Source organism: Podarcis liolepis, assembly GCF_965112155.1.
Source record: "Podarcis liolepis genome assembly, chromosome: Z".
Classification (NCBI taxonomy): domain Eukaryota; kingdom Metazoa; phylum Chordata; class Lepidosauria; order Squamata; family Lacertidae; genus Podarcis; species Podarcis liolepis.
In genome coordinates this window covers 682567-825901 of record NC_139570.1, presented here as the reverse complement: position 1 = coordinate 825901, position 143335 = coordinate 682567, and the positions used below count along the sequence as shown (strand labels likewise).

At 46.0% G+C, this 143335-nt stretch overlaps 3 protein-coding genes and 3 long non-coding RNA genes across 13 annotated transcripts; 4 read left to right on the top strand and 2 right to left on the bottom strand.

Annotated features, from left to right (window-relative positions):
* Nucleotides 1–4698: 4698 nt before the first annotated feature.
* Nucleotides 4699–28388, top strand: HPRT1 (hypoxanthine phosphoribosyltransferase 1). 2 transcript variants are annotated; one of them, XM_083486618.1, is made up of 9 exons: nucleotides 4699–5083; nucleotides 11999–12105; nucleotides 13837–14020; nucleotides 16379–16444; nucleotides 19706–19723; nucleotides 20279–20361; nucleotides 22304–22350; nucleotides 23379–23455; nucleotides 27400–28388. In XM_083486618.1, exons 1-9 carry the CDS (start codon nucleotides 5036–5038, stop codon nucleotides 27445–27447), a joined length of 678 nt encoding a protein of 225 aa, XP_083342744.1. In that variant the 5' UTR covers nucleotides 4699–5035; the 3' UTR covers nucleotides 27448–28388. The 2 variants fall into 2 exon arrangements, with proteins under 2 accessions (XP_083342744.1, XP_083342745.1); XM_083486619.1 differs by lacking the exons at nucleotides 19706–19723; nucleotides 20279–20361; nucleotides 22304–22350; nucleotides 23379–23455; nucleotides 27400–28388 and adding an exon at nucleotides 18494–19669 and having other exon boundaries at nucleotides 4780–5083.
* Nucleotides 28389–69926: 41538 nt separating this feature from the next.
* LOC310698872 (non-structural maintenance of chromosomes element 4 homolog A-like) lies at nucleotides 69927–80408 on the top strand. Its single transcript, XM_083486661.1, has 3 exons — nucleotides 69927–69963; nucleotides 71229–71298; nucleotides 79725–80408. Exons 2-3 carry the CDS (start codon nucleotides 71285–71287, stop codon nucleotides 80248–80250), a joined length of 540 nt encoding a protein of 179 aa, XP_083342787.1. The 5' UTR covers nucleotides 69927–69963; nucleotides 71229–71284; the 3' UTR covers nucleotides 80251–80408.
* Nucleotides 80409–81544: 1136 nt separating this feature from the next.
* LOC310698929 lies at nucleotides 81545–81948 on the bottom strand. The gene is made up of 2 exons (XR_014521832.1): nucleotides 81813–81948; nucleotides 81545–81719 (listed from the first exon to the last, which is right to left on the bottom strand). It is a non-coding gene; the product is annotated as an uncharacterized lncRNA (long non-coding RNA).
* Nucleotides 81949–82096: 148 nt separating this feature from the next.
* Nucleotides 82097–86512, top strand: LOC310698900. Its single transcript, XR_014521802.1, has 3 exons — nucleotides 82097–82326; nucleotides 84879–85037; nucleotides 86368–86512. It is a non-coding gene; the product is annotated as an uncharacterized lncRNA (long non-coding RNA).
* Nucleotides 86513–88010: 1498 nt separating this feature from the next.
* SLC9A6 (solute carrier family 9 member A6) lies at nucleotides 88011–136270 on the bottom strand (the record flags this gene model as incomplete). The annotated part of the gene is given in 17 exon segments (XM_083486320.1): nucleotides 88011–93054; nucleotides 94297–94402; nucleotides 96664–96743; nucleotides 97925–97955; nucleotides 99499–99652; nucleotides 110176–110287; nucleotides 112463–112576; nucleotides 114277–114365; nucleotides 115315–115420; nucleotides 115968–116109; nucleotides 116942–117047; nucleotides 121037–121149; nucleotides 122990–123066; nucleotides 126285–126362; nucleotides 127034–127233; nucleotides 135207–135723; nucleotides 135725–136270. Coding segments are annotated over 17 exon segments (2844 nt in total). The 3' UTR covers nucleotides 88011–92781.
* On the top strand, nucleotides 135228–138814 carry LOC310698875. Of its 7 annotated transcripts, none has more exons than XR_014521756.1 (4): nucleotides 135228–135271; nucleotides 137140–137222; nucleotides 137350–137677; nucleotides 138563–138814. It is a non-coding gene; the product is annotated as an uncharacterized lncRNA (long non-coding RNA). The 7 variants fall into 7 exon arrangements; XR_014521757.1 differs by having other exon boundaries at nucleotides 135231–135271; nucleotides 137066–137222; XR_014521759.1 differs by lacking the exon at nucleotides 135228–135271 and adding an exon at nucleotides 136142–136283.
* The last annotated feature ends 4521 nt before the right edge of the window (nucleotides 138815–143335 follow it).

Sequence of the window (143335 nt, the reverse complement as noted above, 5' to 3'; positions counted from 1 at the left end):
CTGATTGAACCCCACCTTGATTGAATACTGGTGGGTTCTGGGATTTTTCTCATTGCTTGTTGAGCAGCAAGAGCAGTATCCCTCAATAAGATCTGCAGCAGTGTGGCTTGTACTGAAGCCTGAGCGAAAGGATCACGCCCCATCATGGCATCTATGACGTCTGCGAGGGTAATATTTGGATTATTTCCTCTGATTTGTTGTAACAAGGCTGGAGCATAAGAACGGCAGGCAGTTTCCCATTCGTGGGCAAACAGAACACCTGCTGATGGGGGTAACACTGTACGTGCCAAAAGCTTGATGTCATCTGGAACCAACAGCTGGGCTAATGTGGTTTCCAAAAGAGCCTGTGTAAATGGGGCTTGAAGTCCATTTGTCCTTACTGTCAATTGAAGCTCTTTCAAGATTTTAAAGTCAAAAGGTTGGTGCTGGGCTGGAGTTCCTGCTGGAGCACCAGCAGGGGGCACAACGACAGGGAATGCCATAGTATCCTGAATTAAGGAACAGGCAAGGACTGCACATTCAAAAGGGGTAGCTGGTCCTGCCTCTGAAAGATTTGGACTATTGCCAGCCAGACCATGGCATTTTTGCAGGATTGGGTCCTCTGGTGAGGAACTGTAATCTGGAGGTTTGGGTTCTAGAGCCGCTGGCAGGGCAAGTATTGGAACAGATTCTAACACAGCAGACTCTAACACAGCAGGCTGGATTAAGGAAGCTGAAGGTTGTGTTGGCAATGCAGCCAGGGAGATATTTTTTGGTGATAAAGAGCCCATGGCGTAACGAACCTTGCACCATGCATTTAAAATCCGAGTATCTATGCTGGGTTGCCCATGAAAATGTGCCCCAATCTTGTCCCAATGTTTCAATTCCCAAGTCCCATTTGCCGGAAACCAGGGAGAATGTTCATCAATACACAGAATAAGCTGTATCAAATCACCATCCGGAACTTCCAATTTGTTGGAGGAGAGGAGAAATTTTAGTCTTTTTAAAATTTCTGTTGGGGAGTAGTCAAAGAGCTGCCCATTTTTCAAAAATCAATATAATAATAATAATAATAAGGGATCGGACTCACCAGGGATCCTAAGATGCTTCAGCGCTGTGCAACCCTTGCCGGGCGTGGTGAGCCGATGATATCCACTGCTTGGATAGAAAAACCTCTCACGGTTTCTTTTAAAATCCTCTTAGTCTGCCTCAGACTGTTTGCTTTAATTTTGCCTCTTTTCTTTAAGTAGCCTCTTCTTTTAAGTTAGCCTCACACAGGGCACCACTTGTCGGAGCCAGCCGTTACAAAATGGTGCTTTTTAGCATAAAATAAAGACACAGTGAGACAGTTGTATTTTCATGGATGGAGGAGCAGCTCCTTCATGCTTCTTCTCTCCCTCCAGTCCTTTATTACCCTTTGTTCTCCCCAGCCGCATGGCCGTTTGCCAGTGTCTCACGTTACCTCACCCGGTCATGGCTCTAACCCACCCACAAACGATATAGGGTTACACTGCCCAGAGGGGGGGGGAAACATAACTCCTTATAAGGTCAATGCATTCCAATACATTGTAAAGCTCAGAGTGCTGGCCAGCCGAGGTCAGGGGGCACCCTGCAATATTACAAGCCTTTACCGTGGCAATGACTCCCACATCTTTTAAATTGCTGTGTGGCAGAATGATGATAATGTTAACCACCCACCCCAACAAAGCTATCAGTCAACCAGAAAGTGGGAAGTAGAACTGAGATTCAATTATTTTGCTGATGCAATGAAATACTGGCAACCAAATTTCATGTGTAACCACTAAGGTGAAGTGGGAGGGTCTGTAACACATGATTTATTTGCAGATGATCCCCATGTTTCAGCATTTCCCACTAGTAGGATGAATAAACTGCAAGAAATGGCAGAACCACTAGGGTCCCCACCTGAGTTTCTAGGGAGTCACTACCAGTTATATCAGGCAATTTTATCTCACCTTTCCTCCAAGTAGCTCAGGGTGGCATACATAGTTCTCCCCTTAAAATTTTAACCTGTGGGGCACATCATGACAAGGGAAAGTGGCAAGTACCTGATGGACCACTGTGGATAACAGGATGCTGCTCTGAATAGGCACATGGTGTGATCTAGGAGGGCTGAGTGGGAGTTTCGTTCAGCACGCTATCCTCTGCTGCAGAAAAGCAATATTAGCCTAGATGGGGCTTGGGGAGCTTCTTGACCTCTGACCATGCTGTCTGGGGCTTTGAAAAGGTCCCCCTCCTACAAGCTCCGTATAAACCATCTTTGCCATCTTCTGCAAAAGTCGTACCCCCGTAGGTACGAGGGTCCTAGGCCGTGAAGGGCTTTAGAGGTCAAAAGCAGCACCTTAAATCTGACCCTGTACTCCACCGGGAGCCAGTGCAGCTGGAAAAGCACTGGGTGAATATGCTCCCATGGCAGAGACCCCGTGAGGAGCCTCGCTGCAGCATTCTGCACCCGCTGGAGTTTCTGGGACAGCTTCAAGGGCAGCCCTGCCTAGAGCGAATCACAGTAGTCAAGCCTGGAGATGACCGTCGCATGGATCACTGTGGCCAGGTCGGAGCGGGAAAGGTAAGGGACCAACTGCTTGATGCGGCAAAGGTGGAAAAATGTCGCCTTGGCTGTTGCTGTAACCTGCGTCTCCATGGAAAGAGAGGCGTCAAGGATTACACCCAAACTCTTAACGGAAGGCAATGGCACTAATTGGGCCCCCGCAAGAGAAGGGAGTTGGTCCCTCATCCCCATGCCATCCCGACCCAGCCAGAGGACCTCTGTCTTTGAAGGATTTAGTTTCAATCGGCTCCCACGAAACCATCCAGCCACAGCTTCCAAGCATCTGGTCAGTGTATTCGGGGCCAAGTCGGTGTGGCCATCCATCAGCAGATAGAGCTGAGTGTCATCAGCATATTGGTGACAACCCAGCCCAAAGCTCCGGATAATCTGGGCAAGGGGGTGCATAAAGATGTTAAAAAGCATTGGGGAGAGGATTGCGCCCTGCGGCACTCCACACACCAAGGAGTGGCGCGACGACAACTCCCTCCATAGTGCCACGCTCTGTACCCGACCAGAGATAAAAGAGCACTGGCACCTGCTGCCATACGGGCACCTCTTTTTTATTTTTTGACCAAAAAATAAAGCACTGCATATTGAGGCTCCAATGCTAAATATGTTTTCTAAAGAATAAAGAAGCCTAGTATTGGACTGGAGCAGAATCACAGAACCATAGAGCTGGAAGGGATCATCCAGTCTGACCTGCTGCAGTGCAGCAATCCTGGCCACAGCTGTCCCTGAGTGAGCTTGAACCACCAACCTCCTGGTTAACAGTAAGACACACTGACAGCTAAAATACATATAATGGTGCTTCCAGAAATTGTAAAAAAGTGGCTGAGATGTCACAAAGCAGTTGTTGGCAACATGTACCTTTGTTCTTTTTAGTTTATCAGCTTTCCCCCAATTCTAGATTCATGTAGGTAGCCCTGTTGGTCTGTCACAGGCAAAATAAATTAAAAAATTGTCCAATAGCACTTTAGAGACAGTTGATTTGTTCTGGATATAAGCTTTAGTGTGCATGAACACTTTTTCAGATACACTGAAACATGCACACAAAAGCTTATACCCAGAACTAAGGTGCTACTGGACAATTTTTAAATTATTTTATAGCTTTCCACCAAGAAAGCGTAAATTGGGGTGGAATTGAAGGAGAGCGGGTACAGGGTGGCATTCTGATGGCAACCACACTGTGCGGATGTTGCAGAAACAGAAGAAGAAAATAAACCAACCCCTTGCCTGCGTGAGGCATATCTGGAGCAGACCTGCCCCTTGCGCCCTTTCAGGCTTACTCATGAGCAAACTGGGAGGGTTTCTTATCAAAGCAAATAGGCGGAGAAGGGAAAGGACCGCCAGGGCTCTTGTGGGGAGGAAGAGGGAGCTGCGGGTTGGGTGACCCCAGGAGCCTTCCGTGGAGGGGGGCGATGAAGAAACGCTGTCCTGGCGGGGGGGGGGGGGGTGCTGCGAAAAATAGGGGGTCTTAACAAAAAAACACTACCCCCAGCCCAGCCCTGTTGATCTCGGCGAGGGTTACTTTGGAGTAGCCACATATAAAATGGTCAACTGAACTCAAAGCAAGCAGGCTGTCAATAAGGGGCAGAGTGCTGGGCAGTGGTGTAGCGTGGGGGGTGCAGGGGGGGGCCAGCCGCACCGGGCGCAACATCTGGGGGTTAGGGTTAGGGGGCGCAAATCCACGGTTTAGGGGGCACAAATTACTTGCCTTGCCCCGGGTGCTGACAACCCACGCTACGCCACTGGTGCTGGGTCCTTCCCATTGTTATTAAGGGAGGGACAAGTCTCATTTTAAGTATATATATAAAATAAATGAATAAATCGAAAATAAGTACTCGTAAAAAGGAGGGTGCTGAGATATACAGATGCAGATAGATAGACAGATAATCTCAGCACCGTTAAGTGCATGTGTGTGTGTGTCAGCACCCTCCTTTGCGAGTACTTACTTTCGATTTATTTGATTGTTCGTTTAGTATTATTTGTTTGGGGTGGGGACCGCCCTCGTTTTTACACGGGGGTGATGAGTTTTCCTTGCCCTCCTCTATGGATACACACACACACACACATATACATATGTGTACTTCATCTATGGGCGCTGTGTGTGTGGCGGGGAAGGGGGGCGTTGTTTCCCCTCACCTTATGTGGAGACCTAGGGGGGTGCCATCCCACAGGGCTTGTTTCTCGTGAGGCCTTGAGGCGGCGACGCCCCCGCACCCCCCTCCCTTGGTGGCGGCGGCGGCAGCGGCAGCGGCGGCCATGTTGCGCGCGGCGGGCGTCGCGGGAGGCGTCCTCCTCCCGAGCAGCGCTGGGCTGGGCTGAGGCGGTTGCTGCCGGCCCGCCCGACCGCCGCTCCTTCTTCCCTCTCTTCTCTCCGGGACGTCTCTCCGCACCGCCGCGCCGGCAGCCGCCCAGCAGCCCTTCCGCGACCGAGGAGGGACCGAGGAGAGCCTCGCCGGCCGGCCGGCCGCTCCCTCCCACGCCGCCATGGCCGGGCACAGCGGTCACCCTCGCGCCAGCGCCGCCTGCATCGTGGTGAGGGGCCGAGAGGGGAGGGGGCTGGGAGGGGGGGCTGCGGACATAGCCCACATGAGGCGGGGGGGGGGCGACCCTCAAACCCCCGCCCTGCAAGGCATGGGGGCATCGGGGCTTTCTCAACCCCCCCCCCCGCCAAGTGGGTACCTGGGGACCCATAATGTGGGAAGGTGCTGGAAGGCCAAGGGCAGGGGGCCTGGAGCCTGCGGTGGGGGCCCTGAGGGTGTCTGGAGATGTGGGGTCCGCTTAAAAGGAGGTAGTGGGGAGAGGCCCTTGTGGACCTCCACCTCCCTCGCAGTTATCCCCTCCACACGCCACCCCCAAAATGATTGTGATGGTTTGCAGATATTATTTCATAAAATTCATACACCAATTGATGGCCCCCCAAAAGAGAAAAACACATTTAAAAGCCTCAGATCGGTTTACAAAATGTGATAAAACTGCAAAATCGGGGGAAGGGGATGATTGCAATGCATTATAATGTACAAGAAGTTTAAAACACTCAAACAGATAAAGAGGCACACCACCAGCATTTCTAAGAATCTGGCTATATAGGTAATTCCAGGTTTTGTTAAGGGGCAGTTGGTTGACATATGAAGAGTGTGCTGCCTCTGGGGGGGAAGCCTTGGAGGGTTTCAGCTGTGGCTGCAGAGCCCAAAAGGGGAGAGGCATGTTTTGTTGCAGGCAGGGCAGGCGAAGGAGCGTTCAGTTGGTTGTGCAGCTGAATTTGGGGAGGCTGATTTGGACCAGGGTCAGCCCTCCTCCCCACATCCCTACTTTTTGAAGGGGTGCTGGGGGAGGGCAGGGTTAGCGCCTCCTCAGGAAACCCTGGAGAGGACAATGATAACCTGGAAAAGAAGGAAAAAAGATTTTGTTACATTCAGAGAGTTGGGGGGATTAATATGCACCCCCAGCTAATAGGGTTCAAAGAGGAAGGAAGGAGAAGGTGAATGGCTTTAAACTGGAGGTTAATCTGGGGAGGGTTGAAGAGTTTAAAGTGGAGGGGGGATATTCATTTGGTGTCTCGAGGAAAAAGAGGTTTTTAAAGGGGGGAAACAATGTTTTTCAGGAGTGTTACTGATAAAGGATAGAAGGCTTAACTTGTACAATACAAGCACTCATAACCCTGACCATAATCTGTATTTCTAATATACTAGGGATGATTTTTTGAGGTATAAGACAACAATAAAGAATCAGGTTTCTGGGCATATTCAGAATGCCTTCATCTCAAGTTATGCCTTTTGCATCAAACCATTACAATAATTTATCTGTTTGTATATGGATATTGCCAGAGTTAATATCTACAAAAGTATGCAACTATTTTTTGTGTTCTTAAAAAAATATATTAGGCCTACTGAGGTCAATCGGCTTATTTCTAGGTAAGTGGTTTAATGTTGCAGCCTTAGACACATTTGGGCTGCAATCCTAAACCCACTTGCCTGGGAGTAAGCCCCACTGAATTCAGTAGGACTTACTTCTGCATTTACATGGTTAGGATTGTGCTGTGTAACCTATTAAACTCAGTGGTGCTAACTTCCTAGTAAATGTGCATAGGCCTGTGCTCACCAAGCACATGTGAAGATGAGTAATTTCCTGTTCAAGGAGTCTAGTTCTGAAATATGTTTCTTGTGTGTCCTTGACTTCATTAGCTTGAGCTAGCCATATTTGGGTTTGATGCAAATAAAAAGGACTCCAACTGATTTCTGTAACTGAACATGTCAGCACTATTTAGAGTTGGAAAAGACAACACCATAAGTTTGAACATTTTTCATTAAATTAACCCAATGCCTTACTTACTATGAAAGTGGATTTTGAATTTCAGTTTTCCTCATCTCAGGATAGTTATTCTTTCTTTCTGCAATACATAAGTATACAGTATACAACTGTATACAATACTTATACCTATATATTATTATATTATATTATATTATATTATATTATATTATATTATATTATATTATATTATATTATATTATATTATATTATATTATATTATATTATATTATATTATATTATATTATATTATATTATATTATAATAACTTGAGGGGTAGAATTGAGGTGGGGTGTCAAAAGCCAGATTTAGTAGGGAGAGAGAGAGGCATCACCACAAGTCAGGGAACCTCAGTTTCCTCTGGTGAAATACTTTGAAATGTCAGCAACATGGCATCTTTTATGTTATCATTTGAACCCAGGCTTTCTAAACTGATGTTCATAGAGGAACCGCTACCACTGCCTGACTCCTACTTCTTGAATTGAAGGGGTACAAAAGTCTGGATTGATCAGTTGCTGCTTAACACTGGTCAAGTTCTGTGCAAGGAGCTTGGCTCCCTGATATACTGCAGAGCTTAGGGCATAGACAAGCTTGGAGGTGGCTTGAACGCAAATGAATGAAAACTCCAGTGGAATGCAATTGAACACTGGCGAGCGATCATCATCAAGCTTACTTAGTGGCAGTGAATGATAGCAAAGTATGCCTCCTCGCTGTGCTGTCCAGTACAGAGCTTTTCTGGGTAGTACCGGACCTTTTACAGTTGGGAGCAAAGGAGGTGGGAGAACAGACAGTAGCTCACTGTGATTTGGTTGCAAAGCATTGGATAAAACTGCTTACACCTGCCAGGATCTTGACGCCACTGTTAACAGCAGATGAATCTCGAGGGCTGTCCAGAGCACAGTCTAGTCCTGTTGTGTTGGATGAGTTTCCGTTAGTAAGCTCAAAGACATGGACAAGGTGCTAGGATCAGTCAGGGCACTCACTTGCGCTCTGGACCCTTGCTCCTCCTGCCTGATAGAAACTAGCAGGGGAAGGACAGCTGGCTGGGCCAGGGAAGTGGTTAATACCGTCTTGCGAGAGGAGGAGGTGGTCCCTGCCCGCTTCAAGGAGGCAGTGGTGAAACCACTCAGCCAAGAAACCCTCCCTGGATTCAGAACATTACTTCTGTTGTCTATGCTCTGGTAACCTCTAGGTTTGATTGCTGTAATGCATTATATGTGAGGCTTCCTCTGAAGACGGTTTGGAAACTTGGTGCAGAATTCAGTGGCCAGGTTGCTCACCAGGGCAAGCCAGTTTGAGCATATTACACCAATCCTGGCCTGACTGCACCAGTTGCCAATTATTTTCCAGGCTCAGTTAAAACTGCTGCGTTCTGACTCAGAACTGCAATACCTCAAGGACCACCTCTCCCCATATGAGCCTACCCGGACCCTGTGACCATAATCGGAGGCCCTTCTTTGTGTGCCTCCTTCATGAGAGGTCCAGAAAGCCACAACATGAGAATGCCTTTTCTGTGGTGGCTCCTTGTTTGTGGCATTTAAGGGAGGCTCACCTGGCACCTTCATTATATATCTTTAGGTGCCAGGCAAAAACATTCCTCTTCTCCCAGGGCCTTGGCTAGTTTAGCAATCTACAGCCTTTTGAATTGTTGTTTTTGTTCTTTACTATGTTATGTATTTGGCCCTTCACCTGTGATCCTCTGCTGAAGTGCAGTATAGAAATTTTAATAAATAAATAAATTCTCTCATAGTAGGCACTGCAAGTAGGGGAACCCAATCTGGGGTCTTCCAGACACCAGTAATGCCCACTGATAGAACCTCTATCTCTGGCAGGTGAACTGAAATGCTCAGTTCAGTGGAAAGATGAGAAAATGTTATTTGAGGAACCTAATAATAAATGCAGAGCCAACAGGGTTCTGCACAAGCCTTCTGATAAATCTAAACATTTGCTGTTTATGAATTGCTGCAGCATATTTATTTTAGCCCTTCAGGTGTTTTTGACTAGAGGGTACCAGTTGGGGAAGGCTGTTCTGTTCCAAGTGCTACAATCTCCGTGGAATATTAAGACACATTTTCAGCATCTATTTATCATAAACCGGGTTCAGTTTCTTTCTGCCATGTGGGTGTTAACCAATTGGTTTATGAAGAGGCAAAGGCGCATGGTGTTCCTCTCAAGGCCATTGCATAAAAGCACGTCTGGCTTGCTGCTGCAATCAAATTAGTTGTTTCTACCTGCAGAATGTTTCTCATGAGACTATAATTCACAGCGAGGGATTCTTTAGTTGTATTGCTGCTCAGTAGCATACAGGACAGCCAAGTGTGGTTGGTAGCAGAAGCAATTAAAAAACCACACACACATAATCAGTATGTTGATCTTAGCTTTGATAAGGGGAACATGCACCTCTCCATGCCTTTAAAAGTCGCCAAATGTATCTCTAGGACTAATAAGGTCTAGTCACTTACTGCTGTTTGAAACTGAGGTTTTCAGTATTCTCTAACAGATTTTAAACATTCCGAACAGTGTTTTGTTTTTGATATCTTGGGGTTATATTATTTTAGGAGCTGCATGTAGTGGAGTATCCTGGCTTTTTCTCAAACTTTTAGGATTTTTAAATCAAATTCCACCTCCAAAAAAAAGTCTGCTGTTGCTGTTTTCAAAAAAGCCTCAGAAATGTGGAAACTGAAAGGGTCAGCATAATGTTGTTTAGTCGTTTAGTCGTGTCCGACTCTTCGTGACCCCATGGACCAGAGCATGCCAGACACTCCTGTCTTCCACTGCCTCCCACAGTTTGGTCAGACTCATGTTTGTAGCTTCGAGAACACTGTCCCACCATCTCGTCCTCTGTCGTCCCCTTCTCCTTGTGCCCTCCATCTTTCCCAACATCAGGGTCTTTTTCAGGGAATCTTCTCTTCTCATGAGGTGGCCAAAGTATTGGAGCCTCAGTTTCACGATCTGTCCTTCCAGTAAGCACTCAGGGCTGATTTCCTTAAGAATGGATACGTTTGATCTTCTTGCAGTCCATGGGACTCTCAAGAGTCTCCTCCAGCACCATAATTCAAAAGCATCAATTCTTCGGCGATCAGCCTTCTTTATGGTCCAGCTCTCACTTCTGTACATCACTACTGGGAAAACATAGCTTTAACTATACGGACCTTTGTAGGCAAGGTGATGTCTCTGCTTTTTAAGAAGCTGTCTAGGTTTGCCATCGCCTTTCTCCCAAGGAGCAGGCTTCTTTTAATTTTGTGACTGGTGTCACCATCTGCAGTGATCATGGAGCCCAAGAAAGTAAAATCTCTCACTGCCTCCATTTCTTCCCCTTCTGTTTGCCAGGAGGTGATGGGACCACTGGCCATGATCTTCGTTTTTTTGATGTTGAGCTTTTGATGCACTGATGTTGAGCTTTTGATGCACTCTCTTCTTTCACCCTCATTAAAAGGTTCTTTAATTCCTCCTCACTTTCTGCCATCAAGGTTGTGTCATCTGCATATCGGAGGTTGTTGCTATTTCTTCTGGCAATCTTAATTCCGATTTGGGATTCATCCAGCCCACCTTTCGCATGATGAATTCTGCATATAAGTTAAATAAGCAGGGAGACAATATACAGCCTTGCCGTACTCCTTTCCCAATTTTGAACCAATCAGTTGTTCCATATCCTGTTCTAACTGTAGCTTCTTGTCCCACATAGAGATTTCTCAGGAGACAGATGAGGTGATCAGGCACTCCCATTTCTTTAAGAACTTGCCATAGTTTGCTGTGGTTGACACAGTCAAAGGCTTTTGCATAGTCAATGAAGCAGAAGTAGATGTCTTTTTGGAACTCTCTAGCTTTCTCCATAATCCAGCGCATGTTTGCAATTTGGTCTCTGGTTCCTCTGCCTCTTCGAAATCCAGCTTGTAGAATTTTAAGCATAACCTTGCTAGCCTGTGAAATGAGTGCAATTGTGCGGTAGTTGGAACATTCTTTGGCACTGCCCTTCTTTGGGATTGGGATGTAGACTGATCTTCTCCAATCCTCTGGCCACTGCTGAGTTTTCCAAACTTGCTGGCATATTGAGTGTAGCACCTTAACAGCATCATCTTTTTTAAATAGTTCAGCTGGAATACCATCACTTCCACTGGCCTTGTTATTAGCAGTGCTTTCTAAGGCCCATTTGACTTCACTCTCCAGGATGTCTGGCTCAAGGTTAGCAACCACACTACCTGGGGCGTACAGGACATCCATTTCTTTCTGGTATAGTTCCTTTGTGTATTCTTGCCACCTCAGCATAATACCTAATCACAAATACTGTATTGTCCTCCTCAGGGTCTACTTCTTCCCCACAGCTTCTCCCAAACTACTTCCTCCCCTGCCACTTGATTCCCCTCAACCCTTCCCCACTTTCTCTCCCTGGTCCCTGGTCAGCTGTGAGTTCTGTACAGTGCCCAGCATTCTCTTGGTGCTAAATTATGCCTGTAGCAGAATCATGATTCCCAGTTCAAAGATGGGAGGAGATTGTAGTTATCTGCAGTTTTCAACTGGTACATTCCTCCCAGAGTCAATGAGTCTCTGAGTAGGATGTGAAGGCTGTGGTGGCCGGTAAACCCATGAGTAGCAGCAAATATACATCATTCAGCTTGCCTTCCTGGAGGAGCCCTCTCTGCTGGAGGGTGGGGAGGAGGAAACTGTACTTGCATGCTCTGCTGTGGAGCTTTGCTGTCATGTATTTTGAGGATTCAAGTCAGAAATGGTGCGCCATTGTCCTCGATCCCACTGACTCTTCTGTAGCTCTGAAAGTTCTCATTGCCTTGCCTAGTCCTTAGATGATATTTTCTCAATATTATTTTTATTTAACTTTTCCCATTTTTCCATTATAAATGATAACCCACCCCCAACTGCACAAACTATCTTTGAATCAAAATATTTTTCCTTCATCTCAAAGCTAATTAACAGAATAAAATCCATTCCCCGATATCTTTTTCACTGGAAATACCATAGTTGAAGCCCCCTGGAGCCTCACGCAGGCAAAACATACACTCTGCCAATAGATTATAGCTTTGGATTTTTTAGTAATCCCAGATTATGAGGCTTTTTAATATATTTTTGTTCTCTGGGAGGATATGTAACACATTGTACCTGACCTCACCTTTTCTGTTTTCCTTTTAGATTGGAGATGATGAACAAGGATATGACCTAGACTTGTTCTGCATACCAAAACATTATGCAGAAGATTTGGAAAAAGTATATATTCCTCATGGGCTTATTATGGACAGGTTTGTTTTACTCTCAGCAATATTCAAAAATGATTATTTGCATGCAAGCCTCTGCATGTTTGTTCTAAGGAGGTTTTACTTTATGGTGGCTCTTGCAGCTTGCTTGGAAGCAGTGTCTGGTTTACTGGAGTATAGATAAATTTCCTCTGTACACAGTAAAAGCAGTTGCTGTGGAAGGGAACATCTCCTATGCCAGCAACACAATGCTCTGAGGAGCACACAGCTCCTCCTGGGTTGGACTTCCTAGTTCAGTGGAACCCAAATTGTGGTCTGCGGATGACTGCTCCATTCAGCCTGTCCACAGCATTTATGTAGATTGTGGCTGAAGACAGGAGATGGCACATCCATCACATTAAATATTGATATTAATTCGTAATAGTATTTTTATTGTGTCTTTTAATTCTTATATTGGGTTTTAATTTATAATACAAAAAGTACAATATATAAGAAGTAAAAATGCAATTGCAAATCAAATGGCTTCTAGTGGAGTACATTACCATTGCTACAGCAAACAAAAATCCTTAAGTGGTCCATTAGCAATTTTGAGGTGGTCTAAGGGGGTGGTGAAGTTTGGGAACCATTGCTCTAATTTTCTGCACCTCTAGCAAATTGTTACCAGTTCCTGACCCATAAAAAGACAGGCAATTTGTCCATAATTCATATGTTAATGAGAAAAGGGATATAAGGACATACTGTAAATTAAGTGTGTGCATGTGTATATATTAGGTAACATGTTTCCTCACTGACACACTGGTGTATAAATCTTGAAAGCACGGAACTTTAAAAATTTGAACAGCTTTCTGTTTCCTTGTTTCGGAATTTCCGGAGTGTATTGTTGGTGCCTTACTAATCCAAGCTGCAATATGCTTTAAAAAGTGAATTAATTTACCTTCTGAAGACCTGTATGCTTCATATCTTTTGAAAGTTGTCCAGTAACTAGGCAGAGACTGAGATTTACTTTGGCACATGCTGCCCTGTAAAATCAAGGGAGTTTGGCAGTACTGCTATTAGATTAACCTTGACAAGTGAGAAAAAGCAGAAATGTCACTGACCAGTAAATAGCCCTATTTTGTCAGATGGGAGATAAATACAATATCAGGGAAAGATGCTCTGTTGGCTTTATCTTTACATGAATGCTTACCATGCTTACCATGCTTGTTTGTCCAAGCCAGTGGGGGTGAATAATAACATGATATAATGAGAATAATTTTCAGTCTCAAGTCCTTGAAGGAGGGCCTCTCCTGTTACTTGTCAGTCTGGGTGTTGACATCTTATTGGGACACCCTTCTTGAAATCCCACTGGTGATTTCTACTCAGTGGGCAGTTGTGTGGGGAAGAGTCTAAATAGTCTTAAGGCCCCATCTGCATATATTTTTTCTCCTCTCTCGAGAACTATGGCTGACTTCTTTCTTACTGAGTTTTCCATGTGGTGTGAAGACACATCTTTTTGGGCAGGCCTTAGAGTAGCAGTTTGATTTTAACTCATGTTCTGACTGTTGGTCTTTTGGAATAGTTTTATATTTTTATGTTGTAATTTATTATTCTTATGATATAGATTTGTATATGCCCTGGAATCTCCTCGGAGGAAGGCTGGTTTAGAAATGGTACAAATAAGTGTGTGTGTGTGTGTGTGTGAGAGAGAGAGAGAGAGAGAGAGAGAGAGAGAGAGAGAGAGCGCGCTAGCTGGCACTGGGCTCGGTGTGGCAAATTAGTTTGTTTCTCTTTCCACAGAACAGAAAGACTGGCACGGGAAATCATGCAGAGTATGGGAGGGCATCACATTGTGGCTCTCTGTGTACTTAAAGGGGGCTACAAGTTCTTTGCTGACTTGCTGGATTATATCAAAGCCCTGAATCGAAACAGTGACAAGTCTATCCCTATGACCGTTGACTTCATCAGGCTGAAGAGCTATTGCGTAAGTGTGTCTGCAGTCGCTCACACAGATGGCTATCCAACCACTGTTTAAAAGCACCAATGAAGGAGAGTCTTGACACCTTCCAAGGCTGCCTGTTCTACTGTCACAATGTTCTTCCTAATGTTGTGTCAGGGTCCCCTTTCTTGTAATCTGAACCTTCTAGTTCTGGTTCTGCCTTCTGGAAACAAGCCTGCTGCATCTTCCATGTCCTATTCAAATGGCGCTGGAGGTTTTAAAGCAGAGGTTGGATAGCCATCTGACAGGGATTCTTTAGTTGTGATTCCTCCATTGTGGGGGGGGGGGCTACATGACTCTTGGAGGTCCCTTCTGTGGGGATGTTTGATAGGATATATTATTTTATTATATCCTTCCTAACTTGCATTAGCAAGTTCCATAACTTAGCAGAGTTGTTAAACAATCTCCCTTTTAAATTACACAGCAGTTAGCTAGTTGCAGGCTTGTCTGAGCCTCACTATTTAGGATTCCTGGTTTCCCTTTTTATATCCCTCCTAAAAGAATAGACACAACCATATGATTAAAGTTAACATAAAAGTAGTTTACTTACAATCATCCAGTTCACAATAAGATCCCTGAAGGCAGACTTAATTTACAGAACAGCCTATAACAATGTGAGCTATTCCCATAAGGGAAATAGTCTCAAGTGGCTGCGATTCAGCAGTCACTTCTCCTAACTCTTAGGAACACATATAATGGAGAACAAAAAAGGCAGAACATGGAGGCCATGTGCTCATCTGTCCAAGAACAGACCACACCCACACTAAGTCACATGCAAAGGAAGTCTGTCCCAGCTCAGGAGGAACTGGCAAGTTTTCTCCTGAGTGATACATTGCATGTGCATTGTGGGAATGTTGTATTTGACTACAATACATTTTTACATCCTACACCTTCCAACTCTACAGTTCTGTGATTCTATGAGGAATACCATTGATGTTAACATTTAGCTGAGGCTTAGGTCCAAGAAGGATAACAACTTGCTTTTGGAAATTATGTGCTTGGTTTTTTTTTTATTATAAAGGTTTTTCTTTTACTTTAAGAAGGTAGGTGATTGTTCAGTGTAACATTTATCATTGAGGAAACAGAAAATACTTGGGAGTTTAAAGTCATATAAGAAAAACTTAAACTAAGAATTTGAAAAGCACATATGGAGTATATTATTTCTGTGATCAGGGCACTATACTTCTGTGATCCCATCCCCCTTAACTAAGGACCTGATTAAAGTACACAAAAAGGAGGGGAGATATGTAGAAACAACCTAATTGGAAACATAAATTTATAATTTGCTTGAGTTGTCTGTGAAATTAGAAATTAAATTGTTTACAGAGTTTTGAGGGTTGGGATTAGGCAAGTTTACAAAGTAGGGTATTGGCATCACATGAGTGATAGTATATTTCTTTTTAGACATCAATTTTTAAAGGCAATTCTTGTTTGCTGTCAAAAGCACAGATACAAGCATGACAGCTTCCTTCTTCTTAAAACTACAAATGGAAACATTAAGTGCCTTCTTTTCTAGATGTTTTGTACCTTTACACTTTGGTATGTCCTCATATTTAAAAATAATGTAGATCTACTTTCAACTATCTGTTCTGTCAATCACCTTTTTAGTCCCTGGTACATCCTTGACTGTCTCTTCCAGACAGACAGCTTTGTGTTCCACTGTGGGTGGGAGTGATGTTTTATGTTCATTTTTAAGAGGCTTAGTCAAGGTGGGGGAGAAGCACTCCTGTCTTTGTAAGTCGCTTTGAGTTCACATTTCTGGAAAAAACCTGATGGGAGGAGGAGGAGGAAGAAGAAGAAGAAGAAGAAGAAGAAGAAGAAGAAGAAGAAGAAGAAGAAGAAGAAGAAGAAGAAGAAGAAGATAGCCTTATTCTGTGCAGGATTGGGAAAATTTTCCTCTTCCTCTGTTGTATGGTGAATGTTGCCAGCCAGGATTTACAGTGGTTCCCCGCAAGACGAATGCCTCGCAAGACGAAAAACTCGCTAGACAAAAGGGTTTTTCGGTTTTGCGTTGCTTCGCTAGACGAATTTCCCTATGGGCTTGCTTCGCAAGACAAAAACGTCTTGCGCTTTTTTCTTAAAGCCACTTGAAGAGGCGCAGTTGCGACGGACCGTGCTTCGCAAGACGAAAAACATCGCAAGACGAAAAGACTCGCAGAACGAATTATTTTCGTCTTGCGAGGCACCACTGTACAAACTTTTTAAAAGCTTCATTTTTCAAGTAGGGCTTTTGGTTTGTTTGTTTGTTTGTTTGTTTGTTTGTTTGTTTTTGTGTTTAGTGAAGATTCACTTTATTATTATTCTCCTCCAAACCCTTTCTTTTTCTTTTCTCTCTAAAATCAGAATGACCAGTCCACTGGTGATATAAAGGTAATTGGTGGGGATGACCTCTCAACCTTGACTGGCAAGGTATGTAATAAATGGCGATAGATAGATAGATAGATAGATAGATAGATAGATAGGGAAATTTCTGTGAAGCACTTTTGTATGCTACTAATTTTCCATCACCAATTAGTTACACTTAAAGACAGAGCACAATTGAATCCATTCTGTGAGATGCAAATAAAGGTGAGAGTACACATGTACCAGGTTGCAAGGTCCTCTTCTCTCGCTGGCTGCATTTTGCAACAGCACATTTGCTGTGTATGTTTTTGTTGCCCCTTCCTTAGGGGCTTAAAAAAAATCATAGAGAAAAAACACATCACTTCCTATTAGCTGTTATAGCGAAGTAGAACTTCATTATACAGAAGCAGCAGAGCTCTCTATACCAGATGCTGGGGACAAAATCTGGGGAAGGTTATTATCTTCATGCGCAACTTGTAAGTCCCCAGAGGCACCTGAGTGTCACTGCTGGAATGAGGACTAGGCAAGACTATTGTTTTGATCAAGTAGCCACTGATGGATGTGGCTTATGTTGTCTTTTGTAAATGGTAGCACTTGCTACTAAGAAACATTATAATAGAACATGGCCATATCAACTGCATGCAACACCTTAGGAGCGATTTCCCTCATTTTTGTTCCAGTGTTCCATGCTGCAAAGTCTGTTTGTGGAAGGCAATCTAAATTTGAAAAAAGTAAACTGCAAATACTCTTCGGGAGTCTTGTTACTTTAGAAGTATAAAAGGAGACAACTGTGACCAAAGAAACATAATGCTACAGTAATCAAGTCAAGGAAACAATTTTAAAAACCAAAGTATAAGACTTGAAATCTGAATCAGTGAAGTGCAACCTGTGAACAGAATATGCCTGGCACAGATGTAGGCATATTATGTTTATTTGTGGCATTTTGTTGGTTCAGGTTTCAAGTTTTTTATTTCCCCTGACACTTTTGTTTCTAGGATTAGCTCTTGCAGTCTGACACATCTTCAAAGGAACACAGGAAGCTGCAGGTCAGACTGCAGGCATGCCTCCTGTCATCGCGCCTCACTTTGTTGCACTCCACAGATACTGCTCTTTACGAGGACCAGGGTGCAGCTGCAGGCAGCCCACTCACTTCCAGTGGAAGAAAGCCCCCCCCCCTTCTGGCCACAGCAGTGGAGCTGGCCAGGGCTGGGGCTGGGTTTTTCTCCTCCTGCCCTTGGTTGCAGGGGCCCCTTGCCTAGACTACAGCATAGTGTAAACATAGCTTTTATATCCAAATGGAAACAACAACAACAAAAAGCGTGACTTGCTTTATTGCAATACTAGCTTTATTGTGGTGGTATGGAACTGAGCCTGCAATACAGTGGTACCTCAGGTTAAGTACTTAATTCGTTCCGGAGGTCCGTTCTTAACCGGAAACTGTTCTTAACCTGAAGCACCATTTTAGCTAATGGGGCCTCCAGCTGCTGCCGCACCGCCAGAGCACGATTTCTGTTCTCATCCTGAAGCAAAGTTCTTAACCCGAGGTACTATTTCTGGGTTAGCGGAGTCTGTAACCTGAAGCGTATGTAACCTGAAGCGTATGTAACCCGAGGTACCACTGTATCTCCAATGTGGTATGTGTATTTGTCCCCCTAACCCAGCAATGTTTGCTCCAGTTAGCAATGGTTCTGCAGGATATCTGGCAGCAAAGAGTCTCTTCCAGTCACCTGATCACCTACCAACCAGACCCTGGAGGGGCTTGGAGGGTGTTGAACTTTAGGCCTTTTGCATGCAATGCAGCTGCCCTACCACTGAGCCCTTCCCCTTATCTTTACAGTATTGAGAAGATAAGACTTCTTAAAATATAATTCTGGGCTGGGGAGCTTGTGCCCCTCCAAATGCTGCTGGATTACAACTCCTTGTGATCATCCTTGACGGTTGGTCGTGCTGGCAGTGGCTGATGTGGGTTGGAGTCCAACAGTCTCTGGAGGGCCACAGGTTCCCCACTCCTGCACTCGAACATCTTCTGAAGTGCATCTTGTCTTCTTTGTAGTGCTGCTTCTGTCTAATAGCAGCATTCATCTCATCCTCTATTTTGTGCCTACTGCTGTATAGAGCAAGAAATGTCCCTCAAAGGCTGTTGCAATATTCTGTTACATCTCCCTTCTCCTGGTTCTGCCGTACAAACAGAGCTGCTTGTCAAGACATTCAACTTTCATTTGTCATGTAAGGTGTGAAACGTTTCACTTCTAACAGTAAATATTAATGACAGTAGCAAGTAATGCTATAAGGATCATACAAAATTTTTGAAACCCTTAACCCTTCCCCTGCTATCAGTTATTCTCTAAGCTTTCACAGAAGGCTTCCGATTGTGCCTCCCAGTAGATATAGAGATGTAGGATTGCACAGGACGTCTTGAGGTTCTGTCTGCAAGTGACCATACCAATGATGCCTCTAGGGCCTTGGCTGCTCCCTTACTTGCACTCTGCAACCTCTAGGCTTTGTTTATGTGGGGGTTGGGGGGGGGTTCACCCCCTACTCAACTTCTTCATGGATAGATAGCACATTCACATTTAGGTACGTGATTCAGTTCTAAATCACTCTCTACTTTAAATATGAAGACAACTCATGAAAATATGAATGAGTACTCCCTGTTCTGAATTCTAATGTGGCACTAGTTATAAACTGCCTTATACATAGTCAGGCCATTGATCCATCAAGCTCAGGATGGTCTTCCCTGACTGGCCATTTCTCGGCAGGGTTTCAGATGGGACATTTCCAGCCCCTCCTGGATAGCCAGGCATTGAAATTGGGACCTTCTGCTACTGATCCAGGGCCGTCCTAATTTTTACAAAGCTGTTCTGATGATGAATGTTCAATATTTTTGTTGTTGTTAGCTTGCCCTTGAGAAGGTGCCTAAACTAGCTAAGCAATATCAGTGCATTAGAAAGAATAGGATGTGGCACATGTTGTATTTCCTCTGGTACTAATGCTTCCCTGCCCCCTCAGTTGGTTCTGAAACTTGTTGCATTGAAATTGGTACTTTATTTCTGAACTATGATAAACTTTCAATTTTGAGTTTGTGCTAATGAGCAGTAGAAACCTGAGTCGTTTAACCACAGGGCATAATTTTGTAGCCATTTTCTGCTGGTTTGCTTCATAGTTGAAGTATCCACCTATATTTGTGTGCTAGTTAATCAGGGAAATGAAAAATGAAAAACAGGCATCCTGAAAAGGTTTGGATAATTATAAATTGGAAACCAAGTGTTGACTTAATTAAACTCATGAGCAATTACTCATGAGTTTCTATTTTTCTCTTTCTCCTAGAATGTCTTGATTGTAGAAGTAAGTACAACAGTTTACATTTTCCTTTTTTAATAGGTATGATTTGGGGTAATTCTGTGAAACCAGTACAAATAATGTAGCACCATTTTACTCCAGAACAACAACTATCCCTAAGCTAAAGTATGGATTAAAGCTCTCTCAAAAGAAAAAGCAATTTCTCTTGTACAAGCAGCTGCCATCAGGGGGGCACTTAATTCGCATGCAGGTTTTTTTACTACTAAGATGGATAGCCAAGAACGCATTGTTGAACTGATTCTGCTTAATTGCATTGTGACTTAATTCAGCTAGAGCTTGTTAATATTTTACACAAAAATGCTCTTGTTCTTGTGGAGACCATGTAAAGAGCTGATCAAGTATTGGTGTGCACTTCAAATTCTGGGACCATATCCATTTCCCTTCACCCCCCCCCCCCATAATTACTGACAGATACAAATGAGCAACAAATGACCCTGAATTTTATTCCTCCTCGTATGTATGATTTAGTTAATTATGTACCTGTAAGAGGTACTTGGCTGCAGCTTCACTTCACAAGGCTCTTTTTGTTTTAAATGTCAGGATATAATTGACACTGGTAAGACAATGAAGACTCTTCTGTCTCTGCTTAAGCAGTACAACCCAAAGATGGTGAAAGTAGCCAGGTATGTTTAATTCCTGCATGTGCTACAATTTGCTTTCTCAGAACTTTTGCAGAATGATGAAAAAAGGTGGTACAGTTACACATCTTTTTGTATCCTTTTGTGGTCAGTTACGTTTAGGAGTTAATAAGTGCAAGGTTGGGGGTGTTAATTTTTCTCCATTGCTTGTGCTGGATATTGATCATTGCCTTTGTGATGAAGGTGCCCATAGTTAAAAGCAGTGGGCTCTCAATCCCCCTCTATGCTTCAGCTGCCCAAGACTAAATAACAAAGAGAACTAGTCTAAGGGAAATTGCTCTATTAAAATTTTTTAACAGTTTAGTCAAAATGAGTGTCATCTTGGATCACTTCTCTCTTAAACACCCACATATTATACTTACTCTTAGTAGACCTTCTGCATTCTTAGTACAATGACTCTTGCATCTCACCCAGTAGCTAGCTTAAATACTAATTTTTAACTTTAATTATCAGAATAAACCTGCCTTCCTAAACAAACTTCTTTATTTATTCTGTATATTTTGAGGAAAGTCTCCCACTGTCCGCAGTATATTTTGAGCATAGGTAAAGTCCTTTTTCTGCTGCACAAGTTTCATGGCAGTGCAGGGGCCTAGGCAGGGGGGAGATGCTTCAGGCACAGAACGGTGATGTGCTGAATTTCCCCTTCTGGCACCACTGAAGGAGGAAGAGAATACTTTTCAATGCCTGCTCCTCCTCATACACAATTGGTAAAGAGCAGCCTTTGTTGTTGTTGTTTAGTCGTGTCTGACTCTTCGTGACCCCCTGGACCAGAGCACACCAGGCCCTCCTGTCTTCCACTGCCTCCCGCAGTTTGGTCAAACTCATGCGGGTAGCTTCGAGAACACTGTCCAACCATCTCATCCTCCGTCGTCCCCTTCTCCTTGTACCTTCAATCTTTCCCAGCATCAGGATCTTTTCCAACTACCACACAATTGCACTCATTTCACACGCTAGCAAGGTTATGCTTAAAATTCTACAAGGCAGGCTTAAGCAGTATGTGGGCCGAGAACTCTCAGAAGTGCAAGCTGGATTTCGAAGCGGCAGAGGAACCACAGACCAAATTGCAAACATGCGCTGGATTATGGAGAAAGCTAGAGAGTTCCAGAAAGACATCTACTTCTGCTTCATTGACTATGCAAAAACCTTTGACTGTGTTGACCACAGCAAACTATGGCAAGTTCTTAAAGAAATGGGAGTGCCTGATCACCTCATCTGTCTCCTGAGAAATCTCTATGTGGGACAAGAAGCCCAGGATGTCAATATTTATTCTCGCCATCTCATTTTTGACCACATCCAACTTACCCAGGTTCATGGTTCTTACATTCCAGGTTCCTATGCAATATTTTTCTTTACAGCATTGGACTTTCCTTTCGCTTCCAGGCATATCCACAACTGAGAGACTTTCGGCTTTAGCCCAGCTGCTTCATCAGCTCTGAATCTACTTGTCCTTTACTCTTCCTCAGTAGCATGTTGGACGCCTTCCGACCTGAGGGGCTCATCTTCCAGCATCATAACTTTTATATGCCTGTTGTCTTTGTCCATGGAGTTTTCTTGGCAGGGATACTGGAGTGGCTTGCTGTTTCCTGCTCCAGGTGGATCACGTTTAGTCAAAACTCTCCAGTGTGACCTGCCCATCTTGGGTGGCCCTGCATGGCATAGCTCTGAGCTTCTCTAAGTTATTCAAGCCCCTTCGCCACGGCAAGGCAGTGATCCATGAAGGGGAGAGCAGCCTTTATGCTCACTTAAAACTTGGCTGTAGAAAGAACCCTCTAACTGCCACTGTAATCCAGATTCAGTGTTTCCACTGTGATATAGCAGTGGGGGAGTACAGAACTTAGTGGCTTGGCATGCAGGGAGCATGGAGTGCATTTCATGAGTTAATTTCTACCCACAATTTACTTTTTTTGCTTTGGGGTCTTTTTAACAGCTTGTTGGTCAAAAGAACACCTCGAAGTGTAGGATACCGTCCTGACTGTAAGTGAATTGTTCAGTGCACCTTAAAATATATACATTTTTAAAGCAATGTAAAAATCTATATTCAGATTGAAAGTAGATGAACTTTGACTGCAGGGAGTCACTGGCCTAAAGAACATCTGTAATGTTACAAAATGGGGAGGGAGGGATAAATGAGGACAGAAAAGAATTATAGGAGCTGGACCAGAATTAAGGAGAGTGACCTGGCCTCTGTGGATATGTACTGTACTTTGTTTGCAGTGTGTTTAAGTAGAGATACCTGTAGCACTTAAAAGTGAAATGGGTAATGGTGCAATCCTGGGCATATTTACTCCAAACTGTGTTCAGTGGGGCTTTCTCCCTATTAAATGTGTTTAGGATTGCAGCTTAAATTGCAGCTTTTGCAATAATTTAACTCCTTTCAGTCGTATGTGTTTTTCCATTCATTTGGGGCCTTGTCACCTAGTCCCTACCGTGACGCGGGTGGCGCTGTGGGTTAAACCACAGAGCCTAGGACTTTTCAATCGGAAGGTCGGCGGTTCGAATCCCCTTGACGGGGTGAGCTCCCGTTGCTCGGTCCCAGCTCTTGCCCACCTAGCAGTTCGAAAGCACGTCAAAGTGCAAGTAGATAAATAGGTACCGCTCCGGCAAGGAAGGTAAACGGCGTTTCCGCGCACTGCTCTGGTTTTGCCAGAGCCACATGACCCAGAAGCTGTCTGCCAGCTCCCTCGGTCAGTAAAGCGAGATGAGCGCCGCAACCCCAGAGTCGGCCACGACTGGACCTAATGGTCAGGGGTCCCTTTGCCCTTTACCTTTTACCACCTAGTCCCTACTGTCTCACTCCTTTGGACATGGTGTAGCTTTTCCCTGTATCAAAATGTACTGTCAGTTTTATGTCTCCCTGTTTTAGCCTTGTTACATTTTTTAAACAATGCCAATAGGCAGCATTATCAAATAGGAAACTGGTTATGAATAGTCCAAATAATGTAATATGATTATCTAAACATTGCCCAAATTTAACATACTGATGAATTCTGGCTCTTTTTCAGTTGTTGGGTTTGAAGTACCAGATAAGTTTGTGGTGGGATATGCTCTAGATTACAATGAATACTTCAGAGATCTAAATGTAAGTAATGAACAAAGATTGTCTTCTGTATAAATTGCGGAAGAGTATCCCCCCCCCCCCCGCTCCCCTTCTGCCTGACGTAGGAAACTGGCTTATGCAGAGTCAAACCACTGGTCCAGTATTTTCAGTGCTGACTGACAGAACTTTCCAGGGTTCAAGGCAGAAGGTCTTTTCCATTCCTAACTGGGGATACTGGGAATTGAGCCTGGGGCCTTCAGCATGCAAAACAGATGCTCTGCCACTGAGCCACAGCCCCCCTTCCCCTTAGTGCAACATTTCCTTTGCTTCTTTTACCGGTGGGTAGAGAAATGCCAGAATGATGTTTTCGGCAGACACATATTCTGCTCTTGGGGAACCCCAGGCTCTGCTGGCGATAAACTTTACAGGCACATAATGGGGTGGAGGGGGCTTATGCACACTCCCCACGCAGAAGGGCTGTTTCCTATATTTCCCACCAAGATCCGTTGGGCTCCCAAACAACCCCATTAACCTGACAGCAGTTTAGGTTCTCCTCCAACCTCAATTCTATATCCTTAAGCCTTATTGGTCAAGTGTGACATTTCCCAGGAGAAATGGGGAGAGAGCCTGTCTCAAAGCTGTTTTTGCAAGAAAGGCTAACTAGTATCTACTGAATTTCTATTGATGTTTTTAATTATTTACTTATATATATTTATATTTTATTATAGTTTGTATGTTGTAAGCTTCCTTGGTATACTTTATGAAAGTGGAATATAAACATAAATAATAATAATATATAATAAATAATATATAAAATTATATAATAATAATAATAATAATAATAATAATAATAATAATAATAATAAATGGCCATTTTTGAATCTACTGAGGTGGGCAGGTGAGACAGCTGACATAGCTTCTGTTGTTTTAAATATCCATGCAGCCAAGCTGATGCTAGTGTTACAGAATATCATAATTTTGTGGCTTGCTGTAATTAGACTGAATAGCTACCCCTTCAGGTTCCATTCCTGATGATAATGAGGTAAAAGGAGCCCTGCAGCTTCGTCAGTGAAAGGTCCATTTCTCCATCACTCTGTTTCACACAGTGGTCTGTCTCTAGGCTTCCTTCTGCGAAGCCCACCAGCCACTAGGCCGTTTCTGCTGTGGCACCACCCCAGGCAGCTGTAACTCAGAAATGCGCTGCCTCTGAACCTGGTTATGATGGTGAACTGCCATGGACTTTGCCTAACCCCCTTCTAAAGCTGTTTGAGCTACTTGCCATCCCCATATCCTGTTGCTGTGTATTTGGAAAGTTAATTACGTGTTTTGTAAAGAAGTCTTTTACTTCTTTGTCTGTCCTGAATTTATTGTCAGTTTTATTAGGGGATCCGAAATTCTAGTATTATGAGCTGAGGGGAGATTTTCTGTACTCCAAGCTTAATTTTATGAACCTCTCTCACAATGTTGTGTTTCCCCACCAACACCACAGTAATTTTCCCCCCTAAACTAGAAATAAGAACAGAAGATTAAAAAAAAAAAAAAAGTACCGTATTTTTCGCCCTATAAGACACACTTTTCCCCCTCCAAAAATGAAGGGGAAATGTGTGTGGATCTTATGGGGCGAATGCAGACTCCTTGGCTTCAGCGATAGCAACGTGAAGCCTCCGAAGCCTGTGCTCCGGAGGCTTCGCGTTGCTTCCGCTGAAGCCAAGAGAGTCTGCTCTTTGAGGCTGGCAGTGGGGGAAAGCAGCACTTCCCCCATCGCCAGCCCCAGAGGATGGGGGGCAGCGGAAAGGCGCGTGACGCCTTCCCGCTACTCTCCAACCCAGGCTTGAGGCTGGCGGTGGGGAAAGCAGCGCTTCCCCCATCGCCAGCCCCAGAGGATGGGGGGCAGCGGGAAGGCGTGCGACGCCTTGCCGCTACTCCCCAACCGGGCTTCGAGGCTGGCGGTGGGGAAAGCAGCGCTTCCCCCATCGCCAGCCCCAGAGGATGGGGGACAGCAGGAAGGCGCACGATGCCTTGCCGCTACTCTCCAACCCGGCTTCGAGGCTGGCGGTGGGGAAAGCAGCACTTCCCCCATCGCCAGCCCCAGAGGATGGGGGGCAGCGGGAAGGCGTGCGACGCCTTGCCGCTACTCCCCAACCGGGCTTCGAGGCTGGCGGTGGGGAAAGCAGCGCTTCCCCCATCGCCAGCCCCAGAGGATGGGGGACAGCAGGAAGGCGCACGATGCCTTGCCGCTACTCTCCAACCCGGGTTTGAGGCTGGCGGTGGGGAAAGCAGCGCTTCCCCCATCGCCAGCCCCAGAGGATGAGGGGCAGCAGGAAGGTGCGCGACGCCTTCCCGCTACTCTCCAACCCTCCTTTCGGCTTTTGCGGGAGATGGGGGAATTCCCCCACCTCCCACAAAAGCAGGCAAAAGCCACGCACTCTTTAAAGGGGCTCTGCGGCTTCTGCTGGGTTTTCTACGAGGGGGGGAATTCCCCCGCCTCCTAGAAAAGCCCGCAGGAGCCACACACCCTTTAAAGAGCGAGCGGCTCTTGGGGGCTTTTCCCCAAGGAGGGAGAAGGGACTGATTGGCCATTTCAGTCCCTTCTCCCTCCTGGTCGAAAAGCCCGCAGGAGTCACGTGGGGCTCCTGTGGGCTTTTGCGGGAGGTGGGGGAATTCCCCCACCTCCCGCAAAAGCAGGGAGAAGGTCTTGGAGTAGCGCACAGGCTGCGTGCAGCCTGTGCGCTGCTCCCAGAGCTGCGGGGGGGAAATCATATTTTTTTCCTTGATTTCCCCCCCTGAAAACTAGGTGCGTCCTATGGGCCGGTGCATCCTATAGGGCAAAAAATACAGTACTGTCCTTTTCACCCCTCCTGTGTCAGCTTATCCAGGGTTTGCAGCTGCTGTCTCTCAGACTAACGGTTCTGTGCCTCACTCTCCACCATTTCTTTTTATCATGAGCTGTCAGGGGTCTTTTCCGTTACCTTTTTTTTTTTTTACAGAAGGGTAGTCACCTTGAGAGGTAAATTTATACACATTAATTAGTCATGGATACAATTCTAAAAGAATGTGAAATGTTGCAGTTGATTTGGAAAAGAGTAATTCAGAATCAAGGACTTGTGAAGATCTCAGTTGCTCCTAAATACAAGTTTCAAGAGTTGGAAATGTTGGATTCTTTTAAAAACTGAAGGATTAGTTATTTGGAAATGAATTCACCAAATAATTTGTCACTGCAGGGAATAAAACTACTTACCCTGGGAGTCATTAGTGGCTGATAAGATGGTGGTTATATTCTGTGAACTCTTCCTGTCAGCAAAAGGATTACCCTAGCAAAATGGGGCTTCTCCCCCACTGCTCCCCAGATCTTCTCCAAAGGGTTGGGAAAACCCCTAGAACTGATTTAGGGGACTCATGAGGGAAGGGAGGAGGGGAAGTTGTGTTGCAGAAGAATAAATCTTTGAGCTGATTGAACTTACTGTTATTCTTATTATTTATTAAATTTGTATACTGCTCTATACCTGCAGGTTACATAGCCCTACATTGAATGCATCCCAAGAATTCTAAGGCAGTTCTAACATAGAAAGGAAAGTGTATGGTGACAGGACTTTATAGTAGGAAGGATAGGCCCTTATTTGAAGGATGCCCTAGAAATGCAGAGCCAACTCTTTGGGCAGTGTTGGAGAGGAGAGAGAGGCGCCCCGTGCTGGGGCAGGGAAGGAGCTATGCCAGGACTGCAGTAATGCCTCCACTCACTTCCTTTTCTCCTTCCAAAAAAAGAGGGTGCTCTGCTTGGGGCATCTACTGGGGCAGTTCCTCACGCCCCCCAGTGTATTTATGAAGAACGGGATGAGCTTCTCTCATGTTGAAGGCCCTAGTGGGAGATGTCCCCTGGGTCCTATTTCTTGGTCACACTCAGTGGTAACAGGCTCTGCAGAGTGTTTGTTCATCTCCTAGCTGTTAAACTCCTAATCCACACAGTGCTTTTACCCTCTCTCTTTCAGCACATTTGTGTCATAAGTGAGACTGGGAAACAGAAATACAAGGCATGACAGCAGTTGCTTCAGCACCACAGTTACGGGACTTTGAAATGTGCATCCACAGTGTCCATTTTCCTCTGCCTTTGGCTCTGGTCACCAGCTTAAAATTGTAGAGTTCTCCAACTTTGTTGTCATTTGCTTGCTCTAACTTATTGCATGTACAGTATAATAACCTCGTCTTGTTCATTTACATTTGAGAAACAAAAAGGGGGTGCCGTTGTGTGTTCTCTCTTTCTCTTTCCTTTAAGAAAATTGCACTATGAATCTACTGATTCTAGCTCCTTTCCTAGTGGGATTTGCTGTTTGTTTGACCCCCAAACATATTCCTCCCTCCCCGCTTTTAAACTTCAGAACTCAAATAGTTTTAAGTACTGTAAATGTATAAGGCATTTTAAGATGGGAAATTATATTAGTAATATTTTTTTAAAAAAACCAAGTAATTTAAGTTTTATATAGTAATGAAAGCAGAAATTAAGGTGATTATTGGATATCCAGGGTGTGCCACCACCCTACAACAGGGGCATGATGCTCTTGAAGGAGTATGGATAATGTTATGCTAAACTGCTTTCTCTGTAGTTGCCTTACTTGCCTCTTACAGGAGCTCTGCACAAAAAATAATGCCATTTCAGCCTGAAAAGAGAGCAAGTGACATATAGAATGTTGAAGCAGCTACCAGGCTTTCCACCTCCTATAAAATTAATTGTATAGTCCACCTGGAACTTCTCTTACACAAACCCTAGGGGAGAAGAAAATGGGAATTGATTCACATCAGGATTGCCCCCTCCAAGCTCCAGGTGGATTCTGTCTTAATTTTCCTTTCCCTTCTCCATCAGTTGAGCAAAACTGCCTTTCAGAACTATCTTCCTGTATTTCACCTCAATGAAAAATGATTGTAATGTTGACTGTATGCACAACCAACATACTTTTAAATAAAGGCTGTTTCTCCAAAGGTAGCACCTTGACGACTGCGCTGGCCTCTTCCATCTGCCAAAACATCTGCGGTACATATGCCTCCTCAGGGTTCGCTACACCTTCCCTCTCTGTTGAAGGAAGCAAGGTCTGTGGGCCCCAGGCAGAGGGCACAGTGCTCTGCACTAGATGAAACCAGTGCAACCAGTGCCCTGGCAAAGATCAGCTGTTCACTAAGCACCCATGTGTGGGCCATCAGAGGATGCTTTGCAAGTTATCCTTTTATTCTTTTTCCCCTTAGCTTGTTTCTTTGTGGTCTTTTTCAAATGGGTGGTTGGTTCTCTATTGCTCTTTCCAGGTAGGAATTTTATTGAGCCACATCAGAAATGCACTGAAGTGCTGGGCAACCACAACTATCTTTTCGTTTACTTCTCCCCTCTCACAGGTAAATTCATGGTTCTGTGTCTTTTTAAGTCATTCAGTTACTGCTGTGCAATGAAGATTTAAAGTGTCGTGTTTTGCTCTTGCCAGGCCATTGCTTCAAAAGAGTAGAGGTGGTGCTTTGAAACTGCAGTTCAGGGTTGCCCCACCTCTGACCCCCCTGCATTTTACAGAGACCTCCGCCTTCTGTTGAACCTTGCAAAAGCAGATTTTATGGTAGCTGATATGTTGAACGTTGCTCTTGCCTCAACTGGCAGTAAAGCTTCAGTGGGAAGAGATTAAGATGATGGCTGAGCATCAAACTTCAGTGTAAAATTAGTAAATTACAGTACAGTACAATCCACATCTCACTGCAGCCAAATTGGACAGATCAGAAAGGTTAAAAATCATCACCAAAATAATTGTTTGGTTAATTTAAAGCAAAATTGCTCCTCCATTTGGCAAACTGTATGTTTTCACCATCCATTTGGTTGTCAGTTTGGGTCACTGCTTTTCAACCTAGTCACCCTGTCTTTTGGGTCATGGCCCCATTGGTCTTGTTTCTTTACACTTGCATTTTTGCCTTCAGCACTGTGGATTTCTTCGGAGGGCCCTCAGAGTCTCAGTTACCTAGCTTCTGTGCTCTTTTGCTCATCCCTCTTCCAAAAGAATAAATTACCTATTCTGCACTTTTCCTTTGAACTTCATTGTCTCTCCACAATCTGCAACTAGACTTATGAAGCTATTTCCTCAGACCTGTATGAAGATAAAATCCCAGCCTCAGTAGAAGCTGGACTGCAAAATATACCTATGGCTTTTACCTGAGCAATTTTTAAGTTGTTGAACAATCTGTGCCCATCATAGCTGCTCATCAGGTCAGTGTTGAGACCCTTCATGTACCACGAGCACAACTTGTGGCAGTGTGGTGTGACAGTGTTGGACTGTGACCTGGGAGACAGGTTCAAATCCCAATCAGCCACGAAGCACACTGGGTGACCGTGCACCTGTCTTTGTCTCTCAGCCGAACCCACCTCGCAGGGTTGCTGTGGGGATTAAATGCACACTGCCTCAAGCATCTCACAGGAAAATATGTATAAATTCTAGAAATAAATAATAAATGAAGTGTTAAACATTTAAGGGACCAATGAAATTTGAAATGGCTGCTTCTGCCTGCCTAGACCAAATGAAGTGCCCAGAGTATTGTTGATAAATGCAGCATCCAGTTCCCTCCTCTTAACATCTGCAAAGAAGCCTCCGATGGGATAAGAGCTGGTAAGAAGCAAAGATGAAGAGCCACTGGGTGTAATTATTTGAACAAGAGGAGGGTTGTGCTTCTTTCAGCCCCCTCTGCGTACTCTCATTTCCATGGCATCTCTATATTGAAACTTGAATAACCCTCCCCCCCCCCATTTTCCTGCCATATGCATTCTTTTTCTTTTAAATACGATTTTTATTGAAATTTTAAAGGTACAAAAATTCATAATAACAAGACACATTTTTTCCATTTCATTTCTATCTCCCCATTTCCTCTGAAGAGCCCAAGGTGGTGTGCACAGTTCTTTCTCTCTCCCACTTTCATCCTCACAACCAGTGCTGCTTGTAAATGCATAGAAAAATAAAAAAAACCAAAAGAACTTGGCAAAGATGTAGATGCAGCAATCTGGAAGACAAATAAAGATGATTTACCATTTGCATTTTGTGCTAATACAATTCCCTGGAATTAAAATGAATATGTTAATGGTAGGAAATAGAAGTTTACCCAGCTACTGATGTTCAGGGGAAATTATCAGGACTCCCACAAATGCTAGTTTTCCTGGCTTTACCTGAAACTAGAACCTTGGGGATTGTTCTGCTGTTGCACTTGGGCCCTGCCTTTGAACTTCCCGGAGGAATCTGGCTGACTACCATGAGAGCAGCTTGCTGGTCTAGATGAGATGTTGGCCTTATATTGTTACTAATGGAATCAAAGACTGAACTGCTTATTTTGTTCAAGACTCTCTAGTCGGGGGGGGGGGGGGGAGAAGGCATATTTCCAAGGTTGTAACCACAAGCTTTTTTCCAGTAAGGACACCGCAGTAAGGAAAAGATTGATCCACCTGGCCATCCTAGCAAAGCACACCACAAGGTCTGAAACACACCTGATGGCTGCGCACAACCGGGCCAATGGGCATGTAAGTTGCATTTATGCATGACAGGCCCACATATAATGGTAGAAAGAGGGGGAAGAGCGTATTGTGCCACTTCAATCCACAAATGCAAAAAACATGTTTTTGGATGCTATGTTGTCTTTGGAACGAAAACACCCAGCAAATAAGAATTCAGCAGAGTGCAGAAGTCTCTTCAGCTTAGAACCCTTTTTTGTGGTGCTTGAGTATAATTTCCTTGCAAATGAGAAGCCCACAGCAACTTGACACAAAAGGAAGTTCCAAAGTGTGCTTCTGTGCTCCTTGATAATTGGTACAATTTACTGCTTTGAGGGTCCCCCCCCCCTCACCGCCATCAGAAATTGCTTCTTCCAACTTGGCCAAGCAGTGACTTACGTAAGTGTTTGCTCACCCTTGGGGGAAGGGATGGACATATATTAAAATATGGGTGTAAAGGCCAAGGGGTGCTCTGCTGTTCACAGCAACACCACCTTGGGCTCAAGGGGAGGTGCTGCCTCCCATAAGCCTTGAAAGCTGGCAGGGAGGGTTAATTGCAAGGAGCAACTGTTCACAATCCTGAAACTCTTGCTCAGAGAAGGAAGCCCACCGGTGCACCACCCAAAAGGGGAGGCTAAGAACGTGGATGGAGCCTCTCAGAGAAAGGGCGGTAGGCCAGTGGCGACTCCTTGCAACCGTCAATCGCCCTGATCCTTGCTGCTATGCCGCGAGGGGAAAGGCTGCGGTCTCTTCTCGGAGGCGAAGCTACCATCCCTCCGCGGGAGCCGTCGCCCGCCTTTCTTCTGGAAGGTTAGGCAGCAGAGCGGACTGGGAGGAAATGTAAGGAGAGCCCCCTGGCGCTTCGGGTTCTTCGCTTGCCCTGTTTCTGGGCGGGGGGGGGGGCTCTACCTGCTCGCTCGCCATCTCTCGTCCGGGGTGTAGGAGGAGGGATCACGGCCAGGGAGCAGAAGCCAGGACTTCTTTCTCCTGACAGAGAAGTCGGAAAAGTTGGGCTCGCGGGACCCAGTCCCCCACCACACTGCGCCAGGTACTGGCGAGCAGATGAAAGAACGAGGCGGACAGGACTCGAGCGAGCACCTGGCCTTGCAGACTGGCTCGAAAGCCCTTTCCTTCTGAGTGCCGTGGGGGCGTGGATTGAGTCCTCTGCGCCTTTCTGGGCATTCCCCAGAGACCCGACGGGATCCAAGACCTCGACGCAACAGCTGCGGTGGCTCGTCGGCGAGAACTGGGCAGCCTGCGGAGCGAAGAGAAATGCCCCCCACTTCCGCGACCCCTAAACTGGAACTGTCTCTAGCACAAAGCACACACACACACACACACACAACATCTCCAACGAAGCGACCGGCGGCAAGAGCCGCAAGACTGGAGGGCCAGTGTTGGGGGAAAGGAAGGCGTGCATTTGCTGCGCGGACGGCGCGGCAGGGGATATTCCTCAGTATTAATTCGGGAATATATTCCAACCTCATGTTTTGGAGAAAGGAGCGGTAAAACAGCACAAATCCCTCTGCGATTTAGCTTCACTCCCGGCGGGCCGAGGAGATGCTTGCTGGCAGCACATTAAGGAACTGGCTCCGCGCGCGCTTTGAGCACCCGCGGTTTTTCCCACAGCAGGGGGGAAGCGCCCAAAGCCACGCGCTTTTCCGGGGTCCCCAGCCGAGGCCGCCCACCCCGGGCTTCCAAGTTAAGGTGCGGAAAGGCGCTGTGGCGGCACTTTGGATTTACGCCAGAGTAAGCATAGAAAGTATAAAAATGGGCTGGAACGCAAAGAGCCTCTGCTCCCAGAACTCCGGCTGCTACTGCCTTGGGCCAGGAGGAACAGCCGCCACCGCTTGGGTCCAGGGAGCCGGCACGCGGGGCTTGCTTTGCGGGGTTTTACTGGCTAAGGCGCCAGGCGGGCAGCCGAGGCCTCTCTCCTGAGAAAGGACGGAGATACATCCCAATGGCCGCTCTGCCCATTCCCGGCCGCCCAGGCAGGCAGGCAGGGATCCTGAACGCGGCGCTGAGTCCCAGCCCGGGCTGGCAGCATGCAATGTGCCCGGGAGCCGCTAAGCAGCCTCCGAACCGGCAGGTGCCTGCGCAGTCATTCCGCTAAACCCCAGGGGAGACCCAAGAGCTGCGTCCCATGCTGGCAGTGCCCAGGACTGCACTGGCCTTAAGCTACCAGGTCGCTCTCTTGGGCGTGGGGCCGGTAGACTAACTTCACGAGGGGAAGCACGAGGAATCCTTCTCGCCCCAACCTAAACACGTGCAGATCTATTAATGCAAAGAAACATCACGCCCACGAGGATCTAGGTTAGAAGATGCGCCCCGCGCCCCGCGAATGTGCTTCGTGCAAGCCCGTTAAGCCAGAGGATGGGCTCGTGGTTGCGGTGCGTATCTTGCGCGCAGGTAGCCCCAGGGTTAGTGTACCGGGCATCCCAGGGAAAGCCGGGAAAGACCCCTGGAGAGGAGGGTCTCCGAGACCACCAGCCGCCGCCGCCGCCGCCGCCGCCACCACCACTCAATGTAGTCGGCAATGCAGAGCGAAATTGACCGAAGGTCTGACTCTGGGAAAGACGGCTTCTACCGCGCCTAAGCACGGCTTGCAGGGGTGTGTTGGTTCTTGCTAGCGGGTTTATCAAAAATTGTTTTAATCACTACCAAGCTCTGTAAGCCCTGTCTCAGAAGTCTGCATTCTGCGCTTGGATTTGCACACACAGCATCCACCATGTTCATGACATAACGTTCGTTACACACCATCTAGGCGAAGTTTAAAAACGCTTATTTAAATTTGTATTTCTAAGTACTGTACAGGGGCGGGGTGAGGTGGGGGTCATTCAACTGCACAGCAATTTCTCGCTGGAAATTGCCGCGTATACTTGAGTATATATGACTTCACTCCAATTACGGAACATGGAACAGACTAAGAGAGGATGGGACCCCACAGAACAAGAAGAGGACAGACCGAAATTAAGCTGGGGCGGAGATTAGAAGGCTTTCACCTTTTAGCCTACGCTCAAAATGACTTGTTGCCATGTGGCACTTTTAAAGCTTAAAAAAAAATTTATTTTTTTTAAGGTAACCTCAATGGACTCAATAGGGCTTACTTCTGAGTAGACAAGATCAGACTTGCACTGTAAGATGGCAAGGAGAGCCCTACTGGATCAAACCAGACATCCTCTTACAGATCCAAATACTCCAGGGCCCTTAGGCCATGCCAGATGGTGTAAAGGGATGTCATCAGGGGAATCAAGGTTGGGGAAACGCTGTGCTGGAGTTTCTACCATACTATTAATAATTTTGCAAAACTCTAATCATGTCACACCCCACCAGTTAGGTTTTCTCCTGCCCACCCAAGTGAGACCCACATAGCACAGTGTGGCTTATCAGTGCATTCATGTCACTTTTGTTGAAAATGCGCTTCTGTTGCAACAGGACACTGTGACAAGTGCCAGAGCGCACGGAAATGCCATTTACCTTCCCGCCATACCAGTACCTATTTATCTACTTGCACTGGTGTGCTTTTGAACTGCTAGATAACAGGAACTGGGAAAAAGCAACAGGAACTAGTCCTGTTGTGCAGATTTTAACCGCCAACCTCCCAATCGGCAAGCCCATGCGGTTCAGACCACAGCGCCACCCATTCCCAGTCCCTCATAACAACCCCTAACATAGAAGATGTCCTCCGCATTGCCTCTCCACCTTCTTCCAGGGAGCTTGCTAGATCAGAACAATATCTAAAACCACCACTCAGAGGCAGTACATGAAATTGGTCACTTAGTCCCTGATGGGTTCAACACTCCTGGATGATAGTAGTATTCCTAGCTCTTTTGCAATCTCAGTAGCATCTATGAAAAATTGTTGAAAATCTTCACCACACCTGCAGCCTATAACGTAATTCTTGGTCACTTGGTCTGCTGAACCAAACTGCTTCCAGATAACATTTAGCACAATCATTGACTACTTAAAGAGTGTAAATAGCAGGGCTATTTGCATGTGCTAAAATGTTATGCTTTATAGCACTGACTAGAAGATATATAATTTCATTTTGGATATCTTTTTCTAGGTAGTGAACCATCGTTTCTTGATCTTTCACTCTGTGCAAATAAATGTTTATTCATGATAGATCAAAAAGGGCCAGATATTCTACAAAATTCAAAAAAGTTGAATAGCTAGCACAGCACAACTTTTCAGCTGTACCACAGAATGCACAGTTTTGCATACCATGAACTCTGAGCAAAGCGATCAAGTGGTCCAAGATATGTCACCAATATTGTTTTTCTTGCCTAATTTTCTGCTGGTTAGTATCATCAATTATTTTTCAGTGCAATTCAAGTTCTCTCCAGATCTGATATTTTCCTCTCATGTGAAGACAGAATTACTTCAACGTTCTTACAGTCTTTTGAACCTGTTCTGTGTAGGATTAATGCACCATATATTTTTTGCTGAACAATAGACAGCAAAAAACTCATCTTTTGAAGCTGAACATGTCAACCATTGATAGCACACTTCTTCACCATTTGCTAGTCTCCTCATAGTGTATAGGGGAAACTTATGGTTTTTGAGTGTTTGTGGAATTCATGTGATACAACCTGTTGTGGTCCATGTTGTACTGTAAGCTGTCACAAAGTTGTGATTTTTTACTTGTTATGTGGTATATATATATCTCCAATCAACTCTACGGTTAGTCTATTTTATGTATATTCTAATGTATGAATTACTTCAAAAATTACTTCAAAGATGATAAAAGAGATATAACAAAAACTAATTTGTGAAAAACTGTGCCCATCCAAGTTTGGTCCTGTGCCCTGCTGAGGTCTGTGCTGCAGGCAGCTGCCTAGTTGTCCTGAGTTCATCTCAGGAACCTGTAACAAATACTTCTGTTGTTCTACATGTATTTATAGAGGGGTTTCCCCAAACGTCTGAGTTAATTGACCCCTTGATGAGCTTATAAAGTTGTCACCAAGCCCAGCCCAAGGCGTCTAAATGAAACAAAGTAAAGGAATCTCAGTATATAACCAATATTTATTGATCAGCAGTCACCATTACAAGGAATCATAAAATGATAACAAAACAAAACAAAACAAAGTAATACAAGTGAAAATAACACCACACTTTTAATATCCTATAATGAGACAGGATGGGTTTTAACCGTTATACTGAGAAATCATTTTATTCAATACAGAGGTTCCTCATTGGCAAGGGGCTGCCCTCTGCACATGCCCATTATTTTTGAGGCTTATAGTTCCTAATTAAATGATTCACAGCATACCTCATAAACTTCTTTTTCACCCCAGTCCCCTTTCAATCCCCTTTCTACACTAAGGTGTTCGTTCACCTCTTGCTCAGCTCCACTGACCCTCAGAGGGTCAATATTGAACAATGTGGGGGAAACTGATTAATAGGTTGTTGCGGGGTGGGGGTTTTTTTTTTTTTTGCCCATAATTTCTCAGATCTTGTAGGCAAAGAGCCTCAAGAGCGCATCTGATGATAATTTTGAAAAGTTGTAGCCAACAAATCTTTTTAGCGCAAGCCCATCTACCCACCCAAAAAACCCCAAACTTACCATATTGGAGAGGGAATGTTCAGAACTCAATCTTTGAAACTTTCACCTGGTATCCCCAACATGCTGATACTGGCGCAACAAACAAGCAACCCAAAAGAGCTTCTTTTCCTTTGTTTTGAGAGGTGTTCTCTGTGGAGCTTGTGCCAATGTCCAGCTGCGCTAAAGCAGCAAAGCAATACTGGAGGCAATTTTAAACTCCAGTATTTACGTGCTGCTAGAGCACAGCAGACAGATGTTCCCCTTCTGCAGTCATCTCTGTGAGGCTCAAGGATGGCATGATGCTCCCCATCTGTCTGAGCAGGTAGTTGTGGAAAAGAAATGTTATAGGTGGCCTCTTATTTCCTTTAGCACAGAAACAGCTGTGGGCAGTCTTCAGACTGAATTCAATGGGACAATTAAAGCAGATTTTGAAATGGCTTTCACCAATTCCAAACGCCCCTTTTTATCTGCAAAGGCTCCTCCCATTTCCTGCCCCCCAACAACATTCTAAACTTTGAAAAAGAAGGCTGGCTCTGTGTCTACGTGAGCATCCTCTAGAGGATTAGGAAATAACATGCAACAATTTCCCCAAGATTTATTCAACCTTTGTGAATGCTAGAACGCTTTTAGACAAAAATGAAACCTAACATGCTTTTAGTAAAAATCATTATTTGTGGGGGAAACATGCAACTTAAAAAACAACAACTATTTCTAAACATACCTGGCTGTGCAATCTACGAGTTCAGTTAGACTGGGAGCATCTTGGCTCCAGCCATGCTGATAAATGTGTGGCTGGTTTTCTTGTCTTAGCCCTTGAGGTCATGAGGCAGCCCAGAACGGTCTGTATCTCCTTGTCCCTACAAACCATGTCGTGCTGCTACACCTCCTCAAGGAGAATTATTTGGGCAACTGTTCCAGAAGGAGACCCTGGCTGCAAAGTCAAGCTATGGAGCAGGGTTACACAAGTTACTGGTCCTCCTCTCCTCTTCTTTCTGCCCCCACCCCCCCATTATCTATGGGAAGAGTGTTGGAACTATAAATAGAACTAGTAATTACAATAGAACAGTTGCAAAAGGAACCAATACACAACACACACACATTCATACAAATGGTTGCAATACATATTTTAGATAAAAGTGGTGAGTACAGAGGACAACCAAGGAGTGCTCCTACCCTTTAGACCGGGTCTTCACAATTAAACAACAAAGGCTGTTAGAGGAAGTTGCATGTGCTAATTTCTTACATGGGGAAAACCCTACTCTCCCAGATGTAAGTGTAGTACAAAAAGCAAGAAATACAGACAGTTCATCACACCCATCCGTTTGTTCTCCACTTTTATTTTATTTATTTAAAAATTAATCTGTCAAAACACAAAAACAGGCAATTGGAACTGGGGTGTGATCCAGTGCAATTTAAGCACCATTTAAGTCCTGTTGTTGCCAATGGGAGAGTTATACTTAGGCTTAATGGTCTTCCATGAAATAAATGAAAATGATTTGGCAATGGGACCTAGAAGTGCTTAACTTTGGCTGAGATGCACCCAGGACACCTGGGGCACTAATTAGCAGTAGGACTGTGTACAGCTGCCTTTGTCAACCTGGTGCCCTCCAGATGTTTTGCACTTCAACTCCCTATGCCCCCAGCACTGATGGGAGGGTACCTAGTTGGCAAAGTTGGCTGCCATACCATTTCCCAAGCCCTGCAAAGTAGCCTCCAAAGAATACTCAACATGAGATAGATCTGCCAGATGCAGGGGCAACTACCTGCCAGTTTCTTAAGAATCCAGAGAGCTCGCTCACACACAATGGGGCACAACCTTTTTGCCACGCAAATAATAAACTGACTGTCCATTGTGAATTGGAGAAACATGTTTTGAAAAGGCATGGGAAACTTCCCCTAGCAGCAACAAACATTCACCTAAGAGCCGCCCAAAGAGAGTGGAATACAGCTCATCTTGTGAATTCAGCAAGAGGCAAAAGAGAGCACACTTCAGACACGGTGCCTGCTGCTGCCCCCCCCCCCCCGCAAATTCTTCATGGTACTCTCACTGTTGCGATGGAGATGCAACCACTGAGTAGAACTGCTGCCTGAAAGTTTAGAAAGAGGAAGCAGACTTAATTGTTGCAGGTGGGGCTCCGTTAAAATTAAATAGGGTTAAATGCAGATTGTGTTTACAGATGTGGAACAGGAGCTGGTACCTCACTCAACCCTTTGCCCAAGGAAAGGGCAGAGAAGCGGCTGTTAGTTATATGCTCTGGCTGCTGACCAGCCCCCACCAAGCAAACAAAGGCTGGTGTTTGTGGCATCTTCCAACTTTCCCTCCTCCGCAGACTCCACAGCAGAAAACACACCATAATCATATAGAAAGAGAGAAGTGTGTGCGTGGGCCCACAGAGGCTCCCTTTCCCCTCACTTCAGAAGGCGCAAAAGACCTTAGAAGTTATCAGAGAAAACTAATGGCCATGGTCCTTGCAGTGTTTTAATAATTCCTTTTTAACAGACAGATACTTTAGTTTTGCAACGTTAATGGCTTGACTATAACTTTATTTGCATTAGTGAAAGGATGAACCACAAGGTTATATAAATCAGCTGGAAGCAACAAAGCCTGCATTTCAGCACGGGATGACACAGCTGCACTTTGACAAGGGTTTTTGTTACCAAAAATACTTTCACGATCACAGGATATTACAGGGACAATTCACAACAGCGCTCTCCTAACTCGTGTTGAGAAGCTTGGTCCTGTGAATGGTTCAGCTGGTGAGGCCGCAGGACAACCCAGACCTGATACAACTCTGATAACTTCATGCACCAAAACCACATAAATTCGAGCTTCCACTAGACTGGATCTCCAGCACAAAAAAATGGCTGTAAAGATTCATTAGTGGAAGGTAAAAAGAGTTGTATGAACCCATCTACACATGTCCAGCAGTTGAACCCTATATTTTAAGGGTTTGTCAATCTACCCGTTTCTTATATAAGTGAACACACACACACACACACACACATCTATACCTTTGCATGCCAGTTATATACTAAGCTGTAGGGAACTTAAATAATTACATAATACAGAAACCACAATCTACATAAATACAAGATACATCCTAGCTAGACTATCAACTGGGCACAATCCACCAGGAAAGTCTCCTGTGGACATTGCACAAGAACAGAGTAAAGTTCTTGTGCAATTCTCCTCTAAATGGAGATTGTGCGGGAGAACTTCCCATTGACTTGCCTATCCCCAGCCTGGAGCCTCTAGAGGTTTTGGACAACAACTTTCATTATTCTCCATTACTGGCCATCTCCATACTGGAGATGATAGGTGCTGTAGACCAAATTGTCTGGCAGACACCAGGTTGAGCAAAGGTGTCCTATAGCAGCTACATTTAATATTTCCCATTTATGTGTGTACATGGAATGTTCACCTTAGCACCTACCTCAATAATGCACTGCAGCAAGTCGCAATCATATTTTGAGTGGAGTGGGGTAAAATACTATTGATTTGTGAAGAAATACCAAAAACATTATCCTTTTTTAAAAAAACAACCTTTTGAAATAACTTTCCTCCTTCCACTTGCAGCTGGAAAATACACTATCTAGATATGCCTTGCCTGATTCCTGTCCACCCCAAACTCCTCAGAATGCAACTTTAAGCAATCTCTATACTTTTATTGTTTCAATTTAGGGGAAAGCAGGATAAACATTTTTCAAAAATAAATCTAAATAAATGGCAGCAAAAAATTGTTTCCACTGTAGTATTAGCTTCAACAACAGAACCAAAACACCAAATTGTCATAAATATTAAAATTGTCAGTTTATTAGCAACAGCACTCCCAATTTGATAGACAACTGTCACGTTTTTCAGTTTTACTCATCCACTCAACACAAAAGCACACACACACACACAGAAACAAAAAATGCAGAAAAAGTTATCTACAAGTCAATACTAGGTTAACATTTGCATATAATTAAGTTTACACTTACACTTTAATGTATGGTCCTGCTACATATACACAGCTTAAAGAGGGGGAGGGGAAGTCTTATGCTACATTATTCCATGTTAAGAAGCTTTTTTCAAAGAAAAAATAATAACGCAGAGAAAATAAGGGCTGAGCTCACTGGAAGTTAGAATGCTAAAGTTTTCTCTCAAAACTGCTGACGATGAACTGTATCTTACTAGGGGGAGGTGTTTCAGTTTGGGTAGTGTCGCCTCCTTCAGATTTAAAAGCTACACGGCAGACCTGAAAATGGAATTTCTAAAAAACATGAATTCATTATGTACAAGAGGCGGGGGTTGAAATCTGTCCTGCATCAGCGTTCATTCAAAGTCAGCTGCAGGCACAAGACCAGAACAGCTTTCATTAAGTTCTGCAACCAGCTTTCCGAAGGCTGTAAGAAACCCTATAACTAAAAAAAGGTCTCTTAAAAATTGTGTACTGTATACACCTAAAATGCCAAGGGCTTTCTCCAGATTTCTCATGGCCCCCCCTTCAGACACCACTGCACAACTGAAGCAGGCAAATGCTAACATGCACACAACTGAGCCTTCTTGCTGTAACCCCCCCCCCGCCCCGCCAGTCATGAAAGGGAATGCCCCCCTCACTTAACAGCATTTGCAGAGTTTGAAACAAGCGTGGGGGAGGAACTGTCTTCCTAGGCAACCCCCCAAGACAGTTTTAACTGCTGTTTACACATGGTAAATAGAGTGCATTATAAGACAGTATTCTCTGCTATAAAAAAGAAAAAGTACTATAGTCATGTACGGTATTCAAGACAACACAAAAGATTGTATGTCAGTCACTCAAATTTCCTGTGCAAAACACAGCAGAAAATATATAGAAAAACATACATTGTTATTCCCGCCTCCCACCCGCAAAAGTATGAAAGTTTTTGGGTTTTGCTGAGCTTTTATACATTTCATTCACACACACACACACACACACACACACACATTATTATTTCAGTGTTTGTTGTTGAAGGGATGAATATTTGAGCAAAGTGCATCAATGGAGTTCATTTAAAATGTAAGATTAAAGCCATGACAATTTTAAGTAGCATTACAAAATACTAAATTGTATATGAATTTTTAAAAAATCATGACAGATAGTGTTTTACAAATAACCATCAGTACAAATAGTTTTAAATCATATTAAGTAAAGTAATTTTTAAAGCCATAATATAGAAATTGGCTAGTAGTTTTAGTAATTATAATTAAATTTTCTAAACATATTAAGTGTTGACTCTCCAAAGCAGAATAGCATATTTTTATATTCAAAATATAATTTAAGAACTTATTTTCACAACACCTGTAGAATTAATACATATTAAAACACATACATAATTTTAATATATATATTTTAAAATAAAGTATTTCTCAAACGGTGAGTATTTGAAGTTTTGGTGGAAAATTGTAAGAATGTTGGTAAAGGGTGTTTTTTTCTTGTTTATTTAGTTTTTATGTTCTTCACTGTAATTTTAAAAACATCCAGATTTTATGTTTCAATTTCAAAATGTCTTTTGTGTTTAAAAATGATAATGATATTAATTAAACATTGGGCCAACAAAAAGAGAACCATATGTAGTAAAAAATAGAAATAAATTTAAGACATGTTGAGAAACAACAACACAGCACCAAATTAAAGTTTCTGCCCCCCCCCCCAGCCTAGGAGGGTCAGCCGTTAAGTTTATGCTTTCTTCCAAATCCTAAATATGACACAGCAGCTAAAGTGACAAGCGTCCCAGGGCAGCTCAAACTTATTTTCTTTCCAATTCACTTTTGTGGAAGGGCAGGCGGGGAGATGCGGGGAGATGTGTGTTTGGGAAGAAATCTTTTTGGTACAATTACATTTCTCTTGGGAACGAATCTTGCACCTTTTTAACCCTTTCTCTGCTGGTACCCTCCTTTCGCAGAGGGTGGGGGAAGGGAGAGAAGGGGAGACAGAAGTCAACCAAAAAAGGGGGAAGGAGCATCCCTAGGCTTTCCCCCAGGTTCCAAAGTGTCCCCCTGGCCATTTCAGAACTGCGTCATTTGCGCTCTCAGAGGCAACCGCCCCTCCCGCCCAGCTCCGGTGTGTGTTGAGAGGGGGGCGCAAAATTGCACTGGGGGAAAAGTGGGGAAATTAAGGGAGCGGCTGAACGGCAGACTCAGAGTCAACCTAGGTTGTTGTTTTTAGGAAGAAGAAGAAGAAGAAGAAGAAGAAGAAGAAGAAGAAGAAGAAGAAGACGACTGGGGGAAGAACAGAGGGGTATGAAATACAAAAGAGGCAGAGAGCGGGGAGGGATTTTGAAGTTAAAGAAAGAAGTTTTTCAAAGAAAAAGAAATCCCCACGAAACTTAACTGTAGAGGAAGCTACTTGCAGATCTGAAACGAAATAAATGGTTTGCCATCTTCTCAACAGACACACACCCCAATAATAATAATAATAATAATAATAATAATAATAATAATAATAATAATAATAATAATAAGCCATTTTTTGTAGCTTCGCTTGTATCCGTTTTTAGCTAAAAAGTAGCAGGAGGAAGAAGAAGAAAGGAAAAGAGAGCGGGTGGGAAACGGGCCAGCTCCTTTTAAATTCGTCCGTCCCGTCCCCCCGCCCACATCCCCGTTTCTCCACTTTTAAACCAAAATTATCTCCAGGCTTCAAAAGGGAGCGTCATTTAGGTCCTCAGAGCCAAATTTCCCTATGCTGGAATTGGGGGGGGGGCGCACTTCTTCCTCCTCTCCAGCTGCTGGGGGGATAAAAACCCCGTGCTACTTTCTGTTCTTTTTGCCCCCTCCCCACTTTTCCCTCTCCCCCTCCCTTAAAAATAAATTTGGAAAGGGAACCTACCTTAACCAATTGCCCACTCCGGGGTCCCAAATTTAAAAGTTTCCCCACATGGGGGGGGGAGAGGGTACTATTTTAATGATACATCATTTGTTTTAAAAAATTATCCCACTGGTGGGTGAAGGAGAAATTATGCTGGGGGGCAGTAGCCGGTGCGCCCCCCTTCTCCTCCTCCCCCGCGACGCCTCCTCTTCTCCCGGCCCGTCCGGTCCTTTCCCGGCCCTCCGCCGGCCTCCACGGGGCCTCCCCGCCCAGAGGGGATTTTTAGGGATTTTTTGGTGATTTTTGGGGCGCCCCCCGCTTGCCCCCCCTGCCTCAGGCGCCCTCCTTTTCCCCGCCCTCCCTCCTCACCTCCGAGTCCACTCGAAAATGGCGCCGAAACCGAAAAAACTTTGCAAATTTCATTGTAGCGAGAGTGCAAAGGCTGCTGGGAGCGGGGGGAGACGGGGAGCAGGCACCGCCCAGAGCTGGGGGGGGGGCATCGGCCAGGGCGAGGCCGGGCTTGGCTGAGCTGAGCGGGGCGGGGGGCGCCCTCTCTCCCTCCCCATCTCCCTGCGCCCGTGGAGCCTCGCGGAGCTCCTTGCTCTTGGCGCGCGCAAGTCAGGGCGCGCGGGAAGTTCCGCGCGGAGGTGCTCTTGTGTTTTGTTATTCGGACGGATGAACGGACTGGGGTGGGGGGCGCGTGAGAGCGAGGGAGGGAGGGGCTCTCGGGGGCACTGCCCGAACCTCCTCGCCTTGCTGCGCCCTTGGAGAAGTAATAGCTTCCCATTTATTGGGGACGCGAAAGGCTCAGTTTATGCAACAGATGCTGTCGTTCTCTTATTCTCCTTCTCCTCCTTCTTCCATTGCATTATGGATCGCGGGCGGGGAGCCGTGGAGGCAGTTCTGCGCGCGCGCGCCTGCGATACTCAGTGCGGTTGTTTTTGAAGAGGAAAACGTTAAAATTGCACACGCTCAACTCAACCATCCCAATAAATATGGGGGGGGTCTCCCCCCCCCGAAAAATGCGAAGTGGGGGTGAATTGCATCGCGTTCTTGTCTCAGGGAAGGGTAAGTTGAGTCCGGATGTTCCGTTTTCATTTTAAGATGTCAGGACTTGTGAGCTGCGCCCTTCAGACCAAAGCCCTTTTCACTGTGTGGCTTATTTTAAATGAGCGCGGAGCCTTGTGCATTGACAGCACTGTGCTGTATAAATAAAAGTTAATAAAAAAGGGCGATTATGTGCGAGGCAGGGCGTGCAGGAAGGCTGACCAAAGGCTCTCTTGGGTGGGATCATTCTGGCCAGGGGGTGTTCTGCTCTGGAGGGCAGCTTTCGGGAGAGGGAGCTGGTCGGGGAATCTCTGATATTTTATTCCTTCCTTCTGCACAGAATGGACCACTCCTTTGCTGGGGGAGTCCCGGGAGAGAGCAAAGGGCCTGTGCCTTGTGGGTCCAAAGTGGGGAGCAGTCCTGATTGAGTGTTAATGCTACCTTTCTCTTTTCGGCCTCTGGGGCAGAGATGTGTGCCATCCATTTAAATCACGTCCAACACACACACAAAAGATATTTTTTTGCTCTGGTTGTATGGTGTATGTGTTGCACCAAACATTGAAATACAGTAACATTCAAAGTGCATGACTTTACCCAAATAGTCCTGGAAACTGAAGTTCATCCCACAAAGCTACAGTTCCCACACCCTTACCAAACTACAGTCCACCATGTTCTCTGGGGAAAATAATGTGCTATAGATGTGTGTTGGGTGTGCCATATGGTGTCAGGGGCAAGGGATAAAAGCCAGGACTGAATGGAAGAAGAAGGTGACTCAGAGAAGGGAAATCCTGTGGTCTTCCAGATGTTGGGCTCCTGAAGCAGCCAGCAGGACCAGTGGCCAGGGATGAGGGGAGCTGGGAGCTCACCAACATCTGGCTGCTCCCCCTTCCTGCTGTCAGAGATATTGTGCATTTGAGGCAACTTCGATCTGAGGCCCCCTGGCTGTCAGCAACGTGGCAGGAGGACATGGTGCCCTGTGCAAAGATACACTTTTGCTTGGCTGAGAATCATGGATGCAAGAAGCGACATGCATTGCAGGAGTCACAACCTGCTCCTGCAGGGTGTCCAGTTGTTCCTGGACTGCCCCATCAAATTGTTGCATGTGTGGGTCATGGTGGGCAGCCAGAGATGAAGCTTCCGTGGCGCCCAGAGTAAACTGAAAAACATTTCATTTCTTTCAAACTTAATTAATCACTACTATTTTAACACTTGGTACAGATAGGACACGCAGCTCTTAGAATCCAGTGCAATGTGAGGTAAAACAGAGCAGACATAGGTTATGTTGTTGTCAAACCAGTGGGCAGAAATGCTTGGAAGACAAGGGCCTTTTGCGAAATCAGAGGATGCAAGCGAGCATTTTGCTTATTAATAGGAACAATTAAGGGGTACTAGGTAATTAAGAAAGATCTTTGGGTTTGGGGTCCTGTCTGTTGTGCCCTGTCACTTTCCCTGTCCCTTCCCCCACCTGATCTCCACCAACTCTGGAGAGAAAGGCTGAACAACATCCACACATTCAGCTGAGCGTAGTCAGGCTTTGCACTGTGGAGTTGCCCCCTGGTGGGGTGGAGAGGGGAATGCAGTTACCTGTACTTTACTGGAATTGACTGGTTCCTGCTTTGCAGGGTCAGATCTGCACTGGAGGGTGGAAGGCAATTCCATTTTTTATTTGCATGTTAATTCATCACTGCTTCTGCTCAGTAAGCAGCAAGCACGCTTGTGGCCTGGGGTTTTTAATTTGCAATTGCATTTTAACTGGCAGAGTTACAGGTGCCACAAAGTACCCATTCTACATTTATAAGAATTCAGCCTTTTAGTGTGGCAGCACCTACACTGTGGAACTCCCTGCCTCTTGAGATCAGGTAGGCGCAGTCACCATATACTTTACAGTGTCTGATAAAACATTTCAGTTACAAAGTTGATGTGAGTTTAAATCTATTTTTAGTCTACTGCTATTTTATCTTTTCAAAAATCTAAAATTACTGTATTGATGTTATTTTTTCTTATTGAAAGCTGATTTGAGCTTTGTTTTGTTTTGTTTCTACAGCCAAGCAGTGGAAACTTTTAAAGAAATAAGTAAATATATAACTCTGTGAACTGAGGTCACTGTTGTTCCCATTTTACAAATGGCAAATCAAGGCTGACAAGAAGAGAACCATTCTAGGCAGAAAGCCTCCATGTTTGGTGATGCAGGGGCCCGGGGTAAGAAGAGAAGGTTTTATATGCCTTTACTTCTGTGGTAGGAGGGTTGCGTTGTCCTTGATTTAATTTTATGCGCTCTATTGGAGTGCATTGCCTTTTGGGGTTAGCCTTTGTGTAGGGATCACTGAATTTAGATTCCATCAGAGGTGCGAGGAGGGGTGATTGATCTGACTTAAGGAGGGTAGAGAAACAGTAATAAAATGTTATGTTTTGCATTGTGTCGTGGGGAGAGGATTTCAGTTCTTATTTGAATTAAAAGTATGTATTTATATGTGTGTATGCCACTCAGAAAGGGACGAAGGTGGCGCTGTGGGTTAAACCACAGCGCCTAGGACTTGCCAATCAGAAGGTCGGCGGTTCGAATCCCCTTGATGGGGTGAGCTCCCGTTGCTCCGTCCCTGCTCCTGCCAACCTAGCAGTTCGAAAGCACACCAGTGCAAGTAGATAAATAGGTACCGCTTTATAGCGGGAAGGTAACGGCGTTTCCGTGCACTGCTCTGGTTCGCCAGAAGCGGCTTAGTCATGCTGGCCACATGACCTGGAAGCTGTACGCCGGCTCCCTCAGCCAATAAAGCGAGATGAGCGCCGCAACCCCAGAGTCGGCCTCGACTGGACCTAATGGTCAGGGGTCCCTTTACCTTTACCTATGCCACTCAGAAGTATGGGGGAATCCTACATTGCATCAAATAGTTCATCTCCTCCTGAAACAAAGCCTATTTTTTTAAATTTATTTCACAGGATTAATTTTTTTTTTTACAATTGAGCAACAAAACATTTCTTATGAGTTTTAGACCACTAAACATCCAGAAATCAAAGGGATGTACAGAAACTAATTACAGCAAATAAATGATAAAAATATAATAAAGGAATGATATTCAAAGTACAGTTCTGGCTGTGATCAAATTAACAATATTAAACAAGAAAAGCCTAGGTGAAGAGAGCCTACAATTTGGGGAGCCTGGCAGGGGAGCCCTGGAGCCCCCCTTCTCCCACAGTGTGTCTCAACTTCAGATAACGCTGATGATGATTCCTGCCCCCCCCCCTTTTCAGGGTTTTGTTATTGTTAGATACAGTACCTTTTTTGTCTTATATTCGCCGCAGAGATGACATTATACAAAATGTGAAATGACTTTTTAGTATGTATTTACTATGTATCGTGCACTCTTACATATTATATAATACTATGTATTGCTTATAATTATGTTTGCATAACTTTTTTGTATCTGGTGCATATTATGTTATGTGATATTAGAGAGAGAGAGAGAGAGAGAGAGTTAGAGTTTATTGTGTTATATGTTGTAACCCACCTTGTGGTGGCATGTGAATTTGAGAAATAAATATATTGTATATTTTGATTTTATATTGTTTAATAAATGTTTGGGTTCACTGCTTAGAGAGTTATATACTTTTATTTACTGTGAAATTCTTCAAGCTTTCAGGAGAGTAAGTGGTCTATAGATGGAAACAATAATAAAAAGACTGCTACTACTACTACTACTACTACTAATAATAATAATAATAATAATAATAATAATTCAACACTAATCGCCCTTGGGAAGCTGCCAAGCATGTCCCAGTCCAGGGCATTCCTAGGTATGTAAAAGGACACAGGAAATTCGCAGGAAATTAGCATATTCATATCTAGGTCTCAGCAAATTAAGATGGTGGGTGGATGAGGACTCACTGGCCCTGTGCTATGCAGCATCCCCAACCATTCCTGTAACCCAAAAATGAAATAAACTTATATGTATATGCAGGGCTTCTTTCAGCCAGAATTTGCCAGAACTCAGTTCTGGCACCTTTCAGGTGGGCGCCATTGCAAATATAAGAGAAGAAGAGAGGCATTCATGGTGAGTTCTGCTGTTCTGGCACCTCTTGTTCGAGAAAAATAGTACTTGTTATATGATAAAATTGTAAGGATGTCATCATGGTGCAGTTCATGTGGTCACTGACTGGTGCTGCTGCAAACTACAGCATAGTGACCAACTGGGCTCTCAGAGCTGCTGGGTCATCACAGCAGTGCCAGAGATTGAGGAGGAGGATATCCCAGGCCAGTCAGCAAGCGCTTTAAACCCCTGTCCACTGGATACAAATGCCCAGCTCGCACCACTACTGACCTCCTTCCTTCTCTGTGGCTGGCCATGGAATCCACCTCTGTTGCCACTGATTGGCATGAAGAGCAGAAGGAGGAAAGGACCCAGAAATGGTGGCCACTTGGCCTCTAGATCTGCAGGGGACTGTGGAGAGGGGAAGGGCTAAGCCACCTCTTGCTGATCCTTTCAATGTCCTCTGATGTGTGAGGTTGGAAAGATGAGTGTGGGGCAGGCTTTGCAGCATGGGCATAATGGGGGGGCAGGCCACTCTCAGCCAAAATCAATACAAATTTGAGGTTCTGCCCCCCCCAACAAAAGCCTGTTCTCCCCACTCAACAAAAATCCTGGCTAGGCCCATGTTTTGCCGGCTTTCCTATGCACTCCCTGCTGTTGCCCCTGGGAGGCGGTGAATAAAAGCGTGAGTGTTCCCACCCCTAATTGCTGTGGGATGCTGGGGTAGGGAGCCTGTAGCTTTTTGGGTGAGGGAGGGGCTTTCTCTTGCAAGGTGTAAATATATGAGGGAAGGGGGATTTGACCAGGTGTAAAGGGGGCAGGAGGTGGGATGGTGAGGTGTCAAGGGAGGGCTGGCGGCTAGGCAACCCCTAGTTTTTAAAAAGTGAGGAAGGATTAAGAGGTCTGGCCTCTCCTTTTGCGCCATGGGCCGTGTGGTCCTGTAACTGGTGAACAAGGCACAGGATAATGGAAGATCCATGGACACTACCAAGAACCTTAGGATATCTCTATGCCTTGTCCAGTTATGTAGCAAAGTTGAGTGCTTGATTTTACACGTGGTTATTTCCTTCCTGTATCTGTCACACATATATCAGATGGATTGTAAATAGCATATCTATATTCATATTTGATTAAAACAGAGAGGAAAAAAAGAAACTTCCACTTGTGGCTCCCCCCCCCCCTTTTGCCTCTGGCCCCACCAACCACTGGCATGTGGCCCCTGGAACACAACACAGAAGGGAATGTGGCCCTCAGGAGGAAAATGCCTCTCTGTTGCTGTCATGTGCACTCAGCAGCAATGTGAATGGTTCTTTGCGCAATGCTTCTGCAGGAATGGTGACTTACTGCCCTATGGGAGCACAGCCCCAGTGTGCTCATAAGCTCTGGAAGGAGTGACACACAACCCCACAGCCCCCCCCCCATGGCACTACAGTTCCTTATATCCCTGAAAAGCAAATCTGTTGTGTTGATGAAACTGCTGCTGCATTAATAAACTGTAGGCTGGTCCCGCAATTCAAGATTGTCGGGGCTTGAGTCCTTGGGCAACCGCCTAACCATGCCCCGTAGCCCAGCAGGGCCCACACATGCAGACCCTTGCCCAGAGGCCCCTCAGGCTTGCCCACTGAGTCCACCACCTGCCACTGAAATCCCCAGCCTGCCCTGTGGTGCTGCTGCTGCAGCAGCAGCAGCAGCAGCAGGACAATCTGAAACATGGCAGGGAAGTCCAATGGTTGCTTCCCCTTAGAGGCATCTGCTGCTACTTGGCTAGGGCAGCCCAAGGCGGCTCCCTGAGGCAGGAAAGGGCTACCAGGGCACTGTCTTCCCAAGGCCCTCTTAGTCCAAAGCTGGTCTAATACCAGAATGCAGAATGACCTTCCTTATTTTCAGAGGATGCACCTTCCTGTGTTCCAAAGAGGGGCTCTCACCTGCAGCTGGGAAAGGGCACCTGCCTTGCATGCAGCAGGAGTCCCTGGTTTCACCCTTGACATCTCCAGGTAGTCCTGGGATGCCCCCTGCTTGAAACATGGGAGATCCACTGCTGCTACTCAGTGCAGAAATTTCTGAGTTAAGATGGACTGAAACTCTGAAACCACTTAAGGCAGTTTCCTCTGTCCCAGTTTTTGTAAAGATTTGCATTAAGGATACTAGTTCTTTCCTTTAAAAGTCTGCTGCTTCCATAAGATCCATGGAGGCAGGTGAAACAAATGCAGTAAATGGCAGGCAGAAACCTGTAAGTAATGGAATTAGCAAATGCAGTATTTTAAGAACATCTGCAATGCATCAGCTGAGAAATAATTCCCAATAAATTAAATGGGGCTTCCAGGTAAGTGTGCACATAATTGTGCTGGGTTTTGGTAATTTGGTTGAAGAATGAAAGGAGAATTTTGTGTATGGCTAGATCGAAGTTTGGGTCAAGTACTCTTTGATGAGAGAGCCCCAGCTAAAATTTAAAATCACAAAACATGCAGAAGCGTAAAGCTTGAAAATATAGGCTGTTAGGCATTTAAAATATTCCCTTCTAAGTTATTTCCAAAGCTTCCCACTTTCCTTAGCATAGAAAGAGACCACATTTGGTAAGTTAAACATGCTTTACTCACAAACTCTTCAATGGTCAGATTCATGTGCTTTTCCAAATAGCAGCTAGCACAGCTGTAGCTATGTGCCTCCAAAGTTAGGAGAGAAGCTAACAATCAAACTGGCTATGGGGCAGTGAGATAGAGCTCCTTTGGCTTAATGACAGCTGTAGGGAAATAATGCCATGAGTTGAGCAATGAAAAAAATTAGTATTTTCAGTGCTGTTTGCAAACAAATAGAGCCAGCTTTGCAAACATAGACTTAACTGGACCAAGTTGTCTCAAGTTAAAGGTAAAGGTAAAGGGACCCCTGACCATTAGGTCCAGTCGTGACCGACTCTGGGGTTGCGGCGCTCATCTCGCTTTACTGACCGAGGGTCATGTGGCCGGCATGACTCAGCCGCTTCTGGCAAAACCAGAGCAGCGCACGGAAACGCCGTTTACCTTCCCGCCGGAGCGGTACCTATTTATCTACTTGCACTTTGAGGTGCTTTTGAACTGCTAGGTTGGCAGGAGCAGGGACTGAGCAACGGGAGCTCACCCCGTCGCAGGGATTCGAACTGCTGACCTTCTGATCAGCAAGTCCTAGGCTCTGTGGTTTAACCCCACAGCGCCACCTGTGTCCCATGTCTCAAGTTAGGAAACAGTAAATTTAAAAAGAGACCCCAGTTTCCTCAAGGTGTGGAACCACATTTACAAATCTATGAGTGTTTACCCAGAAGTATGTTTCATTGAATTCAACAGGGCTGGGTCCCTTCTGTGCTTAGGGTCACAACCTAAGGAACTAGTATTTCAGTTTATTTGTGTATAAATAGAAACAACCATTTTAAAAGATGGAATAGGTAGATTTAAACATTTTTGTTCACTCCATAGTAAATGTACATTGATTGCAGATTTACTTCTAGTGAGTACAGGACTGAAGAAATGTAGGAGGCCAATCCTATTCAGAATCAAGTCTTCATTTAGTGGGGCTTATACATAAGTTTGTCTTAGTTTGCACAGGTCTGTCATATATGCACACAAGTAAATTTGCCTTGAACTGCCACTTGTGATGCATGCACTCAGTTATTTATTTTTCCCCTTCTCCCCACACTACATTTATTGCAGTTTTAGCATGAAACCAGAAGGGGGAAATCTAAGACTAGCAGAACACAGCAAATCCTACATACAGGGTCAATGGGAGGAGAAGTGATTCTGGCATTCTGCTGGGTTAATGTGTTTTTTTCTAACTCAAGCTTCGCAAGCCATTCTGGTGAGACCTGCCGGAAGTAATAAATACCAGGTGCCTGAATGATGCAGATTCACAGAGAAGGTGAGAACAGGATGCTGGACTCAGTGGACTAAGTTGCCTTGAGTCAAGGGAAAGGGTGGGAAATCAACCAACCAACCAATCTGTGAGAATGACCAGGCACATACCAGGGAGTAAGTCTTATTGAACTCAGTGGGACTTACTTCTGAGTAAAAATGCTTAGGATTGCAGTGTGAGACCGCACACTCCTTACCCAGTTACCTGGGAGTAAGCTCCATGGCATTCAGTGGGACTTACTTCTGAGCAGTCCTGTGAGGCTTAACTTACATACAATAAAGGAATAAACACCCTCACTGGTTTCCTAAACAATTGTTGGCTGATGAACCTTTGCAATTAAATAATTTAAAGTTACATTTCCCTGCTGATTTTCTTAGATTTGTCAGCAGCCTTTGACATGGTCGTTCATGATCTTCTGGACCACCGCCTCGCAGACATGGGAATACAGGGCATAGCCCGTAACTGGCTGTGTTCTTTTATCTCTGGTCGGGTACAGAGCGTGGCACTATGGAGGGAGTTGTTGTCGCGCCACTCCTTGATGTGTGGAGTGCCGCAGGGCGCAATTCTCTCCCCGATGCTTTTTAACATCTTTATGCACCCCCTTGCCCAGATTATCCGGAGCTTTGGGCTGGCTATCACCAATATGCTGATGACACTCGGCTCTATCTGCTGATGGATGGCCACACTGACTCGGCCCCAAATACACTGACTAGATGCTTGGAAGCTGGGGCTGGATGGTTTCGTGGGAGCCGATTGAAACTAAATCCTTCGAAGACAGAGGTCCTATGGCTAGGTCGGGATGGCATGGGGATGAGGGATCAACTCCCTTCTCTTGCGGGGGCCCAATTAGTGCCATTGCCTTCCGTTAAGAGTTTGGGTGTAATCCTTGACGCCTCCCTTTCCATGGAGGCGCTGGTTACAGCAACAGCCAAGGCGACATTTTTCCACCTTTGCCGCATCAAGCAGTTGGTCCCTTACCTTTCCCGCCCCGACCTGGCCACAGTGATCCCTGCGACGGTCATCTCCAGGCTTGACTACTGTAATTTGCTCTACGCGGGGCTGCCCTTGAAGCTGTCCCAGAAACTCCAGCGGGTGCAGAATGCTGCAGCGAGGCTCCTCACGGGGTCTCTGCCATGGGAGCATATTCACCCAGTGCTTTTCAAGCTGCACTGGCTCCCGGTGGAGTACAGGGTCAGATTTAAGGTGCTGCTTTTGACCTTTAAAGCCCTTCACGGCCTAGGACCCTCATACCTACAGGACCGCCTCACTCGGTATGCCCCACGGAGAACCTCAAGGTCCATATACAGCAACACCCTAGTGGTCCTGGGCTCTAAGGAAGTCAGAATAGCCTCAACCAGAGCCAGAGCCTTTTCAACACTGGCCCCGGCTGGTGGAACGCTCTTTCTCATGAGACCAGGGCCCTGCGAGATCTGATCTCTTTCCGCAGGGCCTGTAAGACAGAGTTGTTCCGCCTGGCTTTTGGCTTAGAATCAGTTTGATTCCCTCCCCCCTCTTTCTTTTTCCTTTCTCCTCCTGAGAAGAGGCTGCATCCTAATGTCTTAATGTTGTATTTTAATCTTATTTAAATTGTATTTTAATCAACTTGTTTTTATTATTGGTTGTTAGCTGCCCTGAGCCCGGTCTTGGCTAGGGAGGGCGGGGTATAAATAAATAAATAAAATTAAATTATTATTATTAAAGATTGTAGGAAGGGATAAATACAAAGTGCTTCCTACGTCAGCTTTACCATTTCCTTCATTTGGGGCAGGTATTTTGTCCCCAGTATAAACAGGACTTCGTTGTTGTAGTAGAGAAATATGAAAAAGTGAACGGCAGCCTTGAGCTTTTTCCATCCCCTTTCCCTATGAAGCTGAAAAAGGCTCATTTACAAGGTGACACAGGGAGAGGGAGAGTTGGAAAATCCAGAGAGGCTGCATGAAGCAGAAGATAGGATCTTCTGTGGGTTTGCAAGTGTGTGAAAAAGTAATTCTAGACTAGAGGGAGGGACTAGGGGGGCTGGGAGCTGGGAAAGAGAATCATAGAGTTGCAGAGTTGGAAGGGACCCAACCACCGGAAATATCCTTTTTCCTTTTCCTTTTCCCTCTCTTCCACATCTCAGAGATCGGTTAAAAGTGATGAAGAGATCAGATCTCATCACCCTCTCCTTTTTTCTTATAAACAGGAGTCTTTGTCATGATTAAACAATTTGAATGACAAGTTCACAAAATAAGCTATTTGGAGTTTTGCTTGCTTATAATATATGGCTTATAATATCTCTGTGGGGGATCTGTTTGGATGAGAGGACAGCATGCATGTTTATACCATGTGCATGCTTGTAGCAAATAAAAAAAAGTGATGCTGACATACGAAGTACTTTGTATTTATCCATTCCTGTAATTTTGAAGGTAGCTGTAGCTAATCCATATGCACCCAGGTAACTGGATAAAGACTCCAATTTTATACCACGATTCTAAGCACTTTTACTCAGCAGTAAGTTCCACTGAGTTCAATGGGACTTACTCTCTGGTATGTGCCTAATCATTCTCACAGTTATTGTTACTATATTTATATGTATGTGCTGAGGAGATCCTAGGAACATGCCTTCACCATATATCCCCCACCCCCAAGAAATAAATATTATATGCAAGGAAATAATAGCATTTCACTCCAGAACAGATAATTCAATAGTTGGTTTATGAGCATTTAGAAAAGGAGGCTGCAATTACTATGACCCAGCATGGGTTTCTCAAAAATAAGTCATGCCAGACCAATTTGATTGCTCTGGATCAAGGAAATGCTGTGGACAGAGTGTATCTTGATTTCAGTAAGGCTTTTTACAAAGTCCCCCATGATATTCTCATGAGGAAGCTGGTAAAATGTGGCTTGAACGAGGCAACTGTTAGGTGGATTTGTAGCTGGTTGGTGGACCGAACCCAAAGAGGACTCATTAATGGTTGCCCATCTTTCTGGAAAAAAGTGACAAGTGGGGGGCCACAGAGTTCTCTCCTGGGCCCATTGTTGTTCAACATCTTTATAAATGACTTGGATGATTGAACTGACGTGTTGCTCATCAAATTTGCAGATGACATCAAACTGGGAGGGGTGGCTAACGCTGCACAAATATATGTAGCTTAACATGAGTCAACAGTGTGAGGCAGGGTCACGGCCACTGCTGCTGCAGCTGTTGAGAGAGAAAGGTGGGAGGGGACTGGGAGAGGCAGGGAGGCCGCGTAGAAGCGCACGGCCCAGTCCAAACCCAGCAGGACAGCCGTTGTGTGGGCCATCCCCTGCCAACAGAGGGGTGCTATAAAAGCCCCAGACCAGACTGGCTTCATCCCTGGTTGCAGTATAACAGACCCCATCAGGAAACTACTGAATCTGATTGAACACAGCAAGGCAACTAAACTCCCACTGACAATTATGTCCCTAGACATCCTCAAAGCTTCTGATTGCTTAGAGTGGAAATATCTATTAGCCGTAGTAACTAACATGAAATTTGGCCCAATGTTTTACAAATATACTCCCGAGCCATATTGTTAGTATTGCAAGACTAACAATATGGACTCTAATACTATAGCAATCCACTGACACAAAACCATACACATACACTATGTGGAAGAATAGAAGCATTGCCACCTGACCCCACCCCACTCACCATTCCATCTCCCCCTTCTTCCCCCCACTTTTCTTCCTAACCTAACACCGTATGCAACACTAACATCTCACAACAAATGAAACTGATCTGTAGAAAGCACAACTTGAAAAAATAGATACAGTGGTACCTCGCAAGACGAATGCCTCGCAAGACGAAAGAGTTTTCCGTTTTTTGAGTCGTTCCGCAAGACGAATTTCCCTATGGGCTTGCTTCGCAAGACGAAACATCTTGCGAGTCCTTGCGAGTTTGTTTCCTTTTTCTTAAAGCCACTAAGCCGTTAATAGCCGCTAATAGCTGTGCTTCGCAAGACGAAGAAACTCGCAGAATGGATTAATTTCGTCTTGCGAGGCACCACTGTAATGCAAGTATTTTTGTAAACTAAGAAATCTTTAATAAAAATAAAACAACAACAATGTGATGTAGCAGCAAAAAAAGAAAAAAAAAGAATCTAATGCTATTCTAGGCTGTATCACCAGAGGTCTAGGTCCAGACTAATGGAAGTCATAGTCCTGCTCTATTATGCCTTTGTCAGACCACACCTGGAATACTGGGTCCAGTTCTGGGCACCACAATTTAAGAAGGATGTTGATGAGATGGAACATGTGCAGAGGAGGGCAACCAAGATGATCGAGGGTCTGGAACCCAAGCCATATGAGAAATGGTTGAAGGAGTTGGGCATGTTTAACCTGAAAACAGGAGACTGAGAGGCAATATGATAGGTAAAGGTAAAGGGACCCCTGACCATTAGGTCCAGTCGTGACCAACTCTGGGGTTGTGGTGCTCATCTCGCTTTATTGGCCGAGGGAGCCGGCGTACAGCTTCCGGGTCATGTGGCCAGCATGACTAAGCCGCTTCTGGCGAACCAGAGCAGCGCACGAAAACGCCATTTACCTTCCCGCCGGAGTGGCACCTATTTATCTACTTTCACTTTGATGTGCTTTCAAACTGCTAGGTTGGCAGAAGCTGGGACCGAGCAACGGGAGCTCACCCCGTCACGAGGATTTGAACCGCCGACCTTCTGATTGGCAAGCCCTAGGCACTGTGGTTTAGACCACAGCACCACCTGTGTCGATGGTGATATGATAGCCATCTTCAAATACCTTAAGGGCTGTCACATGGAAGATGGAACAAGCTTGTTTTCTCCTGCTCTTTGAGGGTAGGTCTTCAACCAATGGCTTCAAGCTACAAGAAAGGAGATTCCAACTAAACATTAGGAAGAATGTTCTGATGGCAAGAGCTGTTTGACAGTGGAATGATTCCTTCAGGAGGTAGTGGACACTCCTTAACTGGAGATTTTTAAGCAGAGCTTGAATGGCCATCTGTCATGAATCAAAGAATCATAGAATCATAGAATCCTAGAGTTGGAAGAGACCACAAGGGCCATCGAGTCCAACCCCCTGCCAAGCAGGAAACACCATCAGAGCACTCCTGACATATGGTTGTCAAGCCTCTGCTTAAAGACCTCCAAAGTAGGAGACTCCACCACAATCCTTGGCAGCAAATTCCACTGTCGAACAGCTCTAACTGTCAGGAAGTTCTTCCTAATGTTTAGGTGGAATCTTCTTTCTAGTAGTTTGGATCCATTGCTCCGTGTACGCTTGTCTGGAGCAGCAGAAAACAACCTTTCTCCCTCCTCTATGTGACATCCTTTTATATATTTGAACATGGCTATCATATCACCCCTTAACCTCCTCTTCTCCAGGCTAAACATGCCCAGCTCCCTTAGCCGTTCCTCATAAGGCATCGTTTCCAGGCCTTTGACCATTTTAGTTGCCCTCCTCTGGACACGTTCCAGTTTGTCAGTGTCCTTCTTGAATTGTGGTGCCCAGAACTGGACACAGTACTCCAGGTGTGGTCTGACCAGAGCAGAATACAGTGGCACTATTACTTCCCTTGATCTAGATGCTATACTCCTATTGATGCAGCCCAGAATTGCATTGGCTTTTTTAGCTGCCGCATCACACTGTTGGCTCATGTCAAGTTTGTGGTCAACCAAGACTCCTAGATCCTTTTCACATGTACTGCTCTCAAGCCAGGTGTCACCCATCTTGTATTTGTGCCTCTCATTTTTTTTGCCCAAGTGTAATACTTTACATTTCTCCCTGTTAAAATTCATCTTGTTTGTTTTTGCCCAGTTCTCTAATCTGTCAAGGTCGTTTTGAAGTGTGATCCTGTCCTCTGGGGTGTTAGCCACCCCTCCCAGTTTGGTGTCATCTGCAAATTTGATCAGGATGCCCTTGAGTCCATCATCCAAGTCGTTGATAAAGATGTTGAATAAGACCGGGCCCAAGACAGAACCCTGTGGCACCCCACTAGTCACTCTTCTCCAGGATGAAGAGGAACCATTGATGAGCACCCTTTGGGTTCGGTCAGTCAGCCAGTTACAAATCCACTGAGTGGTAGCATAGTCAAGACCACATTTTACCAGCTTCTTTACAAGAATGTCATGGGGCACCTTGTCAAATGCCTTGCTGAAATCAAGGTAGGCTACATCCACTGCGTTCCCTTCATCTACCAGGCTTGTAATTCTGTCAAAAAACGAGATCAGGTTAGTCTGACATGACTTATTTTACAGAAATCCATGCTGACTATTGGTGATCACAGCATTCCTTTCTAGGTGCTCACAGACTGTTTGCTTAATGATCTGCTCCAGAATCTTCCCTGCTATTGATGTCAGACTGACTGGGCGGTAATTATTTGGGTCCTCTCTTTTCCCCTTTTTGAAAATAGGGACAACATTTGCCCTCCTCCAGTCTGCCGGGACTTCGCCTGTTCTCCAGGAATTCTCAAAGATGACTGCCAGTGGTTCTGAGATCACATCTGCCAGTTCTTTTAATACTCTTGGATGCAGTTCATCTGGCCCTGGAGACTTGAATACATCTAAACTAGCCAAGTATTCTTGTACTATCTCCTTAGTTATTCTGGGCTGTGTTTCCTTTGCTGGATCATTTGCTCCAAATTCTTCACGTCGGGCATTGTTTTCTTTATCGGAGAAGACTGAGGCAAAGAAGGCATTGAGGAGTTCAGCCCTTTCTGTGTCCCCTGTTTGCATTTCACCATCTTCTCCTCTGAGTGACCCCACTGTTGCTTTGTTCTTCCTTTTGCTACGAACATACCCATAAAAGCCTTTTTTGTTGCTTTTTACCTCTCTAGCAAGCCTGAGTTAATTCTGTGCTTTAGCTTTTCTGACTTTGTGTCTACACGTGCTGGCTATTTGTTTGAATTCCTCTTTGGTGGTTTCCCCCCTTTTCCAGTTTTTGTACACATCCTTTTTTAATCTTAACTCAGTTAAAAGTTCTTTAGATAGCCACCCTGGCTTCTTTAGGCACCTTCCATGTTTCCGTCTCAATGGTATTGCCTGACGTTGTGCTTTTACTATCTCCCTCTTAACAAACTCCCAGCCATCATGAACTCCCTTTCCTGTTAGTATTGCTGTCCATGGGATCTCACCCAGCACTTCCCTAAGTTTTATGAAGTCGGCTTTCTTAAAGTCAAGAAATTGAGTCCTAGTATGCTTGGCTGCTCCTTTCCGCTGTATAGTAAACTTCAGAAGAGCATGATCACTCGCGCCTAATGATCCTTCCACATCTACCCCACTAACCAAGTCATCAACATTGGTTAGGACCAGATCTAAAACGGCTGTTCCTCTTGTTGCTTCTCCCACTTTCTGGACAATGAAGTTGTCTGCAAGGCCAGTGAGGAATCTGTTTGACCTTATGCTCTTGGCTGAGTTTGACGTCCAACAAATATCCGGGTAATTGAAGTCCCCCATTACTACTATCTCCCTTCCTTTTGCATGCTTGGCCATCTGTTCCAGGAAGGCATCATCTATGTCCTCCGTTTGGCTTGGGGATCTATAGTAAACACCCACAATGAGGTCTCTGTTATTCTTCTCTCCCTTAATTTTGACCCAAATGCTCTCACTTTGGCTTTGAGGTTCTAAATTTTGGATTTCATCACAGGTATACACATCCCTGACATATAACGCCACTCCTCCTCCTTTCTTGTCTGGTCTGTTTCTCTGAAATAGATTGTATCCCCCCATTATTACATTCCAATCGTGGGACTTATCCCACCAGGTTTCAGTGATGCCTATTATGTCATATTTAGTTTGCTGTACCAAGAGCTCAAGCTCATCTTGTTTATTTCCCATGCTTTGCGCATTAGTGTACAGACATTGAAGTCCGTTAATCATTCCCCCGTGTCTCTTATTTAAGGATTTTTTCCTCCCACCACTAGGTCTGCATGCTGTTTGCTCCATTTGGTCTATGACATTTGGATGATCCTCTTCATCAATTGATAGACTCCTACCTTCAGGAGCACTGTCTCCCTCCCCCACATTAGTCAGTTTAAAGCCCTCCTGATGAGGTTTCTGAGATTTTTGGCAAAAACATTTCTCCCAACCGTTGTGAGGTGCAGCCCATCACTTGCCAGAAGTCCATCTTCAAGAAACTGCAGTCCGTGATCTAAGAATCCAAACCGTTCCTGTTTACACCATTTGCGAAGCCAGCTGTTCACTTCCACTATTTTCCCCTCTCTCCCTGGGCCACGTCGTTCAACTGGGAGGACAGACGAGATGACAATTTGTGCATTTAGTTGCTTCAATTTCCTGCCGAGAGCCTCGTAGTCTCTTTTGATCTTCTGGAGGCTATTGCTTGCAGTGTCATTGGTTCCCACATGAACCAAGAGGAAGGGGTATTCGTCAGTGGGTTTTATGATTCCTTGCAGTCGTTCAGTTACATCTTGGATCTTAGCCCCGGGGAGACAGCACACTTCCCGAGACATCTTGTCAGGCCCACAGATCACTGCTTCTGTTCCCCTCAGTAGGGAATCCCCTATCACCACTACACGCCTCCTCTTGGGTTTGGTCGGGGTTCTTCCGTGAGCTGTCCGTTCCAAGGTCGCCTGCACATTCCCTGAGGACTGACTTTGCTGCTGGTCTTCATATACCTGATCAACTGTAATGAGGGAGAGATCCTCAAATGGAGTCTGCTCTTCATCTTCCATGCTAGGGGAGAGGACCTCAAAGCGATTGTGTATTTCTAAACAATCAGAGTGAACCCTGGGCCTCCTACTTCTTTGACTCACGTTTCTCCATATATCTGGCTCCTGTGTTGGTGAACTATCCTCCTTCTCAGGGGAGTCCCCTGTCTCCTCCTTGGTGGGGACGGTGTGCTCTGTTGCTTCCAAGAAGAGCTCCAGCTCTCTAATTCTTTGGAGCGTAGCTACACGTTCCTCCAGTTGCTGGACTTTGTCTTTTAAAAGGGCAATCAACATGCAATTGCTGCACGTAAAGCTGCCTGCAACCTTTGGCAAGATGGCAAACATTGCGCAGGAATCGCAGGCGACTGCAGCTGTTCCCTCCCCTTCCATCTTGAGATCGTGTCGTTGGGGGTGGCTACAGAGGTCCTCCATCATAAAAAGTTTGAAGACAGGACAAATAACTTCCCCCACAAAAAAAAACACCTAGGTCTCCCCCAACAAACGTTTGAGACTAGCTCCCCTAAATCTAAAAGATGGCTGCCCTGCAAACTCTGATAAGCTCCTCTTTAGCTGAGTTTCCTGCACTGCAGTGGGTTGGACTAGATGACCCTTGGGGTACCTTCCAACTCTACAGTTCTATGATCCTTCAGAACTTTGAATGTGTTTAAATAGCTAAGGTTGATTCACTTTACAGGCTATACATGATCCATACACAGGAAAGTAAGGGGAGCCCAGGGCATTAGGATTGTAACCAAAGGGCACTTTCTACTTTAGACTCACAAAAAGCGTTTCTTCACCTTACATGGAATCTAAAATGACTACAAAATTATCATTTCCTGAAATCAGTAATCAAACAAAAATAATATGGAAAGGAATCATTTTAAAAGGAAACCAGAGGGTCTTGACTGATCTTATGGAAATTCAGTCTTTTAATGATCCTGTAACTAAATAAATCTAATTCAAAACCTGATTTCAGATAGACAATCGCTGCACATGAAAGTTCTGCTTTTGACAAACAATTTGCTTTTACTGTAAGGGATACCCATTTCCCCTTTGGTCATACAGCCATAATACGTCTTAGGATTCTTTTGTATTCAAATCATATATTGCCTACTTTTCCTGCCCCTTATGAATAGCTGATGTGTGTGTGTGTGCGTACGCAAACACACATTGGGTCTCTGTGTGTGTCCCAAACTGGGTCTTTGACCCGGGTGACAGAAAGTCTAGTTTTGGCCCTGGCATATCCTATGTAAACAAGACTCTGGAGCTCCTTTGCCCCTGGCTGGCTTGCTGCGCCAGGGGAGGGGAGGCAACGGGGTGGCAGGATTGAAGCCGAGGAGGAGGAGGAAGAGGCTGATGGGTCTGTCCCAGAGACTGGAGGACTTCTGGAATCGTTGTTCCAAGGCAGTAGCTTGCATCAGCAGTATCTAGCTGCCCTTGAACTTTACCAAGAGAACAGGATAATAACAAGTAGCCACCAATTTAAACAATGCATTCAATCATCATTACAAACCCTACATTTGCTTCTGGGTAAAAACCGACAGCAGAGCCCTGAAGGAAGAGGAATCCTTTAATAAAAGAAATGATTTCCTGTGGTAAAGAAGTTAAGAGTTTCAAACAGGGGTCCATAAACACGCCATACATTTAGAGCCTCCCTCCCTCTGGCAAAGACTATTGGGGAGCGTAGTTTCTTAAGAGATGGGAGTTGTAGCTCTGTGTGGGGTAAAACTATACAGTTCTGAGGATTCTTTTGGTGTGTCTGTGAAAAGTGTTTTAAATTTTTGGTGTGTACATCTAGGCTGCAGGGAAACCCAAGTTCAAACTCCCATTGCATTCCTTTCAGATTTAAAATTGACATGGCACAACCCCTTTCTCCAAAGCCTTTTCCCTCTACCCATTCCAGGACGTGAGGGGAAGGAAAATAAAGTGTGGATAACTTCTTTTTTTGTTGGTTTTTTTGTTTATTATCCACCCTTCACCCTAAGGCCCTGGGGCAAATTACAGCTTTGAAACACATCAAAAACAATTCAAAACAGCTTACAACCACAAACATAAGGTGGGTCCTGAAAACATAGGCACCTCAAGTGTCAAAGGCCAGAGTGAGGAGGAGGAGGTGAAGAGCACCTTTGCTAATGTGGCAAGAAGATCTGAGTATTCTGTCCACCGTTGTGTTGGATCTGACACCACGTATAGTTTAAGAGGCTTCCACTGGAAATATATATATATAAATGCTGATTCACTTGGGTGGCTCCTGCAGACCAATCAGACTGCTGCATTCTGGATCCTATTGTTCTAGGATTCAGCTCAGTAGATAACACCCCTTCCCTCTAAGTTCCAGTCTAGCCTGGGAGGTTACATTCATAGTCCTCAAGGTACGCCAGCCGCCTACGTATGTGTTGCCCCTTTACAGGCCTTTCTACGGGCCTCACTGCTCAGCTGTCCCCTTGGGACCCCTCTGTCCTGTTCTCCTCCCGGTTTTCTCCTGGGAATCATTGCCATAGCTGGTTGCAGTGGTGGCGCCAGCATTGCCCCCCCCCCATTAGCACCTTATACGACATGGGAGCAGTCACCCTGGTGACTGTGGCGGGTACCCATGCCAGGCCTGCCCCAAAATTATTAGCATACACTGGGTCCTGGGCCACGAAGGTCTGGGGGGTCCTGCCTTTCCCTGCCACTACCTCATCCTGAGCTCTGTCAGGGTGAAGGTGGTCCAGTCTAGTTGCAAGGCACCGGCCCATTAGTAGTTCAGCTGGGCTACGGCCAGTTGTTGTGCTGGGATGCTGTGCTGTGCTAGAAGGAATGCGGCGAGGTGGTACTCCCAGTCCCCTTGCGTTATGCGGCGGAGGGTGTCCTTGGTGGTCCGCACCATGCGTTCTGCTTGGCCATTGGTGGCAGGGTGGAATGGTGCCGAGCAGATGTGGTGGATGGCGTTCTGCACTGTGAAGGTTTGGAATTCTCCTGACGTAAATGCGGTCCCGTTGTCTGAGACGAGAGTGTCAGGGAGCCCGTGGGTTGCAAACAGCCTGCGTAGAACCCGGATGGCTGCGGACGTGGAAGTGGACGGTACCAGTGCGACTTCCAGCCATTTGGTGTAGGAGTCCACCACTATGGAGAATGTTTTCCCCTAATGAGGCATCAGGCATAAGCCTGCATTTTATTAATGTTTGATCAGGACTTGTATATTAGAGAGAGCCTAAAAGATTTTCAAATGTTTCAATGCCAGGCAGAGAAAACCTTGGCCATTCTCCTAAGACAAGGGGCCCCCTTTTTGATTGATAGCAGAAAACAATTCTCAAAGTCATAAAAGCTGAAATTACAGACTAAAAGCAGGACATTGACCCTACATGTTACAGAAGATAACAAAGGCAGAGATAAATATAATTAGGAATGGGCAAATAGTAAAATGATACCATGGGCCTCTCTTAAAACCTTGAGCTGTATTTTCTAAGGCCAGAGGTAAATGGGAGAAAAAACATCTAGCTGGGAAGTCTTTTTAAAGCATCTAGCTGGGAAGTCTTTTTAAAGCTGTTTCTTCCTTAAACAGATAATGGGAAAAGCAGCTTGCTGAAGGGGAAGAGCCTTCTTTTGAAACTGTTTTAAACTGAGTCCTTTTCTTTCTTTCTCTCTCTACTTTAAAAAGGCCTTATTCCTTTTAAAAGGCTATCTGTGTTGTGTATTAAATATGTTGGCTTAAATGTAATTATGCAAAGGATTTAACAAATGCTAGAAGAGTTGTATTTATCTTGAAATTAAGTCAGCCACCAGTCCAGCCTCTTGCCAGACAAGAAGACGCCATCAAATGCTGTCCTGATATATTAGCTGCCAGACATTTGTTTAGAAACCTTCAAATGAAGGATATCTTTCAATGTTGATGTGAAACTCAAGATCCTTGACATATGTTTAAGATAAAAATTTAAGATTAACCATTTGTTTTAGAAGGCAATAGGGCAGGGAGGGCAAGAGGTGAGCTGGTAATTAAGATTCCTTGTTGAGACACATGTAAGATATATTACTACTTATTTGTCATTTATAGATGTAACAATATATAGCTGTTTGTGTTCCTTATAAGGACAGGAGGATGTGGGTGTATCTTTTTGTGATTGGTTATAGCAATCAGCCAATAGGAAATCCAACCAGGCTGATTGGACAGAGGCAGCCCAAGGAGGAGCAAAGGGGGCTGGATTAAGGGAATATAAGGGCTGGCCATAATGGCAGGAGGCCAGGCCAGAGCTTGGTAACCATATACCACTGTGCCTCTCATTTATTTGTCTGACAAATAAATAATTATTTTAAATTCTCTATTGCTGCGTTGAATATTTCATTCCAGCTAAGCGTTAACCACAAGCAGGGTGCAACACTAAAAGGGGCCAGCGAAGTCCACATGCAAGCGTGACCATGGTGCTCGGGCGGACTCCCAGGACTGGACTGGGGCCCTTGGGGGATCTGGGCGGGATTCTTGGCAGGCCTGGCAGTGTTTGACCCAGGCCTCTATCTCTCCATCGATCCCCGGCCACCACACATAACTCCTGGCAAGGGCCTTCATTCTTACTACCCCTGGATGTGTCTCGTGTAGGGCTGTGAGGACCCTTTTGCGGAGGGGCTGGGGAACAACGACTCTGCTTCCCCATAACAGGCACCCCTTGTGAGCCGACAGTTCATGTTTGCGGGTTGTGTAGCCGGCGAATTCTGGCCCGGGGCTGCTGCTGCTGGGCCATCCCCTCCACACCCAGTCCAGGACCCGGGAGATGACCCTATCTTTCTTGGAGTGGTGTGCAACTTCTTGTGCCTGAATGGGGCAGTCGGGAAGCAGCTCCAGGCTCATAACCTCATGTGCAGGTGCTGGGTCAGGGCCTGTTTCCGGTAGTGGTAGCCTGCTGAGGGCGTCCGCATGGCCCATCGCCTTCCCTGGGCGGTGAATCAGTGCATACTGGTAGCTGGCAAGGAAAATTGACCACCTGAGGATGCGAGGAGACAGCACTTGGGGGGTCTGCTTTTCGGGGGCAAACAAGCCAAGCAACGGCTTGTGGTCAGTCACCACGGTGAAGGGCCGCCCGTACAAGAAATCATGGAATTTTTTTACTCCCTTCACGATTGCCAGCCCCTCCTTGTCGATTTGCGAGTAGTTCCGCTCGGTTGCGTTGAGTGTCTGGGAAAAGTATGCTACCGATACCTCTCTTCCATCCAGGAGTTGGTGCCCCAGGACAGCGCCGATGCCATAGGGTGAGGCGTCGCATGCTAGCACCACCGGCAGCCTCTCGTCGAAGTGTGCCAAGACCGAGTTTGAGACAAGCAAGTCCTTGACTGCCTGGAATGCGGCCTCCTGGCGCTGGCCCCACACCCAAGGGGCCCGCTTGTCCAGGAGTCTGTGTAGGGGCTCTGCTACTGCCGCCTTGTGGGGAAGGAAGGAATGGTAAAAGTTCAATAGTCCCAAGAAGGCCTGAAGTTCAGTCTTGCTCTTGGGCGCTGGGGCATCACAAATGGCCGGTACCTTGTCCCCAGTCGGGTGGACCCCTTCTGCGTCCACCATAAATCCCAGAAAGTCCACCTGAGGCACTCCTAGTAGACATTTTCCCCGCTTCACCTTGAGACCCGCCATCTGGAAACAGTGCAGGATGGTGTGGAGGCGGTCCCCGAACTCCTCTGGCGTGGGCCTGACAATCAACACATCATCGAAGAAGGGGGTGACGCCAGGAATCCCTTTAAGCAGAGAGTCCATTAGATTCTGGAATATGCCTGGCATCACGCTGACACCAAATTGCAGCTGCTTTACCCTGAACGCTCCTCTGTGCGCCACAATTGTCTGTGCCTCTGCTGTGGCCTTGTCCACCGGCAACTGCTAATAGGCTTGGGCCAAGTCCAACTTGCCAAAAACATTTGACCCAGCCAGGGTGGTGAAGACATGTCTGACAACTGGCACTGGGTATGCGTGGGCCGTGAGGGCCTTGTTTATGGTACATTTGTAGTCTGCGCAGATGCGGACCGAACCATTAGGCTTGACGGGTGTGACGATCGGGGTTTCCCAGGGGGCATTAGGCACTGGCTCCAGCGCCCCTTGCTCCATGAGCCAGTCCAATTCCTAGTCTATGAGGGGTTTCAGGGTGAATCGGACCCAGCGGGCCTTGAGCCTGATGGGTTGTATGGCGGTGTCTAGCTGTAGGGCAATGGGAGGCTGTATATCGTCCCAATGCCCCATCGAAAACCCCTGGAAACTCTTTGCATATGGTGTCCACGTCCACTTGTAAGCTAGTGCGGTTCACCCTACTGACAGCTAGCCCCAGTGGTCCAAACCATGCCAATCCCAGCAAGATTATGTAGGGGCCCTTGACCACAAGCAAGTCCAATTGTCGCTTCTGCCCTCAATATTGCACCCTGAAGGTCCCCATCCCCATTGTGGGGACCTTATGTTTCTGGAAGTCCTGGAGGTGTGAATGGGTTGGCCTGAGTTTGGGACCCCCATTAGGACACAGTTCCCTTAAGGTCCATGCCGAGATTATGGATAGAGTTGAACCCGTGTCAAGCTCCATGTGGCACAGGGCCCCCTCTATCTGTAACTCTACGTAAATTTTATCTGTGTTGGAATGGGGCAACTGGTATACCTGGCAGTCTGTGATCTCTGTTGAGTTGCCTTGGTGCGTCTGGAACGTTAGGTCCTTCTTGGCGTAGAAGCATCATTGCAGCTTCTGCAACGGTCCCTCAGGCCACTGACGAGGCGGTCACGAAGCATGTTCTCCAGCTCTGAGAAGTTGCAGAGCCAGGCGGCTTGGCGGAGGGAGGTCACAAAGTGGTTTCCCCAGGGGCTTGCCGCCTTGCGTAGAAGGCATTCCAGCAAGCTACCACCAAGGGCTGTGGCGAGAAGTGCCCCTTCAGCCATTCCATTATTGTTTATAAATATATATGATATATAAAAATATATATAAATGCTGACCTAGAATATAAGTTTACCACCTCCCCTCCTTTCCTCTTTTCTTCGTCCCCAACCTTATTCTGTATACTACACTAATGTCTCATATCAAATGTAAAAAGACTCCACAGCTTGCAAAAAGAGGCAATGCACATACTTTTGTAAACCAAGAATTTTTAAATAAAAATAAATCTAAGCAAATAAAAACAAATGATGGCCTTGCATTCGTAAGCATCTTGAGACAAGCAACTAACTGAATGTTCCTAGTGTTGGGTTGTTTCGTTTGTATCACAGCTACAAACAGCAGCAAACAGAAACCTACACAAGGCCTCGCTCATGGCCCCACAGAAGAATATGCCAAGGTTGGATTATATCACTGTTTTTTGATGCTGCGTGAAGAGGAAAGGGTGCAAGGGGCAGCAGCCTGAATACTCCATGGCAGTGCCTCAGATAAAGAAAGAAGCTAAGGACAAAATGAGAACATCATCCCTCAGATAAATTGTGGTCTAAAGGGAGAAGGTGGTACCAGGGGGGAGATTAACAGAATTCCCATTTGAGAAACAAGGTGCTTAACACAATGAACTTCAACAGGGACAAATGTCAGGTTCTGAAGTTGTACATGTGAAAAGGATCTAGGGGTTTTGGTGGACCACAGGCTTAGCACGAGTCAACAGTGTGAAACAGCATCAAAAAAAGTGAATGGTTTTCTAGGCTGCATCAAGAGAAGTCTAGTGTCCAGGTCAAGGGAAGTTGCAGGTTCACTCTCTTCTGCCTTAGTCAGACCCCACCCAGAGTCCTGGGCTCAGTCTGGGCTCAATCTGGGCACCACAATTTAAGAAGAATATTGACAAACTTGAACATGTGCACAGAAGAGTGACCAAACTAAGGGGAGCACCCAAACCAACAGAAGCAAATAATAAGAAATTATATTCCAACCAAATATTAGGAAGAAATTTCTGATGGCAAAAACTGTTTGAAAGTGGAACAGACTCCTTCAGGAGGTAGTGGACTCTCAGTGGAAGTTCCAAGCAGTGGTTGGGTGGCCATCTGTCAGATTATGGAGCTGAACCATTGTTTAGGTGGTTTTGTTGGGAGTTGTTCTTTTTGTTGATGTTATTTTTTGTAGCTTTATTTTGGCTGTTATGATTTATGTATGTGGAAAGTATTTGATTGGTTGCGTACTTTTTGATGTTTTGATTGTTTATGAGCATTATTTTAATTTTGTAAAGGCGGCATTCAAATAAAATGATTGACCGGTTGATTGATTGATTGATTGATTGATTGATTGATTGATTGCTGCATTGCAGGGCCTTGGACTAGCTGACCCTTGGTGTCCCTTCTCCATAGTTCGAATTCCTCCGATGGCTGCATGCAGTTGTTCCACCTGTTGGACTTTGGGATCTACATCTTGGACTTTTCTAGAGGTTGTGGAAAGCTTGCTCTGCAGAGAGTCTCCCACGCTACTCATTTGGGAATGGAGTTTAATTGCCATAGTCCTCATCATGTACAGAGCACATTTCAGAGCAGAAAGCACTCTGTATCCACACATTTGGTCTCACACACCCCTGGCAGGCTGAAGGACACAATTTAGACAAGAGACGGGGGTGGTGGTGACCCGAGTAGGCAATGTTGACCCGTGTTCCCTCTCCCCAGCCCCAGCCCAGTTCCCTGCATGCTGTTTGAGGTGTAAAACTACAGTTCCCATGACTCTTTGGGGAGAGGTCATGCACTTTGATCGGGCTTTAAATGTAGGGGCGGGGGCGGCGGGGGGGGGACCAGAGCAATAAAAAACACCTTACTCAGACCCCTTCATGATATGGAGCAATAATACATAACTAGGCACTGCGCTATTTACAACAGAAACTTTTCACTAAGTTGGAAGGGTCGCCGAGGACCCCTGCAATTCAGGAACAGTTATATGTGGAATATCCCACAATCCGAAGCATTGCAGTCAGAAAGCCCCTCTCCTGGGAAGATGGGTCCTTAAGTGCCTGCAGAAGCCGGGAGTATGCCGAAAGTTTTCCGCAGGTGTTTGAAATGTGATCCCCGAAGCTGCCTGTTGAATGCCTATTGGTGGAGCCATCCTCAGATTGGGCCAATGACACGACAGGCTTTGCTTCTGCGGCTCAAAGGAGCGCCGATCAGGTCTGTCCCGCTGCTGAGCGCTAAGATTGAAGCAGGTCCTGCCGACGGTGGTTCGGAGCGCAGAAAAAGGTGAGCGGTGGGCTGCGGGACCCTCCTCGGCTCTGACTCCCGTTCAAATCCTGCCCCGGGGCGTTCCAGAGGTGCATTTGGAGAGGGCAGGAAAGGGACCCCGCTGCTCTTCTGCTCCTAACGGGAAGCCTCCGAGGGGGAAATGGGTTCAACACGTAGCTCGTCCCGGGCGGAGCATGCTGGGGGGTTTTCCCGCACCCCGAACCCCGGTTTTGCAGCCCCCCGGGAGCCCTTGCAAAGACGCCGTGTCACCTACGGGTTTGTTCCGAGGTGTACTCGCGAGTGCGCGTGGAGCAACTGTGGTGCTCCATCCTTTGCCATTGCAAAGGTTTTTGCGTGTCAGAGCTGGAAAGGATACGCGTGCGTGGGAACAAAACGCTGAAGTGGGCTTGCAGGGCGGCTTGACAGAAGACTTCTGCTGTAGCCGCGAGTCCTTGGGTGGCCATACCTGGGAGGAAAGGGTTAACTGTCCGGACCTCGGCTGTCACCCCCCCCCCGAAACTGCCCCTTGAAAACGCTGCTCTCAAGCCTCATAGCAACAGGGAAGGGGGTTGCGGGGGGGGGGGTTGAGACTGGTGGAGATATAACTCTTTCCCTCCCCCAAATGCTCCCTCCCTCAGTTGGGTTTAGAAGGAGCCTTCCCAGCCCAGCACTCATGGCGCCGTTTCGGGCTTGTTCTCCCAGTCTTTGGGAACCGGGGGGCTGGTGGAAGTTGTTCTGCAAAGCCTCTGGAGCGGGCGGCACGCTGGCCAAAAGTCTGACTCTCGTGGACCAGTTCAGTTGGCTCCCTGGCAACGGTGCAGAAGTCGAGGGCATGGTGACATGCGAAGACCTTGAAAAAAGAGAGCGCATGAGCCTGTTTTGCTTATGGTAAACTCAGGCTGGTCCAGGCAGGATAAAAGTGAAGGACTATATTCATCACAGAATTGCAGGGCCGGGAGGGACCCCAAGCCTCATCTAGTCCAGCCCCCTATTGATGGGGCGTGTCCGTTGAAGTCGTGCAAGTCCTTCTGGAGCCAGATGCAGAGAATGGCAGTAGAGAAATGTTCAAGTAAAATGCATTAAATACAATTGGGGGAAGCCACCACACTCTGTGACACTGCTCAAGAGTTACTTTGCTTTGGTAATTATGAGTGAACACAGTTAAAAACAACCATTCAAACATTCAGAAAATTAAAATCAAGAATAAGCTAAAAACATTTCAGGATTGCGTAAACAAACATGCTTTTTCTAATGTTTTGTTTTGATCTTTTTCAAATCTTCAGCATATAGTAGAAGAAAGAATAAGAAAACAAGACCAGATATACAGTTATACAAAATAATGGCAGAAAACCGGTAAGTTAAGATCACTTTTTTAAAAAAAATTGCTGAGGTTTTTTAATACTGTTGTTCTTTTACTTTTTTTGTTACAGGGTTCAAAGGTGTAATTGCCAGTCTGAAAATAAGTCATTAATTATGAAACTATGCCAAAAAACTGAGGGGACTCCTATGTTATGTACCCCATTACCTGAACCTCATTAACTTTCTCTGTTTTAAATTACAGTTGTAAATTTTATAGTGATAGTTTTAAACTGCTTTGAGGTTTTTCTACAAACAAGTGGTATACATTTTATGAAATAAATAAATAAGCAGAAAGAAATAGTTATATCAAAAAGCATAGAAATTGCCATGTTTCCTTTGACCTCTTGCAACTTTCAGTTTGCATCATAATTCTTCTAACAGCACTGTTTGCCATTGATCCAGATTTCAGTAGTTCAAAGTTTTCCAAGATGGCAGTGTGCCTTCAGTTAACAGATGTTATATAAGTCCTTACTTCCTAAATTCATCCTTTCTTGTGTAAACACATCAGGCAGAGCCAAATAAGGGCAGAGAGGGCTATTTTGTGCTGTGATCAGTGAAATACCTTTCCAAAAAGTTGCTACCTTGGGGCAGTCCTCCCACCGCATATTTTTGGGCATATACCTGCACAGCACCTGCAACATAGAGGAGAGCAAGTTGGTTTTGTAAAGGACCATGGCCTGGAGGTCAAGCACCAACCATGGCTAACTTGAGAGGATGTTTCCTTGTCAAAGCCAATGAAGATTTGTATGGTCTCTTTGACCATAGATTCTGCCAGCTTTCATCCTCTATTTGGCTATCCCAGTGAGTCCCTCCATTACAGAGATTTGTTGAGTGAAGTGAATAAAATATTAATGCTTTATAAAATACAGAAATCAGTCCTTTTAGTAGAATGGTTTCTCATATTGTCAGAGCTGCTTGAAGATCCTAGCTCACAGAGGATCACGCTAGCCAGCGATCATTAAGTAAAAGTCTTTATTGAGTTACAGTTTCCATTCTCACGCTGCTGCGCGCAACTCTACGTCTAGTAGCTAGATCGGCGAAGCTCCGTCTGAGTCTCCGCCCCGTGTGCACCAACTTAATATCCTAGCCCGGCTCCACCTTTTCCGCCTGACTGTCCTCCTCTGGGTCCCTCTACCCCCCGGGGTCTCTTCCTTCCGGGATTCTTCTGACGCTGACCCCCCGGACCCTCCTGTCTCCTTGCGCCGGGCTTTAGGACCTGGCTCCCTTTCCGGGCTGCTTACTGCGCCACCTTCCTCTGCATTTGAACTTGGCGCGCGCGCCCAACCTTCCACTTTCCGCTTAACCGTTTCTTCGCTCCCCGATGGAGGTGTGGCCACTCCTGACTCGTGCCCTCCCTCCTGTGGTGAGCTGCCAGCGCTTGCCCCCTGGCTCCTTTCCTCTTCCCTGCTCTCTGGCGGTGACGCTGGTCCCGATTTCCAACTGCTCTCCTCTGAGTCCCCTCTGGCTCTATCTTCCTGGGGTGCCCCCCTAGACTCCCCCCTTGCCCTGGCCACTGGTGCTCCTTTCTGTGAATCCTCTGATTCACTGGAAAGACTCGGAGATCTCGGGTCGTCGTCATCACTCATCTTTTCTTCTGCCTCCCCCCCTTCGCTCTCTGTTTCCTCCCTTGCCCTTGCCTCTGCTCCTAAACCCCTGACATCCATCCCCCCCTCGAAGCCCCCCATTCCCCCCTCCCCTCCTTCCGGTGCTGGAGCTGGGTGCTGCTGTTGCAAAGGGACGAACGTCGGATATCGTTCGCTTCCCGTGGCGGGTCTCCATCTGAAGTCTCCCGGGTCTTCCTCCCTGCTCTCGTCGACGACGGTCACCTCCGCTTCCATCTCTGTGCCGCCGTGCTCGAAACCAGGGTCGTCCCCGAAAATGTCCATGTCCGTCTCTCCCTCACTTCCTCCTGGCGGCGTTGCTCGTCCTGAGCATTCCAGCCACTTTCTGCGGAACTGCTCCTCTGGCCTATCGTCCCACCAATACGAGGGTTCTGATGCAGATCCCGAGGGTGACCCCTCCGGGGAACGGACGTCTCGTGTCGGGTCCTCGTCCGAGTCGAACCCCCGGAACGTGCTGGCCGAAAGCGTGGGCGTGAAAAGCCAGTCGTCAAAAAAGTCTGCTGGCATAGGTCTATGTGGGAAGAGGGCATGAAACTCGTCTTTGAGCAGAGGTTCATCCAAGGCGTAGCCCGGCACCCAGCTGTTCGCACTGGCCGGGGTGCCCTCCTTGGCGAGAAAGTATTCTACCCCCTCTTCCCCCCATCTGGAGTCCAAAATCTCTGTGACTTCGTTGATGCGCTCCTTCTGTGCCACTCCCGCGTGCCCTGTTCTGTCTCTGACCGGACTCGGCGCCGTTCCGGGTTCCTGGAACCTGTGCGGTGCCTTGTAGGGAGTGAGCACCGATCTGTGGAATACCGGATGCATTCTGGAACCCTCCGGAAGTGCCAGTCTGAAAGCTACCGGGTTGACCTGCTCTTCGACTTGGTAGGGCCCCAGTTGTTTATGCCCTAGTTTCTTCTTGGCCAACGACCTGGCCGGCACTGCGTGGGCTGCTAACCAGACCCAGTCTCCCACGTGGAGCTCTTCGCCAACCCTTCTGTGTTTGTCCGCTTGTACCTTGTATGCGTGCTTGGCCAGCTCCAGGTGGCGCCTCAGCTGATCGTGGACTTCCTGCAGCTCCGACGCGAACGCATCTGCTGTCTGCGGCTCCCCCTCCCCCATCCTTTCCAGTCCCGGGAAGGTTCTGGGGTGCCTCCCGTTGTTGGCGAAGAACGGCGTGACCCCCATGGACACGTGCTTCGTGTTGTTGTAGGCGAACTCGGCAAGCGGCAGGTAATCCACCCACGTCGCAGGCTGTTGATTTGCATAACATCTCAGGTACTGCTGCATGATGGCATTGACCCGCTCCGCTTGCCCGTTGGTCTGCGGGTGTCTCGCCGACGCCAGGTTGATCTTGACGTTCAGGAAGCCCATCAGCTTCTGCCAGAAATTCGAGATGAACTGCCGCCCCCGGTCGGACAGAATAGACCGTGGCAGACCGTGAACCTTGAACACGTGGTCTATGAACAGTTTGGCGGTTTGCTCCGCCGTGGCCACCTTAGCACACGGAATGAAATGTGCCATCTTGGAAAACAGGTCCACCACCACCAGCACTGCCGTCTTGCCCCTCGAGCTGGGCAGATCCGTGACAAAGTCCAGGGCCACCCTTTCCCAAGGTTCGACCGGAGTTTGCAGCGGTTCCAACAGTCCGGCCGGTGGTCTGTGCACTGGCTTGGCCCTCTGGCAGGTGTCACACCTCGCCACGTAGTCTGCGACCTCCCCTCTCATTCCAGGCCACCAGAAATCCCTGGCTACTAATTCCACCGTCTTCTCCTTGCCGAAGTGCCCGGCAGTGGGCGCGTCGTGCAGCTGCTGCAGCACCTTGGCGCGAAGGTCGTCTCCCGGCACGTAGATGGCCCCTTTACGGATGAGCAATCCATCTCGTAGCTGGAAACCGTCGGCCGCAGCCGTGCCCCTTTGCACCTCTGCCATCTTTGCTTGCGCGAAGGAGTCATCCTGCAACGCTCGTCGCACCGCCTCCAGGTCCACGGTTGCCGCGGCGCACGCCCACACTGTTGGTGCGAAGATGTGCATGGCGGCTGCTGGCGTTGCGTCCTCCAGATACTGCGGCTTACGGGAGAGAGCGTCCGCCATGATGTTGGTGTCCCCCGGGACATACTCTATGTGGAAGTCGAAGTTCGCAAAGAACTCAGCCCAACGTATCTGCCTCTGGTTTAGGAACTGTGCCGTGCGCCAGTGCTCCAGATTCTTGTGGTCCGTGCAAACCTGCACCGTGTGCTTGGCGCCGATCAGGAAGTGCCTCCACGCTTTGAACGCTGCATGAATGGCCAGCAACTCCCTGTCCCAGATGGTGTAGTTCTGCTCGGACTTGCTGAGCTTCCTGGAGTAAAACGCTCCCGGTCGCCACACCCCCTGCGGGTCCTTTTGCAGCAGGACCGCCCCCACGGCTCTGTCCGAGGCGTCTGTCTCCACCCTCATCGGCCTGCTGGGGTTGACGTGAAGCAGCTGCTCTTCCGACGCGAAGAGACGCTTGAGTGCCTGAAAGGACTGCTCCGCCTGCTCTGTCCAAACGAACTTCTTTTTCTTGGAGCTAAGCGTGTCTGTGATGGCCGCTGTCTGCATAGCAAAGCCCTTGATAAACTTGCGATAGAAGTTCGCAAAGCCGACAAACCGTTGGACCTCCTTCCGGTTGCGTGGACTCTTCCAATCCAATACCGCTCGAACCTTGGCGCTGTCCATGGCGAGCCCCTTGTCAGACAACTTGTAGCCCAGAAAATCCACCTCCGTCACGTCAAATTGGCACTTCTCCAGCTTGGCGTAGAGCCTATGTTGCTTTAGCCTGCTCAACACTTCCTTGACGTGTCCGTCATGCTCCTGCTGCGATTCCGAAAAGATCAGGATGTCATCTAAGAAACAGACGCACGTCTTGTAGAGAAGTCCCGCCAACACGTGATGCATGAAAGCTTGAAAAACGTGGGAGCCATTTTGCAATCCAAAAGGCATAACTCTATATTCGTAGGTACCCAGTGGCGTGAACATGGCCGTCTTCCACTCATCTCCCTCCCGCATGCGAATGAGGTTGTACGCCCCTCGCAGGTCTAACTTGGTGAACACTTTTCCCTTGCGTACCTTTGCGAGGAGGTCGTCGATTCGGGGCATGGGGAAGTCCGATGGCTTGGTCCCATTGTTTAAAATGCGATAGTCCACTACCAGTCTTTTTTGGGGCGTGTCTCGCTTTTTAACAAAGAATACAGGACTGCCCCCCGCTGCCTTGGACTCTCGGATGAAACCGCGCTCCAAATCATGATCTATGAACTCTTTGAGTTCCTGCAGTTCATCCTCTGACATGGAATACAGTTTCCCTTTAGGCAGCGCCGCCCCCGGCAGCAGGTCAATTTTGCAGTCATATGGTCTGTGAGGGGGTAGCCTGTCTGCCTCCTTCTCGCAGAAAACTTCCAAAAATTCTGCGTACTTGTGGGGAATCGCTTGCAGCGTGCCTAGCAGCAGCTGTGACTCCTCTTCCTCTCCTTCCTGCCGGGGCACGATGCAGTGTTCAGCACAAAAGGAAGAGCCGAAGATCAGCTGCCTCTGGTACCAAGCCAGCGTTGGGCTGTGCTTGTCCAGCCAACTCAATCCCAATACAATGGGCGTATCCGATAGTTGAGTGACATTGAAGCTGATGATTTCTTTGTGATTCCCAAGTCGCATCGCCATCGGTGGCGTCTGCTTCACCACTTGCCCCCCTAGCAACTCCCTGCCATCCACCGTGACAACCTGCAGGGGCAGTGTGGCCGGCAGCAACTGTATAGCGTGTTCGTCGACAAAGTCCTGCCCTATAAAGTCCGCATTGCTGCCCGAGTCAACTGTGATTGGCACGTCCATGGTGATTCCATTGGGCAGCTGGAGAGATGCGGTGAGCCTCACTACTGGTTTGGGCGGGAGGGGGTTCACGGGCTGTAAAATCTCTGGGGACTGCGTCACTAACACGTCTGGCTGGGCCCCAGGGCCTCTTCCTCCAGCCAGACTGCGTCGTTTCCCTGCTGTGGTCCTCCTTGCTGCGTTGCTGCAGTCACCATTGCTGAGGCTGCAGTGAGCTTGTGGAGCCTCTGGGGACACTCTTTCGCCATATGCCCTGGCTCCTCACAGACGTAACACTTCCTGTTCCCTCTAGGAGGCTTCGCTTTCACTGCTGCCGGTGCTAGGGCTCTGGTTGCTGACTGAGCCCTTGCACCTCCAACCTCCATAGGTTCCACTCCTCCTCCTGGCGGAGGCGTGGATTGCGCATGCGCTGCTTCTCTGGGAAGGAAGGAGGAGCCCCTGGCTGGTTCGCGCCCTCCACGCCCTTCGTCCCTGCTCCACGGACGTTCTTCCAGCCGCACCCCCACTGCCAGTGCCCTCTGAACGACCTCCTGGGTGGTCCGGGGTCTCTCCCCCCTCGCGATCTCATCTTTAATCGAGCTGTGCAGCCCCTCCCAAAAGAGGTCTCTTACAGGGGCCGAATCTCTGTCCCATTCCAGGGCACCGACCAAAGCGAAAAAGCGGGCATGGTACTGCCTCACGCTGGCCCTCCCTTGCCTTAGTCCATGCACCTCCTTCCGGGCAAGATCCACGTCAATGCTTGATAAAAAACACCCATCCATCGCTTTAATAAAGGCATCCGCATTTTGGAGCGCCGGATCCTTATCTCTCCATAAATTGCGCAGCCATGCTTTAGCATCCCCATGCAAATGGGACATGATGAATCCCACTTTCTCTTGCTCATCTCTAAAGTCTTTATTCAGCAGTTGCAGTGCGCACAGTACGTCTGCTCTAAAGTTGGGATACTGTTGCAGGTTCCCATCGAAGTGAGAGACCAGACCGCCTGTTCGTCTCGCCAACCCAATTCCCTCCTGCCTGGGTGTCTGCTTTGTCAGCACGTCTAACCTGACCTGGAGATCCCTGCAGGCGGCAGCTGCCTCCTCCTCTCTCTTCCTGGATGCGAGAGCCTCGGCATTCAGTTGTGACACTGCTTTTCTGAGTTCCTCTATCTGCTGCTCAGCCGTCATGTCGTCTGCCGTTCGTGAGCTCGCTAGTAGGCACCTGCTTCTCTCCCCTCCTCGAGGCTGTAGATGCCCACAATTACGAGACGGAGCTTACTGTCAGAGCTGCTTGAAGATCCTAGCTCACAGAGGATCACGCTAGCCAGCGATCATTAAGTAAAAGTCTTTATTGAGTTACAGTTTCCATTCTCACGCTGCTGCGCGCAACTCTACGTCTAGTAGCTAGATCGGCGAAGCTCCGTCTGAGTCTCCGCCCCGTGTGCACCAACTTAATATCCTAGCCCGGCTCCACCTTTTCCGCCTGACTGTCCTCCTCTGGGTCCCTCTACCCCCCGGGGTCTCTTCCTTCCGGGATTCTTCTGACGCTGACCCCCCGGACCCTCCTGTCTCCTTGCGCCGGGCTTTAGGACCTGGCTCACTTTCCGGGCTGCTTACTGCGCCACCTTCCTCTGCATTTGAACTTGGCGCGCGCGCCCAACCTTCCACTTTCCGCTTAACCGTTTCTTCGCTCCCCGATGGAGGTGTGGCCACTCCTGACTCGTGCCCTCCCTCCTGTGGTGAGCTGCCAGCGCTTGCCCCCTGGCTCCTTTCCTCTTCCCTGCTCTCTGGCGGTGACGCTGGTCCCGATTTCCAACTGCTCTCCTCTGAGTCCCCTCTGGCTCTATCTTCCTGGGGTGCCCCCCTAGACTCCCCCCTTGCCCTGGCCACTGGTGCTCCTTTCTGTGAATCCTCTGATTCACTGGAAAGACTCGGAGATCTCGGGTCGTCGTCATCACTCATCTTTTCTTCTGCCTCCTCCCCTTCGCTCTCTGTTTCCTCCCTTGCCCTTGCCTCTGCTCCTAAACCCCTGACACATATAACTACTTTTCAATTTTAACCAGCACCCTGGAACCACGAGAATTTCCAAGGTGGGATTGTATGTCTTTTATAGAAAGTGGTTCACCCTCTATGGCTTAACCCTTAACATGATCTAGTGGACACAACTTCCACTCAGAGATATTAACATGTCTTGAATTATTTGTTCTGAAGCAGGAGGTGATATTGAAGAGGAAAAACTGATAACAGCCTGGTGATAAATATTTAGTCTACTTAGCTGATAAACATTCAAGATAAAGAACAGAACTTGTTTTTCCAAAAAGCTCATGCTCTTAAGAGAACATTATTCCCCTTCTTCTTCTTGTCCTTCTGCTGGCAGATTATTATTTTTTCTGCTGTGGGATAAATCAGTCTTATGCAACTAACCCACTTAACTTTTAATTCATGCATGAAGGGGTTAAAACCATAGCTTAATCTGTCCTATTAGGCTTAGTTGGTCACCACCATCCCACTTAGGAGGAAGGGGGTTACCAAACTCTTTGTTCTATCTTTTTTTCTTTTTTCTTTTTTGCTTCCACCCTGCGAATCTGACCAGTAGGATGTCTAAGCTGGATGCAAACGAAATTTCTGTTTCTATATGAATCATTTAGAAATATTTACCACTTTTTATAACCTACGGTAAGTCAAACTGCCTGCTTTTTATTTCTGCTGTATGGTGGAAGCAAAAACAAAAAGAACAAAGAGTTTTATATGTTTTATTTTATGCTGTTCTACTGTAATTGGGAGAATTAGTATGTGTGCCCTCTACTTTTGCAGTTGCCTTATTGCCTATTCCTGCATTGTAGGGTGTTGGACTAGATGACCCCTGGGGCTCCCCTCCATCTCTACAATTCCATTCTCTTCTATCAGTGTTTAAGTTCTTTTGAATCATTGTTTTATCTATGTTTTAGTGATGGCTGCTTTCCCTCTGTGGTGCCTTATCACAATTACTTTTATTCCACAGTAAAGAGGAGGAAGAGAGGGCAATAGCAGAAACTGGCCCCGAGGCTTCAGATGGGGGAGAAGCTGTCCACAGTGCTGACCCTCCTGTTGTTGGGGCACAAGTCAAGGGGCATTCATCTCCGCAACAAGCCATGACAGACTCTGCAGAGTCAGAAGACATGGAAGAATCATGTGACGATGAAGCAACGATAAAAGAAGCAGAAAGGATCTTGGGACTATTGAAAGTCTTTTATAGAGAAGGCGGTGAGAGTCCCATAAACTTCTTTAAGTTTGTGACTGATCCAAATTCTTTTGCGCAAACCCTGGATAACATGTATCATGTTTTATACTTGGTAAGACATGGGCTTGCAAGAATAAATGCAGATGAGGATGAGATTCCTGTTTTGGAACCTTTAGATCCAGGACAAGGCAGTTATGTTCCGCCACAAACCTCAGGCCTCATTCCATTGAGTATTGCATGCTGGGAGCAGATTGTGGAACTTTTTGAAATTTCACAGCCCATGATTCCCCCTGCCCCAAAGGCATAGGCAGGATATGAGCCCATCTGAATGCATCCTTAAGATTTGTAAGTTTAAAAAAATGCTATGTAGTATATTTCTTTCATAATATTTCATGAATGTGAAATAAATGATGTTATGAAACCCTGCTTTGAAGTCTATAAACTAAATAGAAGTAAATGTCACCATTACTGTAATTCACAGTCTTCTTCTTTCTTCTTCTTTGGCGATTACTCATAGCCGAGTAAGATTGTCTTCCATAAACATGGTTTTAACAATGAGTCCATAAGTGACTGTGGATTCACAGTGTCCTTCCACTGTGGGGACATTGGTTTCTGGGTGGGAGTTGATCACGGTGTGGATTTGCTAAGCGTGCCTTCCTCTTAACACGTTTCTCCCTTGTGTCTTAAGTTTGAGTGTCTTCAAAGCCCATGATACCTTTGGTAAAGGCTGTTTTCCAACTGGAGCGCTCTCAGGCCAGTGTTTCCCAGTTGTCATACTACATTTTTTTAGATTTGCTTTGAGACAGTCTTTAAACCTCTTTGTGGACCAACAACATTATGCTTTCCATTTTTAAGTTCAGAATAGAGTAGTTGCTTTGGAAGACAATTGCAAAACATGACCAGTCCAATGAAAAAATTCCTTCCAGTAGCACCTTAAAGACCAACTAAGTTAGTTCTTGGTATGAGCTTTCGTGTGCATGCACACTTCTTCAGATACACTGAAACAGAATTTGCCAGATCCTTCTATATAGTGAGAAGGTGGGGAGGGGTATTACTCAGAAGGGTGATGGTGCTTCAAGGGCACAGTTACCCCATTCAGGACCAGGGAGTCCTCCACACTTGCCCGCCCCATCCCCCCAAAACAGTACTTCTGCCTTGTCAGGATTCAGCCTCAATCTATTAGCGGCCACCCATCCTCCAAACGCTTCCAGGCACTCACACAGGACCTTCACTGGTTCAGATTTGAAGAAGAGGTAGAGCTGGGTATCATCCGCATACTGATGAACGCCCAAACCAACCCCCCTGATAATCTTTCCCAGTAGCTTCATGTAAACGTTAAAAAGCATGGGGGGGGGGAGGACGGAACCCTGAGGCACCCCACAAGTGAGCACACTCATCCCCCAACACCACTTTCTGGACACAGCCCAGGAGAAAGGAGCAGAACCACTGCATAACAAGGTCCCCAACAACATTTGGGGTGTTTTGGTGTAGAGAAAATATGAGCAGAATTTTATATAATGAAGCCTAGCTTGCAGAAAGTGCTTGGCAGGGGGTTGGACTCGATGGCCCTTGTGGTCTCTTCCAACTCTATGATTCTATGAAAGTGGGCAGAGTGAAGCTGTTATTCTCTCACAATGCTAGAACTCAGGGACATCTGATGAAGTGAATGTTGGGAGATTCAGGATGGACAAAAGACAGTCCTTCTACACACAGCACATAGTTAACTATGGAATTTGCTCCCACAACAGGCAAAGACGTCCATCAGCTTCAATGTCCCTGAAAGATAATTAGATAAATTCTTGGTGGATGAGACTACTGGTTGCTACCCACGATGGCTTTATTCTCCCTCCTCCGCCAGAGGCTCTTTACCTATGGATTCTCCTTACTGGTGGGGAGAGTGATGGTGCGCTCAAGTCCTCCTTGTGAGCCTCCCCCTCTGTGGACCACTGTGAAAACAGATGCTGGAGAAATGAGAGTCAGGTTTGATCCAGCAGGATTCTTCTTGTGCTCTTATATGAGAGCAATTATCACAGCCGTGTGACTGGTATATCAGTTAATAGAGTTCTCTCTCGAAGTTTCTTCCTTGCTATGAGATGCATGTCACTGTGACATCAATTTCCAGCGGAACATTCTCCACATACCTAGTCACTGCTCTTCTGGAATGTTCTGAAAGCCAGGCCACAGTCTGAAAACCCAGGGACAAGGCAGGGCATGACCTGGCCCTTCCACGACCTGACTGTATTGGATCCTACACACACCTGCCTGGGAGTAAGGCCCATGGAACACATTAGGGCTTATTCTCAAGTGCACATATGTATACATTGTGCTGTAACTCATAATCCAATATGCTAACCACCACATCATACTGGCTTAGAAAGTCAAGGTATCTTAACAGTAAATGCAAAATTACAAAATACATAGAACACAATCTTACGACGGCTTACTAATCTTGCCACTATGTCATTTTATACACCCAATATACAATTTAAAATTCCCCAATATGGTGAGACAATTGCCTCCTCTGCCAATACTTCATTGGTAAGATTTACAGGAAGAAACAGTTTAAGGGAGCCCTATGCCACTTTTTTTTTTAAATAAGATTTTATTAAAGCTTTTTCATAATACATAATACAATAAGTTAAAAGAAACTAATTTAAATAAAAGCAAGAACAGAGAAAAAAAGAGAAAACACCAAAGGAAAACAAAAATAGAAGACAAGAAGAAAAATAAAAGTTATGATTTTCTGTTTGTCACTTACATGAAAGAAATCATTCAAAATATTCACTCTGGCTTGACATCCAACTGATCTATTTTCCCAGTCTTCCAACCCAAATGTCTCAGATTAATTCCTTTTCCTTTTCACACAAAAAGTCCAAAGGGGTTATCTAATTTTTGTTATTAATAAAAGTCAGCAATTGTTTTTCTCCATTCAAACATATCAGCTTCATCACCAATAATGTCAACAAATAATTCCTCCATATTAAACCATAGTAAGGCTTTCCATCTTTTCCTCGCAAATCTCTCTGCTGTGATCATATATTAAAATAATAATCAATATTTCTTTTCTGATTATGTATTCATCAATTCACAACCAGTTATATATTTTCCATTCCCATTTCCTGCTGTATTTGCCATGGTTTCTTCACCTTGATTTTGAAAAAAAACACCTTCATTTTATGCTTCTTTTATTATATTTCCAAGAAAAGCTCCAGAGGTTTGATAGCTTTTTCCTGGAAAATCACTCCAAGCTGTACAGAGAGTCCTTACTCAGTTATCTCTGCTAGCTCATCATGTCTCTTCCGCTCTCCCTCCACGGCTTCATTGCACTCCTCCAACATCTCAGCTTCACTATTTAACTCCTTCATTCTTCTAAAAATCTGTATGAAAGACTTTTCCGTTTCACCTTCCTGTTCTGGCAATCCTTTATCTATATTCTTCTGCAAAGTCTCTTTGTCCTCTTTGATTCCGCTTTCCATTTCATCCTCTGATCCTCTTTCATTAACCATTTCATCAATCCTAGCTTTAATGACCTTTTCTGCTCATCAAACATTTTCTGAAGGATGCCAAGAGTTGGTGGAATGTCCAGTGATATATTTGCCATACTGAATGTTTTTGGTCTTATTAATATTTCAGTCTTTTTACATCTCCCATCTCCACCTTAAGATCTTCACAGTGTTTTCTCTAATGAAAACACCTTCCTTTCCCATGGAATAAATATGAAGTGGCAAAATTATTTTTGATTTCAATAAAAAAGAATTTTCATCAAGAAAAAAGAAAATTAAAAATTAAGAAAATAAAAATTCTTAGCACTCCTAACTTCCTGTAATTATTTAAAAAATTATTGTCTAAAACAATTAGAGCATGCTTTCTGTTCTGCCTTCAGCCTTTAATGATTGACTCTTCTTAAAGCCAGAAAGTAGCTCACACACCAGATGTAAATATCCACTGGGTGACAGAGAAACCTTTCTCAGTCATAAATTATAACCATCTCAGAGATAATTAAAGAAAGGGAGGCTTTTGCACACCTTATGCCCATCAGAGTTTTAACATATCTTTTGGAAAGATGTTGATTCCTCCACTCATAAGTCGATCACCCCCTCTGGTTTCCCCGGAGCTGACACCTTCTCTGTCTCCTGATGTAGAAAATGTCTTTTTCAGAGCATTAGAGGTTAATTGCCTTTCACTCTTATCTCTAGAGCATTAGTGTGCATTGGCCGCAAAGATTGTTCCCCCTAATCTCCTTGCAGGGATTGCATGGGAGGCGAGAGGTGCGCTGTGCTGCACCCCTTCAGCAGCTGCTCCTCATGGAGGTTGCCTGTTGGTTACCATGTTTGCCCTCTCAGCTTGGTGTGCTCCTGGTGCTGCTTGGTGGGCTTGGCAGCGTCCCAGAAGCACCTGAGCTGCAGCTGCAGCAGGCCTAGTAGGAGGGCGGCAGGGAGCAAGCCAGGCACCAAGCGCAGCCCTTTCCCAGCTGCCACTCCTTGGCTGCACTGTGCAAGGACAGGTGAAGGAAGGTCCTGTTGTGGGGCACGCACATCGCCCAAGGACACACAACGGAAAGGAGGCCCCAGGGAAGGACTGGCATGGACCAGGAAAAGTCTGGCCTCCAGCCAGTGGGAATTCCACCTAGGAGTTGCTGTCCCTTCACTGACTGTGAGAAGAACACAGCAGACACACAGCCTTGGCACCCCCTCAGAATTCTGCACTGAGGGCCACAGCATCCCTTGCCCCTCACACTATACCATTGCTCTAGAGTGAATTTGATAGCCAAGATTCATGCCTGGCTATCATCTATCACTGTAATTATCTCTGTTGGCAACCTGCCAACAAAAGATGTTCAGTTGATAGAGCTCCTCCCTCCCTTCCACTTTTACATCTTCCACCCATTCTCTGTTGCCCCTTGAAATATTTGGCCTGCCGGCTGCTCTCTTTCAGATCTGTGATCCTATAAATGCTGCTATAATCATACAAACATACACAGCTGCCTTCTCCAAGGCAAATAAACTGGTCCACGTAGTTCAGTATCAGTGGCTTCCCAAGGCCCGAGGCAGACACCTTGCTACTCAAGACCCTTTTCACTGAAGATGCCCAGAGGTAAGTCTTTGGCCTGTAAGACATGTACGCTCCCTACCAATGAGCTATGATCATGCCACGGTCTTTCAAAGCTGAAGCTTCTTATTCCTCCTACCATGTGACTATACAGTGGTACCTCGGGTTAAGTACTTACCGTATTTTTCGCCCTATAGGACGCACTTTTTCCCCTCCAAAAATGAAGGGGAAATGTGTGTGCGTGCTATGGGGCGAATGCAGGCTTTCGCTGAAGCCTGAAGAGCGAGAGGGGTTGGTGCGCACCGACCCCTCTCGCTCTCCAGGCTTCAGGAAGCCATCCGCAAGCTGTGGGAGCCTGCGGGAGTTCCCCCCGGGCTCCCATAGCTTGCGCAGCGCTGCCTGCACCCCGAAGCCCCGGCGTGCTAAGGCTCTCCTGGCTTGCGCAAGCGCTGCCTCTTATTCCGAAGTCCCGGCGCGCTGAGCAATCGCGCCTGGGCTTCGGGTAGCTCTGCGCAAGCCGCGGGAGGGCTCCCCCGGCTTGCGCAGAGCTGCCTCTTATCCCGAAGCCCCGGCGTGCTCAACAGTCGCTCCAGGGCTTCGGGTAGCTCTGCGCAAGCCGCGGGAGGGCTCCCACGGCTTGCGGAGAGCAGCCTGTTCTTGGGGCTGGGGTCGGGGGAAGCTCAGGCTTCCCCCGCCCCAGCCTAGTGCCTTGGGGGGGGGGAATAATTTTTTTTCTTTATTCCCCCCAAAAACTTATGGGCCGGTGCGCCCTATGGGGCGAAAAATACGGTAATTCATTCTGGAGGTCCGTTCTTAACCTGAAACCGTTCTTAACCTGAGGCACCACTTTAGCTAATGGGGCCTCCCGCTGCTGCCAATGCATGATTTCTGTTCTCATCCTGAGGCAAGGTTCTGACTTAACCCGAGGTACTACTTCCAGGTTAGTGGAGTCTGTACCCAAAGTGTTTGTAACCCGAGGTACCACTGTACCCAGGTGCTTTCTCAGTCTGGCACAGACTGCATCTGGTGCTTTGAAGAGCTTCCTCTCGCTTCTGCTCTTATTTCCCAATGCACCTTTACCTGTGACATCCCACCCAGCTGTCAGGTGGTCTCCTGCAACCCCTCTCCTTATTTCTGTCCCTCCTTATGCATACAACTGTCTCCACACAAGTCCTGGAGGGTTGGTACTCTCTTTTAAGAACTCCTTAGTTCCCCTTTCTTCTCCCTGTATGAATGACTCAACAGCGATGCCAAATAGCAGAGACTTTGGGGTCTGTTTTCATCCCACTTCCTGAGTTAAGTTACTGCCATTTGGCTAAGGCCATACTGCTTGCTTCTTGTCTGAGCAACAGCAGTCTTTTTGCTTCCATTGCAGGCTGCACCTCCTCTCAAGAATTCGGAAGAAGCAGATCTGTGCCTGCTGCACTGAGAGAGAAAGGCCTGGCTGGAAAATGCAGGCATCATGCTTGCATTCGACTTCCAAGAGAAAAATCCTGACATAGGCAAGCTGTGCCTCTTCCTTTCTGTGCTGCTGCAATAGCTCCAGAGATTTAGGCTTTTAGCACCTTTCCCACTCTACAGAGGTAGCGGACCTGTTAGGACAGTTCACCCTCAGAGGCTGATGGATCCAATGGGTTTCCAGGCGGTTCTGGGAGATTTCTGAGGCTGAAGCCCTGGCCAACCTCTGGTACTGGCATATGAGGGGGGGGGGGGATGTGCTGCACCGGGTACCATTTGGGGAAAGGGAGCCATCACAGCTGCGCCCCTGGGATGTGTGCCAGCCACGCCCCTACCTGTTCTCCGCTCCGGGGGCTGCAGCACGTTGAGACTAGTTCCCATCAGCCTTGACCACTGGTCCCGCTCGCTAGGGATCATGGGAGCTGTAGGCCAAAAACATCTGGGGGGCTGAGGTTGAGGAAGCCTGATCTAGAACATCTGAATGGCTCAAGCCATTGACATGATTGCTCCTGCTTGGAGAGCCTGCCTGGCTCCCTGGTGTACTGCAGAGCTTAGGGCAAGATAATGAGCTGGGAGACAGCTTCAATTATGAGCGTAGGCAGGATTTTTTTGGGAGGGGCCAGCAGTGGCATAGCTAGCCACTTGGGTGCCTGGTGCAGGGGAGTGTCCTGCAGTTGGGGGTGGGGTGATCTGCCCGTGAGGGCGGGGCAAGCCTCTCCAAAACTTGGAGCCTCTCCGCCGCACCCCACCCCCAGCTGTAGGGCGGCTGAGGGAGAGGCAGATGCAAGTCCCACGCTGCTGTTTCAGGCAGTGCAGATCCTGCAGGCGTCTAAGCCACCATGTCACTCCTAAAAAGTTTCGTGAGCCCTTTTAAAAAACAAAAACAAAAACTCATTTTGTTACACACACTCCAGTGATGACACCCAGGGCGGGGGCGCCCCCTTCCTCCGCCACTGGGGGGCAGAGTCTCAGTTAGCTATTTTTATTGATGGGGGGGGAGCTGGCCCTCCCTACCAAGGCTTCCATGCAAGTGGAGAAAAACTCCATTTGAATGCAGTTGAGCACTGATGCAGGCTTCTCATCCAGAAGGCCTACTTTGCTGCATCCCAATTGGGCCACCAGAAGAGCTTTTCCAGATGGTGCAGAACCTTTTAGCCTGGCCCAAAGGAGGTGGTGGGGCCCACAGTACCGCACTGTGACTTGTCTGCAAAGCTCTTTGAGGATAAAATTGCATGCACCCACTGGGACCTTGACTGCTGTTACAGCAGATGAATCTCAAGGTGTCTAGCCCTGCTGTGTTGGATGAGTTACGGTTCGTAAGGCTCAAGGATGTGGACAAGGTGCTTGGATCAGTCAGGGTGAATACTTGTTGTTTTTTGTATTTTGGTTAAAAGATAAAATGCTACGTATAATAAAAGGAAGAATTCCATAGATAGCAAGATCCAGGTTTGGGATAAGTACTCTTTCGTGATAAAACCCTAGCAAAGATTTAAAATCACCAAATATGCAAAATAAGCATGGAATTATAAGTTGTTACAAGGAACACAAAGAGACACAAAATCCAAAGAAACAAACTTATTTTTTATAGGCCCATGATTCTTTTTTCCTTTCACAGTGCAGGGAACAATCAAAGATTTAGTTATCATAAACCAAAAAAGGTGCAATTATGCTTCAGAATATAATTACAAGAACACCACAACTATAGCAGTTAATAGTACCATGAAATTCCAACAGACAATTCCAATAGTAAGTAGAATAAACCAGAACTTGACATACAGTGTCATCTGATGCAGAAAAATGTGTCCATTCTGTTCAGAGAAAAGACAGCTCCAAAGGAAGGGGTTTCTTAATCCTTTTATCAAGGATTATGCTCCTGTGTCACCAGACACGGCCTATCAGGGTCCATACCTGGACCTGGGAGGTAGTAAGTTCCCACAGCTGTATTCGAGGTCATTAAGGATGGGGGAAGAGTGCAAAGACCCCCTGGAGATATTAAGCACAAATAATGTTCAACATTAACATCAAATAAATTAGTCAATACAAAATATTAGGAGTTATTTCTGGCAAATCATGGGTGAACCTTGGGCAATTTCAGTATATGTCTTTAATCAGTTCTGTTAAAAGGTTCTCTTTATTATTCACATGCAATAAAATCTGGGACCAAACAATCACCCTGACAAAAACAGAATATTCATCTAATAAGCATCAGAAATCTGGAACTTACAGCAGCTTGTTGACATAAACATGCCAAGCAGCTAAATGTATGAAACAAAGATGGGGAGCTTACTACTAGATAAAGAGAGAGTTTGTTTTTTAAAATGGTATTTCATTTTAGCAGAGATGCTCAGTCTGGGCAAAGGGAAATCGAGGGCAGGGGATCCTGGCCAGCACAGCAACCCACAAAATTTATGTGGATGACTACAAATCCTTAATTCATAACTAAGATACAGAAGCAATGCTGGCAGCGGATCCTCTCACCCATAAATTATGTACATTCAATTGCCACCATTTTGGAAAGTGAGACTGAAAGAGCCCCATATGTCTCCTCTGGAGCATGGCAGGGATAATATCTGTGCCTGTTGTTCATGCCTTTGAGCATGAATACATCGCTTGTGCCAGGGAACCTATATTCTTCCCAAGTGCCCACTTCAACAAATGACAACTTGCAACTTTGCTCCCACCTTACAGGGTTATGGGAACTTTCCATGACTGCTATTGACAACAATGAGGGAACACTTTTCTACCCTTTTCTGCAAAAGGGAGGAAGACTTTGGCTTCTGAATGCACTTCATCCTTCTCTTCCCAGCGAGACAGAAAAGAATGATGGGACGCTATATTGGAAAGAGGGTGCGTGGGCCCTAACCTCCAAAGCAAGACACAGAACAGTGAACTGGGTAAGATCAAAAGAATAAAACTTGCTACTCCAGAAATGTTAGAAAGAAGTATGCAAGCTTTAATACCACGAGAGATAAAATGTATTCAAATAAAATAAAGGGATTAATAAATATACTGATATATCCAATCGATGCCTGATCAACCAAATCTTGTGACAAACAATTGTGTCAAGACCAAAATGTGTTCCAACCATGTGGGACTTCCTCAGTGATCCAAAACATTTCTCCATATGATTTGTCACAGTAAATCTAGTCTGTCTGAATGATCTGCATTTGATCTTATGCATAATTTGTTGCTTCTCATATCTGGATCTATCATTTTATTTATTATTGTATTTAAACATCTATATCAATCAACAACAACAACAACAACAATTGTATTGTTTACACCCTGCCTATCTGGCTGAGTTTACTTATTGAATACGGTTTATTTATCGTGGCACTGAAGTGTGTGCATTTATTTCTTTTTAACATTTTAGTGTTTCACTTTACTGGATTCAGCTGCATCAAGATCTCACTGAATCTGCTACTGGTAGCCCCTCTCCGGCTCTCCTGTATTGAGAGGGGACTGGCACAGACACAGGATTGCAACGCTGTGACATGGGCTACTTTCTGCAATGGGAAGACAGAAAAGGGAGGCGGCCAATGTGAGCCTAAGAATTATTTCCCTCTGGTATTACCTACACAAAAAGTTCACCAGAACAAGGTCCAAGGGGGCACCAAGGGGCACAGGCACTCTCCCTGTTCAGGTGAGGAGTGCAGCGACACCCTGTAGACTAGAAGAAGATTTGTCAAGGAAGTTTGTTTCACAACATTCCACAGTATCAGACGGGGATATTTTTGTCAATATGATTACTGGCTATATCAGTTTACAAAATATTTAATAAGAGGGGGATATAGAGGTCATTGACTCTTGTTTGGAAAAGCCTTAAACAAAGGAAATCATTAATGTGCAGGTGATGTAAAAATCTCAACTCATGAACGTTTTCCCTATTACTGTTTTAACATCAAACTTTTAAGATACAGACATCATATAAAAATACACACACACACTTCGTGGGATTCCTGCATAGCGGGGGGGGGGGGGGTGTAGCAGTACTCAACAACGAATTCCTATGATAACAATGGAAACCGGCATTTATTAATTTTTTAGGTGCAGTGGAGGTCCTACTTCTCTTGTGCTAGCTGGAGGAGAAGAATAAAAACATGAATTGGGGTTGTTCTTGAAAAATTTCCCTTCGTTTCAATAGGGCTTGCATGAACAACCTCTATGGCTGGCTGCAGCCAGAAGGTTCAATCATAAAAAGAAAGGACATAAATAACAAGGAACTGCATGGAAGCATACTTAAGGCATGACATTCAGACCTGAGAACATAAAAAAACAGTTTGAAAAGAAAGAGAGAGAAGTTATCTTGGTTTCTTGGCTGTATTGTAAGAACTCCACCTTTTGCACTTAAGTGTTTCCTGCTTAGTGCTGGAAAAGATGGGAACCATCACCCACTGATGAAAATCAAAGGCCCCCAATTCTTATAAATACAAGGGCTGGCACCCCTAAGAAGCCAAGCTCTCTTGCAGGTGTGAACATGTGCCACACTCTCCCTCCTGGAGTAGATAGTCCAGGCTGCTTCTCCCTCTCCTGCTGCAGCTGCCTGTCTTCCATAAACCTTGTGCTATGGGGCACATCCACCACACAGGGGCCTGACTCCCCACACCTTTCCCAACATCCTGCTGCAACCGAGTTTGGGAATCTACTGCCTTTAGGGGGTGGCTTTGCTTCTCTCCAGCTTCTCTCTCTCTCTCTTTTCTTTGTACTGTTGTTAAATGGAATGATGTTCAAACAAATCAAAACCGGATTCTCTTCTTTTTTCAGGGTCATCACACTTTTGTGTTAGCAGAGCAAAGCGCTAAGTTTGTACAGCCCTATAGCGCTCTGAGAAAAGAGGCAGAAATAAGAGCTGTACATTGAAAGGTTTTATATGGCAACTGTTTTCTCTGAAGAAAACATGGCATTCAGAAATCCTGGCTTCCCAAAAACACCCACTGCACCAAGTAAAAAAAATAAGTCAAAAGGCTTAATAAAAAAATATCATGGCAGGATGAGGCTGAATACACCAAGTGCAATATCAGCGAGTTGTTCAGTGCTCTTCCTTAGGCAAAACAAAACAAAACAAAAACATGTAAATAATCTATGACAGCTCACAAATATATTTCTCATTTAACATGAAAGAGACACAAGAACAAAAACCAAAGGTTGTAGTTTTTTTATAGTCACATAAGCATGCGAAGAAGTGACCAAACCAAAGTGCAACTATACAGGATGGATGGACAGACAACTCCCTTTCGGTACTACCTAAACTGCCACTTTTGAAAACCCACACCTAAGAGTCTTAAACCTCTGCATGTCCTGTTCACACAGCTGAACTCCATGATATGGTGTGGAACTGGTCTTCTTGGCAGCTATGCAGCAAGAAGAAAATGTTGACATAGCTGAAAGGCACAGCCACTCAGTTGCAAGTTTAGAAAGGGAGCCAGCAATGGCTTCGTATGGCTGTTAATTGATCTAGAAACACTACTTAATTCTCTATGTGAAAAACCAAACTTTGCCCACTTTGACTGCTTCATAACTCAGAACCTGCTCCTGGCCCTATGGAATAAGGCATGAGAGAAATTTAAACACAAAAAGAAAACAAACACCCACCTTCAATCCAAGCACAAATCTTAAAGAACTTGCTTTTATGAATCACCTGGAGCCTTATTATGAGAAGCACCTGTTGCAACTGAAAGACAGATGCAAGCGGCTCCTGTCAACAAGCCACTGACCATTTGCTCCTTGACCGTTTCATCCAAGCACTCTATTACCATCACAGCTTCTTATCGGCTGGTGGCAGGTTTAGCATGCAGGCCATCATAATATCAAGGTCTGTTCTAACAAATCCTATAGCAGTGCTACAGAGAGGAAATTTCAAGTCTCCAGAGCTGCCATCCACTAAAGGAAGGCAGCCAAAACCACCTGCTCACCACCTGAGATGGACGTGGCAAAACGCAACCCAAGATGCCACCACCACCACCACTACCTCCTTCCTACTCTCAGGTAAGTGATGGGAAATTGCAAAAGAAAAGCAGACTATTTGACACAAGTTGGGAGGGAAGATCTTGGCAGCAGTCCCCCCCTTCCCCCTTCATAACGGATATTTGTTCTAAAACAGTTCCACTGCTACACAGTATAGTCCATGAGTTTAACTTATGAAAATTAAGAGTCGCTCTTCACAAGTTGTCTCATATGGGTAGTTATATTCTCCTAACACCATATAAATATGTAATATTTATACAGCTTAGACATTCTGAGACATGCAGTAGTTTTTTTGTTGTAGGTAGTACATTTTTCTTCATGATCGTATGTGGGGGGTTTTTACTGATCACCTTGTTACCAGCAGATCTCATGCCGGCCCGTGTCTGGCATTGTCTACTACATTTGAGGGTGGCTCTGAATCATCCATGGGGAGAACAAGGCGTGTGCCCCTTATGACAAGTTCGTGGTCCCCAAACCCAAGCTCCTGGTCCAGGGTGTCCTCGGAACCGTTTCCCGCCGCCCTTCGAGATGCGCCAGATGTCAAAGAATCTGTGTTCACGGTGGAATCCCCGTAGGTCAAACTGATGTCTCCGTCATTCAAAATAAGGTCTGAATCATCGTCTTTCAGCTGCTCTTGATTCTGAGTAAAAGAAAAGAGCTATTTTACCAAGCAGCTAATATGCTGAATTAATATCTATTCCTGCTGCCCAATATGTCTGACTGGCATAATAAAATCGGAAAGTTTTTATTTTATGACTGCAATTTTCTACAAGGTACCCATGTTCCAAGCAGGATATGAAGGTTTCACAACCTAGGCATGTTCCACGAGATTCAGATCCAGGACAATTGGGTTCTAATCTCACTGGAGTAGTCATCATTTCTCCCCTGCCTCACTTATACCTGTAAAATGGGGCTAAATGCCTGCTCCACAAGAATATTGCTTAAAAATTAAGTCCATCTGCATTCATAAAACACCACAGAATTTATCTTCTTTGACTCCCATAGTATTTAACAATTTTACAGAGGCAAACAGGTCTCCCAAAGGCCATTACCAAAATCAAACTGCCAAGTTCAGAAGTATCAGATGCTTAGGAACGCCAATAAAGGGTGGTCTATTGGGAACATGATGGAGGTATGGATGGACTTTGACCGTATTTTTCCATGTATAACACCCCCCATGTATAAGACACCCCCTATTTGGGGGGACAAAAAATTAAGAAACTGGGGGGGGGGGAATTGCCCAGAGTTGTTGAACTTTTTTTGGGGGGGTGGCCCAGATTTTTTTGGGAATGACAAAAATCACTCACCCGCCAGACCGACAGTGCTGCTCACACGCATCAACAAAGCAAACTATCCTCTGTCCCCTTGCTGTCAAAAGCAGTAAATTGGCCTGCCCAATTGCTGCAGCAACAGCCAATCAACACCAGCCCTTCCCGCAGCCACCAATAGCAATCTCCGACTCGCGGCAGCAACCAATCCCATGTCCCCACAATGCACTACCCATGTATAAGATGACCCCAAATTTTGAACAAGATTTTTGAATAAAAAACCATAGTCTTATACATGGAAAAGTATGGTATGTGGCTTTCTGCTGCATTATGTTAGCAGTGGATTATCTTGAAATGTTGCTATATATGTTTATTGCACTTTTCTGATGCTGTTTGGAGCTGCTCTGAGCACGATTTTGAGCAAGAAAGTGGCATATGATAAATAAAGACAGAAGCCAGTCTGATTTGGAAACTAAAAAACAATCACAGCACTTGGTGGAAAAAGCTGCTCCAAGAATACAGTAACTGTTTTGCACAGCCAAACCTCAGCAGCTGCAGAAACACAACATACACAGAAAGCATTCCATGGTCATTCTGGGAGGTTCTGCACGTACCTCATAAGCCTGAGGGCTGGTCAGGCACCTGGCAATGGGGCCGCAGCAGCTTGGGAGCGTGGTCGTTAGAGGAGGACCACTGTGCGTCAGGAGGGGCTTCAGGTAACTGAAGGGGGGCATTATTAAGGCACAAAACACTTCAATGAGAGCACTTCATGGGTTTTTTATATAGCAACAACAAAAAAAAACAACAAAAACAATTTATTATTTATATCCTGCCCATCTGGCTGGGTTTCCCCAGCCACTCTGGGTGGCTTCCAACAAAAGATTAAAAACAGATTAAAACATCAGTTATTAAAAGCTTCCCTAAACAGGGCTTCCTTCAGATGTCTTCTGAATGTCAGGTAGTTGTTTATCGCTTTGACATCTACTGGAAGGGCGTTCCACAGGGCGGGCGCCACTACCGAGAAGGCCTTCTGTCTGGTTCCCTGTAGCCTCACTTCTCGCAATGAGGGAACCGCCAGAAGGCCCTCGGAGCTGGAACTCAGTGTTCGGGCTGAAGGATGGGGGTGGACCACTCCTTCAGGTATACTGGACCGAGGCTGTTTAGGGCTTTAGAGGTCAGCACCAACACTTTGAATTGTGCTCGGAAACGTACTGGGAGCCAATGAAGATCTCTCAGGACCGATGTTATGTGGTCTTGGCGGCCACTCCCAGTCACCAGTCTGGCTGCCGCATTCTGGATTAGTTGTAGTTTCCGAGTCACCTTCAAAGATAGCCCCACGTAGAGCGCATTGCAGTAGTCCAAGCGAGGGATAACCAGAGCATGCACCACTCTGGCGACACAGTCTGCGGGCAGGGAGGGTCTCATCCTGCATACCAGGTGGAGCTGCCCTGGACACAGAATGGACCAGAATGGGCCTCCATGGGTCCAAAATGACCTCCAGGCTGCGCAGCTGGTTCTTCAGGGGCACAGCTGTCTGATTCAGGTGCAGAGAGTCTACCACACCCGCGTGCCCGCCCACCCACAACAGGACTTAGTCTTGTCAGGATTCAACCTCAATCTGTAAGCCGCCATCCATCCCCCAACTGTCTCCAGGCACTCACACAGGACCTTCGCTGAAGCCAAGGATATTAACGAAAACCTATTAAATCCCACTCCATGCATTCACACAAGAGATGCATACAACATAATCATGAAAATATACAGTAAAATCGTTTTTAAATGATTGTTTTTAAAAAGTAGTAAAATATAATGCAAGTGACAGTAAAAAAAAAAAAGGTTAACAACAGCGAGGCTCAAAAATATGATATATGATAAGTGGCGGCAAATGAATGTGGTATTGTACATTAAAAGCCCTGTGTGAAAATGCCTTGTGTTTTTCCAACAGGGAAGACACAGAGAGGGAGCCAGGTGAGTTTCAAGTAGGAATGCGTTCCAGAGTTGCCCTTATTTTGTGTTTAGCTCATGCTCACAGATGGCACTAAGGTCTTACTTTCCAGGCCAACTTCTTCAAAAAGCAACACACAAGCAAGTGGTTCGGATGGGCAACGACAGGCTAACTGGCTACCCAGGATCAGAGCAAAGTAATTTTATCAGGCCTTTAGTAGTCCTACCTAATTGTTCACTAAGTGGTGGTAAAAAGTTTCATCCAGTTTCACTTTCTGAAAACTGGTTTTCCAACGTCCCAAGAAAGCGGGGGGGGGGGGGCTCTCTGCTCCTGTTGGGGGCACTTCAGTAATAGGTTGTTTTTGTTCCACAACCTAGAAACATTCGCTGCTGAGTGGTATCAGTTTTATACTAGAGCCACTGGGGTCCGTGGCACATATCTGTCAACTATCAAGGACATCCTTTGTTGGGGGGCTGTGCTCTCCTGTGAGCTTGAGATTGCAGGGCCCAAAAGTGCATGTTTTGGGGGCACCATGCTCTCGAGCAGGTCATGTGACTAGTCTGGCATGGACGGTTTGGCACTAGGACAAGCTGGAAGGTATGGTGGCTCCATTCACGTAACAAAAACTCCTACAGAGAGACCAGCATTTTCAAAACCAGGGGGTCCATGGCTTGGCTTTTGAAAAACCGCGGGTCTGCAGTACCTAGCAAATTGGGAACCACAGTTCTAGGGGGCAGCCTGTGTGACAAACTATACCTTTGGAAAACATCCACACCTCCAGAGGCTAAAATAGCTGGCTGACTCTTTAAGTAACTGAAAATATGACAGATTTATCACTCTGGCTCTTACTGCCAGCCAATTGGCTGTATGAAAGACAAGGATCCACAGCTGAGCAGAAGAGACTTCTCAGAGAGGAGAAGCTCTCTTCCCCCATCATGGACAGAGGCAGATATTGGCCTCCTAGTACAAAGGCCAAGACGTAAGAGGAGGAGGAGGAGAAACAAGGAGAACCGGTTTTTGTTTCTCTTAAGGATACTTATGGTCGAAGTTGTACCACAGCCGGAATAACCAAGCGCTCTCTGCTTTGGTACTTCTCCTTTCATTTTCCGGCACTCCCTGAAACAAATCAATGAGGCACAGTTACAGTACTTTGGTTGACAAGGATCACACTCCAAACAAGGCATTTGGCAAGGAAAAGAAACTCTTCTGCCTGTGATAGCCTGGCAAAGCATTGGTGTCAGAGGCTTGCAAGCCTTTTCAGTGACGTGAACCACAAACAGAAGCTTCCCTTTTCCTGCCATCCCCTCTTTCACTGGAAGGCCATGCTGAATTCTGTCCTAATTTCTGGCAGATTGACATGTCCTGGGTTCCAGCAAGTCGAGGCACTGAAATGATGCTTTCATGCAGTGTTAGAAACTGAGATATGAAAGCTAGGAGCTAAATGGCACCTTAAACCTAGGTTATGGGCACTGCAACTGAGTGTCTAGGCATGCTTTTTTATAACAAGAATACAAAGCTGAAAATGAATGAACTGCACCTAAATTCTTATGTTCATTTTTCACATGGTACAGTCCTTCCCCTGCCCACCCTCCTAATATTCTTAAGACAGACTCTTCTCTATTCTTCAGAGAGTAGCTGGAAGTGGGGAGGCAGAAAAAGGTCCTCCTTTCCTTCTGCTCTGCAGTTTTAATCTGAAATCTCAGGTGCAAAGCTCAGAAACTGCTCGCGCTAATGAAATTCCCTGTCACAAAATGCGCCTGGAACAGTGGGAGTTTCAAAAGCTGCTTTCACATACTCTTTCATGTGACTGTGGGCAGGCAAGGAAAGGCAGGGCCTACAGAGCACGGAGAGTTGGCTTTGCTCTTCCTCTTCTTCATGTTGGCCCTTGGTCCCGAAACGGCACCAATCCTTCCCAGAAGCTTCTGGCTCAAATTCTGCACAGCTAGTCTTTGTCTTGGGTTTGCATGCCGGTGCTTGTAAACTGCATGGGAGAACCAACAGACCCTCCCCATCTGCGTGGGACTGGTTTTCTCTGCCCATAATTATTCCCCTGGTGTGTTATTTCAGAAGATACGCTTGCAACAGAGTTCAAGTATCTACTCAGCTTCAAGGTGCCTTGAAGGCAGTCACTACTCTGCAAGGCTGCTGCAGAAACAGAACGGTAAACCGTTTTGCATACAGAAATAAAAAATTGTTTACGTGAGGAAATTAACCAACATGCCACCACAACAAATGTGAGGATATCCAGCACGGACACCCCTGTGTTAGAGGCAGAGAAAAAGAGCACAGTCACCTACCACGTTCTCCTGATCTGCATCCACACCAACCCTGCAGAGAAGAGGAAACAATTACTCAAGTTCTCCTGTGGGCTTCATCTGCAAGGCCTCTCACTGCCCAGATGTGGGGCTTAAAAGCTAAAAAAACACAAGCCCACACACTTGCCCTTGGCAGGAAGGGTGAGTGGTAGAAAGAAAGAAAGAAAGAAAGAAAGAAAGAAAGAAAGAAAGAAAGAAAGAAAGAAAGAAAGAAGGAAACCACCTTTTTTCCCTCACACAAAAATCAAACTACTGTTTTAAAAAAATAAATTAAATTATGAAATTTCTATAACAAATTATACCTGCCTGCTCCAGAGTCCCTTTAAAGGTTTTCATGTTGCTGTGGACCACCCTAATGTTTTGCAGGAGGGAGGCATAGAATAACTTAGTAAATGAAGCCCCACTAAGTTCAACAGGACTTACTCCCTGCTAGGCTATGTACGTCAAGCCCTGCAGTCTTGGATTTTTAAGCTAATCCAACTGTATCTGGCCACTGATTTTATCCTTCTCATTAAGTCATGTGACCAAGGAGACCCCCAGCAACCAAGAGGAGATATTTCACAAGCACACTTTCCCCATCATTCAGTTCCTGCTTAACACTCTTTCTCACTTCAGAAAGACGGACCCTCAGATTCCATTGTTATGAAGTGGGGAAATGTGGAGCAAAGGGCTTCTCTTCCTTCATTGGCTTCCTGGTTTTCATCTTTTAACATTTCTTACATTCTGTTTCTTACATACATATACAGTCAAACCTTGTTCTGCGTCTTGCCCCCGCTTGCATCCGCTTCAGCAAACATCCGCAGCAAACCCGGAAGTACTGGAACGGGTTACTTCTGGGTTTGCCACTCGTGCATGCGCAGACGCGGCACTTTGATGTGCGTCATTTTCAGGTTATGGCGGGGCCTCTGGAATGGATTCCTGCCATAACCCGGGGGTCCAGGCATCAGTGTATATTTCCCCCCTTTATATCCCTGTGACTTCCCTCCCCCCATGTTTAGCATTATTTAGTTAATTTAATATTATTTTAATATTGTGTTAAAGCAATATGCGTTATATAAAAACCCGTAGAATCTTTTCCAACTGTTATCCTAACTTTGCGAACATCAGTCTAAGCATATCAGTAAGTTTCTTTTGGAACAATGTTTTGCCTTATACTCCTCTACACATTCCCATCCTTTCCTTAGTTTTTGATTAAATTGTATTCTGATTGCTGCCATCATTTTGCCCAATTCAATAAATTCACAAAATTTAATTTGCCAATCTGCTACTGATGGGACTTATTCTCCCTTCAGGTTTTTGGCCAGTAAAACCCTAGTGGCAGCCGTCGTGTATAGGAATATTTTTTTCTTATCATTGGGGATGTCTTTTGTCACTATACCTAGAAGGAACTTTGGCCTTTTCTCAAATGTTATTTTACACATATTTTTAAATTCTTCATAAATATTACTCCAGAACTTTTTGATTTTATCACATCCCCACCATACATGATACATTGTACAGATCACAGCAAGATTCCTTAGATAAGGCAACAGCACAAGACTCGAACCGACACTCACCTGATATGAAGGCACGACAGCATAGGAGTGGTGCCACCTCCAAACACCCAGACGGTAAAGAAGACGATGAGAAGCGTTGTACTAAACATCATCTGCCGCGCATAGGTAGCTGTGTCCCGAATGGCCAGCGCAAAAGCCATGGCTCCACGGAGGCCTGGAAGGAAAGGCTCATCAAACCTTGTGTGGCCTATGGCCGGGCTCCTAAGAGCCTATTCCATTTCTGTCCCGGAGTCTGAATGCAGTGTGTACGTGTGGGCACGCGTGAGTGTATGCGTGTGTGTGTGCACACACCCCCACACCCCCAAGCTTTTCTACTTTTCACCTTTCGAGTGCAAACCCCAACCCACCTCCCCCAGAAACTCTCTTCCATTTCACGTGGTGTTGCAGGAGGGGAGTGCTACTGTTCCAAGCTGCAACTTCCAGCAAAAAAGAATCTTGTAGTGACTTCGAGATGAACACAGTTATTATGGCATAAGCTTTTGTGGACCAGAATCTACAGTATGATCACAGGGCAGCTGTCTCCCAGCTCCAGCTGGTACACAGGTGGAGACCCTCCCTGCCCGCCGACTGTCTGGTCAGACTGGTGCATGCTCTGGTTATCTCCTGCTTAGACTACTGCCATGCGCTCTACGTGGGGCTCCCTTTGAAGGTGACCCAGAAACTACAACTAATCCAGAATATGGCAGCCAGACTGGTGACTGGGACCGCTGAGACCACGTAACACTGGTCTTGAAAGAACTACATTGGCTCTCAGGGCGTTTCCATGCACAATTCAAAGTGTTGGTGCTGACCTTGAAAGCCCTAAACAGCCTTGGCCCAGTAGACCTGAAGGAGCGTCTCCATCCCAGATGCTGGGGTTCCTTTCCCAAGGGCCTTCTGGCGGTTCCCTCCCTGCGAGAAGTGAGGTTACAGGGATCCAGGCTGAGGGCTTTCTTGGTGGTGCCGCCCACCCTGTGGAACGCCCCCCCATCAGATGTCAAGGAAATAAACAACTATCTGACTTTGAAAAGGCATCTGAAGGAAGCCCTGCTTAGGGAAGCTTTTAAAGTTTGATGGACTATTGTATTTTAATATTTTGTTGGAAGCCGCCCAGAGTGCCTGGGGAAGAAATAATAAATAATAAATAATAATAATAATAATAATAATAATAATTATTGGCGAGGGCTCTCTTCCAGAGGCAGTGCCCATACACCACATTGCTCAAAGCCAAAGGCTGCTGGGAAAGCCTGCATGGGGGACCTCCCTGTGCCACCACTGCCAGAGAAAGAAGAAACCACAACTTCCTCAGATGCGGGAGGGAGCAGAGGCAGACAGGGAGAGAGGCAGGTAGATGCAGCAGACAGGTGGGGTTTCTTCTCGCTCTGCCTGCCTGCCATCCTCCCCTAAGTTGGGAAGGCTGCTGCTGCAAGAGCAAAGTGTGTGTAGTTGCATTTGCACAAGTAACATGTGTGTGAAGAGATTACGCTGTACTTCTGCAGAGGCATGAGAGAAAGACGTCCAGAGCAAGTTGCACAAGGGCCTGGATCCTGGTCCATGCTAGGACTCTTAATTAACACCTTCTCCTTCATGCATCATATTCCACCCTGCCTTAAGGCCAATCCTTAAGAGATGCTTAGATCATCTTTTAAGCCTCTGCCACTGGAATGATGCCACCTTCATGTTAAGTGCAGTGACACCAATCTAATGGCAGGAGCTCGTATTTTTGCACTTTCATCGATTCTTGGCCTTTTGGCTAAGATCAAGTGTCGTATTTTTGCACTTTCAAAAACACAACAAGTACAAAAATAAATACAGATAAATACAAAGATAAGTATAGGGGACAGGGCAAAATCCTCTCTCTCCGTTTCATCTGCATCAGGAACAGCTATACAGTGGGGTCACTCAGAGGAGAAGATGGTGAAATGCAAACAGGGGACACAGAAAGGGCGGAACTCCTCAATGCCTTCTTTGCCTCAGTCTTCTCCGATAAAGAAAACAATGCCCGACCTGAAGAATTTGAAGCAAATGATTCAGCAAAGGAAACACAGCCCAGAATAACTAAGGAGATAGTACAAGAATACTTGGCTAGTTTAGATGTATTCAAGTCTCCAGGGCCAGATGAACTGCATCCAAGAGTATTAAAAGAACTGGCAGATGTGATCTCAGAACCACTGGCAGTCATCTTTGAGAATTCCTGGAGAACAGGCGAAGTCCCAGCAGACTGGAGGAGGGCAAATGTTGTCCCTATTTTCAAAAGGGGGGAAAGAGAGGACCCAAATAATTACCGCCCAGTCAGTCTGACATCAATACCAGGGAAGATTCTGGAGCAGATCATTAAGCAAACAGTCTGTGAGCACCTAGAAAGGAATGCTGTGATCACCAATAGTCAGCATGGATTTCTGTAAATTAAGTCATGTCAGACTAACCTGATCTCGTTTTTTGACAGAATTACAAGCCTGGTAGACGAAGGGAACGCAGTGGATGTAGCCTACCTTGATTTTAGCAAGGCATTTGACAGGTGCCCCATGATATTCTTGTAAAGAAGCTGGTAAAATGCGGTCTTGACTATGCTACCACTCAGTGGATTTGTAATTGGCTGACTGACCGAACCCAAAGGGTGCTCATCAATGGTTCCTCTTCATCCTGGAGAAGAGTGACTAGTGGGGTGCCACAGGGTTCTGTCTTGGGCCCGGTCTTATTCAACATCTTTATCAACGACTTGGATGATGGACTCAAGGGCATCCTGATCAAATTTGCAGATGACACCAAACTGGGAGGGGTGGCTAACACCCCAGAGGACAGGATCACACTTCAAAACGACCTTGACAGATTAGAGAACTGGGCAAAAACAAACAAGATGAATTTTAACAGGGAGAAATGTAAAGTATTGCACTTGGGCAAAAAAAATGAGAGGCACAAATACAAGATGGGGGACACCTGGCTTGAGAGCAGTACATGTGAAAAGGATCTAGGAGTCTTGGTTGACCACAAACTTGACATGAGCCAACAGTGTGATGCGGCAGCTAAAAAAGCCAATGCAATTCTGGGCTGCATCAATAGGAGTATAGCATCTAGATCAAGGGATGTGCCACTGTATTCTGCTCTGGTCAGACCTCACCTGGAGTACTGTGTCCAGTTCTGGGCACCACAGTTCAAGAAGGACACTGACAAACTGAAACGTGTCCAGAGGAGAGCAACCAAAATGGTCAAAGGCCTGGAAACGATGCCTTATGAGGAACGGCTAAGGGAGCTGGGCATGTTTAGCCTGGAGAAGAGGAGGTTAAGGGGTGATATGATAGCCATGTTCAAATATATAAAAGGATGTCACATAGAGGAGGGAGAAAGGTTGTTTTCTGCTGCTCCAGAGAAGCGGACACGGAGCAATGGATCCAAACTACAAGAAAGAAGATTCCACCTAAACATTAGGAAGAACTTCCTGACAGTAAGAGCTGTTCGACAGTGGAATTTGCTGCCAAGGAGTGTGGTGGAGTCTCCTACTTTGGAGGTCTTTAAGCAGAGGCTTGACAACCATATGTCAGGAGTGCTCTGATGGTGTTTCCTGCTTGGCAAGGGGTTGGACTTGATGGCCTTGTGGTCTATTCCAACTCTATGATTCTATGATTCTAATTACTGTTTGGGTGCCTGAAAGAAGGGATGGAGGATGGCTAATAAAACTGAAGCTGAACGCAGATAAGATGCTTTGCCTGTGGAAATGGAGAGTGGCCTGAAAATATCTAGGTTTCTGGTCGACAGTGAGGAATCTTGACTTATTTCAAGATAACTACATTAAACTACGGAAAGAGATTTAAAAAGAGTAGAAATTTGGGGAAGGATTAAACTTTCCCTACTAGGGAGAATTTCAGCTATCAAAATGAATGTGCTCCCCAAAATGCTGCTTTTATTTCAACCGATTATTGACAAACCAAGTTGCCTCAAGGAATGGAAAAGGGGTATTTCTAAATTTGTTGGGGTGGGGGAGCCACGAATTAAACACAAAATTTTGATTGACACAAAAGAAAGAGAATTGGCAACTGAAGATGATAGAATATGCAGAATTAGCAGATCTAACAAGTAGAATAAGAGAACAAGAAGAACAGGTATTTAAAGAGGAGTGGTATCTTTTTGTTGAGCATAATGAAAATAATTGCACACCGTTGAAAACGCTGGCAGTATTAAAGTAACTCAACAATATAACATATTCTGAACTGATGTAAGATAGGAAAATTAAATTAAATATATAGGAATGTTGGATAAGATAAATGAATCCTGGAAGGGGAGGGGAGGAAGTCAGTGAATGTATGGTATAATAAAAGATGTTTAATTTGAAATGTACAATTTGAAAATTTAATAAAAATTATTAATTTTTAAAAGGTGCATTATCTGTGGGCTGGTGCTTCTCAGGTCCAAAAATTAGGTAAAACAGCTTGTTTTGGCAATCTTCTAGAAGGGAGATGCCTGGAGTCGGGGACGACGACGACTACCTATATTCCAAGATGCCATTGCATGTCTGAGTACAATTCAAAGTGTTGGTGCTGACCTTGAAAGCCCTCAACAGCCTTGGCCCAGTAGACCTGAAGGAGCGTCTCCACCCCGGACGCCAGGGTCCCTCTCCTGCAAGAAGCGAGCTTACAGGGAAGCAGGCAGGGGGCCTTCTCGGTGGTGGTGCCCGCCCTGTGGAACGCCCTCCCACCAGATGTTGTTAAGCAACTATCCTACTTTCAAAAGACATCTGAAGGCAGCCCTGTTTAGGGAAGCTTTTCATGTTTCTTGCTGTATTGTGTTTTTAATATTAAAGTGGGAGCCGCCCAGAGTGGCTGGGGAAACCCAGTCAGATGGCCGGGGTATAAATAATAAATTATTATTATATATTATTACTGCAGCCCATGTGACAAGGATGCAAACTATGCGGAGCTACAGCTGTTTCTCCAGCCATGGCCATTCCAGGAACAACCTCTGAGTTAGACTGTTGTAGTGTTTGGCTTCCCTTGAAGATGATCCAGTATTTGCAGCTAGCGCACAATGCTGCTCTCTTGCAGTGAGATGAGATCATTTTACACTGAATTTGAAATCACTGCAGGAGAGCAACCAGGCCCAGTTCAAAGTATAGGTACCACCAAACCAAGTCCAAACAGCTTAGGACCCAAGTGTTTGAAGGAGTGCCTTCTGCAGCACTACCCAAACCAGGTTTTGACACCTGCAAGAAAGGCCCTGCTGTAGGTTCCCTCGTTGAGCAGAGCCCAGTAGGGCTACTATACACAGCAGGGCCTTCCCAGTGGCTCCACCACCTTTGCTATGAAACGCCCTCCCTGTCGAGATCTGGCTCTCTCTCACTTGGTCTGCATTCAGTCAGCAATTAAAAGCTCACTTGTTCCAGCAGGCCTTCATTATGTAGTAGTAGTAGTAGTAGTAGTAGTAGTAGTAATAATAATAATAATAATAATAATAATAATAATAAATAATTTATTATTTGTACCCCGCCCATCTGGCTGGGTTTCCCCAGCCACTCTGGGCAGCTTCCACAAAGACAAAAAATACACTAAGCTGTCACACATTGAAAACTTCCCTGAACAGGGCTGCCTTAAGATGTCTTCTGAATGTCAGGTAGTTGTTTATCGCTTTGACATCTACTGGAAGGGCGTTCCACAGGGCGGGCGCCACTACCGAGAAGGCCCTCTGCCTGGTTCCCTGTAGCTTTGCTTATCGCAATGAGGGAACCGCCAGAAGGCCCTCGGCGCTGGATCTCATCGTCCAGGCAGAATGATGGGGGTGGAGACGCTCCTTCAGGTATACTGGGCCGAGGCCGTTTAGGGCTTTAAAGGTCAACACCAGCACTTTGAATTGTGCTCGGAAATGTACTGGGAGCCAATGTAGGTCTTTCAAGACCGATGTTATGTGGTCTTGGCGGCCACTCCCAGTCACCAGTCTGGCTGCCGCATTCTGGATTAGTTGTAGTTTCCCAGTCACCTTCAAAGGTAGCCCCACGTAGAGCGCACTGCAGTAATCCAAGCGAGAGATAACCAGAGCATGCACCACTCTGGCGAGACAGTCCGCGGGCAGGGAGGGTCTCAGCCTGCGTACCAGGTGGAGCTGGTAGACAGCTGCCATGCATTTAGAATTGACCTGCGCCTCCATCGACAGCTGTGAGTCCAAAATGACTCCCAGGCTGCACATCTGGTCCTTCAGGGGCAGTTACCCCATTCAGGACCAGGGAGTCCTCCACACCTGCCCGCCTCCTGTCCCCCCAAAACAGTACTTCTGTCTTGTCAGGATTCAACCTCAATCCATTAGCCACCATTCATCCTCCAACTGCCTCCAGGCACTCACACAGGACCTTCACCGCCTTCACTGGTTCTGATTTGAAAGAGAGGTAGAGCTGGGTATCATATGCATACTGATGGACACCCAGTCCAAACCCCCTGATGATCTCTCCCAGCGGTTTCATATAGATGTTAAAAAGCATGGGGGAGAGGACAGAACCCTGAGGCACCCCACAAGTGAGAACCCAGGGGTCTGAACACTCATCCCCTCAACACCACTTTCTGGACACAGTCCAGGAGAAAGGAGCAGAACGTCTGTATGACAGTGCCCCCAGCTCGCAGCCCCTCTAGATGGTCCAGAGAAGGATGTTATGGTCAATTGTATCAAAGGCTGCTGAGAGATCCAGCAGAACTAGGAAACAGCTCTCACGTTTGTCCCTAGCCCGCTGGAGATCATCAACCAGCACGACCAAGGCAGTTTCAGTCCCATGATGAGGCCTGAATCCCGATTGGAAGGGATCCAAATGGTCCGCATCCTCCAGGCGTGCCTGGAGTTGTTCAGCAACCACCTGCTCAATCACCCTGCCCAAGAATGGAAGATTTGAGACTGGGTGATAGTTGGCCATACTGGCCGCATCTAAAGATGTTTTTTTAAAAAAGAAGTGGTTTAATGACCGCCTCTTTCAGCGGATCTGATAATGTTCCCTCACAGAGGGAAGCATTCACCACTCCGCAGAGCCCATCGCCCAGCCCTTCCCAGCTTGCTTTTATTAGCCAGGAAGGGCAAGGATCAAGGAGACAGGTGGTTGGTTTCACGCATCCAAGCAGCCTGTCCACATCCTCGGGGGTAACAGATTGAAATTGATTCCATGCAACTTGACCAGACAGGGCTCTAGCACTCTCCCGCCCCAGCCCTGCTCCCACGGTGGTGTCTACCTCCTTCCGAATATGAGTGACTTTATCTGCAAAAAAACTTTGCAAAATCGTTGCAGGAGATCTTGGGGTCTTTACAAGGCTCCGGTGGTAAAGGTGGTTCCGTTAAATTGCGGACCACCTGAAAGAGTCTCCTGCTATTATTTTCTGCAGATGCAATAGAGGCGGTGAAGAAAGTCTTCTTCGCCATCGCTATCGCCACTTAGTAGGCTCGAAAGTGAGCTTTAACCCGCGTCCGGTTAGATTCGGAATGAGTTTTCTGCCACCGACGCTCTAGCCGTCTCAGCGATTGTTTCATTGCCCTCAGCTCCGAAGAAAACCATGGGGCTGTCCGGGCTCCATGCAATCGGAGAGGGCGCTTTGGAGCCAAACAGTCAATAGCCCTGGTTAACTCCGCATTCCAGCGGGCCACCAGGGAATCAACTGAAAGGCCATCAACTTGGGATAAAGCATCCCCTACCGCTCTCTGGAAGCCAATTGGATCCATTAAGTAGCAGGGGCGGACCATGCAAATTGGTCCCACCTCCCTGCAGAGGGGATGGGTCACAGAGAAGTCCAGTTGCACCAAGAAGTGATCTGACCATGGCACTTCTTTTGTTTCGCTTTTACTTAGTGTCAGATCACCAACATCCATAGAGGTAAACACCAGGTCCAAGGCATGTCCACGGCTATGGGTTGGGCCAGACTTATTCAGGGACAGCCCCATGGAGGCCATGCTTTCCACGAAGTCCCGAGCGGCCCCTTGTAAGGTCGTGTCGGCATGGATGTTAAAATCCCCTAGGACGACCAAGCTAGGTGTCTCCAGGAGAACATCCGCCACGACCTGAAGCATCTCGGGCAGGGAATCCTTGGTGCAGCGGGGAGGTTGGTACACCAAAAGGAATCCTGTACTGCCCCTATTGCCCAACTTCCAGAACATGCACTCAGAGAACTGGGTCTTCCCAATAGGACGCCTGGTGCAAACTAGTGACTTTCTAAAAATCACTGCAACCCCCCCTCCCCGCCCACAAGGCCTGGGTTGCTGTGCATAAGAGAAACCTGGTGGGCAAGCAGCGGCAAGGACAGGCCCATCTGCTTCATTCAACCAAGTCTCTGTCATGCATGCCAGGTCAAGTCTTCCATCCACGATCAAGACATGGATGGCAGTGGTCTTATGAATCATTGACCTATAACTACACAGCAACACCTTCAGGTCATGTGGGTTTCCCTTGTTGATTCCAGTATCCATCCGGTCAAGACCAGACAGACCCGAGGCAGGGATATTCCTCAAACAACGACTAAACCTGCCTCCTCGGTAATGACATGGTCTGGTCTTAGCGTAACTCCTCCTCCTCCTGCCCATGATCACCGAGATCAGATGTCCCAGTGCCTCCCCCCCGTGGAACTTGTCCCAGCCATTGTGTTGGCTGGGGCCCCACTCCCCGGCAGCCCTGATCCCGCCCCTTAAAAACAAAACACAAACTATACAGCAACCAATAAAACAACAAAAAACGAAAACAGAACAGTTATAATAAAATTAATCCCCAACTAGATATCCATCCCACCCACCCCCAACAAAGGGAAAAAGGAGAAAAAGAAATAAAAATTTAAAATGCCACTGACTGCTTGAGGACATTTTAAAACACATTAACCACTTGGAACAGGGAAGCAATAGCAGAACAACTTCCCGCACTTCCCCAAAAGTTTGTTCCAAATGAGGGCCTGGGCCAGTTGGAAAAGGCCCTGAAAGGGCGCAGGCCCTGCAGTCCTCCCCTCAGCCGATGGTGAGGCCGATGTAACATAACAGGCCATATATTTGTACTTTTTTAAAAATTTAAATAGGATTTTTTTTAATCAGAATTTTTATTGATTTATATCAGAATTTTTAAATAAAATGCTTTTGGAGAAAAAACCTTTCTAAAGATTTTCTCTTTAAGTTACATTCTAGTCCAAAGGCTATTCATCAGGAAATAAGGATTTGTTTTAAGTTTTTCATGTCTGCTAAAACTCAGTCTAAGTTTTTTTAAAAAAACCATTTAACCACATCAGTTAACAAACATGGATACATTTGCTATCATGTTATTGTTTTAGTTAAATAAATTGCTTAAATTGTTACTACGGAAATGATTATTTTTCTCCTTCCAATCAAGTACAGCAGAAAGGTTGTCCAAATATAAACAGTTAACTTATTAAACCTCACAATAATTTCATAATTATCTGTCTATGGATTTCTAATAGTATAACCAAACCATTAATTTTTGATATAACCGCAAAAACTACTCTGAAAATTTATTATTCCAAAAATGAAACCTTCATCTGGTTGTCATTATTAAGATTATACCAGCAAGAATGAGTCTTTCTGTAAAAAGTGATTTAAATCAAGTCTTACTGACTAGTGATTTAAATCGTGTTTTACCGTATTTCTCGCTCTATAGGACGTACCGGACCATAGGAGGGGGAGAACGGGAATTTTTTTTTCTTGTTCTCCCCCTCTAAAACAAGTTCCCACTGCGCTCCGGAGTCTTCAGGCGGCTACCTTGGAAGCCTGGAGAGCGAGAGGGGTGGGTGCGCACTGACCCCTCTCGCTCTCCAGGCTTCAGTGAAGGCAACCCGAAGCCTCTGGAGCGTGGGGGGGGGGGGAGTTCCTGCTGGGCTCCGGAGGCTTCAGGTTCCTTTTGACCTGCTCTTTGGGGCTGGCGGTGGGGGGAAGCCAGCCTCAAAGACCAGGTCAAGGAGCAGTGCGAAGGCCGCCTTCCCGCTGCTCCCCGAGCCTGTGGAGCTGGCGGTGGGGGAAAACAGCGCTTCCCCCCACCGCCAGCCTCAAAGATCCCTGAAGCCTTTGGAGCGCAGCGCGAGGTCCTGCTGTGCTCCAAAGGCTTCAGGGATAGCTTTGCGCAGCCATCCCCAAGCTCGAAGAGCGAGACGGAGCGCTCCATCTCCCTGTTCTGGCTTTGGGCTTAGCCGCGCAGCCTGCATTTGCTCTACAGGACGCACACACATTTCCCCTTAATTTTTGGAGGGGAAAAAGTGTGTCCTATAGAGCGAAAAATACGGTAAATCAATTTGATTTAAATCAAATCCACCCTGTTGTCAATTCTACTTTGCTTTCACATGTTGATGTTTTTGTATTATTTTTATTTTTGGTTGAAAGCGAGCCTGGGCAGGGAAGAGAAAGAGCAAGTATAAACAAAATAAGCAAAAATGGCTGAATCACTGCAAGAAGCAAAAATGGTTGCTATTAATACTAAGCATGTATTCAAAACATTTTCACGCACATTCTCCCAATCTTGGTTCTGATGACAGCCAGTAATTGTCTTCTTTGCAGACATTTCCCGCTTTGAGCTTCCTGGAGGCATTTGGCTGGCCTGGGGGACCAGAGGCTGACCTTTGATCAGGCAGGGCAATCACTGCCATAAGGTAAAATCTAAGGCCTCTCTAAAGGTTCCATCCTTTGTCAAGCAGACTTTGTACTTATGAAAATAATCTATGAAGGGATGGATTTGAAACACCCCAAGAGGTGATTACTCACCAGCAAACATCATCATATGTTGGAAATTTGTCCCGATCTTGTTTCTTCTCCCCAAATTAAGCAGGAAAGAGAGAGGGTAAATGTTTGCAGCTCTCCCCAGGAATACAGCCAGCTAGATTTGGGCACATATTAAGGATTTCCCCCCTTGTTGACAGGTTTGCGAAAATTAGAATGCATCATGCAATAGCTGACACTAAAGTTTACGTTTAACCCTAAAAATGGTGGGTTACCAATGTTCCTACTGCACAAGAAAGAAGATTTTTTATCCCAACAGTGACAAATAACAAATAATCATGCCAAGAAGGAGAATCAGTGGCCTTCAGAGAGCATGAGTACCTCCTGCAATCCCAAACTAGCAATTTCAAAACTGCAAAAAAAACCTGACTGCTGAGAAGCAATCTGTTCAGAGATCCCAGCCATACTACCTAACATTGACTGGACCACTTCTGAGTATAGGAACATAGGAAACTGCCTTTTATCAGGCCACTAGGTTATGTTGCCTACCAGCAGCCGCCCTCCAGGAATTCAGGCACTGGATTTCTCCCAGCCCTACCTGGGGACGCAAGGAATTGAACCGGGGACCCTTCTGCATGTTGAGCAGGTGTTGCACCACTGAGCCATGACTTTCCACAGAAAGCTTTAAGCATGCTGAATTCTTGACAGAATGCCCAGATCTTCCATCAAGCGCTCTGTGCCACAGGCAAACCACTCTTATTACAGCTCAAGCTGCTTTTAAAAGTCTAGGTATTAAAAGCACCCATGTCTGGCACAAGGGTACATGGAAGGCCTTTTGAGAAATGAGCATCTAAGACTCATACTCACTAGGCGGACGGTTCCAGTGAACAAAACACAGCTTACTTCTGAGGAAAGGATTAGACTTAAATATTCCCATTAGTGCAAAGAGCTAACCATGTTTTTCGGATTCTAGCCATGGCATCTAAAGGCTACCACAGTCAGCCCAGCCATTAGGAAGGGTGAGGCTGCTGTTTCAGGTGGAAGAAGCCCCCCCACCCCGGAGGCAGGTCTATGGGCCCCCCACTGCTGTTTTTCGGCATTCCGGTCCCACCTCAAGTGGCAAAATGGGAGAGCCACCCCTGGGCTACCATATCTTACATTCCCCCTAAATGGAGGTCAACTCTACAAAGGACAGACATGTGTGCACCAGAAATCAGAAGTATGTTATGCATTGATGAGAGGTTTCTTATGAATGCATTTACCATATGCCAATCACACACAGCACCTGTCCTAACCACAGATTCAAAGAGGACCAAAACAAGCCCAATAGGTTCCTCTATGTAGAAACATCTGCGACCCTCCAGATGTTATTGGATGCCTGTCAGCCCCAGTCAGCATGGTCAGTGGCCAGGAAGGGTGGGGGTTAGCGCCCAGCCATGACTAGAGTGCCACTGGTCACACACCCCTGCATTACATTGTACACATGTATTCCTACACAGAGACTATCCCTGTATATGATTATCCCCATCCTTGAGCCAACAAAGCTCCAGCTCTTCAAAATCAGGGCCAGTTCAAGGCTTCTAGGGGAGACCTTGGGCACAGGGTACCAATGGGAGCCTTTCCCCTTCCCTCCTCAACCCACACTCTTTCCCCACTCTTGGCCCCACCTTTTCCTCTCTGCTGCTTTATCCTCTCAAATATTTCCTTCCTTCCTTCCTTCCTTCCTTCCTTCCTTCCTTCCTTCCTTCCTTCCTTCCTTCCCCTGTACCTTCCTCTCCTTCCTCTTGCCCACTCTCCCTTGCCCACTCTCGCCCTGGCTCTGTTCTCAATCTGCTCTGACCATTAACAAGTTTTTCCTCGTGTTCATCCAAAATCTGCTCTCCAGCAACTTAAGGTCACTTGGTACAGCTTGGCTGGAGCTCAGACGTTTTTGTCCCTTTCTCCAGGGCAGGCCACACTGTGCCCCCTCGTACGTCTCTTTCCCACTGCCTCCAAACCTTCTTCACAAGCTTTGCCTCTGGAATCTAAAGGTTCGGTTGAAAGTGCTAGAGTTTGTGACATACACCTATGAAATGACCTCTAACAACTGCTGCAAAAATTTGCAACACTCCACAGCCGTAAACACTGATCATTTCTTGCTTAAGGTGGAATGATATGCCCCCAGGCTGCGGGCCTCTGTCCCCACCACCTCTCTTTCCCCTTTCTTTTCCATTCTGTTATCCTATGCAACGTATGCTGTTGTTATTTAGATCTGAGGTTTCTCCCCATTTCATATCTGTTGATTGGGGAGGTGGAAAAAGGCAACTTCTACTCTTTTGGAATAAAAGGATACAAAAGCTCCCACTACAAACGTTGGATTAAACACATGATTCTGGAAGGTGAACAGCGTAAGGCCCATGTAGGAGAAGATGAAGTTTTCAGCCAAGAAATTGAGGAGCTCAAACAACTAAAGCAAAACACATAAACACACAAGGGAGAGAGAAGGAATATCAATCATAGCTGTGACACATGGCAAGATAGTATAGAAAACACCAAGTATGTCCATAAGTTAAATGTCTGGGCAGAGAATTTCTTTGGGCACACATTGCAAAAAAAGATGAGTTTATGATTACTGGCACAATAGTTTGTGATTACTGTAAGCCAGGGGTCAGCAAACATTTTCAGCGGGGGGCCGGTCCACTGTCCCTCAGACCTTGGGGGGGGGGGAGAAATGAATACGGTATTTTTCGCCCTATATGCAGACTCCTTGGCTTCAGCGATAGCAATGCGAAGCCTCCGAAGCCTGCGCTCCGGAGGCTTCGCGTTGCTTCCGCTGAAGCCAGGAGAGTCTGCTCTTTGAGGCTGGCAGTGGGGGAAAGCAGCGCTTCCCCCATCGCCAGCCCCAGAGGATGGGGGGGCAACGGAAAGGCGGCGACGCCTTGCCGCTACTCTCCAACCCGGCTTCGAGGCTGGCGGTGGAGAAAGCAGCGCTTCCCCCATCGCCAGCCCCAGAGGATGGGGGGCAGCGGGAAGGCGCGCGACGCCTTGCCGCTACTCTCCAACCCGGCTTCGAGGCTGGCGGTGGGGAAAGCAGCGCTTCCCCCATCGCCAGCCCCAGAGGATGGGGGGCAGCGGGAAGGCGCGCTTTCCTTGCCGCTACTCTCCAACCCGGTTTCGAGGCTGGTGGTGGGGAAAGCAGTGCTTCCCGCATCGCCAGCCCCAGAGGATGGGGGGCAGCAGGAAGGTGCGCAGCGCCTTCCCGCTACTCTCCAACCCTCCTTTGGGCTTTTGCGGGAGATGGGGGAATTCCCCCACCTCCCACAAAAGCAGGCAAAAGCCAGGCGCTCTTTCAAGGGGCTCCGCGGCTTCTGCTGGCTTTTCTACGAAGGAGGGGGGGATTCCCCCACCTCCTAGAAAAGCCCGCAGGAGCCGCACACCCTTTAAAGAGTGAGCGGCTCTTGGGGGCTTTTCCCCAAGGAGGGAGAAGGGACTGACTGGCAGAGTCAGTCCCTTCTCCCTCCTGTGGGCTTTTGCGGGAGATGGGGGAATTCCCCCACCTCCCACAAAGGCAGGGAGAAGGTCTTGGAGTAGTGCACAGGCTGTGTGCAGCCTGTCCACTGCTCCCAGAGCTGCGGGGGGGGGGGGATCATATTTTTTTCCTTGATTTCCCCCCTGAAAACTAGGCGCGTCCTATGGGCCGGTGTGTCCTATAGGGCGAAAAATACGGTAAATTCCTATGCCCCACAAATAACCCAGAGGTGCATTTTAAATAAAAGGACACATTCTACTCATGTAAAAACACACTGATTTCCGGGGGTTGGATTTAGAAGGCAATTGGGCTGGATCTGGCCCCCAGGCCTTTGTTTGCCTACCCATGCTGTAAACCATCCCATGCCCAATACACAGTCAGCACAACCAAAAAACTAAAAAGAATTGCAGTGATGCATGTTAGAACAGAACAGAAGTTTTCAAGTATAATTTAAAAAAGAAAAGCCTGAAAAGGCACCCATAAGACCCTCCCCAAACTACTGGATGTCTGGTGTTTTGGTGGGTTAATGAAAATGGCTGGTGCGGAGGAGAGAACATTTAAAACACATTAAGGAGAATGAAATTGGATGATGAAGGGGCAGCGGGGCCCACAGGTCACCACTGGGACAGGGGACTCACCTGTTTAGTTCTGTGCTGGGACTCATTGGACAAGTTGTTATAAGTATAATGGGCCTGAGTGATGCCACAAAACAGCACAGCTACAACACCTGGAGGCAGAGAATTACATTAAAACTGTCACAAAGTACATGGAACTGAGATGTGTTTCAATCAGTACTGCAAACATGGGCTGTTCTGTTGGACAGAGCTTCTTTCCCATACAGAATGGCACAGAAACAGTTGACTGGGCAGGTCTAGGTTCACAGAACCACAGGGACTCAAGAAGCTGTCTTACTTCGAGTCTGATTGCTGGTTTAAGGGGGTGGGGGAGGATACACCTGTTTCACTGCAGGGTTCTGTGCCACACCAAATATGTTAGAAAAAGGAGATATATAATAGTAATCAGAGACTTCAGCTCCCTCAATATCTGATAGAACTCAAACTCTGCCGGGAATATAAGGTCCAACAAATTCCTCAGTTGCCTCACTGACAACAAGGGGATCATCTATCTGACTATTTAAGAAGAATATTGACAAGCCGGAAGGTATGCAGAGGAGGGCGACCAAGATGATCCAGGGTCTGGAAACTGAGCCTGATGAGGAATGGTTGAAGGAGTTGGGTATGTTTAGCCTGGAGGAGACTCAGAAGAGATATGAGAGCCATCTTCAAATATATTGAGGGCTGTCCCATGGAAGAGGGAGCAAGCTTGTTTTCTCCTGTTCCAGAAGGTAGGACTCAAACCAATGGCTTCAAGAAGTTACAAAAAAGGAGATTCTGACTAAACATCAGGAAGACGCTTCTGACAGTACGATCTGTTCAACAGTGGAACAGTCTCTCTTGGGAGGTGTTGGGCTCTCCTTCCTTGGATGTTTTAAAGCAGAGGGATGGCCATCTGTCAGGGATGATCTAGCTGAGATTTCTGCATTGCAGGGGGTTGGACTAGATGACCCTTGGGGTCCCTTCCAACTCTACACAGTTCCGATTCTAAGACTCTGTAACTGTCATCCATCCCATCAAGCAATCCAACACACCCAGACAAGCAGACAGGCCATAGCTTACCTGTAAAGCCACAAGCTTCAGCCAATAGAAAGGTGCTCCAAGACATCAGGAAAAACAAGCCTGTTTCCAGCAGCTGGAACTCACGGAGTTTGGTGAATTTGGTGACGTGACAGAGGGGTTAAGGAAAGGACACAGGTGGGCTCCTCTGCGGATGAAAATATTCAGCAGGGGGAAATAGAGCAAGAAGCAAGTACAGTGGTACCCCGCAAGACGAACGCCTCGCAAGACGGAAAACCCGCTAGACGAAAGGGTTTTCCGTTTTGGAGGCGCTTCGCAAAACGAATTTCCCTATGGGCTTGCTTCGCAAGACGAAAGCCCATAGGGAAATCTCCGGGGACCTCTTTTAAATGCTAGCGGTGGGGAGCAAAGCCTTTCCCCCCCCTCCGGCCTTCAGAAGAGGTCCAGGAAGGCTGGCGGGGGCCGAAAGGCTTTGCTCCCCAGCGCCAGCATTTTAAAAGCAGTCCGGGATAGCAGGGAAGCGCTTCCCGCTATCCCGGACGGCTTTTGAAGGCAGGAGAGATCCGCGAAGCCTGGGCGCGCTGATGTCAGCGCGCGCAGGCTTCGGCATGCCGGCAAGTCTCCGCCTGGTTCAAAGTTGCAGGGACATGAAGCAGTTAGAAAGCCAAGTAACACTCATTGAACTTAAAGGATATCAAAGCAGTCACGACTCCAGTAGCTGCTCCCATGGCAAATGATCCGCTGAAGATCCCCAGGAAAATCCCAATGGACTTGAACATTGCCGTTAAATCAAAAGTGTGGCTGTTGTCCCCCGCTGGTTGGTAGGCTACAATCGAGCTGGATGCAAACATACACAAAGGTTTCTTATTAGCATACCTTGCTGGATATCAGATGCATTGCAGGGCAGCTGTGTGCAACAGGAAAGTCTCGTTCAACATCAGGGCAACTGAAGCAGTCCACAGCAGAGAAGAGCATCTTAAATATTATGAGCAAGGAAAGTCATTAACCTAAGCACAGGTGCATGAGAATGCTTGGCTGCCTTTCCAATCAAAGGGGTGCAGGTGAGAATGGGGAATTTGGGTGTCTAGTTTTGACAGGAATATAGAACCCTGAGGTCACAAGAACACAAGAAGCACCTGCTGGATCAGGCCCATCTAGTTTCACAGTGGCCAGCCGTATGCCTGTGGGAAGCGCGCAGGCTGGGTTCGAGCAGAAGAGCCCTCTCCCTCCTGTGGTTTCTGGCAGCTGCCATTCAGAAGCACTGCTGCCTCCAACTGTGTCCAGAAGCAGCACACCTCTGGATGCCATTTACTGGGGAGCCACAGCATGTTAACCACACACTCTGACCGTGGGCATCCTGGCACTATCTGGTCAACCACAATAGGGATCAGGTTGCTGGACTAGATGGACTTTGGTCTGATCCAGCAAGGCTCACCTTATAATGGACACAAACAATGGGTTGTTCCTTTGAAAACAAGCAATGCCTTGGTTTGGAGGTAGCTTCCCGTTTTACACCGCTTACAGTTCCTCCCAATTACAGCTTCCTTGCCAGCACTGTGTGTTCCTAGAGGCACCTACTGCTGGCATGGAGGCTTCCCAGATGACATCCATAGTGCCTCATGTGAAATGTCGCTTACTTAAACCTTGAGAAAGACGACAGAGAACTTACGAAGACAGGACAATGGCAACGGCATCATTGAGAACACTTTCGCCAAACAGAAGGGCATACAGTTCAACATCCACCTGAAGCTCATGGAAAATGGCAAGTACGGTCACTGTCCAAGAAAACAATAAAGGAAAGTTGAAAAATGAAATTCAGACCAACGGGCTCTTGCTAGAATTCTGTATTGTTACCAGCACCCTGAGACAATCATTCTAAATGTATTTCATAAGGGTTTCTTCTGGGCCTTTTTCATTTCCTGTGTTTATCATAATCATTCATCTAAGTAAACTACTCATAGCTCTTTCTATGAATTATCTCAGACATATTGACAGCAACCCTTCATTGTAGAGATGCCAGTATTGTTTTGCCCATGTTGTAGATGTGGAGGCTTATTTCATCACATTTATATCCCAATAGCTCAGGAGTACATTGTTCTAGTTTTTCTCCCATTTTACCCTCACAACAATATGGTGATATAGATCAGACAGAGGGGTAATGCTCCCAGGTCAATCACTGAATTTTATGGCTGTGTTGGAATTTGAACCCAGATCTCTCCAGTTCTAGCCTTGACGCCGCCACACCATACTGCCTCCTGGAATTCCAGTAATTTGAACTGGGGGCCAGTGGCGTAGCGTGGGGGGTGCAGGGGGGGCCGGCCGCACCGGGCGCAACATCTGGGGGTTAGGGGGCACAAATCCACGGGTTAGGGGGCGCAAATCCATGGGTTAGGGGGCGCAAATTACTTGCCTTGCCCCGGGTGCTGACAACCCACGCTACGCCACTGCTGGGGGCTTCTAACTCATGCCAGTTCCTAACTCATATACTAGGTTGGCTGTTCTCTATATGGTCTTTCTTTCTCATGAAAAAAGCCAGATCTTCCCTCAAAGACAACTGACTCCTCACATTATAAATCCACTGCTAAGATATTTGTTATGTTAGGATTACTTCAGAAGTTCAGTTACTTTGTATGTATGTAAGTATGTATGTATGTATGTATGTATTTTCCAAAGTTCTCCCCATTACTTGTACAGCCAATTGTCTGAAACACTTCTTCCTAAGCACATGCTCAAGTACATTTTCTTTAGTGATGAAGTACGTATAAGACTATATTTCCCCCCAAAATTTAAAAGTTTAGAATTGGGGGTTGTCTTATACACAGAATGTTGCAATTAATTATTTCTTGATTTTGGGCTCAAAAAACAGGGGTCGTCTTATACATGGGAGCGTCTTATACATGGAAAAATACAGACTTAGGCATCTCAACTTAGTTTATATCACTTAGCAAAGCCAATATGTGCACCCAAATATGTTTAAGGGATTCAATTTCACTAAAGAGAGCTCACACAGACTGAGGCAAATGTCAGGTATGTACCGTATTTTTTGCTCTATAGGATGCACTTTTTCCCCTCCAAAAATTGAGGGGAAATGTGTGTGCGTCCTATGGAGCGAATGCAGGTTCCTTGGCTTCAGCGATAGCAACGCGAAGCCTCCGAAGCGCAGAGGGAGCGCTCCCTCCGCGCTCCGGAGGCTTCGCGTTGCTTTCGCTGAAGCCTGGAGAGCGAGAGGCGTCGGTGTGCACCGACCCCTCTTGCTCTCCAGGCTTCAGGGATAGCCGCCTGAAGGCCTTTGGAGAGCAGCGCGAGTTCCCGCTGTGTTACGGAGGCTTCAGGTTCCTTTTGCTGAAGCCGGTAGAGCAAGACTCTCCTGGCTTCAGCAAAAGGAACCCGAAGCCTCCAGAACACAGCGGGAACTCGCGCTCCGCTCCGAAGGCTTCAGAGATAGCCACGCGCAGCCCCTCCGGCAGGGAGAGGCCACATGCGGCTATGGCTACTTTAGCCGCGCGCAGCCTCTCCTGGCTGGAGAGGTTGTGCGCGGCTAAAGAGGAAGCCAAGACAGCCAGCAGGATGGATCCCACTCACTGTCTTGGCTTCTTTGTTCTTTGGGGCTAGGGAATAGGATTTTTTCCCTTGATTTCCCCCTCTAAAAACTAGATGCGCCTTATGGTCCGGTGCGCCCTATGGAGCGAAAAATACGGTAAAACTTTTCATACAATCTGAGAGAGTTCAAGTGCTCTTTGTTACCAATAAAAGCCCTCCAAATCCCATTTGTTATCAATCAATATAAAAAAGCAGGGGGCAGGGAAGAAAACCAAATCCTTTGGACTGCCTGGCTTACGTGTAGCACCTGCCGTAAGCCCAGCTCAAGTCTCTAAGTACACAGACATTCCATTCAATGTCATGGAGGTGGAAATGAAAGTCTCGTGTTTACGTAATAAACAGAAAATTCTGGTTTCCTTGGTTCCCCCTTTTTAACGTTGGTAACAGGAAAAGCATGGGAGACCACAGAAATTCCCTTCCTCATGACAATGCAGATCATCAGGAAAGGTTCTGCAAATAGGAGCTCTGTTATTGTAACACCATTATACAAATCTACGTTGCAGAACACTGTGTGCGGTTCTGGTGAAGGAGAAGGCAGAGCTGGAAAAGTTTCTGAGAAGGGCAACTGAAATGATCAGGAGATGGCAGCCATTTTCCCTATGAGCCATTTTCACTTAGACATGATAAAGGACTGCAATTCTGTGTGGGAAAAGTGGGTAATTTTTTCTTTCCCTTCTCCTATAGGGCTAGAATCCAAGGTCATCCAATGAAGAGGAATGGTGGGCTATTCAAGGCAAGACAAAAAAGCAAATACTCCTTTCAAAAGGTTTGACAATAGAATTTGTTGCCACATTATGTGCTGGTGGCCAGGAACTTTAAAAGGAGATTAGACAAATTTATGGATGTCAGGTATACTAAGCACTGCCTCTAGGAGCAGAACACAACTGGAACTGCCAGTTGCCATGAAAACACACACCGGAGGGGACTACGGCCATGATGCCCTGGGGGGCTTGCTAGAGGAAACATCTGGCCAGCCACTGCGAGAAAGAGGGTGCGGCAGTAGATGGGCTGCCTTTGTGTCTGACCAGCTGCGCTTTTCTTGTGTTCTTATGCCTGCCCACTCTCAACTTTAAAAAACTATCTCCACTCTTAGATAATAAGAAAGGATTTGGATACACCATATCTAGATTTCAAAGAGAAATTGCAGGTGATAATAATAAACTCTTAAAGAAAATGTACAGTTTATTGTTAGAATGGGGGGCTAAAGATAAAGAGGTCAAATCTGTAGTGATTAAATGGGCACAAGATATAGGGCACAATATACAAATGGAAGACTGGGAAAAATTATGGAAAGCCAATTTAAAATGTACTGACTGTACTGTATATTGTTAAAAGAGAATTATATGAAAATGATGTCTTGATGGTATATCACACCTGTGAAAATGGCAAAAATGTATAGAACAGGCTCCAATAAGTGCTGGAAACGTAAAGGAAAGGAAGGTATGTTTTTTCATATGTGGTGGAATTGTAAAATAATTTAAAATTACTGGGAAATGATTTATAATGAAATAAAAAAATATTTAAGTTAACTTTAGTTGGGAGGCCAGAAGCATTTTTATTACGCATTTCAGGCAAAGATCTGCCAAAAAATAAGAATAATTTATTCATGTCTGCTACAACAGCGACTAGGATTTTGCTAGCCGAAAGATGGGGAAATGATGAAATACCTGCGAAAGAACAATGGCAAGAAAAACTGATGGGTGTATGCTGAAATGGTGAAGTTAACTGAAAGATTGAAAGATAAGGACAATAGAGACTTTTAAAAAGACTGGGAACCTTTTCTTTACAGAAACAATGTAAGGAAATGAATTCACTTGCAGTGTTTGATTAAACACTTACAATTAGCAAAACAAAAAGCAAAAATATAAAAATGAGGTTAAAACGTTAAGAACAAAATAAATAATAAGCAGGAGAAATGAATGTGTAAGAAACCAGGAAGGGAAGTTGGGGGAAGTTGGGGGGAGGGGGTAATCGAGAATTTATTTTGTGTTTATATTGTTAGTTGTGATTATGTTAAAAAAGATGCAAAATTCAATAAAAATCATTTTAAAAACCCCAAAACTATCTCCAATCTTGTAGCAGACAGAAAAACCCAAGAACAAAAAGTGAGCTGGGATCCAAGGAATATCTTCCGTGGAACATCTGGCCCAAGTCTGCAACACACCTGGGTCAGTAGCAGAGGCAATGGCACCGAACAAGAGGCAGTCAGTAAAGTAGAAATCTCCTCCAAGCTGTCCCATCACCTTCATCAGAGAAACACAGCCATACATGATGGACCTGGTGATTCAACAGGAACATGGACAGGTAACATTTCTCATTTCTCATTTAATTTGTATACTGCCTTCCAACATTGCTATAGACAAGGCAGTATAAAGGCCACAAATCCTACATCAATCCGGTCCAATACAAATAAGTTGTAACCAAAAAATATGACTAGTAAAATAAACTTAAATAAAGTAAGGTAATATTCAATATTTTGCTTCTGATATTACATGATAAAATCAACTCTCAAAATCAGCAAACTAAAAAAATTCCTTCCAGTAGCACCTTAAAGACCAACTAAGTTAGTTCTTGGTATGAGCTTTCGTGTGCATGCACACTTCTTCAGATACACCGAAAGCTCATACCAGGAACTAACTTAGTTGGTCTTTAAGGTGCTACTGGAAGGAATTTTTTTATTTTGACTATGGCAGACCAACACGGCTACCTATCTGTAATCAGCAAACTGTAATTGTACAGAAAATTATTCCCAACAATTGCAATTCATTACTAGACTATGATTAATGAAAACAGTAAAGTCACAATACAAAAAATACCACAGCCCATGTAAAAATAGATAACTGAGTAGCAAAGTCACATAGCTTATAACATTACAAAATGCACTAACACAGCATTTTGTTAAATGCTGGTCCAGGGCAGGATAAATGAATATTAATAATAATAATAATAATAATAATAATAATAATAATAATAATAATAATTTATTTATACCCCGCCCTCCTCAGCCAAGGCCGGGCTCAGAGCGGCTTACAAGCAATAATAAAAACAAGATGAATGATTACAACTTAAAAACAAAAATAAAATACAACATTAAAATAATGGAACATTAAAATATTAAAATGTAGCCTCATCGCAGGAGGAGAAGGAAAAGAAAAAAAGAAAGAGAGGGAGGGAGGGAATCAAATTGGCTCCAAGCCAAAGGCCAGGTGGAACAACTCTGTCTTACAGGCCCTGCGGAAAGAGATCAGATCCCGCAGAGCCCTGGTCTCATGAGGAAGAGCGTTCCACCAGCCGGGGCCAGTGTTGAAAAGGTCCTGGCTCTGGTTGAAGCCAATCTAACTTCCTTAGGGCCCGGGACCACTAGGGTGTTGTTATTTATGGACCTTGAGGCTCTCCGTGGGGCATACCAGGCGAGGCGGTCCCGTAGGTACGAGGGTCCTAGGCCGTGAAGGGCTTTAGAGGTCAAAAGCAGCACCTTAAATCTGACCCTGTACTCCACCGGGAGCCAGTGCAGTTTGAAAAGCACTGGGTGAATATGCTCCCATGGCAGAGACCCCGTGAGGAGCCTCGCTGCAGCATTCTGCACCCGCTGGAGTTTCTGGGACAGCTTCAAGGGCAGCCCCGCGTAGAGCAAATTACAGCAGTCAAGCCTGGAGGTGACCATCGCATGGATCACTGTGGCCAGGTCGGGGCGGGAAAGGTAAGGGACCAACTGCTTGATGCGGCAAAGGTGGAAAAATGTCGCCTTGGCTGTTGTTGTTGTAACCTGCGCCTCCATGGAAAGGAAGGCGTCAAGGATTACACCCAAACTCTTAACGGAAGGCAAAGGCACTAATTGTGCCCCCAATTAATTAATAATAATTAATAAATTATTAATGTGATAATCTCCTCAAGTAGAATAACAACACTGATTTTAAACTGAACATTTAGCACCTTCAGATTCCTAAGCTTAATAACAAAAATAAATAAATAGAGAAATAAGAATGCTTTCTACATCTGGTGTATACTAAACAGCTGCTCAAAGGGGACCATACACACCCTTCAGAATTCCTACACCCATCATGATCCATTCTCCTTCCATTTTCAAGAAGTCTAGAGGAACAGAGCAAACACTCACCCTATCACAAAGCAGGAAATGGCCGTTCCGAGGAAAGCGTATGCCAAAATGGATCCGAGGTTTCGAAAGAAATGCCGCTAAGAGGCAAGCAAGAGAGTCTTCCATTAAATTAAACTGCTTCAGAGCCGATGGTCAAATACTTGTTCAAGTGGATTCTTGATTACTTGTTCCAAAATGTGCAATCTCTCCATTAGCTCAGGCCATGTACCCCCAAGCAGATAAATAAAATAAAGAGGGTGGCACATGCTTGGGAGATGTAGTGGGTTCCCCAGCTCTTACAGAGTCCGGCTGTAATCTTTATTTTTACAACCTACTTGGTTATAGTTTAGAGGCACTACCGTTGCTTCTGACTTTCCCCCAATACAGTGCTTAGGGCAAAGAATAAACGAGTACTGCCGAGGAGAGAAGACGGGGTGGACTCCACAGGCTTATAGGCTTGCACACTGCTTGGTCAGAAGCAGGTGGTTTTACAAAGACGAGGGATTCATCCTGTCTAGAAAAGTCATAATCCCCATGGCTCCTTCAAGTAAATTATACTCCTACGACAGTCACTACCACACTGAGAATCAGGGTAGAAGGGGACATATGTGAAGCCTTGGATTACAAAGGATAGCCTTTGATAATGTTCAGATGGAAATCATTTTCCTCGACACACAGGCCTGGTGTGGGTTGTTTATGTTGCTGTTGGAAGTGAAACAGGCACCCAGTAGGGGAATTTCCCCTCCTCTCAGAATACTGGAAGTTGAGGCCACCCAATCAAACTAGCATGAAGTCCAGAAACAGAGGGAGAGATAAATAAAACACTTATTCACACCATGCATAACTAATTTATGCAACTCATTACCAAAGATGTGTTGGAGGCCATTAGTTTAGATGGTTTTTTAACAAGGGTTAGAAAGCTTGGTGGAGGATGGGTATATTGAAGGCTAATAGCTTATAACAGCTGAACCTCCAGTGGCAAAACCCTCTGCACAGCTGAGAGCAAACAAGGGAAAGCCACTGCCTCCAGGCTCTGCCCGAGTGCATCTCAGCGGCACCTGGCTGCCACCATCAGGAACAGAACGCTGGAGCCCTGGTCACAAGCAGCAAAGCAAGCCTTCCGTTCTAAGACAACTGCAGTGATTTTCACTGACAGAAGAAAGGTTCATAGCTCAGTGGGAGAGCACCCGCTTTACATGCAGAAGGACCCAGCATCTCCAGCTATGGGGTCAGGAAGATGCAAAAGCTTCTGAATTCTTTGTCGTGGCCAATGCCAGAAGAGAGCAGCAGAAGGGAGAGGGCACAAGGCTCACCCGGGCCAATTCCTGCCACAATAAATGCAAACAGGCAGATGCCAACTGTGTGCACATGTCTATAATGTAAGTATTACTACACAGAACAAACAACCACAACTAATGATCAAACAGTTATTCATTTATATAATCTTAAAGGCTTCACATGACCACAGTTTATCATCTGATTTGGGGGCGGGGGGGGGGGGCGGACTCCTAAGGAAGCTGGAACTTTCAGCCAAGCATTTCAGAGTGAAAGTATGCCCAACCTCTGCTTTTTCTAAAATGTTTCATTAAGAGCAGCTTCTCCAGAGATTGTTGTTGGCGAAAGAGCCTTGCAATGAATTCAGAATTTGGAAGCTTCCAAAGATTCCAAAATATTGTTCTGAGTTCAATAGCTGTCTGAACAATTGCTTAAAACAGAGTTCAAAAGATGCACAAGATTGCTCCACTGGACTCCCACGTCAACCAAGTTGGAATGATTATCACCCATATAAACAACAAAAAACCTGCCCCTGAGGAGGGGAACCTGTGCCCCCCCCCAAACATTGCTGGATTTCAGGATCCATCAACCCCAGCCAGCAAGGCCCTGATTGGGGCGGAGGAGTTGTGATTCAGATGGAGGTTCACTGCCCACAGCGTAACACATTCTAAACAGCACAGGAAGCCTATACAAATACAAAAACTCCTTGCAGCAGAAATTATCCCACATAAGTACCATGGCTCATCTAGCTAAAGCAGCATCAATCATGCGCAGACTCACAGGAACCCTGTGGTTGCCAGAAGTTTAAAAATATAAGGAGAAGAAAGACAAGGAGGAGAAACCCACTCAGTAACTGTGTGCACTCATTGGCCATGAAATGCTAACAAGGTGGTACACGGGGAGAGGGAGTTGAAAATGGGGTGTGAGGGGGGAATGAAGAGTGTGTTGTGGAGGACAGACAGCATGGCTGGTTGACTGGAACAAGAACGTTCCATTTTGCTGCAGGTCCCATTCATTACAAACAATACCTGGATGTGCAAGAAAGCCTGTTTTCAGTCACAGGACAGGTTGCACAAGTTGGCATGGGTGGCATAAGAAGACAGGGTTTTGTGTTGCTGCTCCTCTCCTTCTCCCCTTCACTTTTTAAATTCTTCTGAAGCATCACTTAAAAGTTTAAAATAACTTTGAAAGTTAAATAGGGTTGCCATATTTCAAAAAGTCAAAATCTGGACACAAAGATTGTTGAGCTTTTTTAGTTTTGAACAAAGTGGTTGAGCTTTTTAGCAAAATCTCAAAGATAACTGATAGGTTTTTGAGCTATTTTGGGGGGAAATTGCAAAAATATAGACTTCTAAAATACTGTATAGACTTCCAAATTCTGGACATGTGGCAACATTTCTGCCATTCCAGAAAAGTGATGGCAGCAGAGGCTGCATCCTCCTGGACCAGTTCTCCTGCAACACCTTACTCTGAGGAAGGGCCAAGGAGGGGGAGGGGCCAAGACATTAAAAGTAAGGCAAGGGGGAGAGGCAGCAGGTGGGGGCAGGAGGTGTGCTAATTTGCTTGTTTTGCTCAATAAGTGGGCTAGGCCTGCAAACAGTTATAATAGCTCTACAGATTTTTAAAAAGAAGCTTTGTGTCCTCCCGTTGCTCGGTCCCTGCTCCTGCCAACCTAGCAGTTCGAAAGCACGTCAAAGTGCAAGTAGATAAATAGGTACCGCTCCAGCGGGAAGGTAAACGGCATTTCCGTGCGCTGCTCTGGTTCGCCAGAAGCGGCTTAGTCATGCTGGCCACATGACCCGGAAGCTGTACACCGGCTCCCTCGGCCAATAAAGCGAGATGAGCGCCGCAACCCCAGAGTCAGCCACAACTGGACCTAATGGTCAGGGGTCCCTTTACCTTTAACACATTAATGCTGAGATGGACAGCATCATTACCTGAGCCTACAGGATAGAGTAGAATTCACATCTGACAAAGGTGTAAAAGCACCAGAATTTCTTTCAACATATTAAAGCATCGGTTTAAACGAGGAAGGACATACCCTTTTCAAGCTGTATCCTGCATAAAATATAATTGGAGGGAGCAAGATGTTGAAGAATACTTCTGGATCGAATGTCACCTGTAGAAGTTTTTTTTAAAAAAGGAATGAATAAAAATCCAGGTAAGGAAAGTTTTACATAAGACTGTATATAAAGCTTAATTAAGTTCACTTTAAATCAAGAATAAAAACGTTAGCAAACACAACCGCTTCAGGGAGCCAAATGTTTTGCTTTTACAACCTGGGAACAATGGATAATTTCACAAGAAAAAGCTCCCATTACTCTAAACAGGAACACCCGTCACCATACCTGGAACTGGAAAGTTTTAGGTAATACAGAAATGTGATTTGTGTGTACAGGGAGAAAAAAAGTAGAAGGCTACACGCAGGAAACTTCCATTCTGGAGGCTCTACCTAAGGAATTTAAGATGAAATAGATAGTGCTATTAGCTAATTACCTTGGAGTGCATGAGGGTGGGCAGACAAGGATGGGAAAGGAATTCAGGGCACATGAACAGGTTTCCATAACAGAACACAGAAGGACCAGTGGGATGATGCTGGTGGTGGTGGAGGAGGAGGCGATACATGAGAAAGCCTACCAAACCAGGTTTCTTGCTTGGTTGCTTCAGGGCCCACTGGCCCTGGTCAGCCCAGCCCAACCAGACTGGTTTGGAAAGCCAGAGGTGGAACTGAGAAACCCTTTCTAGGGTGGAGGGGGGGGGCAAAGAAGAGAAGGGAGAAAACCAGCTTACCTTTCTGAGCATCTCATTATCCTGAACGTTATTAGGTTCGTGGGAACTGATTTCCCCTTTCAGGGTATACTCGTAGAACTTCCCACTGAGGTTTACCAACAGAGTTGCAGGGCTGGTCTGCACTGGGCAGCTTAAAGTCACGTTGTTGATATCACTGGGAATGTGGATGCCATAGCGAAGGACGACACCCACCAGGACACCTGTGAATAGTAAATTCAGTGCTCTTTCAGTGTCTGCACGGTTGTCTTCTGCCAACGGTTTTACTCTGCTGCTGTGGTTGTATTTTGTTTTTGATCAAACCGCACCAGCCAGGCACCCTTCAGATATTTTGGACGACCGCTGCCATCAGCCCCAGAAAGCAAGATCATGCTGGCCAGGGCTGGTGAGTATTGTTTTGGACTGATGGGAGAAGTTTTGATCAGGAGGGTGCTAGGCTCACAAAGGCCGTTTTAGATTTTTTGTTTCATGTTCTATTTTTATAGTTTAGCGTCTTCCTTTTTAACCTGCAAGCTACTGGGAGAATTCCTGTTAGTGGGCAGTATATAAATACTGTAAATAAATAAGGTGAAAGGGAGCGCTGAATGAGAAGAACTGCAGCCACAGCCAAGAGATTTTAAGGCTTGGGGCTACAAGATCTCAGGATGTAACACTCAAAGAACCGCTTTGTTTGCCACATTTGTAAAGTGCACAAGTGAAACTGTGATGTATGCACAAAGTAAACACATTTAAAAAAATGTGCAAGTACAGACTACAAGGAACTTGGACTGTCTGTAGTTCCAAGGCACTTAATCACTATAAGGACTCGTAAAAATAGCGAGAGAAACACTTGGACAAACCCTCTATGCTCATATGACACATGCTCATGATGCTATTAGGAACTATCTTGCATAACAGATTGACTAAAGGGAGCAAGAGGGGAGAGGAGAGAGGAAGGCTGAGCAACAGCGGAGTAGCCTAAGAGCAAGGAAGTGGCTAGAGTCCCCTGACAGAGAAGGGGCAGCGTTTCTGGGGTTGGTGCTACAAGAAGCATCCTAAGGCATTGGCCGGGCTGGGCCAGCTTGCTAAAAGAAGGCTGCACTCAGTTAGCCTGCCTGCCTCCCAGGAAGGAAGGAAGAAGGAAGGAAGAGCCATAGCTCAGAAGCAAAAGCGTACACATTGCATGCAAAAGGTCCTTGGTTCAATCCCCAGCATCTCCACATACCTGCCTGAACCCATGCTGCCCACCAGCAGGCATAGAAAATACTGAACTAGGCGGCTCTTCCTATAACCTTTTCATTGCGCAGGTCTGGCACCTCCTTCCAGGAGATCAGCCTTTTCACTGCTTCTCAGGTGTTAATGTTCCCTACAAAGCAGAATTCCATTTGATAGTGCTGATCTTCTGGAAAGCCCCCCCCCCCCCGCCCTCAATCTGAATTGATGGTTTGGAACTCAGAGGCTTCTTAAAAGCTCAGCCAAGGAAATTTCCATGACACTGTCACCTATCTCTTTGCTTTACAGTGGTACCTAGATTCTCAAATGCCTTGATACTCAAACAACTTGGAACCCAAACACTGCAAACTCGGAAGGAAGTGTTCTGGTTTGCGAACTTTTTTCAGAAGCCAAACATGATCTGTTTTGAGTGCCACACTTCTGTTTTGAGTGTTACACTGAGGTCTGTCTGTTTTTGCTATTCATTTGCATTTTCATGGCTCTTTTTTGTTTTTGTTACTGTGTGGTACCCAGTTCAGCTACTGAACTGACTGTGTGACTGCAATGCATCATTTATTGCTTTCATTTTATGGATCAATGGTCTCGTTAGAGAGTAAAATTCATGTTCAATTGCTGTTTTAGGGTTGTTTTTAAAAGGCTGGAACAGATTAATCCATTTTGCATTACTTTCTATGGGAAAGTGCTGGTTTTGGAACAGACTTCCGGAACGGATTAAGTTTGAGAATCAAGGTACCACTGTACTCTGTACCCTGAGCACATGGGTAAAGTCCTTGCCTATATGAGAGAGAATGGAACAGGACTTGAGAAACAGCACTTGCTTCACTTCTCAGAAAGAGAAGCTGCTTATGAACAGATCTGGTAACCAACAAGAGGGGAAAGCAACCAATACATCTAAGTACGATATTATTTGATCAATCTCTTTAGCCATCTTTCTCAAAAACGACACAAGACAGTTTTACAGAAATATAAAAACATATAAAACGAATATAAAAGAGACACAACAAAGGATATAAGCTACTGGTGGTTAGTCCCTGGTCTGGAGGTCTGGTTTGGCCATCTATGCAAATTTTTCTGGCTGTCTAAGAACAAATCAATTTTGGTAGCGGTGATGTAAAAATTGTTTGTTTGAAAAAAAGAGATGCATCTCAGCACCCTGGCAGTAATGCCAACCACCCCCTTCTTCATCTCAGACTGATCATTTGATGAGAGAGGGGGAGATGAGCTATGTGGATCAGCTGGAGGGGTGTCTCTGGGTCCTCTGGGTAAGGGGGGGCAACCACCCCCACCCCTTGTGTGTGTTCCCCAAACAGCTGGCTAAGGGTCAATGTGGTTCTCAATGGGTGGTTAGCCATGCATTATAGGCAGACTTTAGGAAGATATTACAAACATAACCATTTAAAGTTACAGATAGGTAGCCGTGTTGGTCTGCCTTAGTCAAAATAAAAAAATTCCTTCCAGTAGCACCTTAAAGACCTTAAAGACCAACTTAGTTGGTCTTTAAGGTGCTACTGGAAGGAATTTTTTTATTATAACCATTTAAAGTTTATGTAAGAAAGAGTTATCCACAGAAATATGTCCATGGTGAGACTTAAGAACTGGACCTAAGCGAAACCTAGGATGCTGACCCTGGATACATCTTGGAAACAAGGCAGAACCTACATGCACCCCGTGAGAAAGTGACTGAGGTTGTCATAATGATATCGTCTACATGCCCCACAGGCGGGAGTTTGTGGCAGCCATACCACCACGGAGGACTTCTTCTGGGAGCCAACTGAAGTCACAGCAGGTGCTGAAAGTAATACTCATATGGGGTCAGGAATAAAAATCCGATTTCACTTTTTGTGTGTTTATATACACAGAAACTGAGGTTCATTCATTCAAATAGCATTTGAAGTTCAAGTTAAGATTTGAAAAAGGATTTAATCTCACTCCCAGGGGAAGTCTGAAACAAGTCACAGGTCACAGATCTTGGAATTTTAGAGTTGGAAGGGACCCCAGGGGCCATCTAGTTCAACCCTCTCAATGAAGGAATCTCAGCTAGATCATACATGACAAGTGGCCACCCAAGCTCTGCTTAAAAACCTCCAAGGAAGAAGAGCCCACAACCTCCTAAGGGAGTCTGTTCCGCTGTCAAACAGCTCTTACTGTCAGAAAGTTCTTCCTGATGTTTAGTTGGAACCTCCTTTCTTGTAACTTGAAGCCATGGGTTCGAGTCCTGACCTCCAGAGCAGGACACATCTGTGCATGCATGTGACAGTAAATCTCTACCCATCCTGACTATCTAAAGGTGACACCAACAGGCTCTTCACACAAGGACCTCAGGACTCTAATCAATAACAAAAGATATCACAAGAACCACCCTTATATATATGCATATATGTGGTTATATGCTCAACTACCACAGTGATCCCTCCAAATCTTTTCCCACTATTACAAATGGCTTTACAGTTCTTAAGAATCAATTTATAAGTGTTGTTCTTTCAGCTTCATAACAACTCTGTGATAAAGACAGGGTGTCTCAGGCCACCCTGAAAACTACCAGATTTGTAGTGGCATTATTGTTCACAGTGCCACAAGATTCTTGCTTTTGTGGACTACCCAAAAACCTCTGCAGCTGGCCAGACTTTGGGGGGTCTCCCATGTCCAAGCTCAAGTCACTGGGCCCCATGGTAAGCACTGGAATTACAAAGAAAGTACAATAATCTATTGCAAACTTTTAAAATAGGAACATAGGTATGCATTGGCACCAATTCTTAAAAATATGTAGCACACAACCATTCCAAATGTTAGCAGAGCATTCTCTATATATAACTCAGCTGTTATGTTTGCTTCCTTGCTCAGTTAGCAACTTCGTAATAAGCAAGCTCAGATATATCTAGCCTGATCACTTGGGAATCTAAGACAAAGTAATTTAAACTTCTTGCAGTTTTTAGTTTGTTTCTGTTGAGCAATCAGCTTTCTCTCCGAAGAGTTTAAGGTCTCAAACTTTCCAGCACCATTCTTGTGACTACCCTAGTAAAATAACCAAGTGTGTCACAAGTCTTGTACTGGAGAGGTAGCAAAGGAAGTGTTGTCGATTTCCCATCAGCTCTCTAAAAAAATGTTTAAAGCAGCACTGGAAGGAAGAACAGATTAATGGTATATGTGTACAAGCATTACTGGCCCTGCCAAAGTTAAGGGATTCCTATGTTCGAAAGAGAAAGCTTGTTACCAGTCAGGCTCTAGAATACAGTGGTACTTAATTCGTTCTGGAGGTCTGTTGTTGACCTGAAACTGTTCTTAACCAGAGGTACCACTTTAGCTAATGGGGCCTCCTGCTGCCTCCGCACCGCCAGAGCACAATTTCTGTTCTCATCCTGAAGCAAAGTTCTTAACCCGAGGTACTATTTCTGGGTTAGCAGAGTCTGTAACCTGAAGCGTCTGTAACCGAAGGTACTACTGTACAGTATTGGATTTGGGGAACTCTCAGTTCAAATGCCTGTTTGGTCACAAACTCACTAGATAGCCTTCAGAAGGTCCAAATCTCTCACCCTCACCTGTAAACAAGGTGGATAAAAATCAATGATTTAAAAAAAAAAAATGGATCCACTTCATTGGATGACCTTGGATTCTAGCCCTATAGGAGAGGGGGAAGAAAAAATTACCCACTTTTCCCACACAGAATTGCAGTCCTTTATCATGTCTAAGTGAAAATGGCTCATAGGGAAAATGGCTGCCATCTCCTGATCATTTCAGTTGCCCTTCTCAGAAACTTTTCCAGCTCTGCCTTCTCCTTCACCAGAACCGCACACAGTGTTCCGCAACGTAGATTTGTATAAAGCAGGGTGGGAGAAATCAATGATTTTTTAAAATAAAAAATAGGATTTTGTTGATATAATCAGATTTTTTTGATTTAAATAGGATTCTTTTGATTTAAATTGGATTTTAAAAATAAAATATTTCTGGAGGAAAAATCTTCCTAAAGATAGTATTCTATCTAAGTTACATTACAGTCCAGAGGCTATTCATCAGGAAATAAGGATTTGTTTTAAGTTTTTCATGTGTGCTAAAACTCAGTCTAAGGTGTGTGTTGTTTTTTAAAAAAATGTTTAACTACATGAGTTCACAAACATGTATACATGTGCTATAATGTTATTGTTTTAGTTAAATAAATTGTTTAAATTTGTCATTAAGGAAATGATTATTTTTCTCCTTCCAATCAAGTACAGCAGAAAAGTTGTCCAAATATAAACTGTTAACTTATTAAACCTCACCATAATTACATAATTATCTTTCTATGTATTTCTAACAGTATAACTAAATCAGTAATTTTTTTATAGAACTGTCAAAATGACTCTGAAAATTTAATCTTCTAAAAAGGAAACCTTCCTCTGGTTGTAAATATTAAGAATATACCAGCAAGAATGAGTCTTTCTGTAAAAAAAATAAAAATGATTTAAATCAAGTTCCTCTTCATCCTGGAGAAGAGTGACTAGTGGGGTGCCATAGGGTTCTGTCTTGGGCCCGGTCTTATTCAACATCTTTATCAACGACTTGGATGATGGACTCAAGGGCATCCTGATCAAATTTGCAGATGACACCAAACTGGGAGGGGTGGCTAACACCCCAGAGGACAGGATCACACTTCAAAACGACCTTGACAGATTAGAGAACTGGGCAAAAGCAAACAAGATGAATTTTAACAGGGAGAAATGTAAAGTATTGCACTTGGGCAAAAAAAATGAGAGGCACAAATACAAGATGGGGGACACCTGGCTTGAGAGCAGTACATGTGAAAAGGATCTAGGAGTCTTGGTTGACCACAAACTTGACATGAGCCAACAGTGTGACGCGGCAGCTAAAAAAGCCAATGCAATTCTGGGCTGCATCAATAGGAGCATAGCATCTAGATCAAGGGATGTGCCACTGTATTCTGCTCTGGTCAGACCTCACCTGGAGTACTGTGTCCAGTTCTGGGCACCACAATTCAAGAAGGACACTGACAAACTGGAACGTGTCCAGAGGAGGGCAACCAAAATGGTCAAAGGCCTGGAAACGATGCCTTATGAGGAACGGCTAAGGGAGCTGGGCATGTTTAGCCTGGAGAAGAGGAGGTTAAGGGGTGATATGATAGCCATGTTCAAATATATAAAAGGATGTCACATAGAGGAGGGAGAAAGGTTGTTTTCTGCTGCTCCAGACAAGCGTACACGGAGCAATGGATCCAAACTACAAGAAAGAAGATTCCACCTAAACATTAGGAAGAACTTCCTGACAGTAAGAGCTGTTTGACAGTGGAATTTGCTGCCAAGGAGTGTGGTGGAGTCTCCTACTTTGGAGGTCTTTAAGCAGAGGCTTGACAACCATATGTCAGGAGTGCTCTGATGGTGTTTCCTGCTTGGCAGGGGGTTGGACTCGATGGCCCTTGTGGTCTCTTCCAACTCTATGATTCTAAGTCTTACTGACTAGTGATTTAAATTGATTTGATTTAAATCAAACCCACCCTGCCTGTAAAAAGCAGGATTAAAAGAGAGCTACCTCCAAGATGGCTGGTGAGAATAATAACACACCTGGCATACTAATCCTGAAGAGGGTTAGACAAATTAATGGAGCAGAAGGCTATCAGCTGTAGGCGCCCCCTTGCTCTCGGAGGCAGAATGCCTGTCTGCCCACTGCTGGGAACCCCAATTGGGAAGGGCGCTGCTGCCTGTGCATGAGAACTAGGGAGCAACACTTTGTGATCCCGGCTGGACTTTCCCCCCATGTCAGCTCTAACAGGAGCCGATTGTAAAACACTTTGTGACTATTAATCCCGCTATAAGATGCGACCAGAGTGAGGAAACCAAATCACCATCTCACAGCTATAGTGGGGTCCTCAGGAGTCCCAAACTAATGGATTTGTTTCCTAACCTCACAGCGGCACTGTCCAAAGGCCATAAACTGCCCACAAGGGTGGCAGGTCCGGGGCAAGAGTGTGGCAGTTTCAGGGATTCTGCACTGTGAGCAGAATGGCAACTACGTAGTAAGGCAGGCGTTTCTTTTTATTTTTGTGTGAAAGGGAGTGCAAGGCAGAAAAAGAAGCTCTGTTGTCTCAACCCCGGCACCTTTCGGCCAGGCATTCTGTCACCAAGCCTCACCTTGTGTGGGAAGCTCCAGAAAGAGCAGCAATGCAACCATCTTACCTGTTGCTTATGCTCATGGAGCGCCTCTGAACATGGAAAAACAAATGGTTTCACGATACCCGGAGGGCTAATAAACACGACCTTTATTTCGGAGGCAGCAGCTTGCTTCATCATATGCATGAAGGAAACTGTGCAGGTCCTGAATCTAAAGGTGTGCGCGCAGGTAGACAGTGGACTCGCTGCTGGGCACGTTGATAACGGCCCCAGCGATTCCCCCTGCCCCCCTCCTAGGCGTGGGCTCCACACACAGATGTGGGCAGGCGGTGGGAGCAAGGGAAGATGCCTCAAAAGGGGGGGGGGGCAGCACCGTGGTGCCACAGTGGAGCGGCGCTGCATCCAGGGCTGGATTGAGGTTTGATGAGGCCCTCAGCTCCTGAAGTTAATGGGGCCCTTTCTATGTCCAGCTGTCCTTTGTCCACAACAAATTGCCACTCTTTTTTGTGTTGAATATATGATATGGTAATTTATGGACCTAATAGGTACCTGATGAAATTTGCACATAACAAATAGGAGCCTACACAACACAACACACTGTTGCTGTATGTAGGTTTTATTTTATTTCTTTTTTTATCTTATATTTTGGAAATGTACATCCTGGATTTTTTCCCCTTTCATTTTTTTGGGGGCCCCCAAGAGAGGGGGGGGCCCTAACTTATAGCTTATTTAGCTCATACGTACATCCGGCACGCCTGCATCCCTGCTCCTAAATGGCCGACGGGCCCCCTTGGAAAGTGGCTCGGGTGCCCGCCAGGGGGTCTCTGCCACCCTCCCTCTCTGTACCCAGCGCGGCGCGCTGCACCCACCGTAGATCATGGCCAGGCCCGTCTCGTGCAGGAAGCGCGCGCGGCGGTGCTTGAAAAGCCAGATGGTGAGGATGGTGAGGGTGAGCAGGAGGATGAAGATGAGCAGGTTGGCGCTGTCCTGGCGGTGGCTGGCTTCGGCCGCCTTCTCGGACACAATCTCCTCCTCCAGCGCCACGGGCCGCGCTCCGGAGGCCAGCAGCGGCTCTGCCCGGGCGCCCAGCCCCGCCGCCGCCGCCGCCAGCAGCAGCCCCAGGAGCAGCCGCTGTTGCCGCCGGCCAGGGTCCCCCAGGTGTCCCGCCGGCCCGGCTCTCCAGCCGCCCCGCGGCAGCCGGGCCCGGGCAGCCATGGCTCCTCCGGGTCCCCCTCCGCTTCTTCCCTCCCCGCAGCCGGGACTGGAGAGGGAGGAGGAAGCGCCGATCCCAGGCCGAGCAGGCGCGGCCAGCAGGGGCGCGCGAGGAGCAGGCGCCGTGGGGAGAGCAGCGCCGGGCGCGCGGCGGAGCGCAGGGTTGGCTGGCTCCGGAGTGGGTCCCCCTGGGAAGCGCAGCGGTCGCGCTCAGGGCGCAGGCCCGCCCAGGAGGCGAGGCGAGGCGGCAGCAGGGGCCGCAGGATGATCTCGGTGTGGAAGAAGCTCTATTCCTCCTTGTTACAACAAACGTGACGTGATGCAGGGCCGTCTGGGGTGCAAAGAACCGCCCAGCACCCCCAAATTTAGTTGCGTCTGCCAAGCGCCGCCGTTGTTCTAACCTAGCCCCGCTGCTTCGCCTTCCAAAAGGAAGAGGCTGCTGCAGAAACCTCGCCCCTTCCATGCGAAAGGGCAGCCCCGCCTCGTTCCTGCTCCCAGCCTGGTCCGCGGGGCAGGCGGGACTCCAACCGGTGCAGCTGACCCGCCCTCCGCGCCTGGCGGGAAACGGCTCCCCCTCCCCCAGCAAGGGACGCACCTGCTTCCCCCAGGACGGGGTGAGGATGGAGAGCAGGGCGTTGCTATAGGCCAGCAGGCACTGCCAGGCTGCTTGGGTGCCACAGCCCAACTTCTCGCCAGGAGGCCTGCCCAGGCCAGGAAGCATCAGTAATACCTAGGTATATATGTATTTTGTTTTTCTAGCTTGATCCAAATTATTTATTATTTCATAGCAGGTAGGTAGTTAAGACCTTGGGTGGCTCCAGCAGCAGGCACCTGGCACCCTGTAGAAATCAGTGCTCAGGTGCCCCACCCCCCTTGCACCCCGGGGTAAAGATGGCCCCATTCCGGAGTGGGTCCCCTTGGAAGAGCAGTGATTGCGCCCAGGGCAGGCCCACCCAGGAGGCAAGGCAAGGCACCAGGAGCCACAGGACCAGCAGATCCAGGTGTGGAAGCTCTATTCCTCCTTATTACAACAAACATGACATCATCTTCATAATTTATTTATACCCCACCCACCCAGCTGGGTTTCCCAGCCACTCTGGGCGGCTTCCAACAAAGATTAAAAATACGTTAAAACATCTGTCATTCAAAACTTCCCTAAACAGGGCTGCTTTCAGATGTCTTTTAAAAGTCAGATAGTTGCTTATTGCCTTGACATCTGCTGGGAGGACGTTCCACAAGGGTGGGCACCACCACCAAGAAAGCCCTCTGCCTGGTTCCCTGTAACTTCGCATATTGCTGGAGAGGGACCCTGGCGTCCGGGGTGGAGGCACTCCTTCAGGTCTACTGGGCCAAGGCCATTAAGGGCTTTCAAGGTCTTTGAATTGTGCTCGGAAACGTACTGGGAGCCAACGTAGGTCTTTCAAGACCTGTGTTATGTGGTCCTGGCGGCCACTTCCAGTCCCCAGTCTGGCTGCCGCGTTCTGGATTAATTGCAGTTTCCGTGTCACCTTCAAAGGCAGCCCCACGTAGAGCACATGGCAGTAGTCCAAGCGAGGGATAACCAGAGCATGCACCACTCTGGCCAGACAGTCTGCGGGCAGGGAGGGTCTCAGCCTGCGTACCAGATGGAGCTGCCCTGGACACAGAATTGACCTACGCCTCCATGGACAGAGGTGAGTCCAAAATGACTCCCAGGCTGCGCAGTTGGTCCTTCAGGAACAGTTACCCCGTTCAGGACCAAGGAGTCCTCCACACCAGCCTCTCCCCTGTCCCCCAATAACAGTACTTCTGTCTTGTCAGGATTCAACCTCAATCTGTTAGCCGCCATCCAACCGCCTCCACTCACACAGGATCATCACTGGTTCTGCTTTGAAAGAACGCGCCATGTGGGAATCCTTTGCAGATGACTACCAGTGCCTGGAGACAGATGGTCAGGTGGTCCATCCACAGCAGTGACCAGAGGAGGAATGACAGCTGGGAGGAGCGCAGAGAGAGGCACTGCCATAGTGCACCTGCAGCAGCCAAAGTGGACACTTTCCTCTGCCCCAGCTGCAGCAAAACATGTCCGCCCAGTATCAGTCTGTACACAGACACAGCAGGCGCTGTAACTTTGACATCACTCGCGAAGGTGAAGGTGTTAAAGCTGTCTGGTTCTCCCAAAAAATAATAGGTGCTCAGACTTTTTTCCGTGGACCAACACTTTCAGAATAAAAGAAAAGAAAAATACTTACTGTATTTTTCCGTGTATAAGATTCCCCCTATTTTGGGGGACTCAAAATTAAGAAAATGGGGGGAGATTGCCCCGTGTATAAGACTATCCCCCTTTTAACATTTTTAGTAAAAAAAATCCTAGTCTTATTCACGGAAAAGTATGGTAATTTTTTTACTGATAACGGAAACATTGGAAAACAGCTAGGATTGTCCTCATTGTCACTTGATAGTCTCGCTCTCATTTTGAAAATACGTTTATCCATATTCTACAATTAATCAATTGATAGCATACTACACTGCACTGAAATGTTTAAATGCTTATTTGACACATGCCATTTTCTCCTGCTGCCCACACCATTTGAGAGCCACGGTTGGAGACTACATGGAGGGGAGGCCCCTTACCAGTATTTTGGTCAGGGGTGAAAAGAAGGTGGTGGGGCGAAATACAAGGGTTCCCTTTGGGTGAGGGCTGGGGGTATCCTTTTGGCTGCCCTAGTTATGCCCACCCCCCAGGTGAGATCAAGGAAAGGGAGGGGTGTTGTGATGGTTGTTGAGAAGCCAGACTGAAGGAGGTGACTGAAACCACCTGTTGCCAACACAGAATGACTTTGTGCAAGGGTTAACTTGTGCACGTTTATAGTATGTGACCCAGCTAATACAAACTGTGTGCACTTCAGTTTTTAGCCTCTGTGGAAAAAAGTGTTATGCACTTTATTTGTTACTACTGCCACATACTGGCTGCTGGTTATTTAACTGTTTATATCTGATGGTACTGGAAATGTTTATCATTATGTTCCCACAGACCAAGGCTCCTTTGGGATCAAGGTCAGGAACTAATTTTAACAAGCAAATATCCAATTCTGATTTATATGGTCCATGGGGTCACGAAGAGTCGGACACAACTAAACAACAACAACAACAACAGACATCAATTGATATGTTTTCATGATTGAAAGTTTATTTTATCATGAATTAAAATATAACATCCATATTATGAATTATTTATTTGGATTGCCATATTAAGTTTTGAAATAAATTAGCATTTAAACTGTTATTGTTAATGATGTATTGATTTGTATTTTTTATTGTTATGTTGTGAGTGGAATAGCAGCATGGAAACTGAAATAATAAAAGCAGTTTACTTAGCAACTTAATAACTTGCATTTCATAGAATAATAGAATCATAGAATCATAGAGTTGGAAGAGACCACAAGGGCCATCGAGTCCAACCCCCTGCCAAGCAGGAAACACCATCAGAGCACTCCTGACATATGGTTGTCAAGCCTCTGCTTAAAGACCTCCAAAGTAGGAGACTCCACCACACTCCTTGGCAGCAAATTCCACTGTCAAACAGCTCTTACTGTCAGGAAGTTCTTCCTAATGTTTAGGTGGAATCTTCTTTCTTGTAGTTTGGATCCATTGCTCCATGTACGCTTGTCTGGAGCAGCAGAAAACAACCTTTCTCCCTCCTCTATGTGACATCCTTTTATATATTTGAACATGGCTATCATATCACCCCTTAACCTCCTCTTCTCCAGGCTAAACATGCCCAGCTCCCTTAACTGTTCCTCATAAGGCATCGTTTCCAGGCCTTTGACCATTTTGGTTGCCCTCCTCTGGACACGTTCCAGTTTGTCAGTGTCCTTCTTGAATTGTGGTGCCCAGAACTGGACACAGTACTCCAGGTGAGGTCTGACCAGAGCAGAATACAGTGGCACTATTCCTTCCCTTGATCTAGATGCTATACTCCTATTGATGCAGCCCAGAATTGCATTGGCTTTTTTAGCTGCCGCGTCACACTGTTGGCTCATGTCAAGTTTGTGGTCAACCAAGACTCCTAGATCCTTTTCACATGTACTGCTCTCAAGCCAGGTGTCACCCATCTTGTATTTGTGCCTCTCATTTTTTTTGCCCAAGTGCAATACTTTACATTTCTCCCTGTTAAAATTCATCTTGTTTGCTTTTGCCCAGTTCTCTAATCTGTCAAGGTCGTTTTGAAGTGTGATCCTGTCCTCTGGGGTGTTAGCCACCCCTCCCAGTTTGGTGTCATCTGCAAATTTGATCAGGATGCCCTTGAGTCCATCATCCAAGTTGTTGATAAAGATGTTGAATAAGACTAGGCCCAAGACAGAACCCTGTGGCACCCCACTAGTCACTCTTCTCCAGGATGAAGAGGAACCATTGATGAGCACCCTTTGGGTTCGGTCAGTCAGCCAGCCAGTTACAAATCCACTGAGTGGTAGCATAGTCAAGACCGCATTTTACCAGCTTCTTTACAAGAATATCATGGGGCACCTTGTCAAATGCCTTGCTGAAATCAAGGTAGGCTACATCCACTGCGTTCCCTTCATCTACCAGGCTTGTAATTCTGTCAAAAAACGAGATCAGGTTAGTCTGACATGACTTATTTTTCAGAAATCCATGCTGACTGTTGGTGATCACAGCATTCCTTTCTAGGTGCTCACAGACTGTTTGCTTAATGATCTGCTCCAGAATCTTCCCTGGTATTGATGTCAGACTGACTGGGCGGTAATTATTTGGGTCCTCTCTTTTCCCCTTTTTGAAAATAGGGACAACATTTGCCCTCCTCCAGTCTGCCGGGACTTCGCCTGTTCTCCAGGAATTCTCAAAGATGACTGCCAGTGGTTCTGATATCACACCTGCCAGTTCTTTTAATACTCTTGGATGCAGTTCATCTGGCCCTGGAGACTTGAATACATCTAAACTAGCCAAGTATTCTTGTACTATCTCCTTAGTTATTCTGGGCTGTGTTTCCTTTGCTGAATCATTTGCTCCAAATTCTTCAGGTCGGGCATTGTTTTCTTTATCGGAGAAGACTGAGGCAAAGAAGGCATTGAGGAGTTCCGCCCTTTCTGTGTCCCCTGTTTGCATTTCACCATCTTCTCCTCTGAGTGACCCCACTGTTGCTTTGTTCTTCCTTTTGCTACGAACATACCCATAAAAGCCTTTTTTGTTGCTTTTTACCTCTCTAGCAAGCCTGAGTTCATTCTGTGCTTTAGCTTTTCTGACTTTGTGTCTACACGTGCTGGCTATTTGTTTGAATTCCTCTTTGGTGGTTTCCCCCCTTTTCCAGTTTTTGTACACATCCTTTTTTAATCTTAACTCAGTTAAAAGTTCTTTAGATAGCCACCCTGGCTTCTTTAGGCACCTTCCATGTTTCCGTCTCATTGGTATTGCCTGACGTTGTGCTTTTACTATCTCCCTCTTAACAAACTCCCAGCCATCATGAACTCCCTTTCCTTTTAGTATTACTGTCCATGGGATCTCACCCAGCACTTCCCTAAGTTTTATGAAGTCGGCTTTCTTAAAGTCAAGAAATTGAGTCCTAGTATGCTTGGCTGCTCCTTTCCGCTGTATAGAAAACTTCAGAAGAGCATGATCACTCGCGCCTAATGATCCTTCCACTTCTACCCCACTAACCAGGTCATCAACATTGGTTAGGACCAGATCTAAAATGGCTGTTCCTCTTGTTGCTTCTCCCACTTTCTGGATAATGAAGTTGTCTGCAAGGCCAGTGAGGAATCTGTTTGACCTTATGCTCTTGGCTGAGTTTGACATCCAACAAATATCCGGGTAATTGAAGTCCCCCATTACTACTATCTCCCTTCCTTTTGCATGCTTGGCCATCTGTTCCAGGAAGGCATCATCTATGTCCTCCGTTTGGCTTGGGGATCTATAGTAAACACCCACAATGAGGTCTCTGTTATTCTTCTCTCCCTTAATTTTGACCCAAATGCTCTCACTTTGGCTTTGAGGTTCTAAATTTTGGATTTCATCACAGGTATACACATCCCTGACATATAACGCCACTCCTCCTCAGGGAGTTAGACTAGACGCCCTTGGAGTCCTTTTCAATTCTGTGATTTTATGATTCTACCCAAACGTATCTACCCAATCAAGTCAGAGCTGTATTGAAGGACCCCACAAATATATCTGTCTTATTATCTAAATGTGGAGACTAAAGAAATGGTTACTTTGATACCTTGCCACTTGCCCCAGAGACCAAGGAAAATAAAGCATTTACCATTTTCAACAGAGATGGCTTAGAGAATAATTGGTCAGATGGCCATAGACATATTAACACTAACTTAATCTACAGTATGTAATCCAAAGAAAAACCAGAATTTCCACATCCTCAAGAACAGTGAAATGGTTGGGAAATGTAAAACATCAGCATCAATATGAAAAATGCTTTGTTATTCCCTTTGACAATTGACTATTGGAAAGCTTTCACTCAATTACATTTCGAACAAATGGAATCCATGGTGCCGTTGGGGAGATTGCATGGGATCCCAGTGCAACATCCTAGTGTCTGTGAGGCTTTGGTTCATTATAGCTTTCAGTGTCAGTTGTATACTGATATTACAGAACATTATTTCGAGCTATTATTAAAGAGAATTAAATACTTGGATTTGAAAGAATCTGGGCTTCCTGCTATAAGCACATGATAGTATGTAACCTGGAGAGTTGCTTCATTCAGAGTAAAAGCCACTAAATGCAGGGGGAAGTTTTTGGATTCCATTTCCGTCAGCTGTCATAGTGATTTGAAGACATGAGAGTATAAAGCATATCTTGCTGTCATCGAATTTACCTGCTTACATGTTTATTTGTTTTATAAACAAATCTCTGCTTATCACAAGGAATCGCATACATATAATATATTAATTTTAACTGTAACTACTGCGCCTTTATGGAAGTTTTGGTATCATGTTTATTAGTGATCCAATGGCCGATCCAATAAACATTCATTCATACTCACTTCATCTTGAGTATTCCCAAGGGAGGGCTTTACAACCTTGTTCTGCTTCAGCATTTAGTCCATTTAGCTACCATGACTAACAGCCAATGTTATTCATAGGTAAAAAGTAGAATTATATTTCAGAAGTGAAAACAAGGCACAGAACTGACTCCATTCATGAAGTTTGTATTCCAGCGTGATATGAATAAAAGTTTCATTGGACAATCCAAATTCAAATATCATGGGAAGCAAAGAACAATTCATCTTCCCATATGTCATTACTTTATAAACCTATACCATCTCTCTGTTCCCCCATGTATTGCCTCCCCGGAAATCAAAAAAATCAAAACCCCTTGGTTATTTCAATTGTGCTTTTCTGCCTCTTTTTCAGTGCTGAAACTCCTTTTTAGGTGGGCTGACCAGAATGCATTCAAAATACAAAACTGCCATACATTTATAATAAGGCATTATGATACTGGCAGTTTTCAGTTCCTCATCCTTAGCATGGAAAATTCCTTCTCACAGCTGCAATACACTAAGAAGTCCCACAGGTAAGTGCATATTATTATTATTATTATTATTATTATTATTATGCCCTTCCCACAAGGGAGCCCAGGGCAGTGTACAACATAATTCATGAATACAAACATCTCAAAATATTAAAATATTAAAAATTATATACCTTATGATGGAAGCCTAATGCAAACATTGATAAGTATTGACACCCATGATCTGAAAATGATTAAATGAAGATTGTCTAACACCCCATAACTAGCTTTTTAAAAAAAGTATATTAATCATAGATTAATAAAGCAA

Excerpts from the sequence above, each read along its gene's own strand:
- HPRT1 (XM_083486618.1), top strand. The coding sequence starts at position 5,036 with ATGGCCGGGCACAGCGGTCACCCTCGCGCCAGCGCCGCCTGCATCGTG. Across the intron at positions 14,021-16,378 it reads TCAGGCTGAAGAGCTATTGC|AATGACCAGTCCACTGGTGA; the intron begins GTAAGTGTGTCT and ends CTCTAAAATCAG. Across the intron at positions 23,456-27,399 it reads AATACTTCAGAGATCTAAAT|CACATTTGTGTCATAAGTGA; the intron begins GTAAGTAATGAA and ends TCTCTCTTTCAG.